The sequence below is a fragment of the Callorhinus ursinus genome, unplaced genomic scaffold (assembly GCF_003265705.2).
Source record: "Callorhinus ursinus isolate GAN/ISIS: 27379988/994484 unplaced genomic scaffold, GSC_fseal_2.0 scaffold4, whole genome shotgun sequence".
Lineage (NCBI taxonomy): Eukaryota > Metazoa > Chordata > Mammalia > Carnivora > Otariidae > Callorhinus > Callorhinus ursinus.
In genome coordinates, this window is record NW_027397066.1 from 110,673,211 (window position 1) to 110,817,389 (window position 144,179).

At 35.6% G+C, this 144,179-nt stretch overlaps 1 protein-coding gene, 1 long non-coding RNA gene and 1 pseudogene across 4 annotated transcripts; 2 read left to right on the top strand and 1 right to left on the bottom strand.

Moving 5' to 3' along the window:
• Positions 1-39,276: 39,276 nt before the first annotated feature.
• On the bottom strand, positions 39,277-46,495 carry LOC141372502 (uncharacterized). The gene is made up of 5 exons (XR_012377766.1): positions 46,312-46,495; positions 45,123-45,218; positions 44,639-44,715; positions 39,944-40,029; positions 39,277-39,368 (listed from the first exon to the last, which is right to left on the bottom strand). It is a non-coding gene; the product is annotated as an uncharacterized lncRNA (long non-coding RNA).
• Positions 46,496-46,726: 231 nt separating this feature from the next.
• PCDH10 (protocadherin 10) lies at positions 46,727-108,554 on the top strand. 3 transcript variants are annotated; one of them, XM_073892270.1, is made up of 5 exons: positions 46,727-50,196; positions 51,783-51,841; positions 52,364-52,470; positions 60,573-60,878; positions 108,154-108,554. In XM_073892270.1, exons 1-5 carry the CDS (start codon positions 47,566-47,568, stop codon positions 108,219-108,221), a joined length of 3,171 nt encoding a protein of 1,056 aa, XP_073748371.1. In that variant the 5' UTR covers positions 46,727-47,565; the 3' UTR covers positions 108,222-108,554. The 3 variants fall into 3 exon arrangements, with proteins under 3 accessions (XP_073748371.1, XP_025729972.1, XP_025729971.1); XM_025874187.2 differs by lacking the exon at positions 108,154-108,554 and adding an exon at positions 88,081-94,529; XM_025874186.2 differs by lacking the exon at positions 108,154-108,554 and adding an exon at positions 67,046-67,376.
• Positions 108,555-111,206: 2,652 nt separating this feature from the next.
• Positions 111,207-111,330, top strand: LOC112826272 (U4 spliceosomal RNA; annotated as a pseudogene).
• Positions 111,331-144,179: the final 32,849 nt, after the last annotated feature.

Below are 144,179 nucleotides of genomic sequence, written 5' to 3' on the forward strand. Positions count from 1 at the left end.
TATTTCCTATAACCATCTAAGAATGAAAAGTATATTTATACCAAGTTCAGAGAAAGGAGACTTTTAGCACATATTTAATGCCATCATTCAAACAATACAACAGGGATTTATTTCACCATCAACGAAAGAAACTTAATACGGATGTCAAATAAACACTGTTTATGATAAAATCAAGCTATAAAGATGGCATTTACAATTAGGAATATTACTTCTTTTCTAAATTCAAACTTTAATTCCTGAAACCTAGGACTAGAAAATAAATAAGGAATAGTTCCATGAGATAATCCATTGCCCAAATGCATTATAATTTTTCAGCTTATTTTAAATGCAAGGAGAAAGTAATTCTTAAAACTTAAATAATATTTCATGAACTATATTAAGGATAAATTCGGGGGTAGAGATTAGAAGTTTATTATCATACTTAATATTTAATGAAGACTTAACAATGTGCTGGACACTCTTGTCGTCTTATATGAATTATTCACTTATCAATCACAATCAACCTATGACCAGTTCCTATTTCTCATTCCACTTTTTTAGATATGAAAACTGGGTATCAGAAAATGTAAGAATTTGCTCACGGTGGCAAATGTAGAGCCAAGATTAAAACACAGATGTTACACTCTGCATTTTTAAGCATCAACACAAGGAAGACTTTGATGTTAAAGATTTTACATTATTGTTTTTTTTGTTTTGACAAAATTATCCAAACATATTCCCATTCTGCAAATCCATCAAGTGTCTATAGAGGTTTTATAATAGGGTGCCTGGGTGGCTTAGTCAGTTAAGCATCTGCCTTTGGTTCAGGTCATGATCCCTGGATCCTGGGATCAAGCACCACATTGGGCTCTCTGCTCTGCAATGAGCTTGCTTCTCCCTCTCCCTCTGCCTGACACTCCACCTGCTTGTGCACACGTGCACACTCTCTCTCTCTCTGTCAAATAAATAAAAATCTTTTTAAAAATGTTTTATAATAAATTTTGAATTTGTCTTGAATCATTCTTCCTAAAATATTTATTAAAAGTTAGGGCAATTCTTTCATTATATGATGAAGACTAATTTTTATGCCAGAAGAGATCTTATATGTGTTAAGCATCATGTGTCATGGGAACACATACTTTGAGTTTATCCAGACACAGCAGAAATTGAGCATGCAATAAACCACAGAAAAAGAAGTCAGGAAAAAACTTAAAAATACCAGCCAATTCGGATTCCTTCCCATTGTCTCCTGTGAAGTACATTTCTAAGGCACTGCAGGATCATTTTGGCCCTCCATTTTCTGTTTTTATAATAGTTATTTTATTATGCACATTAATTAAGCAAGAAGTCTACATTTCCTCTTGGTGCAAAAAGAATTTGCTGGCAGCAAAGAAAACTGACATTTCTCATAGATGCAAGATAGCTGTGCTGGAGACCCACAAGGTCTATAGTCAGAGGAACATAAAGCAAAGTAAATTGCTGCCATTTCCTGAGCATCACCTAACACCTATGACATAATGTACTAGGTATTTTAAAACATTATTTCATTTAGTGCTACAAGAAATTCCTGTGCATACCTAAGTGTACTAGATGGCTATAATTTTCTAGCACTAAAGGAAATTTTAATTTATAAACAATTCTGAGTCAGAAAACATAAAATACTGATTGCATATTTTCATTCCAATGCCTCAATCTAAAGCTTTCCTGGCAAATGCCAGGAATGGTACTTTTACATTACTAACATTACTGATAGTAAATGTTCTTAGTATACTAAGAACTTGTTTTAGTACATTAAATCCTTAAAGGTATCAGCATTTTATGTGTGGTCTTTAGCCTTTAATTCCTCAATTATAATAATAATGATACAAGAGGGCATAGCTCAGATTCTTTCTCAAAGAAAACTAAGATAAGACATATTGGTAAAGACCTTAGTTATATATTTTTTAAATTGCTTTAACAAATATTTAGAGATTCTCTGGTATGCTGGCCATTATGTGTGGTACTAGAAGCTACCTATGTCAAGGCATTCACATCAATGTCATGGATTCTGTGTGCATACATGTGTGTATGTATGTTGGAGAGTGGGGTGCAAAGATAAAACCCGATAAAATAATCATGTCTAATACATATATGGATAGATAATATATTGTTGGATTAAGTAGTGTTGTCTTTTTCCCCTCCCAGATTTTTTCTTTTTTCCACTTTCCTTTCAAGAAAGTAGAAAATTCTATGCTTCAATGTACTCAGGATATATAACTGGGAGGAAAAGAAAGTCTGCCAGAATTCTTAACCCTTGTTTTGTAAATCCTAGACCCACTGAGCATAACAGTGTCAATTATAAATCAAAAAGAGTCTTGCAAATGCAGAAGGCTTGTTGGGGTTTCCCCTACGGTTTTTGTTAGGTTGGTGGGGCCCATAACTAGAGACACAAATGTGAAGGGACAGTGCCCCAGGGCCTCCAAAAGGAATAGCTGTGTGGGAGTAGAGGAACGAGTGACCATTGTCACTGGTCACTGGTCACCAGACTCAGCAGAGATTTGGTCACAAGAAGTATGGCATGGGAGCAGCTAAAACGCAGCAGACAAGCAGAGTACCACCATAAGCGAAGGCAGTGGGACGGTGAGCATGTCCATCCCAGTCACCAGAAGCACATTTCCATTCTCTGGGCACCAAGTAGGCTCTCAGAGTACAGAGGAACATCAGGTCAGGTTAGGAGAACTTACCATGCTGAATATGGATCTCCTGTGAGGTTAGTTAAGAAGTCACAGTAAGATAAATTACACAGGAAATAAAGTAGTATTTTATACACATCTTGGCTTTTTGACTGTAATTAACACCTGCTGACTGTAAAATAACAAAAGTACGTATGAAGTACGTAAGAAAGACACAGAAAGTATTAAATGTGTCACAGATAAGGTGACTGATTATCTGAAAAAGACTTGCAAGATGAGAGAAAGCTTCCTCAGCAGTGAGAATTAACACATGCAAAGTTAGAGATATCTCTAATTCCATACCTTGATCTCAGTACCATCAGCAATCCATTACTGTAGGACTGGAATATAAAAATCCACAAGCAACTGGTTTTAAGAGATACGGAGTTGTGATAAACCTAAAATGTACTGAATGAACAGGGTAATAGTCTTCAATAGCAGTAGTTCTTAAAAAAAAATTATAGCAGTAGTTCTCGAAGTATGGTCAAAGGACTCCTAGTGATTCCAACAATTTTCAAGGGGTCCACAGGGTCAAAAGTATTTTTCTCATAATAATAAGCCCTTTGTCTCTCTTCTTCTCTCACAAGAATGTTTTTGATATTTACTGTAAATGGGATTGATTTCTTTATTCTTTTTCAGAAATTTTGTTGTTGGTATATAGAAATGTTACTCATTTTTGTACGTTAATTTTGTATGCTACAAATTACTGAATTCACTGATTAGAGCTCACAATTTTTGGCTGAATCTGTTAAGATTTTCTATATATAAAATTGTGTCATCTGCAAACAGAGACAATTTTACTTCTCCCTTTCCAATTCTAATACACTCTTTTCTTTTTCCTATTTAACTGCTCTGGATAAGACTTCCAGTATTAGGTTGAATAGGATAAGTGACAATGGGCACACTTGTCTCATGCATCACCGTTGGCTATGATGTTAGCTGTGAGCTTGCTGTATATGGCCTTTATGTTGAGATATGTTCCTTCTATGGCTAATTTGCTTAAAGTTTTTATCCTAAGTGGACATTGAATTGTGTCAAATGCTTTCTCTACATTTATTGAGATGATCATACTATTTTCTTCTTTCTTTCTATTAGTGCAATATATCACAATCATTTGCATATGTTGTTCTGTCCTTGCATCCTAGGGGTAAATCACACTTGATCATGGTGAATGATCCTTTTAACATGCTGCTGAATTCAGTTTGCCTGTATTTTATTGAGAAATGTTGCATATCTATTCATCAGAGATACTGGTCTGTGGTTTTCTTTTCTAGTACCTTTCATTTTCTGTATTTACTATGAGGATAATGCTGGTCTTCTAAGTTCAGTTTGGGACTGAGTGTTCCTTCCTCTTTGAGTTTTTTAGAAGACCTTAAGGATTGGTGGTAATTCTTTCAAAATTCAATCAAATTCACCAAGAAAACCATCTGGTCCTACGCTTTTCTTTGTTGGGAGATATGTATTTACTGATCCCATATCCTTACTAGTAATTGGTTTATTCAGATTATCTACTTCTTCCTGATTGAGCCTCGGTAATTTGTACATTTCTAAGATTTTTTCCATTTCTTCTAGGTTGTTCAATATGTCAACACATAGTTGTTTATAGTAGCCTTCCAATATCCTCTGAATTTTTTCTTAAGTATTTTATTCATTTATTTGACAGAAAGAGAGATAGCAAGAGAGAGGGAACACAAGCAGGGGGAGTGGGAGAGGGAGAAGCAGGCTTCCCACAAAGCAGGGAGCCCAATGTGGAGACTGATCCCAGGACCCTGGGATCATGACCTGAGCCAAAGGCAGACGCTTAACGACTGAGCCACCCAGGTACCCGATCCTCTGAATTTCTATGATAATTGTAATGTCTCCTTTTTTCTATAATTTTGCAGATTTGAGTCCTTTCTCTTTTTTCCTTGGTTAATCTAAGGGTTTGTCAATTTTATCTTTTCTAAGTATCAACTCTTAGTTTGCTTAACCTTGTCTTTGTTTTTCTGTTCTCTATTTCATTTATTTCTGTTCTAATCTTTATTTTTTTTTTTATTCTGCTAACTTTCGAATCACTTTTTTTCTTTTCCTAGTTCCTTAAGGTGTACAGTTAGTCTATTTATTTGGAATTGCTCTTGCCTCCTTATTAATTTTTTTGTTTATATTTTTTAACTTAATTTTTTTTATTTTTAGTTTCAAGTTTTTATTTAACTTCCTGTTAGTTAAGATACAGTATAATATTACTTTTGGCTGTACAATTTGCTGACAGATCATTCACATACAACACCCAATGCTCATCACAAGTGCCCTCCTTAATACCCATCACCCATTTACCCCCATCCCCTGTTCACTTCCACTCCAGCAATCCTCAAGAGTCTGTTTTATGGTTTCTCTCTTTTTTCCCCATGTTCATCTGTTTTGTTTCTCAAATTCCGCGAGTGAAATCATATGGTATTTGTCTTTCTCTGACTTATTTCACTTAGCATAATGCTCTCTAGCTCCATCCACATTGTTACAAATGACAGGACTGCATTCTTTTTGATGCCTGAATAATATTCTATTGTGTGTAAGTATATATATACACAATTGATAATGTATAGATATATATGTGTGTGTGTGCGTATATATTTGTCTGTGTATATATATACATACCACCTCTTCTTTATCCACTCATTAATGGACACGGGCTACTATAACTATTGGGGGGTGCATGTGCTCCTTCGAATCAGGATTTTTTGTATCTTTTGGGTAAATACCTAGTAATGCAATTGCTGGGTCATAAGGTAGTTCTATTTCTACCTTTTTAAGGAACCTCCATACTGTCTTCCACAGTGGCTGCACCAGTGTGTATTCCCACCAACAGTTGTAAGAGAGTTCCCCTTTCTCCACGTCTTCACCAACATCTGTTTCCTGAATTGTTAATTTTACCATTCTGACAGGTGTGAGGTGGTGTCTCATAATGGTTTTGATTTGTATTTCCCAGAGGAAGAGTGACGTTGAGTATCTTTTCATGTGTCTGTTAGCCATCTATACATCTTCTTTGAAAAAATTGTCTATTCATGTCTTCTGCCAATTTCTTAACTAGAGGATTTGTTTTTTGGGTGTTGAGTATGGTAAGTTCTATATAAATTTTAGATACCCTTTATCAGATGTCATTTGCAAATATCTTCTCCCACTCCATAGTCTGTGTTTCAGTTTTGTTGATTTTTTTCCTTCACTGTGCAGAGGTTTTTATCTTGATAAAGTCGTAATAGTTCATTTTTACTTTTGTTTCTCTTGCCTCAGGAGATGTATCTAGTAGGAAATTACTGCAGCCAATCAGTGTCATAGAGATTACTGCCTGTGTTCTCTTCTAAGATTTTCATGGATTCCTGTCCCACATTTAGGTCTTTCATCCATTTTGAATTTATTTCTGTGTATGATGTAAGAAAGTGCTCCAGTTTCATTCTTCTGCATGTTGCTCTCCAGTTTTCCCAACACCATTTGTTGAGGAGTCTTTTTCCCATTGGATATTTTTTCCTGTTTTGTTGAAGATTAGTTGACCATATAGTTGTGGCTCCATTTCTGGATTCTCTATTCTGTTCCACTAATTTATGGTCTGTTTTTGTGCCAGTGCCATACTTCTTGATGACTACAGCTTTGTAATATAGCTTGCAGTCCAGAATTGTGATGCTTCTAGATTTGCTTTTCTTTTTCAAAATTGTTTTGGCTATTCAGAGTCTTTTGTGGTTCCACACAAATTTTAGGATGGTTTGTTCTAGCTCTGGGAAAAATGCTGGTGGTATTTTGATAGGGATTGCATTGAATGTGTACATTGCTTTGGGTAGTATAGACAATTTAACAATAGTTCTTCTTCATTTCCAAGAGCATGGAATGTCCATTTCTTTGTGTCATTTTCACGTTCTTTGGTAAGTGTTTTATAGTTTTCAGGGGACAGATCTTTTATCTCTTTGGTTAGGTTTATTCCTAGGTATCTTAGGATTTTGGGTTCAGTTGTAAATGGGATTGATTCCTTGATTTCTCTTTCTGCTGCTTCATTATTGGTATATAGAAATGCAACAGATTTCTGAACATTGATTGCATCCTGCAACTTTACTGAATCTGTGTATCAGTTCTAGCAAATTTTTGGTGGAGTTTTTCAGGTTTTCTACATAAGAGTATCATGTCATCCATAAAGAGTGAAAGTTTGACTTCTTCCTTGCCCATTTGGATGCCTTTTATTTCTTTTTGTTGTCTGATTGCTGTGGCTAGGATTTCTAGTACTATGTTGAATAACAGTGGTGAGAGTGGACACCCCTATCTTATTCCTGACCATAGAGGAAAAGCTCTCAGTTTTTCCCCATTGCTGAATATTAGTTGTGGGTCTTTCATATATGGCCTTTGTGATCTTGAGGTATATTCTCTCCATCCTACTCTGTTGAAGGTTGTTTTTATCAAGAATGGATACTGTGTATTTTAAAATGCTTTTTCTGTATCTATTGAGAAGATCATATGGTTCATATCTCCTCTTTTATTAATGTAGTATATCACATTGATTTGTGAATATTGAACCACACTTGCAGCCCAAGAGTAAATCCCACTGATCACGGTGAGTGATGCTTTTAATGCATGGTTGGATTCAATTTGCTAATAATTTTGTTAAGAATTTTTGTATCCATGTTCATTAGAGATATTGGCCTGTAGTTCTCCTTTTGAATGGGGACTTAGGTTTTGGAATCAAGGTAAAGCTGGTCTCATAAAATGAGTTTGAAAGTTTTCCTTCCATTTCTATTTTTTGGAATAGTTTTAGAAGAACAGGCATTAATTCTTCTTTAAATGTCTGGTAGGATTCTCCTGGCAAGCCATCTGACCCTGGACTTTTATTTGTTGGAAGATTTTTAATTACTGATTCAATTTCTTTGCTGGTTATCAGTCTGTTCGAGTTTTCTATTTCTTCTTGTTTCAGTTTTGGTAGTTTATATGTTTCTAGGAATTCATCCATTCCTTCCAGATTGCCTAATTTGTTGGCATATAATTTTTCATAATATTCTCTTACAATTATTTGTATTTCTGTGCTGTTGGTTGTGATTTCTCCTCTCTGTAGTTTTGTTTACTTGGTTCCTTTCTCTTTTCTTTTTGATAAGTCTGGCTAGGGGTTTATCAATTGTAGTAATTTTTTCAGATGAACACCTCCTGTTCTCACTGATCTGCTCTACTGGTTTTTTTGTTTGTTTTTTCTATAGGATTTATTTCTGCTCTAATCTTTATTCTTTGCCTTCTTTTGCTGGCTTTAGGCTTCATTGTTTTTCTTTTTCTAGCTCCTTTAGGTATAAGGTTAGGGTGCATATTTGAGATTTTTCTTGCTTCTTGAGGAAGGCCTGTATTGCTATACACTTCCCTTTCAGGAATGCGTTTCGCTGCATCCCAAAGGTTTTGGACTATTGTGTTTTCATTTTCATTTGTTTCCATGTATTTTTCTTTTAATTTATTCTTTAATCTCCTGTTTGACCCATTCATTCTTTAGTAGTATTTCCTTTAACCTCCATGTATTTGTAGTCTTTCCAAATTTTGTCCTGTGGTTGACTTCAAGTTTCATAGCTTTGTAGTCTGAAAATACACATGGTATGATCTCAATCTTCTTGTACTTGTTGAGGTCTTATAAGTGACCTAGTATGTGATCCATTATGGAGAATATCCCATGTGCACTTGAAAAGAATGTGTATTCTGATACTTCAGGATGAAATGTTCTGAATATATCTTTTAAGTCCATCTGGTCCAGTGTCTCAAATTTTCTTGTTGATTTTCTGCTTAGATGATCTGTTCATTGATATAAGTGGGGTGTTAAAGTCCCCTACTATTATTGTATTACTGTCAATGAGTTTCTTTGTCTGTTATTGTTTTATATATTTGGGTGCTTCCAAGTTGGGTGCATAAATATTTACAATTGTTAGATCTTCTTGTTGGATAGACCCCTTTATTATGACATAATGCCTTTCTTCATCTTGTTGCAGTCTTTGGTTTGTCTGATATTAGTATTGCTATTCCAGCTTTCTTTTGACATCCATTTGCATGGTAAATATTTCTACATTTCCTTGCTTTCCATCTGCAGGTGTCTTTAGGTCTAAAATGAGTCTCCTGTAAGCCGCAAAGGGACTCTTATGTTTTGATTGGAGCATGTATTCCATTTACATTCAGAGTGATTGATGATAGATATGAATTTAGTGCCATTTTATTACTTCTTTTGTTGTTTCTGGAGATTTTCTCTATTCCTTTCTAGTATTTGTAGTTTTTGATCTTTCTTTCCCAAAGAGTCCTCTTTAATGTTTCTTGCAGGGCCAGTTTAGTGGACATGAACTCCTTTAGTTTTTGTTTCTCTGGGAAATTCTTTGTCTCTCCTTCTATTCTGAATGACAGCTTGCTGTATAGAGTATTCTCGGCTGCATATTTTTCCCATTCAGCACACTGAATATATCACTCCACTCTCTTCTGGCCTGCCAAGTTTCTGTGGAGAGATCTGCTGCTAACCTTATTAGTCTTCCCTTGTAAGTTAGGGACTTCTTTTATCATGCTGCTTTTAGGATTTTTTCTTTATATCTATATTTTGCAAATTTAACTACTCTATGTCTTGGTGTTGGCCTGCTTTTGTTCATTTCTATGGGAGTTTTCTGTGCCTCCTGGATTTGGAAATCTGTTTCCTTCCCCAGATTAGGTAAATTTTCAGTTATAATTTCCTCAAATAAACCTTCTGCCCTCTTTTCTATCTCTTCTTCTTATGGGACTCCCCTGATATGAATGTTAATCCATTTGATGGAGTCATTGAGTTCCCTAAGTCTACTTTCATGATCCAAGACTACTTCCCTCTTCTAATCAGCTTCATTATTTTCCATAATTCTATCTTCTATATCACTTAATCCGTACCTTTACTTCTTCCATCCTTGTGGTCACTACATCCAGTAAGTTTCAGATTTCAGTTATTGCATATTTCATTTCAGCCTCATTGATTTTAAGCTCTTTTATCTCTGTGGTAAGGGTATCCATGATGTCTTCTATGCTTTTCTCAAGCTCAGCTAGTATCCTTATGATTGTTGCTTTAAATTCTGGATCAGGCATATTACTTATATCTGTTTTGATTAGATCCCTGGCTGTGACCTTTTCTTGTTCTTTCTTTTAGGATGATTTCCTCCATCTTGGCATTTTTGTCTAGGTCTCTGTCTTTGTCTTTTTTATTGTATGGATGGAGATTTCTGTGATTTGTCATGCATGACCGACAATCCCGAACTGTACATACACAGGCAGGCTAAAGAATGCTATTTGTGAGACTTGTGCTGCATGAGTGACCTCGGGGGCCTGGTTAGTTGACATTAGCTTGTCTCCAGGTAACTGACCCTTCTGGTCTGGACGCCAAGAGCTATAAATTTTGCCTTGTATCTCCTCTGGCTCCAGGCTGGACTGGCCCCCCAGAATGGAATATGGAAGGGGAGACATCACATACCCAGGCTCCTTGAAGATATAAAGACATGATAGAAATGCAGCCTGCTTCAAACTGCACATAGGCAAACAAACGTTTAACTTCAGTCCCCATCATTTAACCCATAAATATGGTCATTATGGGGATGGTCAGTTGGAAGTCTCACCTGAGGGGAAGACACTCCACCCACACTTCTCAATCGGGACTCCAGCCTGGCTGTCTGTACAGGGCTTTCCCAGCTAATGAGGTTGAATGTTCTAAGTACCTAATTTGATAATTTGATGTAACTCTTGTCTTATTCTCCTTTACTGCTTACTATTGTCCTCATCTATGCTCAGATTTTCCTTTTCTTGTTTCTGTTAGATTTTTGTAATATCAATAATGTGTTTTTTCCCCTTCAAAACTGAGAGTACAGCTGCCATGAATCTTTTCCTCAGAACATCTGTGTGTTAGTAAACTCTGGTAGGTTTCCTTCTCCTGAGAGTAATGGCTTTATGAAGAAGTCATATACTCTCCAGGGCCTGGTGCTTCAGGAGGTGTCTCCTGTGTATTCTGCGTGCACTCTGATGCTGTGTTATGGCTGCTTTATCCCTCAAGTCAGTCCTCAGCAGTTTCTCCTTGCCTGCAGTGGGGTGTGTTTGGATGGCCAGAATGTGGTGAGTTATAACTAGGAATGCTCTGATTTACTTGTTAAAAGAGACCTGATGCTATTTCCACTAGAGCTAAAGCTCTGCCGAAGTGTATGGTCAGTAGTCGTGGTGCAGGCAGGGGTTTATGCCAGTCTTCTGGGGGAGGGGCCCCCTGCACTGGTTTTCAGGCACACTTCCCTGAGAAAAGCAGGACCAGCAGAGCACAGGGTGGGCAGGACTTGGTGTAAGCAGATTAGGCAGCCAGTGTTGGCACTGTGCTGTTTACTGAAGTTACTTTATGCTGAGCGGTGGAGTAGGGAAATGGCACCAGCCAGCTCCTTTGTCCCTGGAGAGAGGGGTTTGTGCTTGCTGGTGTCAGGGAAGCCCTCCCAGAAGAGTGAATAAATGTCCCTCATGACTCCTAGGTGTTTTTCAGATCACTTTTTTCACACTGCATCCCTGTTGCTTGCCTGCCTGGAGTAGCGCAGTGCACTTTGGGCTCTATCCCAGCCAGGCTGGCTGAGTTTTTAAAATTCCAAACTTTAGGGACCTGGTGTGATGGGGACCTGTGCTTGTCCTCTGTGGGAGCTTCTCACCATGCTGGGATTGATACAGGTTTGACCCAGAAGGTCAGTCACACCACAGCACAGGAGTGTGGGGTTTGGAGCAAAGCACACCACGGAGTCAGTGTCCAGGTTAGCCACCCTCAGCAGGTGTCTCTGTGCTTAGGCTGAGGGACGGGGGAGGGGAACAGGTTCCACAGGCTCCTCTGTCCCTGGAGAGGCAATGCCACCTCTCTCAGATGAGCTCCAAGAAGGGGGAAACTTCTCTGCCAGTGCTTTTCTGGGTGATCTTCAGATCATGTGGTGTGCCCCCTCCCCCCATTACCTGCCTGCCTTCTCTACAGGAGTATGGCTGTGCCCTCACGGCTCTATACCAGCCACACAGCAGACCTCTAAAACTCTAGTCTTTGAGCTCCACTGGTTGTAAAAACTCAGGAAAATCAGCCCCTCTCGTTTTCCCAGTCAGTGGCTTCAGAGAAGTGTTTTCCTTGTGTGATCCCATCCTCTGCACTCCTCTCTCTCAATCTCATCTCTCTCTGAGACCAGGGCTCCCTCCCCTCTGCAGCACCCATGATCCTTTTCTCCCCTAAACCACATCTCCATTCCTCCTACTTTCCACAATGTGGCCTCCTTTCTCCCTCTAGTTGTGCAGTTTGTTCTGTCAGTCCTCAGATCAATTTCTTGGGTATTCATAATGATGTGATACTTATCTAGCTGTGTTTGAGGGAAGAGGCAAGCCTAGGGTCCTCCTACTACTCTGCCATCTTAGCTGCTCTTGCTTCTTAAAGTAGCCATTTCTTGCTATAAGCTTCCTGATGAGAACTGTTTTTGCTGCATCCCATAAGTTCTGGTATGTGGTGCTTCCACTTTCATTTGTCTCAAGAAACTATTTCTCCTTTAATTTATTCTTTGATCCATCAGTTGTTCAGGAGAGTGTCGATTCCCATGTGTTCCTGAATTTGCCAGTTTTTCTCTTGTTATTGATTTCTAGTTTTATGCCACTGTGGTCAGAGAAGATATTTGGTATAATTTAAATCTTAATGAAGAATTGCTTTGTGGCCTAATATATGGTCTATTCTAGAAAATGTTTCATGTGCCCTTGAGAAGAATATTGCCTTTTTGGGTTATTTGCTTGAAATGTCTTTTTCCATCCCTTTACTCTCAGTCTTTGTGTGTCTTTAAAGCTAAATTGAGTCTCTTGTAGGCAGCATATTGTTGGACCTTGATTTTTTAATCCATTTAGTCATTCTATGTATTTTGATTAGAGAATTTAATCCATTTTATGTTTAAAGTGATTATTCATAAGTAAGGACTTATTATTGCCTTTGTTAATTGTTTTCTGGTTGTAGATCCATTGCTCCATTTCTTATCCTGCTTTCTTTTTTGTTTTGATGTTTTTTGTATCAGTATACTTTGACTGTTTCATTGTGTTCTTGTGTGTAACTACTACCAAATTTTCCCTTGTAGTTACCATGAGGCTTAAATAAAGCACCTTAAAGTTATAACACTATTTTAAACTGATAACTTAAATAAAATTTGTAGACTTTACACATTTTTCCTTCTCCCCCTCACATTCTAGGTTATTTCTGTTACAATTTACATGTTTTTTTTATATCCTGTAACAATAACAGATTATTGTATTTATGATTATTTTTGCTACATTCAGTTCTTTTTTTAACTTTTTTTTTCTTTTTTTAACTTTTAAACTACTGCTTTGAGTTAAGGCACCACCATTACCATATTGCAGAATCTAATTATGACTATATATTTACCATTACAGTGAGATATATGCTACCTTTTTGTGTTTTTATGATGTTAACTAGCATTATTTTATTTCCACTCATTAATTCCCTTTGACATTTCTTGTAAAAGAGGTCTGGTGGTAATAAACTTAATTAATTAATTAATTAATTAATGCATTGTTTTCTTAATATCATTTAGTAATCTATGTTTTCTTATAGTTCACTAAACTTCCTTAGAGGATTATTCCCTATTCTTTAACGGTTTGCAGAGCTCCATTTCTTTAGGTTCAATTATTGAAGTTTTATTCATTTCATTTGGAGGTATCATATTTACCTGATTTTTTGTGATCCCTGATCCCCTACAATGGTTATCTGTGCATTTGAGTAATGGGGCTCCTCTTCCAGATTTTACAGGTTTGTTTTGGCAGAGACTGTTCTTCACCAGTGAGCTCAATTTGGGTTTCTGGGTATGTCTGCTGATAATGTCCTTGAGCAGCTGGGGCCTGCTATCACGGTCTATTTTGAGGCTAGACAACTGTTTGAACTCTGAGGACAGGGATAGCAGGTGTCTCACTGACAGAATAGTTGGATAAGACTGCTGGCTTGGTTCCCTACCCAGGTGAGGCTTAGGATACTCTGCATTTGTGAATATTATGGTCAGACTTACTAGATGGTTGGGACTGGGTACTATAGTAGTAGACAGGGTTATGAATTAGCTTCCCTGCCCTAGAAAGATAGCAAGCCAGGGCTACAGCCTGTACGGCTTGTTGGGGGGCGGGGGGTGGTGATGAATCAGGGCTGAATGTGCACTGAGTTCTTTGGTGAGATAAGGCCACCAGTTTTGTTCTGCAGACAGGAGAAGTCACTGGCTATACTCTGCTCAAGGACCACTGTACATAGTCCCACTGTTGAATTAGCTATGCAGCTTCCTGTTTGCTCTTATTAAGTTCTCTGGTTGGACAGGCTGGAGGCTGTATTTAACAATGAACAGGGCTATGAACTAGATTCCTTGCCTGGGTGCAGCTGAAAGTAGCTCTAAAACTGGTGAAGCTCTCTGTTGTCTTAATTTAAGCTGACCTGCACCCCAAGGTCCCTGGCTGTACAAGTGGCTTTGCTCTACAAACTACTGTCTCTGTCTGAATTTCTCTTGACATGAACACTGAACCGCACACCTTTCATGTGTTTTTGCCAGATCTTCTGGCCAGAAGGGGCTGAAGACCTTCTCCACAGCAGGTGGGGCTATATCTCAGCCTCTCTGCCAGGACAGGATGGGGAGGAGCCACTCCACAGTACTCTCAATTTCCCAAACAGGCTCTCTGTTTTGGTGGGTCTGGAGCCTTAGCCTTCTATGAATTAATCCTCCTGCCTCTGCATAGCACAGGAAGCCTCAACATGGGGTACTAGTTTTGCTCTGGGGGCAATCAACTCTGCTTGTCTGCCTGTCAGCCCCATGAGTCACATGAGCCTGGAATGCAGTCTCCATAGTGGGTAGAGCTATGGCTCATCACCCAGCCTCTATGCAAGTATACTGGGTTCTAGGCTAGAAGACTCCTCCTTTGAGGATCTGAGTCAGGCAGATCTGTACCTTTCCAAGTTCCTTGGTCAGAGTGTACCTCTGACTAGGTTCTGCAGATGAGCAGAGGTGCTACTTGGGATCACTACTTGAGCACTACAGGTATCAAATGAGTCTGCCAAGATCTATGTGCTGGTTGTTACAAGTCCCTCCCCCGCTTCTCTATGGCAGTCAGATTCTCAGTGATTGAGCCCCACAGATTCCCTTGCAATTTTCATGAAGCAAGATCAGAGTGAGGGCGCCCTACTGGAAAAAACAGAGACTCAAGGAGACCTCCTTGTATGTTGCTATGCTATGCTGGGGAGGGGCAATGCAGTCAACATCTTTCTGTTACCCTTCTAAAGCAGTTTGTCTTGGTCTCTGAAGTGCAGGGGTGTGATTCAGCCTCACCCTGTGTTCTAGAATTCTCTCAGTGATATCTTGTTCTTGAATAGATATCAGCTGTTCTTCTTGTGAGGGGAGCAAAATCAGGAATGACCTATGTTGGCATATTGGTGATCTAATTCTCCAAAACACATAATTTGATATACATTCTCAGTACCTGTAGTTTCAGTGTTGAAATTCACTGTCTCCAAAATCATTAAATAAAGATGTACTTTATGAGCTTACTATTCATTGACAATATAGTAAGTATAATAAAATACTACTGGGCGCCTGGGTGGCTCAGTTGGTTAAGCAACTGCCTTCGGCTCAGGTCATGATCCTGGAGTCCCCGGATCGAGTCCCGCATCGCATCGGGCTCCCTGCTCAGCAGGTAGTCTGCTTCTCCCTCTGACCCTCCCCCCCTCATGTGCTCTCTCTCTCTCATTCTCTCTGTCTCAAATAAATAAATAAAATCTTTAAAAAAAAAATAAAATAAAATAAAATACTACTAAGCTATTAATCCTGAATAATATGCCATGAACTTGCATTCCACAAGGAGAGAAGCCTCAGCCCTTACCTACCAAAGATGAGTTTAAGGCTTCTAATCCCTTAAAAAATGTTCTAGAAAATTAATTAAATTACTAGCCCACCATCTATGAGAATTCTTGAAGCAATTCCTCAGGATTTCATTTGGAAAATAAGGCTGTAAGTCAATTAAAATGCATGACTTTATGCTAGTTGGGAATACACAAAAGGAAGTTTTTGGTTGTTGAAAATGCACTGTACGAACAAAAAAGCAACATATATAAATGATATCAAAGAGATGTACATATATACTACCTTGTACAGAAACATATACATATGTGTATGTACTTTGTTTATAATGCTAAAACGTATTCTACTGTATTGGAACTAAAATTTAAAAGACAACTAAATGCAGAAATAATTTCAAATGTGTTTCTGAACAATCAAATAGACTCTGCAATGTAAAGAAAAACATTTGAACCATAAATATCAATAAAATTCTGAAGAAAGCCAAAATAAATATTTAAAGAAAAAAAATTTTAAAGGTTCAAGAGGTCTTCCTCATTTTGATCTCATTACTTAGAAAACTCAACCGTAAGCAAGACAACAGTAGAAGCCAGGAGACCAGGTTCTGACTGACATTTTACCACTATTTCACTTTGCCACTTAAAACAAATCAATTAAACCTATCTACATCTTAAGCTATCTACTCCTTAAAATTAGGAAATAGATTAGATGATTTCTATAGTTGCCTCTAGTTTTAACAGTTTAGGATTCTGATTACATTCTGGCTTGAGACCAAAAATCTTTAGAGCAAGATAAAGGCTACCACTTAATGATGATGTGCCCTTTATAGATGATATTCCCACAAACATTGTAAGAGGGGCAAAAGCTTGAAGGTAGTAGAATGAAAGACTTATACTCTCCCAGAGAGGTACATGATTCATTGCCTCACTTCACTCAGGGCTTGGCCAAAATACCCCTCAACACAAAGGTCTTTCCTGAACACCCTATGTAAGCACTCACCCATTGTTCAGCGAACACTACCATTTTTATTTTTCTTCCTAGTACCCCTTACCATTGCATATTTTACATGTTTAATATTTTGGATGTTTATAATTCCTCCACTAACATAAATTCCATGAGAGCAGTTTTGTTTTGTCTTGTTTTAACTCACAGTAGTGCTGCCAATAGAATGATACCTAGTATACCAATGGAGCTCAATGAACATTTGTTGATTGAATGGTTGATGCTTTCAACAATAAGTAGACCCACATGACTGGATCCATAAGGCTGGAAAAGTAAGCTAGAACATGTTATGGAAGGGTTGATACAACATTCTAAGGCAGAGTTGTCCAATAAAACTTTCTGTGATGATAGAAATATTTTAAATTGGTGCTATACAATTCAGTAGTTACTAGTCACGATCGCTTCTGAGTATGTGAAATGAAACTGTGATGGAGGAACTTTTTATTTTATTTACTTCTAATTAAGCTTATATTTAAATATAAAGACCTGAATATCATTGTGGCTACTCTCTTAAGCTGTGCATTTTCTAAGGAATTAGCAACTTCAAAACCAAAGAGCCATGGTTCTTCGGAGGAAAAATAATGGGATAAGAACTATATTTCTGAAAAATAATACTGAAAGTAAGGTTTAGAATGAATTGGAGTAGAGAGAAACTGGAAAACAAAACAGCCAGACAGAAACTCCAAAAATCTGGATGTTAGGGACTGAGGACCTGAATTAGGGCAGTGACAGGATGAATAGAAGGGGAATAAATAACTGGGAAACACTGAAGAGGCAAAATAAACAGGATTTTGATTTTTTTTTTAAATGTCTGCATGATCAGACAAAGGCTAGGAGAGAATATCCACCATGATTCACGTTCAGATTTCCAGGAAGCCCTCTACAGTCCACTCCTACAGTTCATGGGCAATAGGGATGTTAGGAATTCCTAAGGGTTCTCCTGTTTTCCCAAAGTAAGTGTGTAAAACAATACACATCTTTCAACCTCTCTTCACCCAAGTTTTGATGTCCCTTCTTTATCAGTGGAAAGATACCCACCCCTTTCCTTTTGGGGTGGGTTTTGCGACTTTAGAGGGCTCTCCAGTACAAGTACCATAACTCCTAGAGCATAGGACAAGGATGAAATAATAGCAATACATGACCTCAGAAAGAAAAAAGGGGGAGGGCCTTATGGAGAAGCAGGGAGACTAGTTTTTTACCAAACTATGCTGAAGCATGTGCATTTCAGCTCATCCAGAGCCTATTTCTGTAACTGTTCAAGGATCAGGGTCCTCATGATTCTCCCCAGGATTTGGCTTACATACTTTGGAGCAAATGATAGATGTCTTCTCTGTCATTCTTCTAGACCTCACTCATGAGCCATCTTCTGCCACTGAAGCACAATTCCAGCACCATTGGGACTTCTCTTTTCAGTCATGCCTGCTGAGTCTTGGCTCCTCCAACTCCCAGGGCCTTGGCCAGAGGAGCTCTGAGCCAGGATTTTGATGTTTTTAACTGTGAACCCATCTTTGTTGCTACAGGTGATTAGAATGAAAACACCACCACTAACAAAAGAACCCAGGTAGTAGAGAAAAACCATACTAGTGTCAAGAAACACTCACTGATAAAAATTCAGATCATTTTGAATACTTTTTAAATCCAGATGCCAAAGTATCAGTCATGGTTCAAAAAACAAATACACAAATTTAAAAAAGGAAAAAAAATCCTTGCTTGCCTGCTTAATTGGTCAAAAAATAAGTCCAACTAAATTCTGTATCCAATTTAAAGTTGACATGAAATTAAGACTGTTTCTAACATTAGATATGTGTGTATATACACACATATACACACACATATATAAAATATATGTAAGCACATACATATAATTTGAAAAATAATTTAAGATTTAAGATGTTATCAAATAAATCCACTTTGTTCCTCATTGCTGTAGGAAAGCCATCTGGAACAAGCAGGCACAGGCTTTTTTTTTAAATGGAGGAGTACATTTTTATTTTAAGTTCACATCTTAACAGTGAAACCCTTTCTAGCACAAAACAAGGAAGACTTCTCCCATACTGGCAACTGTTTTTATATGGTTGGCAGGTCTTAATGGGTCTGAACTCATATGAATACATTCCAACTACTGCACTGGATATAAAGCTCACACACTTCCACTTTTAAAGATGAAGTAGAAAATAACTGTCAGGTGTAAGAAGACTAAAAAGAGTGATTTAATATTTCATCAACAAAGAAGCCTTGACCCTTATTTGCACTATTAAAATCTTAATATAACCAAGTCATATAATGGGACAGTCAGAATTTAGAAGCAAAATAAAATTCCTTGGCAAACCAAGAATTCTTGCCACCTGTCTCAAAGCAGAAGGAAGCATACTCTGCGTTCAGGTTCTGTAATAAGCACATTAAAGTCAAAGGTGCATCTATATATCCCAAGCTAAATAAAAATGAAAAGAAATGCCTGAGGGCTCATGTTCTGAATCAAACTGTCTACATTTTGAGAAATTCCACTCTCTAAGGACTTCTAATGATTACAACCGCAGGAGATTGAGCCAAAGAGACTCAAAGGAAATTGAAAAGCATGATTTTCAGGGAAAACCCCAACACCCAGATGAATGATAATATAGATTACTCAGATTTCAATCTGTGTCAACTAGTAAGACAATGTATTTGTGTTTGGACAACAGCAGCATTATATAGAATATAATCCATCTGAGAGACAAGCATATAATAGCCACCTTTTCTATTGTTCTTCTGAAAGACAAGTGATTATAATTATAAAGTACAAAAAACCTTTTGAAAGAATTAGGTTTCAAACCTAGGAACTACTAAAACTTTTCAAAATGAGAAATCATACTAAAAAGCAACCATAGGTAGGAGCATATGCAGAATACGGCTTACCATTTAGTAGCTAATGCTAGTCTAGGTTCAGTCTTATTTTGAATAACTAAATGTTCATTAGAAGTCAGTATTATATGGATAATATAGTAATTTGTAAGAATTAATTAAACAATAAATTATTCAGAGCCTTATGCTAGAAGACAAATGAGGATTAGAAAATCTCACAACTGTGAGCATATTTATCTGAAGGTATTATATTGAACTAGATACTACATTTTACATTTTTTCTCAAAATTCATCAATTCATTACTATATTTTCATCACTTTGTATAAATAGGGTCAAAAGATATCTAACTTTTGATAGATACTCCTTTTTTTTTTTTTTTTTTTTTACCACTTCCCTTGCCTATCCCATAACCTCAGAGGTATAGCCTTCATCACTGATTTGGATCTAGTAGAAGCATTTGGAATTACTGAGTCTGTTTCTAAAGAATAATACCTGAGATATAAGGTTGGAACTTATTCCATTATAAACATCTAAGTGTGATTTTTAAGGTTTTAAAGCAAATAAAACTTATGTATTCTAAAACCGTATTAGCTTAACTGGAAATAAGTACCTTCTTAGGAATAAACTTTCAAAATGTCAACCATAGTCAAATCTATTGCAGACAAATGGTAAGTGAACTTCTCTAATTGGATCTTTTTTCTTGTCTTGCTCATCTTGCCCTTATTTCACTTGTCCAAAATGCTTGCTAAAAAGCAAACAAGGAAGAAAGTCTATTTGCTAAGCAAGTTGTCCTCGAAAGACTCCCTATGACTCACCCCAAAATTCCTCAAAGAAAAAGAAAATACATTAGCTAACATGTAAAACAACAGGAATAACTTTTGAAAATATTATAAATGTAAATAATTTTATTTGAATATGGATAAGGCAAGAATGCTCATAGGGAGAAATTTGGAAGTAGTTTAAATTAGAGCAGGGCTCTTTCACTTATTTTTAAATTGGCGATGTCATGTAAAATATGTGAATTTGTAACTTTAAAGCTTGAAACTGTATTTAAGGAGAGACATCAAAGGAGTCTAAAAAAAATGAGAGTTAAATACATATTTTAACTCATAATTTCCTAGTTTCTCCTTGAGTATATTATTTAATGTCAATCTCATAAGTTTCATCAATAATATGATAATTATATATATATATAAGTATTATATATAAATATACATATATTTATAGCTTTCATGAGATAATTGAAATGTCATATGTAAAATATCTGGTAAAGAAGAAATTTTCCATGTAGTCAGATACCTAACTAACATGAAGTAGGACCAATGCTGAAATCAGCTGGGAAGATTCTTTATCCAAAAAGCACCATCAGAGTAAAACCAACTTCAAAGCCAACCCACTTTTATCCATACTTACTAGATAGTGAAGGCCCACTGTAAACAAATCTCCCAAGAAGATGAAAATGAGCAAATTGAGACTGGCCTCCAAGTTAACCTAGAAAAATCAATGTACAAGAAATGTACAACACACATGAAAGTGACAGAATTGCTCCCAATAAGCAAGACTTGATTGTAACCTAAAAATACCACCATCTCTAAAAAAGAATGTGTCAGTCAGGAAAGGTTTGGTTGGTGAAAGAAACACAGACAAAAGGAATTACAAACAGTAGCACTGGTAGGAAAGAATAAGAAATTTTTTTAAAAGCACTAATCATAAAGAAAAAGATGGATTGAACTGATGTTATAAAAGAATTCCTGCTCATCAAAACATACACTAGAAGAGAAGAAAGGTAACCATTATATAATAGGAAATATTTACATTACATATAATAAAAATGGGCTCCTACCCAGAATTATAAGAAAAAAGAGAAGTAACGAGAAAAGACAAATTGAAAAACAGGAAGAAGAACTGAACTGGCAGTTCATAAAAGTACAAATCCAATAAATCTAAGATACTCATTGATAATTAGAGATACTTAAGTGAAAACTGTCATGGAATTTGGCTACACACCTATGAAATTATCAGATAACTAAATTTTCAGCCGATGCCATGGGTTATTAAATGTGAGAGCAACAGGAACTCACATAAACTGTTGATGAGAGGTATATTGCTACAGTTGCTTTGAAAATACATTTTTCATCTAGTAAGCATATATGTCACATAAAATTGTACAGTTATACGAGGATAGATATACAGAAATGTTCATAACAATAGTGTTTGTGATAGGCAAAAAAAGAATATAACAAACATGCAATAAAAATAAAATTTACAAGTTGTAAACAAATTAACCACAGCCACCCTCAATGGTAACTGTGATTCCTATAAATATAGTTTCAATTGAAAGCATAACACAAAATAAAATATGTAATAATGTTTCATTTATATAAAATTAAAAAATATATAAAACTATTATTTCACTATGTGCATAGCAAAATTTTAAAGAAAAGTAAGGAAGTGAATGACTTAAAGTCAGAACAACTCTAATGAACACAGATGGGGAGATAATCATTAAAGGAAACAGTATATTTTCAGATTGCTGGGAATGTTCTATGTCTTGATATGGGTGGTGGCTACCTAGGTGATCACTTTATAATTATTATGTTGTACATTATGTATTATATATTTTTCTGTACTTTTGTTATATTTTAAAATTTTTAAATATTTTAAAAATTTGGCCATGCCCATTGTAATGGGTTGAAAAGTGATCTTCCGAAAGGTCTTTCCACCCAGAACCTCAGAATGTGATCTTATTTGGAATAAGAGTTTTATAAATGTAGTTAAGATAAGAATCTCTAGACACCATCCTGGATAAAGGCAGGTCTTAAATCCAATAACAAGTTTCCTTATTATCCACAGGAAAAAAAGAGACACTGAGATACAAGAAAGAAGGCCATGCAAAGATGGAGGAGGCAACGGGAGTTACATTGGCATCTACCAAGGAAAACCGAGCCACCAGAAACTCGAAAAGGCAAAGGAGAATCCTTCCTTAGAGGCCCTGGAGGAAGTCAACACTTGATTTTTGATTTCTGGCCTCCACATCTTTGAGAGGACAAATTTATGTCATTTTAAGCCACTAAGTGTGTGGTAACTTGTTACAGCAGCCTGAAGAACTAATACACACAATCTATAGACAATATTGTACACTGAATCTTTTACATTTTGGGCTGTGGAAATGGCCTTGGTTACAATTCTGACTCAATCATTTACAACCCTTGGACAATTCATAATATTTTGTAACCTCAGTTTTCTCATGTGTAGAATGAGAACAAAATGTAGAATAATACCATCAACCTGGAAATGTTATGGTAAAGGGTAAACAAAAGCATTAAAAGAACTCAGTACATTGTACGTGTTGAGAGCCTGGATAATTATATACATTTACATACTCTCCTCACCGTATGCCACTAATAATGGACTATTCTTCAGAGAAGACCATCATGAGATGAGAGATGAATAAATTAAGTAATTTTAGTAATACGATAAAATTAAATTAAATAAACTTGCCTTGGTCTCATTTCAGGAACACCTAGCAACTGGTCCCAGAGGAGGCTTAACTACATGAAGTAAAGAAGCTTTTCTAGTCACACAGGTCTTTACAGCTCTGGTCTCTGTGAAGTTACTCATTGTTGCGGTTAAATACATTCTGCTAGTATACGTCAGTCTTATACTGTTGGTCAATAAGAAATGATACCAGAGAAACAGAAACAATTTCAATATATTCAAAGAATCAGGTTATTCAGCAGCCTTGAAAAATCCACTTAAATGAAGACTTCTTAGGAAATAAACTATTGGTCCTTTCCTAAGAAGAAATCATAACCTTTTTCTATTCTGTACGCTTATTTTTGAACCTCTAGTGCAAAGCATGGTTCTAAAGAACAAAATCATCTAAAAATGTAGTCACCAACTAGATAGACATTCATGGCATCATTTTCACATAAACAAAATTAATTCTAATTATAACATTATCACAGTTATCATAATCGTGCTTTATTTAAATTTTTAAATGATGAGAGACCAACTAAAACTAAACATAATGAAATGCAAAACACAAGCACTAATTCTCTTTATTAAGGCAATATTTATAGTTCAAAGAGGATAGTAGTATTAATTTTATTTAAAATATGATGATCAGCTTCTGCTTTGGAAACATAATTAGAACATGTACCTTTGGCACCTCATCTAGTTTCCTGGTAAACAGTTTTGAAATTTGTCATCATTAGGAAGTTTTTTTCCACTAAAAGCTTACTCATTCATAGTCCATTCTGACTAAATCTATCCATTCACCTTCACTGAGCTCCTTACCTTCCTAACTAAAAACAAAAGTATTAAGTTGGATGGTGGTTCAGAGTAGAGATCCTGTCTAATTTTTTTAAAGACTTATTTATTTATTTATTTATTTATTTATTTATTTTTAGAGAGGCAGAGCATGCAGAGGAAGAGGCAGCAGGGGAGGGAGAGGGAAAGAACCTCACGCAGACACTTTGCTGAGCACAGAGCCCAAAGCGGGGCTCAATCTCCTGACTCTGAGATCATGACCTTGAGATCATGACCTGAGCTGAAACCCAGACCCAACCACTTAACCAACTGAGCCACCCAGGCGCCCGTAGGGAGATCCTGCCTAAATAGGAAGAAATAGGTAAATTGTGATTATGGGTTGACAAAGGGTCACTTACATACAAAATTCTTAGATCTAGTATTTCGCAACTCTGGGTCTCAATTTAAGTCATTTAATCTTTCAGACCTAAGTTTATTCACTTATAAAATGGAGATGATAATACCTACAGCAAAGGGTTAGTGCATATAAATACATCAATAGAGAGCATCACCTAATAAATACTAATTGGTCATCAGCCTTAACACATCCTCCATTCCTGAGTCACCCCTTTCTGAGTTAGCTTTATTCTTCACAAACCCTATGTTTTTGCACTACTATCCTATTTCTCTCATCTCTCATCCAAGCCTTTTGAAGGATTTGTCTATTTCTCTTTAGTTCCTCGTCTGCCATTCATTGCTCAATCCACAAAAATCTGACTTCAAAATAAGGTTTTTTAATATACATGCTGTGATTTATACATATCCACATTTCAAAATGCAATCTATATGCCAGTGACTTAATATAGGACTGTGAGATGCATACTCCATCTTCCATTCCCTTATTTCTATTTAAATATAAAAAGCCATTTTTTTTGTTTTCTTTTTAGCCTTCCATGTTACCAGAGTAAAAGACAGTATTTCCAGGGCTTCCTGGTAACCTGGTGAGATACAACTAAATTCTTGTGAAAGAGGTATAAACAGAATGGGGTGAAAGTTTGGCTAAGACTCTTTAAAAGGGAGGAGCTATGCCTTCCTCCATTTTGCCACTGGAGACACTGTTGTGATGGAGCATTTACACTAGAAGTTTTGGACCCTGTGGAAGGAGTGCCACACCTTGGAATGGCAGAATGAATATCTGAACTAAGTCTGGATGAATGACTTTTTAGTGCTCAATTCAGCCTAAATTGCCTTCTACTATGCTTCTTCCACAAAAGTGAAAAAAGTCTCTATCTTGTTTAAGCACCTGTGATATGGGAGTCTTCCTGTTCTGTGCAGCTCAGCTAATTCAATCAATTCTATATATTTGAATCAAATCTTTCTGATGAGGTACAATCCTATATTACAGATTGCTATTTAATATTTCAAAAGATCCTCAAGGTCAATGCATCTGAAACCAAAACAGTTTTCTCCTCCAAACTTCTTTCCCATATATCATGTCTCAATTAACCATATCAGTATAGGACCACTTATTCAAAACCTACATTCCCTTGGATACTTCCTCTCTCATTTGTAATATGAAATAGTCAACAATATTACTTGAATTTAGCCCCATTTCAATAGTACATTCTTCTAACTCAATTACAGACATTTAATGCTACATATCAATATGCTTACTGAATTCTATACATTTGAATAGGACATTTTATGATATTGGCCAATGATATCAATATTTTTATAAGCATCAGGAATGTCTAAAATGCACAGACAACAACAGTGGCAATTTTTCTAGCAATAGGCTAAACACAGATTCCAATATTACTCACAGGATGTCTCATCCATACATTTTTTTAACATTTGGAACTGAGTACTATAGAAAATCAATTGCACACTCTGGTATGATTGGTGATACATTTTTACTGATGAAGGAATTCAATCACTATATAAATAAACGGATTTTTAAGTCATCTTTATTCCAGTGGAAGAAAGATCAGATTTGAATTCTGTAGTTAGCAAGTAATAATTTCTCACAAGAACATTTTGCCATCTCAGCTAATGTAAAGTTATTAATGTGAATTCACTAAAATAAAATAATAAAAATTTTGAATTATCGTTTTACAAATTAAAATTATACTACATGACTTCTAGTTGAACATGGCTTCCCTCTCATGCCTCTCAAAACTGTATTAAAATGACATGTAAGTTAATTTTTAATAAGTTACATACACAGAAGAGAAAGAGAAGAAACCACAGCAGATGACAGATGTCAGGAAATTTTTTGGCAAAAGAAAAGTAGATGGATACATGATAACTGACATAGCATTGCGAACAAAGCCAATGCTAAAGTGCCCTCACAGGAAGCAAGCCATGTCCCTCCTTAGACACCACTGAATTATGCAGGAATTGGAGTTAACAGTGAAACACATGGGATATGACTGAAAATAAGGAGATTTGTTAAACGATGGTATAGATCACTTCTCGGATCTTTTTAATCTTTCTCCCAGTCCTAAAACTACCCCTCCCTCCCTTCAACACACATTAACTTTATGGAAATGGTAAGTACAAGAGGCTTTTATCTCTGGGTTACCAGACAAAGGTAACAGATGGGGGTGAGGTACTCAAATAAAAACAGAAGGTTTAACACGGAAATCTGCAGAGTCAAAAGTGGCATTCCCAGCCCATGTTATGTTTATCTGCAAGAGATTAGAAGATCCTGCTCTATGAAAATTAGTTCAGGATAAATGATCCCAAACATTCATATTTAAGGATCCTTGATTAAATGATTCTTCCTACTGTGAGGAACAGGTATCATTCTCAAACTGACCCTTATACACTGAGCATCCAATGAACTCTTTTATACATAATAATACCCAGTAGAAAACTTGGAAGATCAAACTGAGAAAAAAATTTAGACAGCAGGGAAAAAATCACAAAGACATGGAAGATAGACAGGAAAATATAATAAAATTAAGGCACTGAGTTAATTAAGTTTCAAGAAAAATTAGAACAACAAAATAAAGTTTAAGAAATAGTATCAAAATATTTCCAAAAACTGGGGCGCCTGGGTGGCTCAGATGGTTAAGTATCTGCCTTTGGCTCAGGTCATGATCCCAGGGTCCTGGGATTGGCTCCCTGATCAGTGGGGGGGCCTGCTTCTCCCTCTACTTCTCCCCCTGCTCATGTTCTCTCTCTCTCTGTATCTCTGTGTCTCAAATAAATAAATAAAATCTTAAAAAAAATCTCCAAAAACTGAAAGATACATATATATATATTTAAATATATGTATTTTTAAAAACACACATATTTTAGAATGCAAAATGGTCCAGTGAGTACTCAGCTCAATGAAATGTGTTTCTTTGTTTTATGTGGAGTAGCACACAGGTTGTATCATCTTGAAACTTCAGAATGCCAAAGATAAAGAGATAACCCTAAAATCATCTGGAAAGATAAATTAGCACAGTAGGTCACATTACACAGAGCTAAGTTTAGAATCAGAATGTCAGATTTTTCAAGAGCAACCCTGGAAGCTAGAAAAAATGGAAGCTTCAACTTTGGAAAAATAAACATTTCTGAACTAGAATGAGATCTTCAGTCAAAAACAATGTTCAACAATGTTTTTCAGAATTGTACGATCTCAAAAATATGACTCCCAAGACACACCCCTTTCTCATATGTTTCTGGAGGACACATTCACCTAAAATTAAGGAATAACCTAGAAGGAGGATAAATGTAAAGTGAACACAAGAGAACACATAGGATGATGGTTAAAGGAAGTCCGGGGATTGATAACTGTATCTCTGACGTGCATGCAGCTCAGTTGCTGCAGAATAGAATAAGACGCTGGTAGTGAAAAGGGAAAACAACAAAAGAATCTAATAGATTTCTGATACATATGTATTGGAATTTTATATTGTTTCTGGAGAATTTGGAGTGATAGGTATATATAAATTAAAGACATAATTTATCATCCACTCCAGATAAAATCCATTGCACAAGAAAGCAATTAACATTCATAGTATATAGCATTTAACTCAGATATAAACAGATTACATACTTATAATAATGTAAATACCAACTAATGTTTTAACCAAAATTATAAGACCCCAGTGGGATAAGTGTAGAAGCATGTTTTTATATGTATGAGTGGATTTTTTTTTTTAAGATTTTATTTATTTATTTGACAGAGAGAGACACGGCGGGATAGAGGGAACACAAGCAGGGGAAGTGGGGAGGGAGAAGCAGGCTTCCTGCCAAGAAGGGAGCCTGACATGGGGCTCAATCCCAGGACCCCGGGACCCAGGACCCCGGGACCCAGGACCCTGGGACCATGACCCTAGCCAAAGGCAGAAGCTCAACGACTGCGCCACCCAGGCTCGCCATATGAGTGGATTGTTAAAAGAGCTTCTGCTCTGGGACATCAACAGCTATATGCAGCCTAAAACTTAGAGGTCAAGAAATAAAAATATCAATGAGGCATTTAGATACATAGCTAGAAATGTCAAAAGAAAAAGCTTATAAAGTTCAAAATACTTATCCTTGGTGACTGGGTATCTTGGATGGGGAGGGTGGGAGCAGAAAATCCCAGTTTATTGCACATTGAACTATTCAGTTAAAACATATGCAAATGTATTACATTAAAAAATTAAATTAAAAATTAGTTACTTTTAAGCAACTGTAACTTGAAATATGCTAAAATCTAAAACAAAGAAATATTTCTTAGGAACATGAATGCTATAATTAATAAGTTGAAACTGTCATGTCAAAGTGATTGAAAAATAATGCTTTGAACATTTTCAACTATTTTTAAAACTTTGAAAACTGCTTGATCTCTAAGTATGTATACTTCTCCTATATAATTTTTTACGCTATTCATTTGTTTAGTATACTCCTTTCCACTGTGTCAAAAAAGTTAATACTACACCAAAATTTTCAGAATTCTAAATTAATCAATGGTGAATTAATATATATTAGACGCCAGGCAGCAAAATCCCAAATGCTGGCATAAATTCTGCCTTTGAATCAACCTCAACTAAAAAGTAAAAAAAACTGAAAATAATCCCATAAAAACAAAATATTTTACAACATAAAAACAATCACTGGTAAGAAGGAAAAAGACAGTCATCATCTATCTGAGTTGAGGTAGGAAACACATAAACAAAATGTTAGTCATTCTATTACTTGTACATTCAATTCTGCAATTTATGTTCCCCATCTTTTGCTCATCTTAAGAAAAGTTACTCTTTGCTTTTTTATTAAAGTGAGAGGGAAAGGAAAACATTAATTGGACTGGCCTGGTATAATGCATTTGCAAAGGTGAAACCTTAAAGTGAAATCGAATGGGGCACAGGAAATCAAATGAGCTTAAGGATTTAACTATAACCAGGGAATAAAAGGTTATTCACTTTTGCAAAATCAAAGCAGTCTCTGACGAGTCTAATTAATGAATAAAATTATTGTTTTTTACAATAGACTTTTAAATTATTTCTACTCAGCAGTCTCAAAATGATTTCACTAGGAGCTACTGGAGTTATTGAGCTGAAATGGCAGTAGCTGTTTTTCTTAGTTTCCTTTATTCCATAAAAGGATTGGTAACTTATATTGGGCTTCACAACCTTCTCCATTAGCAACTCCCCTCTGCTTTGTTTCTCCCCGAAAAGTTTAATCTAATTTAGAGTATTCAAAGGGGGAAAGATCAGGTTATTTTTATAAAGTAATTAAAAGCATGATGTCTTTTATTCAATTGCATCTAAATTAGGACTGCCCTTTCAAAGAAATATTAAGCTGAAACAGATAAAGTTCATCTTCGTAAACACTAAAATTAACTGGGGATGGAAGAATCTGTATGTAAGCCAAGTTCTCCACACCTGTGGTTTACCAATATCCACATGAAAGATTAAGCAGCTCTCAAACTGCATTTTGAACTATTCAGTAGATATCAAAATATTAAATCCCTTACTCTTAAAGATCAATGAAATCTATTTTCATATTTGAATACTTCTTTACCATAAAAACATATTCATGCCTTTCTGGTAACAAAATACGATTGATATTGACCCTAGATTTGACCATAGCAAGGCTTCAACAAAATATTACTTAGACAAAGTATGCAGTCTGGAATTTTTTAGTGAGTCATTTAAAGTGAATAAAACTAAACCAAATAAGTACAGAGAAATGTAAAAAGGTGAAAAATCCTCTGATTCAACTAACTAAAGGCAAGCTCCCTCTGACTTTTTATAACTAAAGATTCTTCTGTGGATACAAGTAGGCTAATTAAATAGGTAGCTTTTTGCTTCTTAATTACTCACATTTCTCCCAGAAAGATATTATATGAAATTTAACAATCATTCTATAGAAACTTAAACACACATTTCCAATTGCATGTGATGAAATTATTAGAAACAAGATATCCTCAAGCATGTATAAGATAATTATATATATCTTGTACTGTACTGAGCTCAGTGTATGTAAATGCAAGAATGATTTAAACATGATTGTTTTAACATTTAGGATTAAAAATATATTCCTTAACTGCATTGTAAATCTGTAAAATAGGAAATTCTTTTTGTAAAAAATAGGGTTGCAGCAAATCAGGTATGGCAAATCAGAAAGCTAAACATATATGGAGCATTGTTTAAAAAATAGATTAAATATAATCTATAATGGTATAATTTATTCATCAAAGTCTAAAAATAAAATCCACACAAAATCATTTTCTTTACAAAAGAACTTATTAAAAATAACTAATCAAGGACTTCACAAACATCTTAAATACATAAATGTAAAGGATTACCATTAATGTAATTTATTATTAACTTTGTATAAATACGGACCACTGTGTTGAAATCATTCTGAAACGTATTAAAAAATGTCTTTCTTATTAAAAGGACTATAGGCAAAAACATTTAACCTTTTCTCTTTGTCTTCATTATGTAGATACAGCACTTAACTGAATTCATACAGATTTCTGTCTCTCTGCTTTCAAATCTGGTGTTCCTTCTACCCACATCCTGCTGTCATCCGTCTCTTTTCTAATCTACATAGCTATAAGCTAGAAAGAACTCAACAATGGCTCTCAAATCAGGTACTCAGACTAGTCATATCACCTTACCACTTTTCATATGAAATTTTTTAACTAGAAAAAGTTTTTATTTTTTTTTTTTAAGATTTTATTTATTTATTTGACAGAGACAGAGACAGCAAGAGAGGGAACACAAGCAGCAGGAGTGGGAGAGGGAGAAGCAGACCTCCCCCGTGAGGAGGGAGCCCAATGCGGAACTAGAAGATCCCAGGACCCTGGGATCATGACCTGAGCCGAAGGCAGACGCTTGAGGACTGAGCCACCCAGGTGCCCTAGAAAAAGTTTTTGTAGGCACGGAGCACAATGTCCCAAATATACAGGACTTCATTTCACATTTTTAAATAAGTGAGTAAATAAGTATATGAAGTTAGTAGCAAATAAATAAGTAAGCTTGGGAGATAGGCATTTTGCTAAAATAAATCCAGGAAATTGAGGCAGGCAGGAGAAAATCTTAGGAGCATTAAGACAAGAGTGAGCATTTTGTATTCACAGAGTACGCATTCACAGAGGACATGACTTGTTCTAAGGCCACTGCTTGCATAAGAATGGTATTTTTGCAAAGGGCAGTGGAGGCAGGCTCTTGGACCAGTCAAGTTTGATAAAGTTCTTTGTCCTCAGTTTCCATGTGAAACTTACTTGTTCAAATGACAGTAACTACATTTTCTTTTTTGCTTTTAATTGATCTTTATTATTCTTTAGCCATTCCTCATGGAAGATAAGGGTTTTGATAATGTAACCAAGAAATTCTTCCAAGATCTCCTTCTGGAAACTCAACAACTTAAACCACAGTTTTACCTCCACTGACACATTCTTTTTTTTTTTTTAAGATTTCATTTATTTATTTGACAGAGAGAGACACAGCGAGAGAGGGAACACAAGCAGGGGGAGTGGGAGAGAGAGAAGCAGGCTTCTCACAGAGCAGGGAGGCCAATGTGGGGCTTGATCCCAGGACCCTGAGATCATGACCTGAGCCGAAGGCAGACGCTTGAGGACTGAGCCACCCAGGAGCCCCTCCACTGACACATTCTTAAATACTTCCTTACGTTTCTGCCAAAAAAACAGGAAACCTTCTCTCTATCCAAATATCCCTTTACACCTTTTCTTTAAAAGCCTTCTTGCCATTAGAATGACAGTTATTTTAGTGGTTCTCCCACTAATTTAGTGTTTGGGGCAAATTGCCTAGTGGGAAAACATTCAATTTAATGGCTAATGAGAAATCTACTTTAAAGCAACTCCTGAAGGAAATCTTAAAAAAGAACAGCTAAAGTTGTGTTTGTTTTCTCTTCCCATGGCAAAACAACCATAGTCACTTACTAATAACACACTCTACTTCATCTCTGAATTCTATAACCCTCACAAATTTCGGAGATACTTACTTTTAAATTAAAAGATCCTTTTAACCTGTTCATCTTTTCCTATTCTCCAAAGCACTTTTCACCTTCTGACATACTAGATGATTTATTTATTTAATACATTCATTTGTTGTTGTCTGTACATATACACTAAAATGAAGGCAAGAACATTTGTCTGTTTTATTCACTAATATATCCTGAACACCTTGACACATGGTAGGTGCTGAATATGTATTTCTTGGAATGAATAAATGAATGAACCAAAATTTCTTGCCATTTTTTATTTCAAATTGAAGTTACATGGAGCATAGCAATGTATTAACTTCTGGGGAAGGCCCTATATTTAATAAGCTTGAGTTCATAAACTTGAAATCTAGATTATCATACAGGTCCATGCAAGCACAACCTAAATAAATGATTTTTTCCTAGGCTCTAGCCAAACACGCAAAATAAGTCAGCCGTACTCACACAGCAATATCCATCGACATCTTGAAGATTTTTATTTATTTATTTTTTTATTAAACCTAGGCATCCGTAGTGGGAAAGATTGAAATCTCAACTAATATAATAATAAAACATTCTTAGAAAGACATATTCTGCGGGAATATGATAGCTCCAAGCATAATATTTCTTTCAGGTGAAAACATATCATTCTTAACATAACTATTCGACTCAAAAGCTATCTGAGAGAGTAAATTATTCAAAAACAGGGAGGCTAAATCCTGGGGTCCATTGCATTTCTCCAACCCAAATGGGAGGAGGTTTGGGGTTGGTCTCCTAACATTTTCATGGTTTCAATTTGTTTTTCAAATGAACTTAGCTCAATATATTTAGCTAATGTCTTCTTACATTTCTACAGGTCTATGCCTACTTTAGACTCCAAACACTTAAGGGTATTCAGACTTCTAAATGCTAGAGAACCACATCTTATCAAAAAACAATAAAACCTGTTGCAAAGTACTTAAGAAACATTCAAGTTTTGAGAACTTATCTTTTGGACCTTGAAAAAAATCTGAAAAACAGTTTCTGAATTTCTCTAAGTCTACTTATTTCTTATTAGAATTAATAATGCTTCAATATCAGCTTGAGAGAATCAAATGATCCTAAAACAATTGCCCAGCATTAATGTGAGCATTTGCAAGCAAGCAAATCTATTTGAAAATTATAAGCTACATAGAGGCCAAAAATTGCAAAGTAACTGACTGCATTAAAATGAATAAACAAATTATGGTGGGGAAGGGATAAACAAAGCAAAGCAAGCAAACAAACATAAAAAACTCCCCGCAGTGGGGAAACACATACACAAAGTAAACACCGCTTACTTGGTTAGCAGTACAGTAGCAGTATTGGGTAATGTCAGCCCTACACTACTAATTATTGACTTGACCCTCAGCAAGTAGCTGAATCTACTCCATTCTCAATTTTCTCCTCTATACATAGGATTTTGGATTAGATAAAATGGTTTTAGTTTAAAGGGAAAGAGATTATTTTACAGAGTTCAATAGGTAAAATAAAGCAAGAGGAAAACTGCAGGGCACCAGAGTTTGACCTGCTTGCCTCCTTGGCTCTCACTTCCACTCTGCCCCATCTTTCAACCCCCTTATATCTCTGAGTAACCTTCATAAAACCTTTGGATGCACTTTGTGAAAATTTCTGGAAGGAATGGTGTCAATGGACCACTCTAATGCCTAATGTTCTTATTCTCTGTAAGATGGGTATGAGTATTGATAATCAATTTAAAGTTTTTCTGTTTCTCTACATTATGTATCATTTTATAATCATACCCATGAATATAATGCTTTCAGAGTGGATATGAGGCATAAAGAATAGCAATTTTGTACTTATTCTCAAAGATAGATATCACACCTCAAGATAGTAAATCAAGAAAGTATTGAATTTTTACAATTAGCAGTCAAAACACATTTGCTTGTAACTTTTTAAAACAGAAGATGTAGAGACAGAATAAAAAGTCTCTTGTCACTGGTTTGATATATAATTCTAAGAAGACTTTCAGCTTTAAAATTCTGATGTTAATATTAAATCAACTGGTCAGTGAATATTATACTGTTTCTAATATATCTTTAACAACATTACCAAATAAAACAAAACAAAACAAAACAAAACCTTTGTACCTTTCAGAATAAACCGGAGCTTTAAAATACTTCCCAGGAGGGGCACCTGGGTGGCTCAGTCATTAAGCGTCTGCCTTCCGCTCAGGTCATGGTCCCAGGGTCCTGGGATGGAGCCCCACATCAGGCTCCCTGCTGGGCGGGAAGCCTGCTTCTCCCTCTCCCACTCCCCCTGCTTGTGTTCCCTCTCTCGCTGTCTCTCTCTGTCAAAAAATAAATAAAATCTTAAATAAATAAATAAAATAAAAATAAAATACTTCCCAAGAGCATGCTCTTATTTGAGGGAGTTGATCTGATGTTCTTACATTAAAAACAAAAAGGAGAGGGGAGTGTAGAATGGGAGTTAGAATTACAATAAGCTTAAATATGAAATTGTTAACCAACTGAGGTATCTTCTATCTACCTGCAATAAAACATAGAATTTAGCTGTGTATACTGCCACCTATAATTCACTGAAATATAACACATTCTTCTCAGATAAAAAAAGAAAATTCGCAAATGTTGCTGAACACAATACAAATCAGCAGGGATTCTGTGACCATCAGCAATTTAAGAGAACAGCGCCATATTAAAATGATGTTCTTAAATGCCATAACCTTTAAATTTTAATCCATTTTATTCATAATGATTAAAGTTAGAATAAACTATAAAATCAATAACATTTGTCTTTATATTTATTTTTTTCTGTCTTTATATCTAAAATTCTTCTTCATATGTAAAATTTCAGAGCACAGAAACAGAGTTCTTGTTATAGTCTCCAATCTATAAATCAGATCTCATGCTCCTAAGCACGTCCTTATTTTAAACATAAAAATGTTACATAAGTTATGAGAAAGCCACCTAAATCCACGCTCCTAACTTTAAGGGTGAGAAAAAAGAGCACCTTTTTAAAGCGGCATTCATTTTAAAATTGTAAATGAATTTTCCCATCCTAGATTAATTCAGGTGTGCTATTAAAAAGAATCATGGCAAAGATCAATAAATTTTTAAAATAAATCATGTGCTCTAGGTTATTTACCCCTTTTTTTTTTGCCTTTCAGAGGTAAATCTTATATATTTAATTCTACAAAAACAGTTAAATAAAAAATAATATACTAAAATATGAATGAAAAAACAAAAACCTTTTAGACAAATTTTAATGTGAATTTCAGTAAGAAATAGCCATAAAAACAACAGTAACTTAGTTTTCCAATAAGAAGACATTGTCAAAGCTATCTAAGCATGTTAGAGATACTCTCCACTTGGCGGGACACCTGGGTGGCCGGTTAAGCGTCTTTGGCTGAGGTCGTGATCCTGGGGTTCTGGATGGAGTGCCCCATTGGGCTCCCTGCTCAGCGGGGAGTCCGCTTCTGCCCCCTCCCTCTGCCTGCTGCTCCCCTGGCTTGTGCTCCCTCTCTCCCTCTCTCACTCAAATGAATAAATAAGAAAAAAAAAAAAACCTCTCCACTTGGAATCTAAAAAATAGGTTATTATTTCAAGACTCTCTAACTGAAAAGAAACCTCTTAAGAGTTTCTGGGATCTCAACACCAAAAATTGGGAATTTTTCTAACCCTGGTAACGAGGAATATATTGAAAGGCTAACAATATTAATTCCCCTCCTCCCACATCAATGTCAAAAGGAACTCACGTTGCAATAAAGGTCCAAAAATTTCAAGCCTCGATTTCCCCTTGCAGTATCTCCATCTGTTGCCACCATCCGCAGTTTCAGTAACAGGGGATGCCAGGATTGCCTCCCAGGAGAAGGCTACTGTTCTCCACTTGAGGGCCTCACGTTGTGGGAAGAGCACAATTTCTGCCTTCTCTCACATATTTGTTCGGGAAGTTCTTTTACTTGCCCTCGGGAGTAAACCCGAAGAGCACAACGTTAAGCCCCGTTGCAAGAAACGCATCTGGAGTGAGGCAAACGCGCCACGTGTGAAAGGATTTCAGTCTAAAACCGAAACCAAGCTTCTGAGTTTCCGAAAAATGGAGTATCTCACGCATGCGCTCTTAGGAAAACCTAGGCCTGATTTCCCGTGAATGCCCGTTAAAAAAGTTGTGCTCGCTCTCTCTGTCTCCTCTCTCTCTCAAATGAATAAATAAGAAAAAGAATACTCTCCCCTCGGAATTTCACCATTTAAAAAAGAGGGAAACTTCTCTCTGGGCAAAGGAACATCCACGAAGAATCTCTCCCTCTCCTCAAGCCCAGTAAAGTTAATGCTTGGATTCTGGCTGGACTTCCCACTCTTTGCACTCCTTCCCCATTGCAGCCTCCTGAGGCCCTCAGACTCACAAAAGCTTGGTATATTTTGCTTTCAGATTTGCAATTCCTTTGCTACTCCTGAATAAACTCAATTTCTGGTAATTCAAGTTTACCTTTTTTTTCAGATGACAGATGCTATCATAAATCTAATTATCCCATGATTTTATATCTTTTAATTAATACTCGAATCCAGCGGGGAATTCATTTTCATATATCATGCAAGATGAAAAACTAAACCTTTTCACAACAGACCTGAAACTTCTCCATTTTAAACCAAGCAAATGTCAACATATAGCATCACCTGATGTTGTGTGGTCTATCCTGTTTCATTGATACTTTTTTTTTTTAATTTTCCTATACCAAAAACATAGTTTTAACTACTATGCCTTTTTTCTTCCTAAAGTGTGTACTTTACCTTTACACTGAAACCCTTTCATTCTGGTCAACTAATCCTGACTTTATTAGTCTGTGAATAACCTCACAGGATTACTCTTAATCTTGCATATGTAAAATGGTTGTCAGACTAATTACAGAGTTATTTCCAAACTCCATAACATCTAAACCACAATATAGGTCTGGCAGTTATGGAATAAGGAAGCTGGGGAATATGAAAAAAAAATATATATGTATCTATATACACTAAGGCAACCAATAGCCTTTTCTTGAAGAGACATAATTCCTTTTCAGGTGATTGAGGAATAGAGAAGCTAGAAGCAAGACACTGTCCCCTCTGGCTTGAAATTCAGTATATCACTTTGAGTCTACGAAGTTAATCAACATTTCTTTTTAACTGAACCCTGAAATACTCTTCTAAATTATAGTATCTCCTGATTCTATCTGAGGCAGCAAATGTCCTCCCATCTCATCTATGTTTACCCTTAACCTGTAACATTCTAATCACAGAGGACTCCTTAGCTTGTCATGACCTTATAAAAGGAATAAAACACTTCAGAATATTGGCCATTTTACTTACTCTATTCATATTTGTATGCAAGGTCAACATAGTATATATGAAATAGGGTGAAAATTAGAAAACAAAATCATAATGATATATCACTTTTGAGTAGTAGTTGGAGAAGAAACGCATTTCATTAGTTGTAAGCACTTACACAGTGAACTTTTCGTCTTAGTTTCCTTTGCAATAACCGATTTCAAAAGACCTTTCTCAAATACGGATCATTAAAAACATAGATTGTGGAATTGAGCAAAATATCTTAGAAATATCTTTTAAGATGAATAATGATAGAAGGTTAAAAGATCAATCATTCATTTATTTAGTAAGCACATTTTTATGAAGTACTGGTTATGAAGCCAAAAACTCCATCAAAAATGTGACTATTTAGCTGACTGTTAGGTTCCTTAGACTTAAGTAATAGTGCTCTCTCTTATCTGTCCAGCAGAATGAAAATATGTTCTTGTTAAATTAGATACTTAGTATCTAATAACTTAGTCTGAGTAGAAAAGGTTAAAAAATGGTTTGAGAAAATCAGCAATCAGCACTTCATCATTAGATTAGCAACGGCCAAGGTCCTCAAATATGTATGCTAATGAACAAGCAATAATACTATGTTTTATCATAATTCTAAGGCTGAACATTGGCCATTAGCCCAACCATACCAAAAGCATTACTCAGGTATATACACTAAATGAGGATCTCACCCTTGTCTGCTGACCTTAAATTTGGCCAAGTTCTTGCAGGTGGTGATGGGGAGGAAAAAAAATCCAATGAAACAAAATTAAGGTCTTTGGACATTGTAGATTTAAGGAACTGAGTCCAGAGTCAGGATATTGCCCCATAATTGAAAAGATTAATTTGCTGTTTTTATGATCTCCATAGAAAAGCTTTCTGCTCTCACTGCCTTCACTTCTTCACTGTGCAAATCCCTCTAACCTGCTTCAGATAGTTTTAAATCATAACAAGGGTGCTTGGGTGGGTCAGAGTAACCCACTCTTGATTTCGGCTCAGGTCATGATCTCAGGGTCCTGAAATCAAGCCCTGGGTGAGACTCTGCTTGAAATTCTCTCTCTCCCTCTGCCCCTCCCCTGCCTATTCATGCATGCTCTCTATCTCTCTCTCACTCAAAAATCAATCAATCAATCATAACAAAAACTGCCCCTTTCTGGAAATCTTTGCTTAACTAATTGGTTTTGTTCTAGTCTTTTCTTTATTCCTTATGCACTTGGTGGTCATAGTCATTATATATTTTAACAGGTTTTTTTTCATACTGTTCAATGAAGTTATTCAAACTTTTTAATGTATATTCTTTATATATCAAATTGAGTATGAATCCTTAAAAAAAAACATGATTTACATTTTTTTCTATTCTTTCAGTATTCCATGACTGTGCTCTTATCACACCAGCACGCATGAACGTTTTTGCTTCTAAAATTAGAAGAAACTGCTGAAGAGAATACTAATAACAGCAATATTAGGCAGAAAAATTGCAAGGAGAAGGATGTTGGGGAGAAAGTCAAATACAATTGAGGCTTGAGACTCAGAATTGGTCATTCTAATAAACTCATTCTATTTTAAGTAACTGATTTTCACTAATTTGTTTTTAATTTTGAGAATTTTAATACTCATCAGCATGAATAGAGTAGTAGGTATTAAGGCTTTATATTAAGGAACTGGAAGAAAAATAAGTGAATCTATCAAATTAGTGTTCTTACCAAAATGATTTTTAAAATCTATCTACATATCAGTATTAGTATTATCATACAAATTAAATAGAAATTAGATAGTTTCTAATAATTTTTAAATTAAATAGAAAATTTAAACTTATCTGGAAGAAAACAAATAAAAGTTTTAAAATAAAACACAAACATAAGAAAAGGTCATTACTGATTTTTATGTCTTGGTGCCTAGTTCAATGTTGTTAGTTTAGTTTTCTTCATTTATTATTTGCATCCAATCTTCAAAATTATATTATAATTTCCTGTAAAATAGAAACAATGTGAAACTGTTTTTGCACCTCAAAGTAAATACTTTAGTTTGCATTTCATAAAGGAAATAAAATCATTAAAAATCAATGCCAATTATTCTCAATAAGTATCTTATTTATGGACACTTCATTCAAAACATCTTGCTATAATAATATTTAACATTTACTGAGAGTCTACTATGGGCCAAGGATTTTACATAGAACATTTTAGTTAAGCCTCACAATGACTCAACAAGGTCAATATATATCATCATATTTTAACAGATGTTCAGCATGTTCGATACACTTTGACAGAGTTTCAAAGGAGTTAAGAAATGTGTCCAAGTTCAAATATTTTGAGAACCAGGATTTGAGCCCAATTTGGCTTGACTGTCAAGTTTATGTTCTTCATAATTTACTGTACCATTGCCTTCCACAGTTGGGTACCTTGAGAAATGAGTAAGATATAGAACTGCCCTGTAGAGCCTACATTGCACATACTCTGAGTGACTGGGTATACTTCTAAAAGAAATATGATATTTTCCTCTGTCTATACTTATTATCAAAATAATAATATGTGTTTTACTTACAGTAGGTAAATAAGATTCCATAATCATCTTCCTTTGATTATTTCTTTCCATATTAAAATTGTTTTAAAGTTCTTTTCTTCCATTTTCTGCTGGCATAAAATTGTCAAAGAAATTTGTTTAACTTTGAAATTTCAAGTTAAAAAAATCTTTTCTGAGCATCACTGAAGAAATTAGTATAAAGTGATAGTAGAAATTTTGCTTAAAGAAACAGGTATCCTTTTAAATTAAGGACCAGTTCAGAAATAAATACAAAATAAACACTAATATTTGCATTGTAAAAAAAACTGGTATACTTCTTTTTTTTTCCTAGCTTTTAACAAACTCTAATAAACTAAGGCAATACTTCTTGGGCCATTGATCAACATTGTATTTTTCAGGACTGGATGAAGCCGAGATGCCTTCCTTTTGGACGCGTTTGTTTTATCAATTTCCACTTTCAATCTTTAAAACCTACAATCCCCATGTCAGGCAATTCTGCATGAGGAAAAGATGGTTGCTATAAACCATTCACTCTCGCAAGAAAACATATTTGAGCTTGGGTTTCCTGACAATACTCCCTCATACACACACACACACACATACACACAAAACACCTCCTTAAATTCATTTATGAATTTCTCCATGGCTCAACTCAATGTACTAGCCATTTTGACTAGGATAAAACCAGTACTGTTGTCTGTACAAAATCTGGACGAACCCCACCTCTAAATTAGCTCATTTATTTGGTTTGTTTTACCTCTTAAATAAATCTAACTCACACTAGAAAAACATCATGGTTTAGGAAAGTGAGCCTCAACATGAACATCAAAAGGCCTGGATGTGAATTTTGTATTAATTTGAAGAGTTACTGAAATGTGAACATCCTTAGTATCTTTACCTATAATGTTGAAATGATAATACTTACAGACATGGGGAGGGATATGATAACTTATGTAAGGATGCTTGGAATACATTGGCTATTTAAAAGTCATTACTCAGTTTCACCTAAAAAGCCCCCCAAAACTGTAATAAAATAAAGCATTTTACAGTGTAGCATTGCCAGGCCCATTGAAATAAGACATCATGAAAATCAAGTTTCTAATATAAAGAGTTACACTAAGTAGGCAGGCAGTCAAACTGAAATAGATAATTTTTTATTGAAGTATCTATTTACTGTTTACTATTGTAATTCCAATTACTAATTACTAATGTAATTCCCAAGTTATGTTTGACATTCTTTGCATGGTGTCTGTCTCCAATAACATTTTCAAACTCTTCAGAAAATAATGCTATGGTTTGTAACCCTAATCACAATTTGGATAATCTCATTTTGTATGTATAAACTCAAGGGGCTTCCCCTTAAGAAAATAATTTATACTTACCAGACAAACACTAGCATTATGCTGACTGTATCATTGTCAAATAAGAAGCAAACACACTAGGGAAGAAAAAACATAGAATTCTAGACACCTTTTCTCTCACTTATATAAACTTAATCAGGGCTTGCAATTAATTTTTGAAATTGTTCTGAATCGATCTTAATGTTTAAACCTTCATTTCTACCATTGGGCCCCATCAGTATAACCCACACATCACTTACGTTAGCAAAGCAGCTTGCTTTTCAAATGTGATGTCTTGTAGTTCTTATTTACAATCCTAATCACATCATTGATTTCAGTAAATTTTCAGTAAGAGTGATTATTATTGCTGTCAAAAGCAGAAACTGTGATTCATTTTTTTTCTTTTCTTTTTTTATAAACCTGGATAATTAAAATTAAGCCTAATAATGTGGCTCTGGAGGCCTCTGGGTAATTAGAAGTTTCCTGTGGTTGAGTATGTGAGACAGTAAAGACACTGTCTTCACTTAAAATTCTACCACGCCCTAAAATACTTATATAAGCCACAAATGGTTAAATAAAAGTGCTAAGAGTAGTCACTCATCATAACAGAGGTGAAGTAAACTAGATTTATTTTCCCCAGACTCAAAAAGCAAGCATCACACAAAATTTTATCTGATTTTTTTTTCTGTAATTTAAGACAACCATAAGATCTATTCTGTCTACAAAGACCAAAATAAAACTAAGGTATATGACCTTTTTACTAACTCAGGTGTGTCTTTAACACACTAAGGAATTAAACAATGTTCTGGAAAAATAGGATAAAGCAAATATGAAGAAGGTAAGAGATATTTTGGAGAAATCAGATTTTTCAATATCAAAAGCAATGAAAGGAAAATGTAAGATGAGATTAAGCACTTTGATTTTCAGAGTAAGAGGTCATGATGTAACAAAGATTGTCATTCTAAATTAGATCTATTTATTTGCATTCTGAAAGAAAGCGTGGAACAAAACATAAGTTTCAAAAGGACTATTTATCACCCAAAGACACAATATGTGAAGGAGCTGACTAGAATGTTAGTATGTTCAATTTTCACCCTCCCCCCCCATACTCAGGAAAAATATATATATTTGGAACCCATATCAGACACCATTGCCTAATTTAAAAATATTCCTGGACCTCTTATTGATCAATATCTCTTATAGAAAGGATGAGAGTGTAGCATCTGAACTGAAACCGTATTATTAGAAAATGATATCGTGAGCATTAGGATGTATAATTCATGTTGCTTTCATTTGCTCAGACCATTGTAAAAATCCATAAATCATTTTCTTCTTCATGTATTGCTTAAGTGCAATTTGTCATTTTGCATTAGAGGGCTGCTTCAGCTCATCAGTGCTTTTAATTCACTGTTTAGAGTTTAACAAAATGCTGGCCCTGTCTGATAACTGAAAAGACACTGAAATGTGAAGCCGCACCAATATTAACGAGGTTAAACAAAATGGAGAAGAACATTCCTACTTTGAATATAAGTAATGCTTTAATGGAAAATCTAGTATTCCCAGTCCCCAAAACACGGATTGGTTTGTTCTCTGTTGAGTTCAGAACATTACAACACAGTATCTAAAGAGTAACCTAAATGCTTATAATAGTTTATGCTATAAACCTTTTCTAGAAACTCTAGTCAACATTCTCTCTGTAAAGTAGATGGACAAAAATTTACACAGTGTCTGGTCTCCAAAGCCTTGCCTTCCCACCTCTTAAGTTAGGTTACACTACTACAAATAAACCTATTTCATGGATACCCGTAAGAGATTCAGTATGGTCCAGGTCCTCTGAGTTTGCTCTCTGCACTGTCCTTGCTGGGAATGACAAATGCCAGGAACCACCCAGCTCAATCTTAGCCGGGTCTGGTGTTCAAAAGACTTCTTATTGACAATTTAAATTTTTTTCTTCCATTTCTTAAAAAAAAAAAAAAAAGCCTTCTCTCAAAGCTCTGGGCACACTGCAATAATAAGAGGATTTAGAAACAAATTGCTTTCAAGTCAAGTTAAATCACTGCAAACACTCATTTATCAAAACGCTGGTTAACAAAGTTGTTTCCCTCCCACCTTTTCCAGAAAAGGGTAGGGAAGAAAACAACCCTGTTACCTAGTTTCAAAGTTTGTAACTATGTATATAAAATGCATTTGTGGGATCCTTAGAGACCCCCCAATTTCTGCTGTACTTAGAGACCAATGAAATACATGAGTGTGCATTATCATTCTCATACACCAACCAGGACTTTTATGAAAATTGATTTTGATACATCCCTCAAAATGTAACTACTTTCCCCTTCTGATTAAGATGCAATTTGTTTTGGCCCCACATAGTTTGCTCCCCTGGAGGGGGTGTTAGGTGTAGAGGGTAAGGGTAAGGGGTAAGGTTGTGTTCCCTGGGTTTTGCTGTTCCCTTCTGTGTCCAGTAATGGGGGTAGAGGGGAGAGAGGGATGCAGTATCACAGGATATTCTCCACTTCAAAGAGGTCGTGAACCCCCACTACTGAGTCTCTTATTTATGTAATCATGGCCTCACTAAATTCCGGGTTCACCGAAGGGAATGTAAAAGGAATTAAGGGGCATTTTTAAAAGGCTTTTGTTTTGTGGGTGAGGGGTGGGGGTGTATAATGTTTCCAGGGTAAGGAGGCAGGAAAGGCTATTAATGCCAGTTTATGATTCTTGCCCTGAACAAAATGCTCTCTCAGTTGCCCTTGGCTGGAACTACCTAGGAGGAGGAGGATGGCCAGGCTCGAGTCTGTTCCCCCTAGCAGAAGACCTTGTCGTCTCCCCAAAGGTCCTGGGCAGCTTCAGAGACCAGAAGTCAGAGGCGAGACCTCTAAAGGGCCCGGGCCCTGTGTCGCCAGAGCGGACACAGGCCTTCTTGACCCAAGAAATCCTGCAGAGCCCCCAACAGGCGAACCCTGCAGAAGGAGAGTTTCCAAAGCAAAATTCTCTGGCTTGCCCTATGCCGCTTTCGCCGCTAGGAGACGCCTGTAACCCACGTTTGCAGAGAGAGTTCCCGGCTCAAACACAACTGCTACCAAAAAAAAAAAAAAAAAAGCAGCTCAAGTGTTCCAGTGGATGTAGTGATTATTTACAGGCAAATCTGGCCATCTCTCCACGTTCTCATCTCCACTTCTTGGAAGCTCTGTGGCTCTCAGCGAACGCCCCAAGTGTGCTCAAACTTCATCTACATTTTCAAAACACAAACCCTCTCCCCCAAACAATTTCTGGATCTGCATTGTCATTCAGCCACATGTCTCTCACACGCAAACAGGCGTGCACACGCACGCACACAACAGTGTTTCCAAACGTATAAATGAAAACATTAGAAAATTACCGTCATTTAAAAAATGCTCCAGGGTTCTGATGAGTCAGCTGGAAGAACTCAAAATATTTCATTTCAATCCTGCAGATCTAAAGAAAAAGGGGGGGAGGGGTAGAAAGTACAGATGCAGTGCCGTTATTAATATTCAGATACACTATAATCTCCTTTTCATTGATCCACAGGTCCTTTTTATAAACTGCCACTCCATTCTCAGCAGTAGACGCGATGCTAAAATCATTTTAACTGCAGCGGTTTTCTCTTGGCTATGGCCAGTAGTCAATTTACTGCAGCTGAAAAAGGATTAGCCATTTTTGCTGGCATCCTTTCCTTCTAACCGCTCAAAGGCAGGACCCATCTCCATGAAAGAGCCAACGGTGGGGGCACCAGGGCACTAGGCATGCACTCGCGGGACTCACAGAGCCGTGCCTCAGTCTCTAATCACGCCCGTGGACACTCGCTCTCCTTAATTCCCTGCCACGAAGAAATCTCAACGTACCTCGGGTTGGGGAAAGGGCTCTCCTTTTCTCGCAGGTTGTGGCGGTGTTACTCTCAGGTCATTCATTACCAGGAAGCCGCAGGGGACCATTCAATACTGTGGCATAAGAAGAAGACTGAACAGGGGCAGCTTTAGTGAATAAACAACCCCCTACAGCCCATTAATTAATATAAAAAATACGCTTTTAAAAAATCTTTCTTGGAGAATTGGCATTCATTCCACTCTCTAACACTGAAGAGTTCGCGCTGTATTTTAACTTCACAAGAACTGGATGCATGGATGCGCTGCTTTGCCCCCACGTCACGGCAGTGGGCATTCAACACTCCTCAAGCGCATCCTTCGAGATCGGGGTGTGTGGTTCAGGGCTCCGATGGGGCTTGCACAGACCTGTGCGCCGGGCCAAGGAGGATGGATGTGAGCACCGTAAGTGTGCAAGCGCGTTCGCTGATACCCGCAGCGGCACACACTCGGGCGCCGCATGTGCTCGGCCCCTGCCCACTGACTCATCCTCACCCCTGCCCGTGTTCTCAGTCGCCCTGCTGTTCTCATCCAGAGATCTTGCCTCAAACTGGGCAACAATCGGTGCCCCGGTTTAGCATGGGGGCGGGGAGGGGGATCGCCAAATGTCAGGAAAAGCAGAAAATAGCCTGAGCGCGCGGCCGCAGCGTAGCACTTGGCCCGGTAAGGCGCAGGGATATCCGAGGCGCCTTGCAGCGCCCAGAGATGCGCCGATGCTAGCGAGTCGGGCGTTAGGCTGGCGTGCTTGAAGGCAGTGCTCAAATGAAACTCTTCAGTCATTGATCAAAGCGCTCGCAGTTCGAACTAGGTCCCCAAGGGAGTTAATCTATTTGGTAAGAATGCCGTGTATATACACTGAGGAAGGGAAGAGACAAGTCTAACGCGTCTGCACATCTATAGTAGCTGCCAGCCCACATCTCTTGGCGTGAATCCCTCGGCTTTTCAGGACCTACCTCCGCCCCACACTCTAACTGCTTCACTCCTTTCCACACAGCCCCTTCAGACCCTCACGCTTAGTTTTTACCCAATCCATATTATATCTCTTTAAAAAAATGTCCAGACAATCTCTGCCAGAGCCCCTTAATTAGGTAACCCCTGCAGTTAGTGGCCCCTCTGCAACTTTTCCCCTTCCCGGTGATTTATTTCCACGATCATTAGTAAAGGAAAATACCTTAAAGGAAAAAGAATGTTAGCGTCATTGGAAACCCCGCTCCGGAGAGAGGATACCGCTGCTGTTGCTATTATGTTTTCGCATTTGCTGATGCAAACAGGGGAACCTCTCTATTCCCTCTCCATTACCTGCGGCTGGGGATTGGGAACTTTCCTCAGCAGAGTCCCCAGCTAACGCCTCGGGACCTGCCGGGCTGTTCTCACTCTCACACTCACACTCACCCCGGCCGCCCGCCCGGTCGCGAGTTCCATCCCGCCCCTCCCGGCTGCAGAGTGACGCACATGCTTGACAGCCAGATTGGCCAATTAGCGGTGGCTCGGTGGGTGGTGCTCTTCAGTTATTGGTTGGCAGATTGAGGGCGCTGCGCAAAAACAGAAAAGCGGAGCGCTCGGAGCTCAGAAACTGCCAGCCGAGATCACAGGCTCTAGGGCTGAAGCAGGAGGAGGGAAAGACTGGAAGGAAGAGACAGGTTAGAGGGAAAGAGGCTTGGGAAGAAAACAGCAGGAAAGAAACTGCTCATCACACTTAGAGAGAGGCAAATGATGGTGGAGATGAGGACAGAGACAGACAAAACTATGAAAGCCAAAAAATACAAATAGAGCGAAAGAGGAGAAAATGCCAAGAACATCCATCCGGAGAAATGAAGAGAATGAAAGTTTTATGCTGCAGAGCCGTTCTATGTTTTTCCGGCACAAAATTCTCTTGCTGTTTTTAAGCCCTTTTGCATTTGCCAGCCGTTGACATTGAGGCATGTTCAACGGTGCCAGCAGCGTCTCTTCTTCCTTCTCCTCTTCCTCTTCATCTTCCTCCTCCTCTTCCACCCCCTCCTTCTCCTCCTCCTCCTCCTTTTCCTCCTCCTCCTTCTCCTCCCATCAGCAAGAAGACAAACCGAGGACAGTCTTGAAATATCGAAATTTCCTCCTTGGGATTTGCCAGCGCCGCGTTGCGCCAAGACTGTCGGAATAAAGGACGCTGACTATTGTATTATTATTTTATTAATTGGTCAGTGCGAAGATTACAGATGAGGAAAGGGGACGCCTGTCACCCTTCCTGCGCTAAGATTGAAAAATGAGGCTGAATTGGGGGAAGCCCGAAAATGAAGCAAAAGGAATAGATTTTTAAGGACAGAAAGCCACAGTAGCCCCCCACATAGCGCACTTTTATTTGTATTTTTTTAAGATTTTTTTCGTGGTGGTGGGGGAGGTGATTGGGTGGCTGGCTGGCTGCGGGAAGCTGCTTCCTTTCCCTTTGGAGATGATTGTGCTATTATTCTTTGCCTTGCTCTGGATGGTGGAAGGAGTCTTTTCCCAGCTTCACTACACAGTGCAGGAGGAGCAGGAACATGGCACTTTCGTGGGGAATATCGCTGAAGATCTGGGCTTGGACATTACAAAACTTTCAGCTCGCAGGTTTCAAACGGTGCCCAACTCTCGGACCCCTTACTTGGACCTCAACCTGGAGACCGGGGTGCTGTACGTGAACGAGAAGATCGACCGCGAGCAAATCTGCAAGCAGAGCCCCTCCTGCGTCCTGCACCTGGAGGTCTTCCTGGAGAACCCCCTCGAGCTGTTCCGGGTGGAGATCGAAGTGCTGGACATCAATGACAACCCCCCCTCCTTCCCGGAGCCGGACCTGACGGTGGAGATCTCTGAGAGCGCTACGCCGGGCACCCGGTTCCCCCTGGAGAGCGCTTTCGACCCAGACGTGGGCACCAACTCCTTGCGCGACTACGAGATAACCCCCAACAGCTACTTCTCCCTGGACGTGCAGACCCAGGGGGATGGCAACCGATTCGCCGAGCTGGTGCTGGAGAAGCCGCTGGACCGAGAGCAGCAAGCGGTGCACCGCTACGTGCTGACCGCGGTGGACGGGGGAGGAGGGGGAGGAGGAGGAGAAGGAGGGGGAGGCGGCGGGGGAGGGGGCCTACCACCCCAACAGCAGCGCACCGGCACTGCCCTACTCACCATCCGAGTGCTGGACTCCAACGACAATGTCCCCGCCTTCGACCAACCCGTCTACACTGTGTCCCTACCAGAGAACTCGCCACCGGGCACGCTTGTAATCCAGCTCAACGCCACAGACCCAGATGAGGGACAGAATGGCGAAGTCGTGTATTCCTTCAGCAGCCACATTTCGCCCAGGGCGCGGGAGCTCTTTGGACTCTCCCCGCGCACCGGCCGACTGGAGGTGAGCGGCGAGCTAGACTATGAAGAGAGCCCGGTGTACCAAGTATACGTACAAGCCAAGGACTTGGGCCCCAACGCCGTGCCCGCGCACTGCAAGGTGCTAGTGCGAGTACTGGATGCTAACGACAACGCGCCAGAGATCAGCTTCAGCACGGTGAAGGAGGCGGTGAGCGAGGGCGCGGCGCCCGGTACAGTAGTGGCCCTGTTTAGCGTGACCGATCGCGACTCAGAGGAAAATGGGCAGGTGCAATGCGAGCTACTGGGGGATGTGCCGTTCCGCCTCAAGTCTTCCTTTAAGAACTACTATACCATCGTGACCGAGGCCCCCCTGGACCGAGAGGCTGGAGACTCCTACACCCTAACAGTAGTGGCTCGGGACCGGGGTGAGCCGGCGCTCTCCACCAGTAAGTCGATCCAGGTACAAGTGTCAGATGTGAACGACAACGCACCGCGGTTTAGCCAGCCCGTCTACGACGTGTATGTGACCGAGAACAACGTGCCGGGCGCGTACATCTACGCGGTGAGCGCCACAGACCGCGATGAGGGCGCCAACGCCCAGCTAGCCTACTCTATCCTCGAGTGCCAGATCCAGGGCATGAGCGTCTTCACTTACGTGTCCATCAACTCTGAGAACGGCTACTTGTACGCCCTGCGCTCCTTCGACTACGAGCAGCTCAAGGACTTCAGCTTCCAAGTGGAAGCTCGGGACGCCGGCAGCCCCCAGGCTCTGGCTGGTAACGCCACGGTCAACATCCTCATCGTGGATCAGAACGACAATGCCCCTGCCATCGTGGCGCCCCTGCCTGGGCGCAACGGGACTCCAGCGCGCGAGGTGCTGCCCCGGTCGGCGGAGCCGGGTTACCTGCTGACCCGCGTGGCGGCAGTGGACGCAGACGACGGCGAGAACGCCCGGCTCACTTACAGCATTGTGCGCGGCAACGAAATGAACCTCTTCCGCATGGACTGGCGCACCGGGGAACTCCGCACCGCGCGTCGGGTGCCGGCCAAGCGCGACCCCCAGCGGCCTTACGAGCTGGTGATCGAGGTGCGCGACCACGGGCAGCCGCCCCTGTCCTCCACTGCCACGCTGGTGGTGCAGCTGGTGGATGGAGCTGTGGAGCCCCAGGGTGGGGGCGGGGGCGGTAGCGGGGGGCCAGGGGAGCATCAGCGCCCCAGCCGCTCCGGCGGCGGGGAGACCTCGCTGGACCTCACCCTCATTCTCATCATTGCGCTGGGCTCGGTGTCCTTCATATTCCTGCTAGCCATGATCGTGCTTGCCGTGCGTTGCCAAAAAGAGAAGAAGCTCAACATCTACACGTGTCTAGCCAGCGACTGCTGCCTCTGCTGCTGCTGCTGTGGCAGCGGGGGCTCGACCTGCTGTGGCCGCCAAGCCCGGGCGCGCAAGAAGAAACTCAGCAAGTCGGACATTATGCTGGTGCAAAGCTCCAATGTACCCAGTAACCCGGCGCAAGTGCCGGTGGAGGAGTCCGGGGGCTTCGGCTCCCACCACCACAACCAGAATTACTGCTACCAGGTCTGCCTGACCCCTGAGTCCGCCAAGACCGACCTGATGTTCCTTAAGCCCTGCAGCCCTTCACGGAGTACGGACACTGAGCACAACCCCTGTGGGGCTATCGTCACCGGCTACACAGACCAGCAGCCCGACATCATCTCCAACGGAAGCATTTTGTCCAACGAGGTAAGGCTGAAGCGAAAGGACCACCATCTCTCATCTCCTCCATCTGAAAGCCTCCTCTAGCCCGGCCCTTGTATCTCTGGTGCACTGTGTATTTATATTTAGGATACTAACTTATTTGTATCTCTGTGGGGGCAGGAACTGGGGGGAGGCTATCCCACCCCTTCGTATGTAACCTAAATTTCGTGTTGTCCCTAATTTTCTGCGCTCCACCCCTCCACATTTACTTTCATTTCCTCCCCTTGGTGCTTTGCCACCTTGGGCCCTCCTTCTTCCCTCTGGCATCCTTCCTTTAAAATCCTAACCCCTTCTCAGTCCTTTCCCTTCTCAGAAATCTCTGGTAAAGGGAAAAGTGCGCGGGGGAAGCGAGGGAATTGCGATGGAGGGACTTTCTGGTACTGGCAAGGTCTTTTTCTCTTTGCGTTTGTCCCAGGCATTAATAAAGTTAATTGTTTGCTTTGTTTATCGATGCTTTCAGTCGCGTGTAAAAGTAAGCTATAGATTGTTTAACTTCGCACAGTTGTCTAAACTCGAATGCATGTTTTAGTGAATAAGTTATCAGATCCTTTTCCTCTGAACTCGGGTTGCAGAAAAGCCTTCAGTTCTGCTCTGGACAGCATTTACAGACGCTCTTGAAGCCCAACGCCCACACAGTGTGAATTTGAATGAAGTTGCTTTGGCACAAACCCCTGTAAGCGTAAACTAACGAAAGGCTTAAACAATTGTTACCTTAAATATATCTTTTAGCTAATAATCACCTTTTGCCACTGTTCTTGATAAATCACTACTGCTGGCTTTCTTCCTCAAAGAATTTGGCTTGTCAATTCCGATTTCTGTTTAAAAGATGGCGAAGTGGCAAAGTTGGAAGGAGGGAGGGAGGGGGAGAACAGAGTTGATTTATGTACAAGAAAGTTGGACCAGAAAAGGTGTGTGGTTGGTGGAGTTGGGGAGGAGAATGCAGAGGGTATTTGGAGAGGGAAAAGTTTGGGGGGGGGGATTATGAATTATTTTCTTGGCAGGTTATTTTATTTATTTGAGTCTTAGATATTATTAATTGACTTTAATGAATATTTGTACAGCTCATTTGTATCTTAAGCACATTTTGAAAATAAACAACAAAATAATTCCATAAAATATCCAAACTTTTTGCTTATTGAGCGTGCTGTTTTTCTTGTGTCAACCAGTATGCACCTAAACACTTTTTTAGGCCACTGAAAGAAAGATTGCAGAGTATACCTAGGTTGACTCTATTAGGGACAATAGTTTATGAGCCCTAGCTATGAGGTCATTTGCAATCTCTCCTTAAGCGCGCGCGCGCGCGCGCTCACACACACACACACACACACACACACACACACACACGTTTAAAATTGGCTTTATATTTTTGCAATGTTTTTTAACCTTTACTGAAAATCTGCATATTGCCCTTCCCTTACCCAGCAATCACTAGGGTGAGGCCTTAGAATAGCTTGAAAATTCATAAAACTGTACACAGTACTTAAATGGGACTCAATCCCTAACCTCAAAAGAAGACTACTAGTTAAGCCCTCAGCATTCAAATGCTCTTGATTTATTTATCTTTTTTCTAGACTAAACACCAGCGAGCAGAGCTCAGCTATCTAGTTGACAGACCTCGCCGAGTTAACAGGTATGGACTCTCTTTTTTTCCCCCCTAGCTTGATGTGTGGACAATTTTCTACCTACTAAAATTAGGATTTAGGTGTATTATCCAATATTAAAATATAAGATCTCCAGCTAGGTCAGAACATAAATACTGATTATGCTGGGGTTCCTAGACAATACATGGGTATATTTCATCTATATACAACTTACTGAATATATTTGAATATTTTGTCAGTTTATACTCCTGCACTGCTTCTGATAGTCTCCCTATTCCCAGTGAATACTCTCTTTTATGAAAATGATGTACACATAAACATAACCCTAATCATAGAATAATGACTAAAGTGACATGCCATAAAGGCTCAAAATGACTGCTCTACTCAGTTTTAAAGAATTAGGCTTAAGGTGATGAAACTAGCTTTCTGCGGAAATAAAGCCGAGAGGTCTATGAATCTGCAGCACCATTGGTGACCATGTGGTGGCAGAAGAATATTTTCTGTGTTTCTTTGCCTTTTTTATTCTAATATTTGCATTTTTGTACTTCTAGTTCTGCATTCCAAGAAGCCGACATAGTAAGCTCTAAGGACAGTGGTCATGGAGACAGTGAACAGGGAGATAGTGATCATGATGCCACCAATCGCGGCCAGTCAGCCGGTAAGTGTGTTCAAAGGGCAATGCTGACTTTTATAGTTTCTTGTTGTTGTTGTTGTTGTTAAAAGTAAATCTAGAAAGAATGGTATCCTGGGGAATTTTCTGTAGGTTTAATGGTGGTAAGTCCACAGGAAAATTGTGTGTCATCCTATGTTGATAATTGTATATTCAAAGAGGATTATAAAAATCTAATGTTCCTTTGGGTAAGGTTAGAAGTTTATTGGGAAATATGATAGAATATAAGCTATATCTTCCTTACATAATGTTCTTTAGTGCAATTATATTACATACAAAAACCTATAGATTTCTCACCTGATCCAGGCCTCAGTCTTAGTCGTTAGTCAATTAAGGTATTATTAGACTTGTTTATGGATGAGGTAACTGAAGATGAATGAAAATGATTGACCTGCCCAAAGTCACAGAGAATAAGTGGATGATTGGAAACTAGAATCCAAATTTCTTCCTTTCAAGAGCAATGCATTTTGCAAGCCACTGAGTACTGAATGGGAGAAAGAAAGGTGATTAAAAGTCATGAATAGGCTGAAAGCAGGATTTCCAATGCTGGGTTCTTAGGCTTCAGGTCATTAATAAACGTTTGATAATGTGTATTTTCTCAAGCACCCTAGGTTTCCTCATATTTTCAATAGGGTCCATGACCTGTCAAAAGTTGAACCCCATGTGTATTTGTATATGAGGTTAACAATAGACACAGATGGGGTTGCAATGTGATACATATATTTTACATTGTTTATTTTACTTTTTTCTATATAAATTTAACTGTTAAGTTTTATAGGATGCTGATAACTCTGTTTACTAATCCTTAAAGAAAACACTATTAAAAATGAAATATATACCTTATAATAATGAAAATGATTTCACAATGGTTGGATTTTCTTTCCACTTCATTTGCAATTCAACTAAGAAGAGTGCTTATTTTTTGTTTTGTTTTGTTTTTACTTTTTCTTTTTTGATTGAATTTTGTGTTTTTCTGACATGTAAAGAAATAGAAAGGCAAATTAACCTTCGTAACTTATAAAAATGTCCATGATTGGGCCATCTCTAGATTCAACTCTGTTCACTTGATTTTAAGCTTTATTTTGGTTAATGATGTAACCACAGAGTGATAGAGTCCTCATTTTCAAGGTAACCTTGGTCCTAGAGAGCACACATTCCTTAACACACTTGGTGGACCTCTGAATGGTGCCGAGGCAGTGTGTCAAAGGGCAGTACCCGCCCCATGGTCGCCTGGCAGCAGTGGTTACCTCAAGCCTCTCACTTGGCTAATGTGTGCTGTGTCTGAGGCAGCCTTAGCCTTGGGAAACACAGGCAGGAGGAGGGGGGAAAAAGGCTGCTCAAGGGTCTCTTTATATTGCTGCAAGTCATTAATATGCAGACCTAATGAGACTTGAGAACTGCCAAGAATCCCCGGAGGTCCCTGCCCCTTGCGGGCCTTCACGCTAAGTGAACAGAGCATCTATTTAGTGTCTGGGAACCTGACAACAAACCAGATCTTGCCAGAAGTTTATATTTGAGTACAAAGTCCCTTTCATTTTTGGCCTATATATGGCATATGATTTATCGTTATCTTTAAAAAGCTGTACGTTTAGAATTGCTCATTCCTATTCATTTTTCATGGTGTCTAATTTAAGTTAGCCTTTTAAAACTTTTAAAACAAAATGTTTAATATTAAAATAGTATCTGCTGCATGTATCCTTGGGTGCATTTTATTCTTTTCCCTCTCCCCCACCCTCTGCTTTGTTTTTTTCTGTAGCACTCCAGTCTCAATGAACATTTCAATTAGTTTAGTCCCTCAGACATAATGAGCTATAATAACCTAACCAAAGAAAGAGAAACGAATAAACATCTGCAAAAAGTGCTAAATTTGGAAGATGGATGGGAACAGAGTCTTATCAATGTGCCTTCCCAGTAGCTATTTTATTTCTCAGGGACTCAATGTTGCCATTTTTGGTAATGTTTCTTTCGAATTATTTGAGATGTCAAAGCATTAAAAGGAAAATTAAAATGCCAAACTGTGTTCTGGAAAACATTTTTAAAAAGCAAGGCAGTTTGTATTTTTCTTTATCAATGGCAAAAATTTTTCCCTATCTTTACATTCTTAGATGTGAAAAGTATTACAGAATGCATTTATTTTTGTATTTCATTGGCAGTTCTAGGGCAGCTGAAACGTACTGAGCACAGTAATTGCTGTTTGAGAATTGTAATGACACACTTGTATTAAGATGTAATCTCACCTTTGTGTGCTGAATTGCAATCAGATTTAATATGTCTAATTTTATTGTAAGAATGATTTTGAAGTGTTTTCTTAAGTATAAAGCCCTAAATACAGAGAATTGAAATGCATTTACTTAATGACTTTCTCCAGTTCATACTGATGTTGTGTACTGTAAACTTCATAGAAAGTAGCTATATTTCCTAAAAGTTAAACCCATTTCAGGTGAATAAGTACATCTGTTTTATATTCTTGTAAAGCCAGGTATCGATGACTTTCCAATTTTGTAATATTTAGGAAATATTATTCACAGCACATCTATTTCCAGGTTTAGGATATGGGAAAAAAAATCATACCAATAAGCAAATCTTACTCAGCCAGTTTTTAGGGGGAGAACACCAGGTTATCAAGGAAAAATAATACTAGAAAGACATAGACCCTGAATTCTGTCCTTCAGTCTGTACCTCATTCCATATTACATTATATACAATATTGAGCTTAGTGCTTCACCTGTTTAAACTTCCTAATTTTTTATTTATTCTCAATTCCTTTTTCTATGTTAGCATTACTTTGTATTCATTTATTTAGATATGCTTTCTATTTATTCTTCTGTGAATAGTTTTCTTTTTTGTTCTTTCTCCCCTACCCCCCTTGCTTTTCTCCTTTCTAAGCCATTTGCCGTCACCAGTCTTGCTCATAGAAGGGCTTTAAACACGGAGGCAGCTGCACAGAGAATCACATAAGCTTTTTCAGTTTTCTACTGCACCTGGCTCCATGTGTGAAATTCTTCGGCTTGACCACTGCTCTGTGGCATTTTCTTTCCATAGCCTTGTCAAGGTGCTTTCCGTTTTTTTCAGTGCACTATTGATGTATTGGTCAGATATGGCAGAAGTCCAGGGAGATGTGGTAAATATATGCATAAACCATCACAGGAGGAAGATTCGATTAATCACAGCTTAAATAGCCAAAAAAAGAGTCAAAGGAAACTTAAAAAAAATAGTTTCAATTTTGTTTAGTATATCGTTAGATTAAAAGATCTTTTATTTCTGATTTGCCATACTGATACAAAAATTTTAGTTGTGTATTCTTAAACATTTTAACATTATTGTAGGTAGTCTAAGGAGATATATTTAGTTGTAAGAATTTTTTTGCCTCGTTTATTAAATATTTGCAATGTGCATACTCCTGGAATTATCAGTTCATTTTTAATAATTGTGCCTTCATAAACAACATACTGAAGAAGATAACCCTAATAAGTGATTCTGTTAATGTTACTTGTTATAGTTTACCTGAAAATTGTTAAGTCGCTCCTTCTTGTAAATTTTTCTTTCAGTTACAAGGAAACTTAGCTTCTAAGTGTGTTTATTTTTTAACTAATTATTGAGATTGATACATGATACATGGTCAAAATTTGCCTATACGTAAAAAAAAGTGTGATTTGAATTGTCAGTATCTTCAAACTAGTAGATAAAGTATATCATGAAATGTGTTCAGCCATTGCACAACTACTACAATATCAACAAGACAATTTTTGATTTATTGTAAGTTCAAATTTCCCTTTCCTAACTCCAGTAAGAATTTAGATACTGGCAGATTAGCATCTGGACTTATAAATTGAATTTTCATTATGGTTTGCAAAAGCTTATTCAGGTTTCTGGTGAAAATCTAAACTACAAATTGATATTACAGAAAGATTTATAATTGGAAAAATATATGACAAAATATTAGAGAAATTGGAGAAAAACAAACATTTTGAATAAGTAGGGAGAAATTTTGATGTACATGTTTTGATTTTTTCATGAGTGAATCATGTTGATAAATATCTGGCTATGAGCTTTATTTTCCTAAAAATTATAGCAACTTTTGTGGTTGTAATGAACCTTTCTCCATTTTTTGGTGCTAAGTGGTTAAAGGAGGATTGGAAATTTCTTCAAAAAATTAAATATTGATTTTCTTTAAAATTAATTTATCAAGTTATGAAAAATTAAACATTTTTTATGAAGCCTGAATAAAAAGTGAAGCATTTTTTATGAAGGTACATGAGGAAGAAATGTACCTATAATATTATATTATTACATTCATCAGAAAACAACACAATTTGAATACAATTATAATATTTTTGAAATCACAATTTGTTCTCAGTGGTAATATCACTGGCTCTGACTGTAAGGAACAAGTTACTTGCTGGTTAAAAAATATGTATTTTAAAACTTCTCTAAATATATCTTTGCATAACAGGCAGTCTATCACATCAGCTGTCATGCCTTGTAGAACAGATTATTTCTGAGAAGTTGGAAAAATAAATAACTAGGAGAAGAAATCTCAAATTATATATATATATATATATTCAGATATTTCTTAGAAAATACCAAAACTTCAAAACTGAGGTTTGGCCTGTATTTTTCTGCTGTACAAATATCACAGGTTCTATGGTAAGGACATTTGAATAAGAAAAACTAAAAATTAAGTTAAATTTATTTTCTCTTGGACCTTCAATTTGAGTTATTAAAAATTTCCAAGAAAAATGCATTTTAATATGTCGCCTGCCCTATAATACCTAGCATTCCTGTACATCGTATAGTCATTTATCATAACAAAACTTAAATATACTTCTGCTTATTTGGTCATTAAATAGTATATTTAATGGGCCTGGAGATAATTGAAAAAAGGTAAAATACTGTTAGTCTTTAGTGACTCCCTGACATGAGGACTGGTAATAGGATCATTTATCTGGTTCTCAAACTATATATCTAAAAGGCAAATGATTTGAAATATATTGATGTACTATTTGTTATTTTTCTTCTAATTTTGTTTCTATGTCTGATATTTTTTTCCTCATGAGAAATCGGTATGCTTGCATTATCAGTAAAACTGGTGAATTATATTCATGCACAATTTGTGACACCATAACTCTCATTCTGGTTATATAAAGCTGTTTGTTACTACTATGGGAATCACACTTTAAAAGGACTAGGGGCGCCTGGGTGGCTCAGTTGGTTAGGCGACTGCCTTCGGCTCAGGTCATGATCCTGGAGTCCCGGGATCGAGTCCTGCATCGGGCTCCCTGCTCAGCAGGGAGTCTGCTTCTCCCTCTGACCCTCCCCCTCTCATGTGCTCTCTCTCTCTCTCTCATTCTCTCTCTCTCAAATAAATAAATAAAATCTTTAAAAAAAAGGACTAGTTCATAAATTTATTAAGAATATTATTTCCAAGTGTTTTCTTCCTTCTGTCAAGTAAAATTGTTCTTCCAACAAAAACTTTATCATATTTCTCATTTTTTTGTTATGCGTATGACATATTTTCTGCACAGGTTCTCAACTCATGAGAACTTGATTGCATCATCTAAGGGGATTTTAACTCACTTCTAATAACTAAAGAAGCCGAAAACTGGAAAACCATTAACTTCAAGAGAAGAAAATGGGCGCAACTGAATATGTACTATCTATAAAAACAAGTTCTATTGAAAGCACCTTCTAACATAATCAAACAGCATCTTAATAATGTTGAAAGACTAGTTTATTAAAATTTTTCTATGAGAGATTATCATATTTAAAAATATGAGAGTCCTTGGGTACCGGTGCTCGAAAAGATGTGAAAGATTATTAATGGTCCCATGTAGTATGTTTAAAATGATATTTATCAGTCATGTGAGGAAAATTGCATTTATTCCAAATTTTGCATTATATACCCATCTTTGTTAGGGTCTAATAATGCAGTTCAATCTTAGTATTTGAATTAATTCCACCAACTTTAAATTTTATGCCTTGAATTTAATTTTCAAACAAATAATTGCTCATAATATTTTGACGTTTAACAGTAGTTTCATTTATCAAAAAAGTCTTTTTTTCTCTATCACACTGCAAATAGAGAGCATTTCTAGTAAAGTATTCAAAATACAGGGGCACCTGGGTGGCTCAGTCATTAAGCATCTGCCTTAGGCGCAGGTCATGATCTCAGGGTCCTGGAATGGAGCCCCGCATCAGGCTCCCTGCTCAACGGGAAGCCTGCTTCTCCCTCTCCCACTCCCCCTGCTTGTGTTTCCCCTCTCACTGTGTCTCTCTCTGTCAAATAAATTAATAAAATCTAAAACAAAACAAAACAAAACTATAAATCTCTCTGGTTCTATAGCTTCTACCTACCTGGTATGTCAGTGTGTATCAGGGACATTTTCCTTCCCTTACTCTTTTTCTTTCTACTCATCTCCTTGAAGAAATAGGATAAAAAACTGAGCTATTCTGGTGTCTAGAAAAACGTTGACATGTTTTACATGCTTTCTTAGTCTGGTTCCTTATCCTGGTTTCAGCTCACGTTTAAGATCCTCAACAGTTCACTGATCAGTAATTTATTTCCAGGCTTATGCATGACAATTATCAATGGAACATTATAATCGAAGTCAGACTCGGCATTATACATAGTTTAATTTAAAATAAAAATGTCATAAAGTGAGATTAATATATGATAAGAAGCTTCATTTTATTTCTTTAAACATAATTTACATAATTAACTGTTCTGAACTCCAAAATGCTTGTGGATAATCTAGAAGATTAATACTCTGAAAAAAATATTTTCTGTATTTTATATATGCGGATATTAACATATACACACAAACAGGTAAAGCAGTTTGTGACACAATGCCATCAGGACTTTATAAACTAAAACTGACTCAAGAGTTCAAATCATGCATGGTATTTATAAGAAGAAACAATCAGGTGGGTTCATTAAATAAATATTAGTCTGTCAATTAAAAAAAAGAAATTCATGCTCATGCATCTGAGAGTTCCTGTTATACAGAGGAATCATACTCAAATTACTTTAAACTAATCCTGTTTAAAAACATGCACAATAAATGTGTTAGTGTGTTTAGAAAAATATTAAAATGTGATTTGGGTTTATGTGCTTGTTTTTCTGAGTAGGGGTAGCTATCAAAATGAATATCAAGAAGTCTTCTGTAATGCTCAAAAATTGTTATGCTTTGCTTAAGAAACTGAACTTTCTTGAGTCATAATCAGATAATGTTGAATGGTCTTGTCAATCTGTGGGAGACAATAAAACTTGAAGATGTCATTTGAAATCTTCATATTCTCAGATTAATAGGGAAACAGTTCTGTGTTGACTAGGACAAGTGTTTTCCAATATGGAACAAGTAATAAGGTATTTGTCAATAGTATCTGCAGCTGACTCACATTACACTTGATTACCTTGGTTTCACTAATTACAGTCATTTGTTCTGGGTTTGTCTGCAGTGATAAATGATAAGTGGTTTGTAGTAATCCAGAATGTCATTGACATATACCTTTTAGGGTCATTTTCTGAGAACCCGAGAAAGCATTCTCTTGACCACTCAAGAAATGTTTCATTCTCGATATTTGTTGGTTTATCATTATGTGTGCCGTATTTGTGTTGAACTTCACTTTTTGTTTCATGTCCAGATTTCATAATCTAAATACCATCATTTGTGCTTCGCATAGTTCTAATGTTTTTGTCTCTAAGGAAAAAAAATGTTGGATGCCTTATCATCATTAGAAATTACAGATTATAAAGGCTTTACACTTTGCATTTGTCTCTATTATGAATTTCACCAGAGATTTTTTTAAAATATTCATTCTTTTTCTACTCACCATTCCCTAGTTATTTAAATAATTTAGAGCCAGAATTTTTTCCCAATACTCTGAGAATTTTAGAAACATCTTCCTCAGGGTCCTCTTTGCTAGAAGTCTAACCCTTTGGAAAATAGTACAAAGACATTTTTGGTTCCTGTGAGGTTAAGGCAAGAAAACTTTTGCAAAGCACATTCACCCAGCACTCTTTATGCCACCTGTAATCTCTCACATTAGCAAAACCTGAATCTGTAGTTTCTCTTTTTTTCTGCTTACAGGCATGGATCTCTTCTCCAACTGCACTGAGGAATGCAAAGCCCTGGGCCACTCAGATCGGTGCTGGATGCCTTCTTTTGTCCCCGCTGATGGACGCCAGGCTGCTGATTATCGCAGCAATCTTCATGTTCCTGGCATGGACTCTGTTCCAGACACCGAGGTGTTTGAAACTCCAGAAGCCCAGCCTGGGGCGGAGAGGTCTTTCTCCACCTTTGGCAAAGAGAAGGCCCTTCACAGCACTCTGGAGAGGAAGGAGCTGGATGGACTGCTGTCTAATACACGAGCGCCTTACAAACCACCATATTTGAGTAAGTATTACATAAAAGGCTTTATCAAAGTATTCCCTTTGAGGGAATAAGTTCAACATGCCATTCTTCTTAGTAAAAATAGAGTTCAGGTTGTTTTCAGAAACAAAGATAAAAGTGACTCTCGGATGCAGGCAGCATTTTACTATGGAAAAATGAATATACTCAACAGGAAGACAGGTTCCTGTGTTAGGACATGGTTGTTGACAACAATCAAACGTAACTTTTGATGCTGAAAACATTTTTTAAATGTACTTCATATTTCCTTTGAATATTGCTCTCTTGCTGACTTGATTTCCATGTGTTTTGAAGGGCTTAATTAAGATGGAAAAACATCTCTTGACACTTGAGTCACTGGGAGATTTCATTTTTTTATTGATGCCAGCATTATCGCATAATCATCCTTTTTCCATAGTGACATTAAGCATTTTAGGCTAAATTAGGAAATCAGTGCAGCCATCACTTTGACCATTCAACGCAGTTTAGTAATATGTTCATATGGAGTAAGTCTCTGACCAGAATCAGAGGAACTATGTGATGGAAACATATAAATAAAGCAATATTCTTCATTTACTTCATTTACTTAAAATAACATGTTATTCTAACATGGAGACATTGAAAATTGTACTCAGCTCTCTCAATATTGGGACCACATTCTGTAAGTGCATTATTTTATGCAACCACTGTGAAAATAAAAATGCTTAGAGATTCTGTAGTGTATTTCCTTTGAGGATCTTGGTGATGAAATTATATTCTCTGCTACATAGTTATGTTTTCCTTTTAGTTAATGGATAAATACCACTGAAAATTCAATAGTTTGGTCAAACCATATAAACTAATATTTGATGAGAAGGAAACTCATTAAAAACTCAGTCAAAAGATGACTTTTATCTTGTATAGGAAATCCAGCATATCTGACATTTTCTTTCTTTCATTTTCTAGTATAAAAAAATCATGGAATCATAAGCTAGAAACAAAAATGAGACAGAATGCAGATGTATCATTTCTTTTATGATTTATGGAATAGGAGGGAAATAGGAAAAATGCTGAAAGGAAAGAAAAAAACTAGAAGAACATATATTTTAGCTCTTATGAATGTAAATATGAAAGGCATGGTTTGAATGCATTGAGGACAAGACTACTATTCTAGACATTGATAATACAAGTCAACAAGTGTCCTGTGAATAAAGGAATGGATCTGCCATTGGATATATACATTGTCATCACTGTTGCCATCCAACAGTGATTAAACTGTTTTATGAAGGATTGCCTTCAACTTTTCATATTACTTAGAAATACCATTACCCCTGCGTGTTGTAGTATTTTAGCTTTTCAGAACCAAATAATTGCTCCTGTCTATTAGCTATTGATATTTGTTTTGCTTTGTCTTTTGAAGATTAAAATACATTTTTATCTTCAAATATAAATACAAGGAGAGCACATATACTTAAGGGAAGTATTGAAATGTCTAACATAATAACTATGATGAAATTTGAACGCTAAAGTCCTAAAGTTTAGCTCACACATCTACACATATTAGTGATTGAAAATAGCCTAAAATAGTTATATGTGTTGCTAGAAATCAAAGAATGCATATGTTATTTAATTAAGAAGTTAAGATTTATTTCCATAATCAGATATGGTAGAATAAATTAGTTTTTAAAAACTTTTTTTTTTCCCCTGTGTTAGCCAGCTCACACCACTCAAACTTTAGGGTTTGGGATAAAGTGTGACCTGGGTGCAAAATAAGCCCAAATATAAGTATTTTGTTGTTTTTACTTATACCATCCTTAGCTCTTCATAAAACTTCAACTTTTAGTGTTTAATGTTATCTTAGACTCAAACAATTATCTTTAAAACTACATCATGGTTCTGATTTAATAGACACAGGCAATTTTACAGTTAACTTGATAGTATAAACTACAAATAAAAAACATCCCTGACCATTTTGCCCTCCAAATTCACCTGATGATGGTTGTTAACACTTGTACTATTTATCATCAGGAATGGAAATATTCTCATCTTCTAAATTGAAAAGCATGTCACTTACATAATTAAACTAAAAACTTGGCACCTATAACCTGTTTTTAATCAGAATGTTTAAATAATTATTGGGGTAGTAATTTTCTTTTGCTGAACATGCATTTAGTTCTTTAGTGGACATAATGTTTATTTAATGTTAAGAAAGTAGTTGTATATTTTTTTTTGTAGAGCTCTAAAAATAAAGCCTAATGAAGCTACCACTGTCATTTATAAAATGATTAGGAAATGGTAATATGCTTAATAATACAGATGAGATCATTGTCTCTACCCAAGAACTTCCCATTTCTATACTTCTGATTGCTAAATTTAAAATTAAAAATCGCAAGAAACCAACTTCTACACAAAAGTACTTGTATGCACGTGTTAAAAAAGAAGTAGTTTGTGTTTCTTTTTGTATGCCCAAATACAACTATGTTTCCTTTTTTTTAATGTGTAAGAAAAGATCCATGAAGAGTATGGATGATGCATTTAGTGAAATGAAAGTTATTTTTTAAATCGGTAATAATTTTGAAAACGTCTATCAAACTCATCAGTCATGAGTACTTTATGAGCATGCTTGTTCTTATTTTTGTTATAATACTGTAGTTTGTTAATGCTGTGATAAATACCAAAGGAATACACTGAAAGATTGAAGAAATAAATTTAAACATGCAGAATATGATTATATTCAAAACTCAATCTTTAGATTTATCTTAAAATACTAATGAATTTTAGCATAAATAAATTTACCTTTTTCAGAGAAATAAAAAATACTAAAATATCACCTTAACTTTTAATAAAAAATAATCACTGTTTTTGACACTTATTAAAATTAAACATGAAAAAAATTATTACCTAGAGTTTAAAAATAATACCACATTTTATCATGAAGAGTACAAGAATTTCTTTAGTATTATAGACCTCTTATTTGAAATAAGTCTTTCAAATGACAAAACGTTATACAGAAAACAATCTGGATAGTCTCAGCAAATAAGTAGCATAAAAATAATTTATGTTTCAGAATATAATTGATAACAGCTATATTACTAAGATAATTTAGAAAAACCCAATAGTTAAAACAATATCTTAAATATTACTTTGCAGTCATACTTACTTACGATTTTGGCTTCATATTTTAAATATCATCGCTTGTGACTTTTGTCAGTAAATAAGCATGTCTTTTGGCTCGAATCAGCATAAGCATACAGTGGTAAAGATGTAAGCTTTCATTCTTTGGAAACTCATTGATTTCTTTTTTTTTTAATTTTATTTTATTAGGTTATGTTAATCACCATATATTACATCATTAGTTTTTGATGTAGTGTTCCATGATTCATTGTGTATAACACCCAGTGCTCCATGCAGAACGTGCCCTCTTTAATACCCATCACCAGGCTAACCCATTCCCCACCCCCTCCCCTCTAGAACCCTCAGTTTGTTTCTCAGAGTCCGTAGTCTCTCATGGTTAGTCTCCCCCTCCGATATCCCCCCCTTCATTTTTCCTTTCCTACTATCTTCTTTTTTTTAATATATAATGTGTTATTTGTTTCAGGGGTATAGGTCTGTGATTCATCAGTCTTACACTATTCACAGTGCTAACCATAGCACATACCTTCCCCAATGTCTATCACCCAGCCACCCCATCCCTCCCACCCCCATCACTGCTTTCTTGTCAATAAACCTAATCAGTTCCTAAAAATTGACAACAGTCAAAAAACAAATAACCAATGAAATTTCAAATAAAATATATTTGTGAAAATCTTTCTTTCATTTATTTAAAGTGTCATACAATAATAAATTATATTGAATGACATGAATAAATACATTGACATAATAATTTTTTAAACCCTAAATCCATGAAATTTTCTAGACTCATAGGACTGTAGGGAACCCTTTACTGAAGTGTCATGGTCCATCCTTTGTTCACATTACACAACATTTAGACTAGTCCATATATGCAAAAAATTGCTAGTTGTCTCCTTACCTAATTTTATTTTGCCTACTTTTTGAGTCATTTTGAAACTTCAGTTTAACTCAATCTTAACACAAGAAAAGATGTCAGAACTTTGAAACATTCCATTTGAAAATTGCTGAAACTTTACCTAGACATTTTTCAGTAAACCTCATTTTGAGAAAATTCTTTTGGGCATCTATATTATTTCTATGGTGCACTTCAAGTTTTCAGTTGATTGAAATTGTAGAGCATGTTTTGTTTAGACACATCTCTTTCCATCCCTTCATTATCTCAATCTGCCTTCTATGAGTTTTCGTAATTTGTTGAACTCAGTAGTGTGGTAAGAACGTACGTAAGATTCAAAATAAAACCACTTTTCTTATTGGTACACATTACTCTTGTATTTATGAATCCTTGTATATGTTTTTTCTGGGATTTCTATATTCCTGTTATGTCATAAACATAACATCCATTTATCAAATAATAAAGTCCATAAATAAGCATTATTATACATGGCCATTTAAACATTTCTCTCATAGGTCCATACATCACTAAATGAATGGACATTTTTTTTCAGGATATTTTTTTCCTAGTACATATGTTAATTTCTGTTCCCTTTTTCTCCAAGTTGTGTTACTTTTTTATAATATCCTATTTCTGAGACTTTCGCTTCTCTCACTTTTCTTTATAAGAATAGCTCTAGATTTGTGAACCTAACTTTCTCACTTTTTTAGTTTAAACCTTTGTGACAAATCTCTGGTCTTTGAATCACACCAGTCCTTCTGTTTTCCATTAAATTCCTTTGTTTAGTAATTAAGAATTGATCTCTCATAATCAATATAGTTGACTCACCTAAGCTCTTGAGCAGGAAATAAATGATAACTCAGGGCCAGAAAAAACCCCAACCAACTCCAGGTCATATTCTCTGTATATCTACTGTTAGATTTAATGTTCACTGAATTTTATGATATTTTACTTCTTTGAAAAATGATAATCTATTCACAATTTGTATCATTACTCGAGTTAGCTGATGCAGCAGCTGCCTGGAAACTTCCAGTAACTCCAGATAACTGAGATATAATCATATTATCTTATTTCTTCTGTAGTTGTTCAGTAATGGTCTACCTCAATTAATATGACTTCAAGTGAAAGCTATAAAAATCTTTCTTAGGTGAATGTTCATTTTACATCTATACATCTGACTTTTTCTGTAGGCAATTTGTTTTTCACTTATTCAGACATCAGCGCTTCTCAGTGACTTAGGACATGTCATTTAAAATTTGTGCCCTTGGGTGCATTGGAACTGGTTGGTATCCAGTAATCTCTTGGCGTATTTAGACTTATTACCCAGCTATGCATTTTATAAATGCTAAATAATTATGTGATAAAAAATGAATGAATGGCTGAATGAGTGTTTTTAAAGTACCCAAATAATCTTTAATGCGGTCGTTATTCTTTCATTTACACACGCGTCTGCACAGTTTTTTTTTTTTTTAATCCTTAGGCAAACTTTCTTTTCTTCAAATTTTTAAAATATATTTTAAATTAGTTATATTTCTCTCGTGCTATTACCTACAAAGTTTTTATAAGGGGAAGGAGATCGTGAACTCTTTCAAAATATTGATATGCCCATAACCAGGGTGCTTTGTAAAATATGATGGAGTTTTTCAATACCTTGAGACTTTAAACACCTTTTGATTCATTCTAAGAACTTATATTCTAAAAAGGTGTTAAATTTGTTTCATACTTGTTAACTCTCCTAGAATTTTAAATACTCCTCTTTCTTACCAGATCTTTGAGATAATCTTTCCTTGACATATTTTATTTACTAGCAGCTTTCATAGTTTAGGTCTTATCTTTCACTTGTTTGTAAAGCTAATAGGTATAAATTTTCACGTAGTATAGTCCCTTATTTTTCTTATATAATTCCCATGTAGGAATTATTTATTTGCATGTTACTAATTATATTTTTGAACTGACAGATACATAGCTAAATAAAAATATATATTTAAGGCTATATAGAGAAGACTTAATTGATAAAAGTAATTTATATCTTTATTCAATATTTTGCACTCCTTAGTATATGAGTCTCCATCTACCTTATTAAAGCAGTTTATTTCATGCATACTTTGCATTTTATTGAGCTACCATTTAGCATATTAATATTATTTATATACCTCATTTTATATTACAGATCATTTCCATCCTCTTTCTTATTTTGTACATTGGAAGTAAATCCATATAAGCACTTGTCCGTCATGTGAGCCTAACAAAGGAAGATTATCAATTAAAATATAAATAGAATTATTCAATGAAAAGGATTATCTACTTGGGATTTTTTTCCTGCCTCATCATGCTGAAGATGTATGGGTCAAAATTTAAATGCATTAAGTTATAAAGATATTGTAAAGAAGTCTGGAATATACAAATTCAATTGCTTATAAATATCATTAAACATTATTCAATACTCAATGTGCCAGACATTTTTTGGGTGAGTCTGTGTCTTCTAAAGTCCTTTTAATAGGAATTAGATAGCATCATTTAGACACTATAGCTTGGAAACTGTTTTGGACTGTAAGGTTCATTGTTCAAGATTAAGTAATACTATCAAATTAGGACTAAGCTCAGCATAATGGGAGTAAATTTAGTGTTTCCCAAAGTATAATAAAAATCTTGGAAGTTCTATATCGAGGTCCAATAAGATTTCCTAATTACTGCATTAGTGGCCCCTAATCACCTACATCAATTTAAGTGAGGAGAGTACGGAGGATTTGAAAACATTGAATCCCAAATGTAATTACATACAAAAGGATATGGATAAGGACAAATTATAAGCTAGAAATTTTCACAGGTGAAAATCAGGGTTTTATTTCTGAAACTTTCATCGATACATTATATGACATTATGTTTGTACTACCTAGGCATATACCATTTTCTTTCTCATAGAGATACCTTTCTTTTAACTGTGAAGATTGAAAAGACTATATGTGAATTTAATTTCAATGAAATTTCCATAATCTGTACAGTCGAATGTTATTATATTATCCGTGACAAAAAAAATTATCAATGACAGTTTTTAAGTCATTGAATTCAACAAGTGATTGCAAACATATTTTCTGTGTTCTTTTTCATGATTCTGTCGTATGGATACATTTGTGTATATACATATCCCATATAGAAGCATTATATTTTAATTTAATTTAATTTAATTTTTAATTATATCTGTCAATTACCAGAGGAGAAACAGAGCGTGATTATTTAACTAATGGCTATTTCATCATCAGAAGCTATTAAACCTGAGAATATAGTTTTTTGAGAAACAGATAAGTGACGTAATCAATTTTGGTCTGTTTCTTTATTTTTTAAGGCACTGATTGTACTTTTAGAGGACCAGTTCACACTGCGTATTATAGCAAAATTAATGCTACAGTGACACTGTAGAGGAAATAGATGTCTGTATTCTGAGGAAAACATTATTGTTACTGTTTGTAAAAATGTTGTAATAAGACTTTTTTCCTCTTTTCATGTTGCTATTAGACAGAATCCTACACTAGATTCCAATATTACCTGTGTTGGATATTTAATGGTATTTTTTACACGTACTAGAAAAGTGAGTTAGTTTGTCGTCAAGTGGTCTAAGGTTCATATTTATACCAATAATGATATTTCAGCTGAAAGTTGGATAAAGACTGCATTATTCATAAAAAGCATAGTTGTAAATATTTTTTGTTAAAATTTTCAAAACAATGTCTCCAAGCCCAGGAGAAATACGTAGATAAAATCAGTATCAAATGTATATTTCTTTTTTTTTTTTAAGATTTTTTTTTTATTTATTTATTTGACAGAGAAAGACACAGCGAGAGAGGGAACACAGGCAGGGGGAGTCGGGGAGGGAGAAGCAGGCTTCCCGCCGAGCAGGGAGCCCGATGCGGGGCTCGATCCCAGGACCCTGAGATCATGACCTGAGCCAAAGGCAGACGCTTAACGACTGAGCCACCCAGGCGCCCCTCAAATGTATATTTCTTGAGTTAAATTTTGAATCACCCTGGATAAAGAAATAGCCATAGTGAAGGGATTCCTTTCTATCTCACTAAAACATATCCTTGGGTTTTGTCTCAAAGTGCAACACATGGTAGAAAGTTCTGAGTCAGCAATGGCAACAGTATATAAAGTGTACATAATAAGTTGTCTTGATGGGATATACTTGATGGTGTATATAAGATAAAATATTTCCCATGTAGTTTTAATCAAAATAGTGTTAGGAATAGGTCCATAGGTATGAACCTAAATGTTATAGTTTAACTGTTGTTATTGTTTCATTCTTAGAAAATGTATAGAAAATCTGGAGGCTGACCTGTAAAAAAATTAATATAAATTTATTGTACTCTTTCTGCCCCACTCTTAATAAATCTGATGCCAGATCAGTCCCCTTGCTAGTCACGGATGGTGTGGGTTTAAGGTTTATTTGCCACAGAAATACTCATCAGATGATTACACTGAAGGTCATGAAATCAAGATATGTTTTGGTAGATGTATCTTGATTCTTGAGTTACCTCAATCTTTTTGATAAGAAAAATGGTACTAGAAAACAATTTTATGTAGAACTCACAGAGTTCTACTAAATTATACTTTTAAACATAAAAACAGTGGATAATTTCAAGCATATACAAAAATACAGTGAATAGTTCTAAACTCTCCATGTTCTCCAGCCTAAACAATGATCAATTCATAGCCGTATTTGTTTCATGCAACGTTAAAACACTGTCTTTTCACTCAGATTTTTAAAGCAAATCCAGAGATCCTACTGCTTAATCCATTAAAATTTCAGCATGTGTTTATTAAAGATAAAGTTTATTTTTAACATTACCACAAGAAGAGTATTCCTCTTTAAAGAAAGTTCTTACTATCATCGGTTGTCTACTTATTGTTCAAATTTCCATAATTTTCTCATAAATATTATTTACTTTTACATTTATTATTTATAATTTTCTCATAAATATTATTAATATTATTTATATTTAATTAATTTGATTCATGATTAAAATAAGCTCCATACCTAGCAACCCATTTTTAGTTTTTTTATTTTTAAACTTTTTATTAAAGTATAAAATACATGTAGAAAGGTACAAAAATCACAAAAGTATAACCTAAGTTTTCACAAAGTGAGCTCACTTGTGCAATCAGTGACCACAACGTTAACATGGGTACCAGGTCCAGTAGTCAAAAAGTCCTAGTACTTCAAAAAGTACCTCCAAAAGTCCTGTATTCTGTCCTTTTCCGACTACCAACACCCCACGGGGTGCCACTGTCCCAGCCTCTAACCAAAAATTAATTATTCTGGGTTTTCAATTTTATGTAATTTGAATAAATGAAATAGGATAATATATTTGTTTCACTAAAATGTAATAGCCAGATATTCTCTCTGAGACTATAGGGAAAACAATCAGCAGAGCCTAAAATACACCAGTGTGTGAACTAAAAAAACAAGTTAGTTAGCATGTATTCTCCTTGAACATGATTGTTCTTACTATTTTTGGAATTCTGATCATGTCTAGTCTTTCAGAAATGCCTGTCTTTCTATCTTTCTTATTGTTGGAAACATTATCTGTTAACTTAGTGGTGTTTTATAGAAGCAAATATTTAAATATGTTCATTTGAATACCAGATTATAATGAAAGAGTAGAAAAATTGAAATATCTATATTTCACATTTCTTTGAGTCTAGGTTAGAGGGTTGTGGCAAATTGGCACGCACGATGCTAAGGGGAGACTTACTAAAAGAGAATAACATTTTGGAAAATGGTGTATCTGAAGAGAGTTTAAAAGGATTGAGGGACTGTGAATTGAGAAGAAAAGGGGAGCGTATATATATGTACATATATATATTAACAAATGTTAAGTGTTTAAACAAATACTGCACAGATAAGATAGGGATCCGTTAATCTGTCTTTATTGAGAGCAGAAAAGAGAAAATAGATCTATATTGCATCCTGAGAGATGTAAATTACACATTATGGGAAATATCCTGACCCTGGCATTGGTATTTGCTCCTGAGAGATAAGGAAACACTTTACCTAGAGAGCTTTACAAACTACAGACGTAGGCAGATGTCAGCTGCGATTTGGTGGAGTGGCACTTTCTAGCCCTGAGATGTATTTCCTGCAGAACGTGTTTCCCAGCACTGGGGCTGGTGAAGGAGTGAAGGGGATGAGGCTCAGTTTTCCTGGAGGACAAGGGAAAGGCAAGTGAGAAAGCCTAGGTTTTTATCAATTTCCTTCCCTTCCTGTTTCTGTGGTAGATGACTTCTTTTATTTCTTAGGGATTTTTAAAGGGAAAAAATTGGTCGCATAAGGCCTTTTTTGTCCCCCTCACACATTGAATTGCAACGGATGATTAAATATCCAGTACCAGAAATTAAGAAATCATAGTTGTAGAAGGAAATTTGGGGACATGTGTAGAGGGCAAAAGCTGAGTATAAAATTTGTCTATTAAATTTATAAATATATAGAGAGCTAGAGATAGATATGCAATATAGAACATAGATCATGTCTATTAAAAGTATGCATTACAACTTGAAAGTGTAAGGCTCCATATTATGTATAATAATAATTTACAAAAGGAAGACAGATGACTATAGATTTTAAATATCTGACTTTTTCAAAGATTGACTCTTCATTGAGCTGGCTTATTTCTCTTTTAATAAGAATTTTCCACTTGTGGTATCATTTTATCTTCCGCTGAATTTTAAGGAAAATCCACAGTCAGTTACTATGAAATGGCTCACACTTAAATAAAAAATGAAACCAAGATTAATAATGATTCAAGGTCAAGTTCCCTACTCCTTTTATTTTTAAAATATTTTATTTATTTATTTGAGAAAGAGAGAGAGAGATAGCGAGAGAGAGAGAGAGAGAGAGAGAGAGCACAAGGAGGGAGGAGAGGGAAAAACAGGCTCTCTGCAAGCAGGAAGCTCAGTTCCAGGACCTGAGATCATGACCTGAGCTGAAGGCAGATCCTTAACTGACTGAGCCACCCAGGCGCCCCATGTTGGCTACTCCTTGAACCTCATAGTAATAGGTGCTTTCTTAATTATTTTGGAAGATACACACTGTATATGATCATTACATTTTGGTTTGTTACTTTGGAGAGTAAGTTAAAATGTAGCATTAGCTTGATAACATGAAAGCATGACTTAATTACACACTTAAGAAAATAAAATGAAAAGAAAAATAATCAAATGGGAAATTGTATTAGCTAAGCATTAAGTCTAATTTAATAACAGTAGTAGCTACTACTGAGTGCCCATTTTATAGTCATGAAAAGATGAAATAAGACACAGTCAAGGCACTGATTTCATAAATGCACAACCAATGTTATAAGGTGATAGTTATTTTTATCAATCAAGGGTGATGAAATAATCTTTGAATTAGATACAGGAGTATTTTGTGATTATATAAATATACTAAATGATATAGAGGCAAAGGGGTTGTTTGGTATTAGACCATGTAGAAATGCCTTTTATTGATAGATTGGAATGAATTCTAACTCCTTTGAACTTGAATTAAGCTAAGGATTTGGGAAATCAATATTTTTTAATTATATATGGGATCGTGTGAAGATAATTATTTCTCAAATTATAAGAACAAAATATTAACTCATTGAATTTACTGAGAAAGGTATTTTTTTAATGCAGGCTTACTTAGAATTATTTTTGGGAAATACTTGACATTAAATAATTTAATTTTCATCTCTTGTATTTAATATTGAGCTTGGGATATAGGGGCATAATCCTTGAGAACTTAAATTGCTTGCTTTGTAGGAATTCTTCATAGAAATCATGTTTTCGTAATGGTTATAGAGGGGGTGTGCTAATATATATAATATGGGGAAATATCTTCCCCTTAAAACATTGAATGTAGTTTATAAAAGATACAAAATATTGCTTTGAGCTTAATTTTAATTCTATGCCCTTTATTAATATTTTAAAAGTTTTCATATTTCAATTAATTTCTAATTTCAGAAGGCTGTCGATAGGTCCTATTATTTGTAATACTATTATTTATTATAAAATAGTGCCCTGGCAGTTTGGAACGGTAAGAAAAATTTTTCCCAAGCTACTGACAAAAACAGGGTGACCCACTTACTGTTGAGCACCTACTATAGTCCAGGCATAGTGATATTTGGCTTTGTTCACCCTAAAACTAGATTATATAAATGTTCTCTAAGCCAACTATATAGGAAAATGATTATGGCTCATCACAGATAGATGTGAAAATAAGATCAATATCTTAATTTAAATACATATGTGAGGGCGCCTGGGTGGCTCAGTTGTTAAGCGGCTGCCTTCGGCTCAGGTCATGATCCCAGGGTCCTGGAATCGAGTCCCGCATCGGGCTCCCTGCTCCACGGGGAGCCTGCTTCTCCCTCTGCTTCTCTCTCTGTCTCTCATGAATAAATAAACAAAATCTTTAATAAATAAATAAATAAATACATATGTGATAATGGAATCAATTGAAATAATCTTGAGAGATATCCAGGGGGAAAGTAGAAATATTATGAGAACTTTGGTTGAAAATGTAAAGGGCATCAGATCAGGTTCATTATTAGTGAGCATACATAGCTTCATGCATCCTCATTCAGTAGAAGGATACAGTATCTTCTGCATAGATCAACATACTCAGATCAGGTCATCTCAGTGTCACCTGCTCTGTGCCATTCTAGAAATATGCAAAAGGATTTTTAATTATTGATATTCTCCCACCCTATACTTCATGCTAACTACCAGCCCTCCTTTGAGATAATTTTGGAAAAAAAAAAAAAAAAGAATAAACTGACCGTAGGCATATTACAACACTAGTGAAAAGTTCTCAACTCCCTTTTTAAGATGTACATGAAGCATAACCTACTTACCTAGTTGGACTGTGGTCTTGGCAAATACTTGAAAAATACTCTGGTCTTATTTTCAGGGTAAGTTTTTCTAAGCACCACTAATTTTATCCATTTTGACTTTATGATAACTCGAAAGTTTTATTTTCAGCAAATATCACTTTCTGATTTTGTTCTTATGGTATGTGTGTACTTCCTTTGGACTTGTAGCCCACTACGTAATTACAAGAGTGGGACTTTATATCTGTCCTTTTATCAGAGATGTGATGTGGTATAGTTAAGTGCTCCTGTCACAGGGCCGATCTGCCAGGGTTCCAATACCGATCCAGCCAGTTACTAGCTGTGTGACCTCTGTAATTTCTTTAACCTTCCTGTAACTCATTTACCTCATCTGTGACATAGATCCTCAAAAGCTCATTGTAGAGATTAAATTATTTAACATATCTGAAGCAATGAGTGCCTGGGCCCAAAGGAAGCACTCATTAAGTGTTCAAGGCAACCATACATTCAGTTAAAATTGGAACAATGACATCAGCCTGAGTATGGAGAAAATTAAAATCCTGGCTTAAATAGAACTAATTATGATTTCTTTTACTCCCAGAGAAAAATCAGACTCCAAATGTTCTTTTCACGATATATCACTATTTTACATCTGCAGTATATATTCTTTCACATAATACATGTTTTAAAAGTACAGTATCCCTATTTTTCTTTTTCATCTGTGAAACCAATGAAACCGATTGAATAGAACCAAAGGTATAATGCCCAGCAAAGACTGGGTTGTATTCATTTTATGGTGATGTTAGTCACAAAGCACAATTATAATTTTTAAAATGTCATGTTCTCATTATTTTACTTAACTTGTGTATTTACAATGAGTAAAGATACTTAATCATGTACAACAAACAGTAAAAATAATCTGACAAAGAATACACTTTTGAGATGACAGATTCTTATTTCAATATAAGAAGCAACATATTATATTTGAAAATAAAGAATTTTCTTTATTTTATTTAAATTTCTTCAGGCCAAAAAATTTTGAGTGATACAAATAGATGCCCATATCTAATTTGACATAGGCTGCATTTCGTCAATTGTACAAGCACATTAGAGTAAATTCTGGCCTTAGACAGGACACTGTTACTCCAAAGAGTTCTGATATCCTTGTGTGGCAGACACAGATACCCAAAGATCATCACATAAAGTAAATGAAAACAGTCTGTTACTATGTGAAAATTGAGTCTCTCTATAAGATATGTGAAAGATATCTGTCTGCCATAAATCAGTATTTGAACACGCAGAAGCTCAAAAATTGTCTTGCCTCTTTTTCTTCACTAAAATCCTACTATCTGATAAACCTAATTCTCTCAGTCAGCATTGCATATTTATGTTTTTGTAACTTTGTCTTTAAAAGTCACATAGAACTAGCAAATGGTGTCACAAGCTCATTTGAGAAATGCCTAAAAAACTATCCAAACTTCACTTTCTGTTTATGGTTTATCCATTGGGCTCTCTGTGTACTGCTCATGATTTCATGATTCTGTGTGTTTTTTGTCTGCCGCCTGCCAGGTCCATTTTGCAGGTATATCACTATTTTGCCCGAATAATAATAGCCCTAACAACTAAGTTTTAGTGTCCAATTATAAGTCAGCATTGTATATTCTTCTTTTTATGTGCATGTCTCATATGAAAACAAAAAATTCTCATTTTTTTATAAAATGGTGAAAATTCCTGCACTAAAGGGTACTGTTGCCCAACTAGGGAAAAAAATGAAATTTTAAAACAGATTTAATTGTTTTATCATTTACATATCTGTGAATGAAATCACAATATCAACTTCAATTAAGCATTTTCTCTCTTCTCAAAATGCACTGTTTTTCAGTGATTCTACTTTAAGCTTCTCATCTCATTAACAGATACACAAGATATTTCCTTTTTATAATAAATGCCTTTGGCTATCTTTGGAAAAGTTCTCTTAGAGTGTGACGAAGGAAGGATTTATAGAACTCTACTTTGGGGCCATCATTGGAGCACTATCTGAATGATTTTAACTGATAGAGAAAAAAGGCATTCTAGGAGTACAGAATTGAATGAACAAGAGTGTGGAACTAGAGAGCAAGTACATACGAAGTGAATAATAAAAGTTGCCAAATCTATAACATAAATCCAGGGGGAATAGTGGAAGTTAAAGTTTGAAAGTTATGTTTTGGATAGATCAAGACTCATTTTAAATAATAATACTAATAGTAATAGTAGCTAACAATTGTTAAGAACTTATTATCAGCCTAGCACTAGTGATTCTAAGAACTTTTCAGATATTAATACATAGAAGCCCTACAATAACCAAATGAAATAATTATGCTGGCCCAATTACAGATTATAAAATTAAGAAAAAAAAAAGATGTCTAGTAACTTGTCCGTGGTCTGATGGCTAGTGAGGGAGAGCTAGACTTTTTATTTGAGACTACCTGATTCTAGAGGGAGCCTTTATTTGTAACCCATTCCCTAACTGAATCCCAGGCTTAAGAACCTGGACACTATTCAGAGGGGAGTCAGAAAGGATGTGTTGTGTGGTGTTTTGGTTTGGTTTTTTTATCAGCAGAGTGTTATTGCAGTTGTCAGGCTTTGTGGCAATAAGAGCCTGGTGGAGAATGACAATGAAAAGATTACTATCTGAGAAATTTTGAAAAAACAAATGGAAAGTATTAGAATTCTCGATGTAGCAATAAAAAATAAACAAAGTAGGGGCGCCTGGGTGGCTCAGTTGGTTAAGCGACTGCCTTCAGCTCAGGTCATGATCCTAGAGTCCTGGGATCGAGTCCCACATCGGGCTTCCTGCTCAGCAGGGAGTCTGCTTCTCCCTCTGACCCTCTTCCCTCTCGTGCTCTCTCTCATTCTCTCTCTCTCAAATAAATAAATAAAATCTTTAAAAAAAAAAAAAAGATAAACAAAGTAGTTATCCAGGACGGTTCTGAAATCTTCAGACTAAATGATTTGGAAATGGTTGTTCCCCCACTATAGTACTACTGAAGTTCGCGTGCTGGAAGGGAATATGTGTTTTTGTTTTTATTTTTAAGATTTTATTTATTTGAGAGAGAGAGAGAGAGAGCATGAGCAGGGGTAGGAGCAGAGAGGGAGGGACAATCAAACTCCATGCTGAGCACTGAGCCCTACACAGGGCTCCATCTCACAACCCTGAGATCATGACCTGAGACAAAACCAAGAGTGGGTAGCTCGACTGACTGAGCCACCCAGGCGCCCCAGAGGGTAATGCATTTTGATTGGAAAACTAATAACTAACTAGGAACACCCTTGAAAGTACATTTCAGTAAAATGGAGAAAGATGAAATATATGTACTTTATTAAATTAACATTTAATATTTTTGGAAATGAAAAGTAGATACAAGGAAAGTGATAACTGAAAATACTCATAGGCTGGGGTTATTTTTAGATAGGAAAGATCTGATCAAATGCATGTGATCTTTAATCACTTAAAATATGTTATTTTAAATGCCATAATTAAAATTGTCCCTGTGTCTTCACTATTTCTGTGAGTTGCCGACCAGATGTTCCCAGGACAAGATTTACTTGTGTCTCTCTGTGAAAGAATAAACCAGAAGCTATATTTTATTAAAAAAATTCAGTTTCCCAGTTATAAAGTCAATGTAATGTTAGTCTATGATCATTATCTGCCTTATTTTTTTCCTTGTTAAAATGTGTGGGAAAAGATGTTCCATGCTTTTCTATAGGTACCTAGTTCGTAATGCTGCTGCTACTACTCGAGGCTTGAGATTTGGGACAGAATCTCGTCTTTGAACAGCCTCTCTTACCACTTTTTCTTTCACAGTTATCCTTAGTATTGAGCTATCAGCTCCAAAACACCCAGGTAATCATTTGATTGCAAAATATTTTGTTACATTTGGGAGATTTAGGGTGATGGAATGCAAACTATTTCTAGATACGTGAAGTATAAACCCTGGAGTCTTTGCTGGGCTCTGTGAGGAGACACAGGTGTGCTTCCCTTTGCATTCCCCAATCTCAGTCCTTTCTGCCCAGCTCACCAAAACTAATGAAGACCCTTCTGTTTTACCGTGTGGCTTCTGTCAAGTAGAGTATTAATTATATTTATAGGCATTTGACTCCAATAGTCTCCTCTAAAAATTTTGAGAAGCTCCCTATTGTGGCCACAATAATGTTCACCAGCTTTAAAAGTTTATTTTGTTTAAAACCTGTCTACACTTTTTGCTTGATGTCATTTAGTGATTGTCAGCTTCTCAATACACCATTTTCCCTAGGTCCTCGTGCTCTGACACATTCTATTCTCCCTCTGCCATCTCTCTCATCTCCAAAACCACTCCTCACATCAGTGTGGCCATCTCTTACTCATCAGTCAAGATTCAACTCATTTTACCTTTAATAAGAAGCCTTTCCAGGCAAAGGCAGATGCACATTCTTCTTGGAACTTCTAGATATTTATACATGATTGCTGTTTTTTTAAAATATCTTGTAAAACAATTGTTTTTACCATTGGATTGTTTAACCTTTTAAAGCAGAATCCATGTGTATTCATTTTAGAGTCTCAAGTCCCAGAATTTTGTCTGGAGCAAAGTAAACACCCATAAATGCTTGTAGACTACATCAATGAATCAACAAATGAAACATCTGAAAGCTAAGAAAGGAAGTGCTATTTCTTTTCTCTTTAGTTATCTAGGTAGGCATCTTCCCGACTCACACAAATTAATATAATTATAATAATCTCTTAATGCCAAAACAAATAAAAAACCCTCCAAACCTAACCATTTCCACTACTAACATACTCTTCCCTGATTTCATCATCTTTCAACATTCCATAATTTCCATGTCCTTTTTATTCTGGCCTTAACTATATTAGTCCTTTTATTCTTTTTTTTTCTGATTGATCACTTTTTCTTTAAAAACTACTGAAGCCTCAGGGTGCCTGGGTGGCTCAGTAAGCAGCCAACTCTTGATTTTGGCTCAGGTCATGATATCAGGGTCTATATTTTTTTAATGGTCTGTTGCATGTCATTTACAAACATATATGTAAAAAATTAAGTAAATATAAGGTAATTAAATATAAGCATAAATGGAGATCCATTGTAACACATGCTTAGTGGTGGGGACAGGAGATTATTCATAGTGCAGGATAACTATGGCTATAGGCAATTTATCTGACTTTCCTTTAGGTTTTGGGGGTTTCAGTGTAACAATTTTTAAGTGTTTGGTATTTTTACTCATCATCATTATTGCATAAGTTATTTTCAGATGTTTTTCTTAGTTATTTTTCTATGGCCTTGTGGCAACTGAATATCTCATATACTTTTTTTTGAATAAGACAAAATTTTGATTTTTTTGCGTGTGAGAACTTTATTAAATATGCAGGTAGGTTTGTACATTTATCACGTTTTAATAATATTATAGGTATCTTATATATATACATACATTGTCAATACTATTTAACCAGAATCTGTTACTGGCCTCAGCAAAGGTTGATTATTTAAAATTTGAATTTTGTCCTAGATTTATTGTGATATTTTTCATAAATAGTAAGTGTATAGTATGACTTTTATTTATTACATGGTTAAATATTTACAGTAATTAAGATGAACTCTATTTAAACACAAAGTGTAAAGTCATGGGATGTAATATAACTAAGGATCCAAATCTTGTCATTTAATTAGTACGTAACTAAACTTTAGCAAGCCTGATATAATCTTATTTCAACAATTTAGCATTTTTGTTATTTTTTTAAGATGAGTTCGGTTCACTGCCTATCAGTTTTCAAAGATTGTATTTATTTATTTATTTGAGAGAAAGAGCAAGAGAGCAGGAGCGCGGGGCAGGGAGGCGAGGAATAGAGGGAGAGGGAGAAGCAGGCTGTCGGCTGAGCAGGGAGCCCAATGCATAGGATGAGATCCTGACCTGAGCCCAAGGCAGATGCTTCACTGACTGAGCCACCGAGGCGCCCTGCAACCCGTTTTCAAATCTTTAATTATCTGATGATAGGGTAAATTGAAAGGGCAAGGGGGAGGTGGTTTAATGAGTTTCTAGGGGATAACTAAAATGAAAATGTATACATAGGCTTAGATTTTAGCGTGAATGATTTAAAATTATGTTTATTATGCAAAAGAAGAAAGAACATTTTATCTATATGCCATATCTATTTCACAAAAACAAAGATTTCATTCAAAACAAGGTTAAAATTTAATCCTGATACAAAGAATAAGATTGCATCCATGTATGATATTTAATTCATTAAATATGAAATTATATTGTAGATAATTGAGCTTCGTTTCTCTATCTTCTTTTGAATTTTATTTGTTTATATATGTTCTTCTTTTGAATTTTAAATTTTAATTTAAATTAAAAAAATTGATATCTTAATTTTAAATCATTTTAGATGGAAATACACAGAAAATATATGAATTACAGTGTTATAAAATAATTAGAAAATATAATGCAACATTTTTCTAGGGAACGCTGTTAATATTTGTCTCAGTGGCAAACAGTGTCATCTATGGTGTCATGAAGCAGATGCCTTAAGATAAGGTTGCCAGGTTTAGCAAATAAAAGTCATGAACCTAAATACTGCATGGGGCATATGTATACTAGCAAATTATTCATTATTGATTTGAAATTCAAATGCACCTGGGCACTGTGTATTTCCTCTGCCAATCTTGCTCAAGGGGTTTTGGAAGCCTATACATAGTCTTGGGGTTCCTAACCTGTTTTAGTGTGAGTGGTCAGCTTTCCCTTTTCAATGTGTCAGCCTTCCAACCCCTCTCTGAGCCTGCAAATCCTGTTCTTAATATGCTATTTGTTTTGACATAGAAGCAACTGAATTATGTTAGGGGAAATCAGATCGTTAAGAATATTAAATAAACAGCCATATTTTTACACACAGTTTCTAAGTCCTGTGTATTGTCTGTGTCTTTCTTGAAAATAAACTTGTATAAATTGTGTTATAAGTATTTTATTTACCAATCCAGAAGATTTTCCACTATTTTCATGGCTTAATTATCTAAGCCTTTGTTTAAGTTATTTTGAAATTGTATCCCTGTTTAAGTAGGTTATTCGTGGTTAATAAATAGATACATGGCTATACATTTTTAAATGAAGTTCTTATGTATTTATTTTTTAAGTTTTTCCTATCTTTGCTGGAAATTATGCTTGGTTTTCATATAAAAGACAAAGTTGATCACATCACTAATAGTTGATCTAATATCACAGTACAATGATGTGTGTTGCAGATAGATCTATACGCATAATTCCCTATACCTGTAGGAATGACCAATCCCATTCAGGCATTTTTCATGTCTTCTGCTTTGAAAATTAATGCTAATTTCAACCTTACAGGGAAATAACTAATTTGATCTCTTTATAATGTTTTGAAGAAAATTAATTGAAATACAAGTGTCTAAATGTCAGTGAATGTTATCACTCATAATTCTCAAAGAAAAAAAGAATCATTTATTCTTTAAAGGAACATATGGATATCATGTTAGAATTTTAGATACACAAAATAATAGTATTTGTCTAACTTGAATTTACTAACTTCTCATTAGTAAAGTCAGACAATTGAGTGGATTGTCTTCAAAAGAAATTTCAAGGGTATTTCTTTATTGCCAGTGTAAAAAAATGTGATTTTCAAATAGTTCTGGAAAAAATCAGTGTTCATATGTTAGTGGATTATGATAAAGGATTCCAGGAAAATTTTCAATGGTATCATAAACATAGAGGGCCATGTATGTTAGAGTTCCATTGCCTAACTATATACCAATGTCGGGTGGAAGTATTTAAAAACTAATTCAGTCTCCAAACTTGATTTTAAGACACCAATTAGGCAAGGTGGTTTTGTTCATCAAAGAGAGCCTGATAGAGTGGCTAGAGTGTGCTGGGTAGGGTCATGTTCTATTATTTTCCCCCTTCAGGGAAAATTTGTTCAGCTTCTGAGGCATAATTTTCCACATTTCTAGATGAGTTTGGAATAGATCCCTTCAATCTATAAAATTTTATGCAATATCTTGTTATAGTAGGTTTTTACTTTTTCCCAAATATTTAACTTAAAAGTGTAATGTTTTAGCATTTAAAAACAGATATTTAGAATATTGATAACTCTTGTGTTCAGATGGAAAAATTATGCACGATTCCTGTGTTTTTAGCTATCTTGCCTAAATCAATTTAGATAATGATAATAAGCAAAGTGTATTGTCTAATTAAAGGAGCTGATAAACTATCAATGGTTTTTGCTGTAGAGTTCAAAGCACTCTGAATCAATCTACTTAATTAGAGTTAAAGATTTTTAAACCAAACAAAATTGAGTTACTGTTATTGTACATCTCCCCTGTCAAAAATATTGGTGGTAGTTGACATGGTTGCAGTAGCCCCACAGACTAGAAACTTTCTAGTGAACCAGTTGTAAATGTACCATCACCTTTATGCAAAGGTGATTTTAAATTGTATATTCCACATACACACAAACACATGCAATTATATAGAAATCTCTAAAAACCTCTATCTAGAAGGAACCCAGGATGTTTCAGGGGATTCATTTCCTCATACAAAGCTATGTGAGAGCCATGGTATAGTGTCACAGTTGTGGAATGTGCTTCTGGACAAATAGAAGCTCCTATTTTCAAGGTTGTTAAGTCTTTTAATTAACAATAAAGTTTAACTTGAAAACAAATTTTGAGCAATAAGTTCTGAAATTTTCACTGATAGTAAATTCAGGGCTTTGGACAGTGCGTTAACTCTACTTGATCTTGGGGGGGGCACATTCCAGCTTACAAAATAAATTCCTTCTTTGCACATACCATTCTTAGTGAGAAAATGAGTCCTAATTCATTTTTAATCCATAGCCTCAAATTAGTATACGGTCTTTATCACAACTAAAATAGGGCAGTATTGATTACACTGGATTCTTAGGGGAGACGGTGACTATTGTTAAGTAACAAAAATTCAACTGAATACATTTTTTTAAATTTTATTTTATTATGTTATATTAATCACCATACATTATATTATGCAGCCATCAAAAAAACGAAATCTTGCCATTTGCAACCGAGTACATTTTAAAGATCTAATTGGCTTTATTACATGATTCACCATTCGGGCAGCATCCCTTCTAGCAAATACAGGGGCCCTCTGAGGAATTTTACAAAATGGAACGTTTTTATAGACGGAAGGTGGGGCAAGAGTTATTAGCAAAAGGAAAGGATTGTTCCAGGCAAGGCTGCTTTCCCTTAGGGGGAGGAGAAAGGGATCTTAACATGCAGATTACCTCATCTTCCTTTGGGGAAGGGAGAGGGCACTTGTGTCTGACTCACTGGTGCTAATCGCTATCGAAAGTTTCTCCTGACTGACTGACAGGTTAACACTTCATCTCTGGGGGAGGTTGAAACTGCATTTAGATTAGGTATGAGGCTCCAGTTTAGGAATTTGGTCTAAGTGATGTCAATTTAAAAGATGGAAACGACAGGCAGTGGTTTTCTTCTTAATAGTAGTTAAGGGTGCTGAAATTGCGAGAGCTAGAATGTCTATGAAAAGAATATGTTCAACATATTCCTCTCTTAGAAAAGATCCATTTTACTCATTCATTGATGTCAATTTCTCTACCACAAAACTATGCTCGCCAATTTCTTACCTCTTCAAATACCCATGAATTTATCTTTTTTAACAAACATTTATTAATTGCAAATTACATTGTAATCATTACATACACATATAAACTGAACACTTGGCTTTATTATATATTTCTGACATGAATGTTCTAGAGGATTGTTTGGGTCATTTATTTCACAAAGTTTTCTTTCTAAAAGACTAATCAGGTTTATATATGGGAGCCACTTTCCCCAGATGAACTCTTGTTTTCTGGATATATTCTATAATCCCTTAACTCTGTCAAGTTAGAATAAAAAGCACTTTGATGAGAGGAAAAAACAAAATTTAGCATGAGGATGTTGTGCATATTATGAAATAAATGTAAGAGTTCAAGTTCATGCTGCACTAAGCTAGTATTATTGGACAAAAGACAATATATATTATATTAACAGAAGGCTTTCAGTCTTTTTATAATTCATAATAAAGTATAGTGCTTAATTGTTTTTTTCATTATATATAACTTAAAATTTAAAACCTGCCATTTTTTGTGAAAAGGAAAATATTTACAATATGAACCATGTACAATTATATTTTAAAATATAAAACAAATCTAATACTATTCAAGGGGGGAAGATAAAAGACAAATCAAGCAGCAACTCATATTTAATAGTTACCGCTACTATGCTCATTGCTGGACTTTACAGTTAAACAGAAAAAAAAAATTAGCAAGATTTTGAAAGGGAATCCTCAAAAATGGCTGAAGAATAAGTTAGAGCAAAGTTAAAAGAATTGATTATTCAACTGGACAGATCTCTAATGGAGGTTTGCTTTTAAACGATCTTTCAGTTTCTGATATGCTTTTACTCCGGGAACAGAGGGCAGGTGTTTCTGACTTCTGTAAGGGGTAATGGGCTTTAGCTCTTGTCTGCTAAATTCACTTTACATATAAAGAAGTGTCCTGACCGGGAGGCTCCTTAAACATTTGAATGTGCTCTGGAGTAGATTACTGATCTCAGCCTCTGAAGTGTTTCACTGCCATGGAGTCTCAGTCATCTGGGATATTTGAAGGCTGTTCTTTCTTTCAGTCACAGAAATAAGGTTAGGTCACTTCACATGTTTATATATTTCTTAAGCTCCTGTGTTTCATACTGTCATAAAGTATGAATGGTATTTTGCTTCCTGTTATGGAAGTATAGAAATGTGAATATTCAAGTTATTATATTGTCATTTTAATATATTATACCAAATTATTTTTCACCAAGCTAATTATACTATTATACATGGTATAACTAAGATATCAGTATTGATATTTTTACAATTATTTTTGCAACATACATGCTTATAGTCATCAAACAGAATTTGTAAATGTCCCAAAGTTTAATATCCTACTTTACAAATTATCAAAGACAATAACAGGATTCCACAATATGAGGAAAAATACGCAACCTGGAACTTTCATAAAAAATATGTTAAATGTATGCATACATACGTGTTAAATATATACACACATATATATGCTAAACTATAAAAAGTAAATATTTGAATATCTCTTTTCCCTTAAGAGTGATTTTTTCATCCAGAGTTCAGACAATGAGATAAAAGTCTTAAATGTGAGACTTCTGTGATTCATTATGAAGAATAAAGGCAGTGAATGAATAAGTAGAAGTAAAAAGAAATACTAACAGTCCTTTTCCTATTATTTAGATTTGACTGAAAAGAAAATCTTTCATCTCTATCAAGTGACCAATTCCCTACCTATGCTGATGAGTAGCTAGGGGGAAAAAATGCATTTGTGAATTGAAAAGAAAAAGCAGAAAATTTTCAAGTATGCTTTCATAATTCCAAAACATATATAGAATACCTCATAAAACATAGAGATTCAACATTCTCTTGAGCCTGAAATGCTTCAGCAAATACATAGACTTAACAGTTAACACTGTGCAGTAACTGTCCTTGACACTTACTCTAAAATGTAATAACATTGCTTTTTCATATATATATGTGTATGTATATATATATACATATATATATATACACATATATATATAGTGTGTGCTACTTGTCCAACATTAACCCAGACAGCCCCCAAAGATAATGAGTATTCAATGTTCAAACTAGCCCTTAAAAGCCTTGAAACAAAATGTATGTGACTCTAACTTTAGTAGTAATATTTCATTTCCTCTAGTTTGTCTGGTTGTACTTCACATTTGGGAAATTTGCTTTGGAAATGGAAGAAATCTTTCCTCCTCATCCTACTTTGTTCTGACCTTCAACCTCAGGCTTTAACACCTGTCCCATTCAGATTTGCATTTCTGAATTAACAGATAGGTGGGAGAAGGTAATTTAATAAAAGGCGATTATTTTATTCATACAACTGCTGGAAGAAGTGCACTTTAAACAAAAGCAGCACACCCATAACTCTAGGCAGTAATTAAAATATGCATTTAAGCTTGTGTTTAGATTTAAGATATCAAGTATAATGTGTGCTAAACTTCTGTGTTCTTAAAACTCTGAACTATTTTAATAATACAATTTCTTTTTGTATTTTGACTGAATCAAAGGAACATATCATATCCATGCTAATAGCTTTTCCCATAAGTAATCTTTTAACCTAATTAGAAATATTTTACTGATTTAAATATGTATCGGGTTGACTAATTTCTGCATTATATTAAGATGTAGCTTTTCAGCATATTAATTTTTGCACATAATAAATTATAGGTTGAGGATAGGTCACTCTTTAGTTTTCTTTTGTCCTCGAACTGTAAGTGTTCGAGATGTTTCCTATAAATTAGTGTCCTATAAATGAGTATTTTAAGATGTTTCCTCTAAATAAGTATTTTAAGAAAAAAACCTCTTCCTGTAAGTCATATCTCTAACTTAATTTGAGAAAAGTGGTATTGTTTATGGGGTATACATATTTCCTGGGTTGTCCATGAAAGCACAAGATTATGTCTTATGTAATTATTGATAGTGTTCCCTTTTACTCACACAATTTTTCAGCTTGAACAATAAATTATTTGGTCACTGTAATTATTTGTCCAATTCATTTTACGAATGTGAATTGCTACGGTGCTTAATTATTTGAATTTACTGAAGAATTTTAAATTCTGATTGGTATAAACCAAATATATTTAAATCAGAAATACTCAAGTTTATCATGAAACAGGGAATTTGAATTTAACAACATAGGAAAATAGGATTTGATTATTTAAAAAGACCAAATTTCTATTTGCTTTTATAGAATATTCTCTGTAGCATTATGACCAGGTAAGTTATAATAACTACCATGTAGTCTTGTGTTAGAGTTAACTCATTTTATATTTCATGATGTTATATATTATTACAAAACAAAATATGTTTTGATTGTTTTCAATACTAGTTACTACACAGTACATGTATGTATTCCTTTTCAACTTTATTTCTCAATGGTGGTGCCTGACTTTTACAATTTTAATTGATGTGTCTGCTAAACCGTGGCCTAGGGAAGAAATCTTTGGTTGGCTGGTCACAAACTGAGCTTGTGAGGAGAAATAAATGAGAGAATCAGGGAAATAAATTAAGAAAAATATGTAACCAGATAATCTATTTGAAATTAATAGAAAAATACCATAGACGAGGAATTGAACTGACCAGTATGTTCTTATATTTGTGTAAAGAAACCCTGAAAAGAAACAAAAAAAATCCAACTATTCCCAGATTGAAACAATTCAGTTACGCTATCTAGAGTAGTTCTTAATTTTTAATTCTCCCTCTCTCTATATATATAATTTTATTATAGTTGATTTTACACAACCAAATTGCCTTTTATCACAATTGTGCACAATTTTCAATACCTTTTTATCATATATCTATTATGTGTCAGATACTGACCTAGGGGTACAGTTCTGTTTTCATTGTGCTCATTGCCAAATATAAAGATTATCGATAGGTGGGAAGAAATAACTATCATTATAAATCAATAAAATACTTAAAATCATAAAACCTAAATGATTGAATTTAGAAATTCTACTTCATAATTCAATACATTGTATAAGACTGGGCCAAATTCAATATCTTTTTCTCTTTTCACCTTTACCTTCCTTATAAGAAAACTGATTCTTTTTAGGGGATACATTTAGATTTTCTTTTATTTTGTAAACATAAAAAGATTTGTTTTTTGCATAATTTCAAAGATGAGATAAGTAAACCGAGAAAATGTAAAGCACCCTTTAACTTTTTAACTACATAAACATTTTCTGGCACACTTTTCTGTATTATATATTGATTATATATATATATATAATTTAGAATTTATTAAACTAGACATGTAACCAGTTGCTCATAGATATTATAAAGGATTGTTCTAGAATGTTTAAGGACCACACATTTTTTTCCCATACTCTGATCCTGCATAAGTAGTGAAGTAGGGATTGTTTTCTATGTCCCATTAAAAGTTTAGTCTCCACATTACTCGTGGTTGGTACATAAAGTATACATCTCCCACGTGAAACTGATTTTTCAAAATATCAAAATTGTAATTTTTAGAAAGCCAAGCACCAGAACAACTTTTCTCTATAACTATTAGAAACCAAGGTCATCTCTGAAATATTTTGACACTACATGGGTCTAGTATAGGGACACAACTTATTTCCAACTGTATTTGTTTCTTTTTAAAATGACATGCAATTCTAAACTCCAAAACCCAGGCTCCTTTTCTTAGAGTATTTTTCTTTCTTTTTCACAGCACGGAAAAGGATATGCTAGTCAATTCTACAGGATTTACCTGAAGCAGCATGATTTGCACAAAGTCGACCAACAAAAGCATCAACTTTTCAACTTCATTATCTTGGCCATCCAGTTAGTTGTGTGTAACTCAGTTTTAGATTGCCGGCGGAGTCGTCGTGGCCAATTATAGGACCTAATTGCTCTCAGCAGGCCTGAGAAATGAGTTGAAATGTGCAGAACTGTAGAAACTTCAGAGGCAACTGATTTTGCCTCTCCGATCAGTGTGTGCCTGTTTACAGCACTATTATATCTTTCTCTCTCCAAATGTCACTGAGCCCTTTAGATGTTTATATTCACCACGAGAAGCCAGTCATAAAGATAAAGGAAATTTGTGCATTATAAATGCAATATCACTGTTTTAAACTTGACTGTTTTATATTATTTTTGTGTGATCAAGTGTTCCCCAAACTATTCCAACTTTACAAGAGAGATTGTGATTATGTTCTTTTCACCTGTGGGTTCTAAAAAATGTTGTATTCTGAAGACCCACAAAATATCAAAGACATTCTGTAGTTTATACACCGTGTTGCAAAGTGTTTACTGTACTATTTCAAAGCTTCTAAATAAATATAAAATATATATATTATATTATATAATTTTCCTAAAATGTGGTACAACTCAGTTGGTTTTTAAATGGATTCATACAGTCCACATCATACAGTAAAGTAAAAGGTAATTCAGGGTCCCAAAGATAAACTTACTAAGAAAAAAAATCATTAATAACTTCCTCCCAATTTTCATATCTTATTCAACCCTGTTTTTCCTTGTTGAAAAGAAAACAAAGCACTAAACTACAAAATTTTGTCAAGAACTCGTACTGAATTTTCAATGCCAAAGATATAGCTGTCGATGTTATCAGAAGAGCACTGAACATGTAATATCAAAATCTCTAACAATTTACATTCTTTCGATTCTATTTCTATGGCTTTGAATTTAGAATCATTTAAAGCTTTTATAAGGAATCTATAAATTCACCTGTATTTGTTGTTAGAAAAAAACAAAAACAAACACTGTGTGTCTGTACATTTTGTGATGTAAAATATGTCATTGAAATTACTATTTTAAGAAGTCCTCAACCATAGAACTCACACAGAATTTTATTTTACATAGTTTTACATAGTTTTGTGACTCCTAATAACACATGAATATAAAATCTATTTATAACTCTATATGAATATATAGAGATATATCAATATCTGAACTGGTAAAGAGTAACTGTAAGATATAAGGGATCTCTAAATTTAAAATAAATTAAATAAATTTGGAGATAGAAAAATGGTATGTTATTGTTTTAGTAGTATCTTACATGCAGGAGTTTTATAGCTTAAATATAGTCAGTGTTTTATCAGTGAGAAAAATTCTTCCTCAGTCAGCCTTGAAAGATTAAGCTTGCCTCTTATTTTTAGGCCAGTGAAGTTAATTATTAAATTCATTAAGGTGTATTTTCCTTTCTTTTACATATTTTTCTTTTTTTTCCTGCTGTTGTTTATTGCTTAACTAAGAGAGAAATTAAGAGAGAAAAATCGGAGAATGTGAGATAATCTTCTTAGCAAAAGACAGAATTCTCATAGCTCCCCTCTAAAAAAGCCTTCAACATATCTGAATGTTTGCCCAATCCAAATTACAGATCAATTTGTAATATTTACCACAATTGTCAACTGATCTTATGAATTCAGTGATAGTTTGAGCTGTGCTGTATTATTAAAGAACAGACTAAAACTTAACACATAGCAAATGTTTCCCATCCAATTTTATGGTCATTTAAATAGGAATTGTTTTCCTTCGATTTAACATTAAAATGCATACACATATTTATATGTCCTTGATATGTATATATTTGAGTGGCTTCCGGCATCACTCATTTGAATGTTATCAAATTATAGATATTAATACGTCATAATCCCAATCATTTTATATATTGAAATAATATGTATAATGTTCCAGCCTTTTGGGGACCCTTTAAAAATATATAAAACTAATCCATCACATATGACACAAAAAGCACATGCATTCACATAAGTGCAGCAGTAACATTTCCTCAAACTTTTGGCACTACTTCATTAATATTTTGAATGATAGACTCTTAGTAAGGATATGTTTCTATATAATTTAGCTGGAAAAGCGTCTGTTTGTTATAATTGCTTTTTAAACAAGAAAATGATTTTCTTGTTGAATCACTCTGCTTTAATTAAAACCTTTCATTCATCATTTACAATTATGGGGGAAAACACACATCCATCTGCCTTATCACATGCATTAAAAATGAGGATATACTCACTTCATATATTACGGTTATATTCATTCATTCAACCTTAAGAAAGTTTCTTTAATTATTTCGCCCTTTATGTCATTGTATATAATCTCCCTTGAACAAACTTCTTATGCCATATATTTATGCATTAGTATTTTTATGTCATAGTAAGAGTTCTTCTAATTTGCATTTAAATTTTTAAATTATATCATTAATCTATAAAAACAAACAACAAGAAAAAACAAGGAAATTTTACCTAATTTGTGGGAAAAATATTTAAAACAAAATACTAAACATTTAGTTATCAATCAATTATCTGTTGCAACCAGAATAAATCTGAAGTTTCAATAGAGTAAGGATATAATTTTAGCAAATTGGCTAAAATGTTATCTACCAATTGATGGGGAGACTATGAAACGGAAAAATGCAATCCACCAATAATAAAGGTTTCCAGGTAAGCATTTATTAGATTAGCATGGAAAGGAATTTTAGATTAATTTTTTGTTTAATCTAGTCGTCCTAAATATCCAATCTTACATCATTTTATACTTATCAAAGGAAAATAATATCTAAATTATTAGACAATATTTCATCAATAAATTATTTCCAAAACGAATAATCATGATATTTACTCCTTCATAACATGGTTAGTTTTAGAGTAGTAAAAATGTCAAAATAATTTCCTGTGGAAACAGTGTCTTAATGTTTCAAAGGTATGTCAAAAGACAATTTTTAGAGATATTTTATCCACATGTAAAATTCTAATTTTTACCTTGTGAACATAATTCTGTGAAATCATTTTAAATCTAATATTTAAATATCACATCAGAATTACTTAACAGATATAATGGTGTCACTATAAGTGTATCATCTTTCTTGGAAAATATAAAGGAAACATGTATATTCTGTTTTTTGAAGATATTAAATGCAATGCCTTTATCAAACATTGCAAATTAAGTACTACAGTAGAAAATTTAAATATTTTAATTACTCATCCTCTCGCTTCATTTCTTAATAGTGTTATAATTTGCCATCAGATTTGTAATGTAGAAACTCTCCTACTTCTCCAATAAGAGGAGGAACAAAAATCCTCACGATTCGCAACAAAACTTTAATAACTGTATATACATTGTACCATTTCACCTTACAAAAATTATTTGCTGGAGTAAATGTAATATTAAATATAATTACTCAGTCAGAATGTTGCAAATGTTAGGCAGGATAAAGAAAATTACGGTACTGACTGATAAGAGCACTGTTAATTGTCATTTCATGTGGTTTTCTTTCTCCCCCCTCATATTTCTATGTGTGCTTTTAATACCCAAGGAAGTCAAAAATATTTAAAACATTGGTATACTTGATAATTTTTCTGAAAATCCTATATTTTTCATATTGCAGTTTCTTGGGTTCTCTATCTTTTTCAACTCCAATTTTGTAGTGGTAAAGGCTTTGCACTTAACATCCTTTTTATGTTCCTTTTTAACAGGGAAAAACAAAATGACAAAATTCCATATTTTTTATGCCATGGAGTAGTAAAATTATTTTATATATTGTTAGCTCTTCAAGGAATTTCCCTCTGCTAGGTCGAACAAAATCCTTATACAATAATTTGTGAAACTACTGTTCAATAGAGTATTTTTTTTCCTCTAAAACTTGGCATAGGTTTTAGATTATAGCATTCTATGAGGATGCTGGTAGATGGGTGCCGCCAGAGTATTGCAGGCAATAATATGACTAAAATTCTAATACCTTTAGTGTGCATGCATGTATTTCTAAACACTGTTATTTTTTAAGTATTTGTAAAATTAGAAAAATGACTTATTTCTTGAAAACTTGTCACATGCTTAGTTTGAAGTTTTACACTCCAGATGTTTTTGAGTTGTATGAAAATTTTGCATTAACGATGCAAATATTAAAATTTCACATGAGACTCAAAAATATCTGGATGACAGAACTCAGACTTCCAATATATCCGTACATCATAGAGCTGAAAGTAAGCAGGGAATTTCAGCTCTAAACACATTTTTGAGACAGTTATCTGTGAGTGAAAACAGGGTATTATAACAAAAGATGAGTTTAAATCTTAACTATAGTGTTTGTTACTGTGAATGCTATAATAATACATAAGTAAAATGAGTGTAAATGTAATATATTATTTTATACTGCTGTATACATATGAAATAAATAAAACTAGGATACATATTATGCCATTTCTCCATGCATGGATCTTCCACTGACGCCCGTGGGAGCTTTGAATAAAAATCAGTGGCAAAATATGGCCCTAAATTTAAAAACAACTAATGCTGATTTAGTAATTTTAGTCTTAATATAACAGGTCTAAGGGGACATCTGTTCAAAACTGAGTCTCATTCGAGGAAACATATGCTAGGTTTAAAGGATTTCATGATATTTATACTTTTGAAAGTAGGCATTTAGTTCCATATGATTCTCATGATACCCACAATGAATATTTTAAATATATATATTTTTTCCACCTAATGTTATATTTTCTTTTTAATTTTTTTGATTTGTAGTAATACCAAGGGTCTACAAGGAATGAAATTGAGAAGTTGTACACAGGATATGAGTGCCTTCAAGCAATAAGAGGAAAACATTTTATCTAAAATTTTAGAAAGAAATTATTTCAAATTTAAAGTCAATGGAATCGTAAGAAAAAATAAAATACAGATGGGTATCATTATTCAAGAACAAAATATAAATTAAGGTATAGAATTTTTATAATGTAAAAATAATCTGAATGAATCTTTCAGAAATTACAATCTGAAACAGCTAAAAGGTAATATAGAAGAAATGTGTTTTGTAATCTCATGTGTGGTTTATGTAACTGATTTTCTTGAGTTCAGACTACACATATCTGGACAGAAATTCATTTTATGAAGCAATGAGGGATAGGACTAGTATTTCTTCTATTTGGACGTCGAATGCACAGGAATGATGATTCTCAATGAAATGTTGACAGCCATAACTACAAGTTACTTTGTTCCCCTAGACCTGTGCCTCCTATCCCTTACTTTTACCCTTTCTGGAAATCATATCGCAGACTCTTCCATTTAACCAAGATTATCAATTTTCAGTCAAAAAATTAAATTTTATTGAATTACACTTCTATAGTAAGGTCCAACAATGAGGGGAGGTAAGGATGCATGGTAGTAATATCTGCCTTCATGAAAATTCTAGTTTGCCTTGAGAACCAAAGAAAGTATAGGAAAATACTAAATAAGTAAATGGTCAAATAATGAAATAATCGAATTTGTGGTCAAAACCCAACTGTGGGTCATGAGAATAAGTCAATGTATTAGGATGAGAACATAAAAACAACACTATAAGTAAATAGAATAGAAAAAATGTAGAGTAGAAGAGTATGAAAACACATCACTCATGGTAAAAACAAACAGTTCTTTGTGAAACATTTCCTCCGATACATGTGCGAAATAGGTCTCAATGTGAAATATATTTATTGCTGTGAATCATTGCCCAAGTGTTTGAAAAGCACTGCACTATATGATCACTATTTCAAATTTACATTTATTTAATGCTGTAGAAAGTCAGGGAAGATCTTTTCAAAAAGTTCTTTCGCATCTGAGTCTTGATCTTTACCTTTGTAAAATATGAAGTACACTTAGCTGTAAAATGTTTTATGAGAATCCAGTAAACTGAAAAATGTGAAATGCGTAGCAACAATGCTAATGCACATTAGGTGGTATATTTTATTAAAATATCACTTTCATCTCTTTACCCCTATTCTTGATTACCAAAAGTATGGAATACAGTCTCCAAATGGAAATCATTCCTTTCTCAAAACTCCAGACTGCTTTCGAGTTGTATTTAAGCAGTGCTTATTGCACAATCTCAAGAAGCATGTTGACTTGCCTTTGGTTTCCACTCATCAGCTCAGTTCACCTTTGCCTTTCTATTTATTGGTGGTTTGGAGTCCAGGAAATAAAACTCACAGCTGCTGAGTTCCAGTCATTTCCCTTTGCAACTCGCAAATAGCCCTCTATTCCTACTATTGAAAAATATATATGTATGATTGCACTAGGACATATTTACCTGATTTTTTCCCCCAATCCCCAATGTGCTTTTTGAATAACTTTCTATTTCCATGCAAATAAATGTTTGTTGGAGTTACTGAATAATTGACAGAATGATATTTTTTGCATGTGACTTATAAAATGCATTTGGACAGTGTGAAATAACAAAAATTCAACAGAGTAAATTTTAAAGATCTAACTGGCCTCATTGAACAATTCATAAATCAGGCAACATCCCATCTAGCAAGTAGAAGAGAGCTCCGAATGGCTACAGAAAGGGAAAGGTTTTTAAAGCCAGACAAGGGAGTCATAAACAAAATAAAGGATTATTTCAGGCAAGGTCACTTCCCTTTGGGGACTAAAAGGGTCTTATTATATGGGTTTCTTCACTGGCACTGAGCAGAAAATTCCAGACTGACTGATTAAGATTACATTCCTGGGGAAGCTCGAAACTGCAATTAGGTTAGGAATAAAGCCCCCATTTGGTGATGTGGGCCTAGCAGAAGTGACTCTATTTTGGACCTGTGGTTTCCTTTTTAACAATTCCTTCCTTTTGATCAGACTGTCAGCTTGACTGAGAGATGTGATCAAAATTTAAGGCATTAGCACCACTCTCAGCTACCACTTGGCAGCTTCTGTTGTTTCTTTTTGTGGTATCCATAGGTCACGGTTCCAGGTTCATAGTCCATATATTTGTCATTCTCTTTGCTTCTTTTCTGGAATTCTAGTCTTAGGGAGATCATTTTTCTTGGTGGTTAGCCACTGTGAACATACATTTAAGGCTTTTGAGAGAATACAATGCACTAGGGAGATTATTACGATTATAATAGGCAGGGTATTTTTAATGTTTGGAGTGTACTTTGGAGCCACTGTCCCCAAAAACGCAAACCAATCAAAATCAAATAAGTCAAAGAAAGACCTCACTAGAGGACTAACCTTTTTAAGCCAAGTGGTTTGCTCAGTGATCTTATATGCCCGAGTTTCAACTTCCACAGAAGTGTTAATCCAAGTGCAGCAGGTGGTGTTGGCCCCAGCACAGACACCTCCTCACTCAGCTAAAAGAAAATCGAGGGCTATCTTGTTGTCAAGAACGACCTTGGTCAGAAAGTCTAAGGATCATTGTTGGGTAGCTATTGTCTTAGCAATAGATTCTATGCTACCTTCAAAAATTAAGGAGAGGTTACTGATCATATTCTCACTTACATTTTATCCCTAACCAGGGAAGCATGGCCCTGCCAAAGGAAGCAAATCCTGAGTCATGAATGCCTCCTGGGAGTTATTTTCTAACTAGATGGTGTAAATTCAGGGGAGCCAACTAATGAGATGTCTTAGTTAGTTTGTGAAAAATTCAGGGCACCGTTGGATAACCTAAGAGGTATTGTTCAGTTATGCACCAGTCATCTAGGTATTCAGGTCCAAAGAGAATGATAAACACTATAGATAAAGACAAACCCAGTTAGGGTACAAACCATTCTCATTAAGGAGGTGCTATTAATGGATTCATTCACAGAGATTAATACATTTGCCCCTTCAACCCAGGGATCAATTAGGTTTTCAGTACATTCAGAGAGTAGATCTCATAGCCTAAAATAAAAAGTTGTTCTGAATACCTTGCAAAGATGGGTGCTGCTGGAGAGATCTTTTAGTGATCGGGCGGCAGATCTGATCTAGATACTCATGGGAATGTGAGAGCGTGATTGTACAAAGATTTACATAAGCATACAAGTTTAATTGCATAAGTACAGTTATAACTAGAGAAGGGAAAAAACAAGGCTCTTGATGTTCTGTCACAAAAGTTGAATGTAGTAAAAGACTTCTAAGAGGGACTGACTGAAGCTCACCCCCTATTAGCAATGGTCTAGGAAATATGGATGACGGTATTAGCTTTCCAGGCCAATGCTGGAATAAAGAAAAGAAAGAGAAGATGAAAAACTTTCATGATCTGTTAAAGGATGAAGTTTTGATCTGGTGTCTTGGGTGGAAGTAGTCTACAGATGTTAGGTACAGCCTTCTTGTGAGATGTGTACTATAGACTCAATGTCTTCCAGTTTTGCAGCAGTGTCAGTGATTGAGAATGCTGGTAATGTCCCTTCCACTGGGGCTCAAGAGGAGTCCTCTGATGATGATGTTTCCAGAATATCCAATCACCAGACTTCAGACAATGGCCAACAAACAGGGATCCTTTGAACTGGGATCTGGAAAGGCTCCTTTAACCTACTGATACTCTTTAGCATAAGACATTAAATACTTATAGTAGCTAGCCATACTAGCATGACAACGGGGGAGCGGCAGGAAGTTGTATACCAACAGAAATTTGTGTACAGTGACTATCTCATGTAAACCTAGTTTATGTTTCCCAAAGGGGGTCTGAGAACAGTCAGCGAGGCCAGAGGCAATACTATAGGTCAAGGGAGTCCAGTAGTTTCAACAAGTGTAGAGATTTTGAGTTTGAAAATCCCATTAGTTTTCTCAACCTTTCCTGATTATTGAGGATGATGGGGCCAAGTAATTATTCCAAGGAGTTTGCAAGGTTTTCATTAAGGCTCATATGATTTGTCCAGTGAAGTGGGTGCCTTGATCACTGGAGATTGCAGAAGGTCATCCTCAAGTGGGAAACACATTCTCTAATAATATCTTTGCCACTGTGAAGGTGTCAGCTTTGTGGCAGGGGAATGCTTCAAACCATCCAGAAAACATACAGAAAATAGCAAGTACATATCAATAACCCACACTAAGTGGCAACTGAATGAAGTCCAGCTACAGGTGCTCAAAAGAATGAGAAAGAGTAAGTCTGGGGTCCCTTGGGATAAAAAGTAGTTTCTCTAGGAGTATAGACCTGACAGGTTCCTTGTTGGTAGTAAACTGCACAATTTATGCCTACACCAATGTCTGTTCATAATTTGAGTCACCTTAAAGGCACCATGGTGGATAAAAGAATGCAAAAACTGAGCATTGGGGTTTACTAGAGAGCCAAAAAAAACCATCATCTTGGGTTTTCCATAACACCAACTGTTTATTTAATTTACAGCCATTGTTTGCCCATCTTTTTTTTTTCTGATTCAGGAGCAGGCAATTGCTACGTTACAAGAACATCAAGATGACAAAAGTCTGGCAATGAGGGGTTATTTTTTGCTGAAGCAGAATGGAGTTTGCCACCTGAGTTGCAACTTTTATATATTCTATTGTTGCTGTCTATGTATGAAACTTAGCTAGGGCATTTCCCTGATATTCAAATTCAGTCCTTGTAATGCGGGCCTCAATTTTTAAGGCAGCATTTTCAGAAGGTAAAAGAGTAGCAGTAAGAAGTTCATTTACTTGTGGTCCTTTTTTTGATTGGGGTCTCGGAGAACATAAGAAAACCCCTTTGTTTCCATAACATCCCCAAATCATAGATTACCCCAAAGGCATACTGACTGTCAGTATAAATATTAACAGTTTGTCCTTCTGATAACTGGCATGCTCTGGTAAGGGCCTGGGGCTCTGTTTGTTGAGTTGACTTAGCCAGTGGGAGATTCCCCCTTTCAAGTAGTCCTTGTTGGATAGTAACCGCATAACCAGCTTTGAAATTTCGTTCTTTATTTCTACAATATGACCTTTGAACATGCAAGATTAAATCGAGATTAAAGGGGTGCCGTGTAAAGCTTTAGTATTCAGTGGTCTATTGAATGGACTTTTTTCCCCCCAGTGGTTCTAATTGTAGACTTCTTGAAGTTGTCATTTCTTAGCTTGGCAGACCCTGCTCTCTAGAGCTGTCCCTGGGTTGTTCAAAATTGTTTTATTTTCTTCTTTTCTCTTTAATTAATCAAAACTTCTATTTCCTTATGATGAGAACGACGTTTTTAAATTTATCACCAAACTAAAGCAGTTCATATTAACCTGTGACTAAATTCGTGTTTCTAAAGGGGCACTTATATTTTAAAGGAACTATATTAATCCATGTAAAAACTTCTATTGAGAATATTGTATCGATGAAGACACTTTTTATTTTGCTTCATCTTACATATTCACTTTTCTTTGAGAGCAGTTGCTTATCATTGGGTCATTGCTCACCCAGTTTGCCTGGGAGTAAAAAGCATTTAAAGAATGTTGCAATTATCTAATTTGGAACACCATCTCCATCCTCCTGATCCCTTTCTCATGATGAGTGACTCTTTTCTTAATCATGAAAAAAGGGAAGAAAACAAGTGTTGATGTGGTGAATTGCATAAGACTAAAACTGAATTTTATTCTACAAGTATGAGAGTTTTTAATATTCTTCGTTGTATTTCCTAATTAATAATGGAATGAATGGCCAACTTCAAGGTTTTCTGGCAATATATTTCTTTCAAAATTGATGTCCGTGCTTGTGTGTGTGTGGGTGTGTGTGGGTGTGTGTCTGTGTGTGTCTGTGCGTGTATGTGTCTGTGATAGGGAGAGGTATGAACCAACACAAAAGAGACTCATGGAGGAAGGCATAGAGAAAATCATCTTATAGGCAACCACATGTATTCTGTATTCTGTGCACTCTATTAATCTTTAGATTATCAGAATGTCTAGTTGGAAGGTAATGATATATTTGATCTTCAACAAGCTGGCGTGGGCTTTTCCACATGCAGGCAATCAATGATCAATTTCTTTTGGCATTGTGTGATAACCACCCTTATTTTATACAGGGCTACACAGACCACAAAGAGACGACACAATGGTTATAATAAAATATACCAAGGAATGTTGAATTAGAGAGAGAAAATGAGAAATGAGAGCGAAAAAGAAGTAGAGAGAATCCAACTATTGTCTTCCTTCATTCTCCAGTAAGTTTTAAGAGACTGAGAAGCAGTTATGATTTTTTAAAGTTCATGTAGTCATATACATTTGTAAGTTAAAACAAGGAGAAAACTAATGAAAATAAACGATGGTTGGGTAATTCCAGTTAAAATACAATAAGGAATGAGGCAAAGTAAAACATTCCTTAGAAAGGAGTAAAACAGGAGCACCTGGGTGGCTCAGTCAGTTAAGCATCTGCCTTTGGCTCAGGTCATGATCCCAGGGTCCTGAGATGGAGCCCAGGATCCAGCGCCCTGCTCAGTGGGGAGCCGGCTTCTCCCTCTGCCTCTGCCCCTCCCTCCCAGCTCATGCTCTCTCTCTCTCGCTCTGCTGTCTCTCTCTCTCAAATAGATAAATAAAATCTTTAAAAAAAGGAGTAAAACAGAGAAAGGATATATAAATTTTATATTAAAATATAGGAATACCAAACTATCTCATTGGGATGCCTCTGTAGAGGTGTGTTTTGTGTCCATTGTTTCTCTGGCAAGGATGTATGGATTTACATGACAGTGTTTGCAAATATTTTAAATTCAAAGGTGTCTCGATAATCTTAAGAAAATGAACTTGCAATTATAGGGACTGGAACAGGGGAGAAACTGGAAATGCCATTAAGAGATCATGCAGAATCATGTGCTCTGGCATAACATTTCACAAAGCTAGATGACAAGTTTACAACACTGTGATTATTAGTCAAGAGTATTGCCGCTGAGATGGTAAGAATGTTTACAATTGCAAATCAGGGAGGTGGAGTGAACAAGGATATTAGGTATTTTTAAAGTTTAGGTATGTAGCACAGTTTTAGTTTAGATATAATACTTCCTTTAACACTCTAGAAGAGTCTATTCCAGTATTAGATATAATAATTAAAAGATGAAAATAAATTCTGCAAATAATAAGGCATTATGATTTAGATGATGTTATGAGATAACTCATAACAATAAAAACGGGAAAAAAAAGAGAAATTGGGATAACAAGGGACCTGTTGTTGTAAATCACTAGCTAGGAAGCAAGTGAGCACAAGTAACTTACAGACTGGACTAGTAGAAATGGAGGTGGAAGGACAGAATCTAGAGACAATTCAGAAAGCAAATAGATGGTACTTCCTCCCTAGTTAGGTGGTCAGCTAACTGATGAGGGAGAGGGAGAAGTAACTATGACTGGGAGTTTTGGTCTGCCTGAGTGGCAAGACAGCGTCTGCCTTCAAACAAGATAACACAAAAGAAAGAAAAGGGTAATCTTATTTGTAGGAGGGCTTGCCAATTTTCTCTTTATCATTCAATGTTTGCAATGCTTGTTATCCAACTGAAACCTTAACTGCATTTTTTAAACATATTCAGAAAATTTTAGATTTTTACCCTTATATCAAATGATCGTCTCTCTACTCTATTTTACTTCATTCTCTCTGTAGTAATTCATTATTATTATGACCATTTAAATTAAATTAAATTAAAATTAATTTGAATTGTTTCATTATGTTTATTTGGAAATAATTATATAAATATGTAATATGTAAATTAGAAATATTTTTAAAGGTTTTCTTTTTTTCCCTTGTGCAACTTTGGCTAGTGTTTATGCCAAAAGGGGTCTTGACTAATTTAAAAAGGATGCAGATTAAGTCAAAATCTCTGGCTCTTTTTGTGATGTGCATGACACTACATAATGAAGAGAAAGACATATAAATAAAAATAAACAGAAATTATTTACAAAGTAACTGTGAAATAGCTATTTATCTTTCCTTTCCATCTGTTTAAATAACATTTTCAGCAAATATTTTTGAACAAAACCAGAATACCTTCGTGTTGTTTGACCTATATTCATCAACTCCCATTTAAACTCTATTAGCAGTTAATTTTACTTTCTATGGTTTTATTTTTTAAGTGGACCCCACAGAATAATAGACTTTTAGTGCAGAGCAGTTTCTTGAAAATATTCTGGTCCTTAACCTACCTACGAAGCAAATGAGACAAATATAGACTGACTAATGGAAGAACATAACCATAAACATAAGGTCCAAACCCTTTCTCTTGGCTGAATTCTTAACCTGTGCCAGGCTACATCTCTAGGCTCTGTGTCTTATTTTAACTTGAAATTCTAGGAGTAACTATATTTAAAAATATAAAAATAAGCTATAGCATCTAGAACTTCACTTTATATTTTTAAATTTCAATGCTCTCCCTATGCCACATGCTCATTTCTAAGGATGATTCTCATGTAGAAGGCACCATGAAATGTGGCCTAAGAAACTAAAGACAGTTCTGACTGTCCTTTTATGATTTATATTTAGAATAAAATGTTGTTTTAATATATGCATTTTTATTCCTCTTAACCAACATGTTATGTTGGCAGTGAATAAGCAAAGCTAGAGTCAGACAAATAGGAGTACATCTCCCGGAGAAATCCTATTAGTAACTACTACTTCACCAAGAATAGGTCTGAATAACCTGACTTCATAAAATCATCATCATCCCACCTAATAAATTCACCCAACTTAGCTCAACTTACTTTAACTAATTTAATCCGAGTAAGAAGGTAGGTAAAGTGTAGTTTTAATTGTCAACTACCCACCCTGTTGGTGAGGGAGAGATTTTCACTCTAGGGTTTTGGGGATGGGGAACACAGAACATCTGACACTGGAGAGACAGACAAAATTGACAACAATTTACGAGTCACATCTTCTCACAGGCTGGGGGAGAAGAACACCACACAAAATATTGGGCCACACTGGTACCAGAGGCCAAAAGAAGCGGGCTTTTTTGGTATCAAGAGGGAGGGGTTTTCCCTGGTGCCTGCTGGAGGATTTGACTAGGGAGAATTCAATGGAGCTAGCAGGGAAATGAAATCGCACTTCTTAAAGACCAGCTGTGACCGGTCCCCCGGATAAGCAGAGCTGTTTGGCGAGGGGATCTTATCTTCCAGAGGAGAATGAGGAAGGTGAGGTTAGAGCATTCAAGGCACTCCTAGATATGCCAGATGTCAAGGTAGCACATAATATTGGGCTTTAATTTTAGTCCTTATACTGTAATTGACTCCTTGATGTCTTGACACCAATTTTTACCTTGGTGATGAACTGAGATTTCCAAGTAGTAGAAGCACCTCTACAGGACATGAATTAGGCACTTGACCAGGAGGAAGACAGTGTGAGGAGAAAAACAACTATTTTGAGTTGCTGCCTAGGCATTTCACAGTACGATAAACCCTGCTCTTGCATAGAGTCTGGCCTTATAGATAAGGACCTGAGCTTAGGATTCCCACCAGAAGTTCCCACTTTGCTTTTCCTGGGGCACCTTTTAAAATAACCACTTAGAATTAAGCCAGTGAAAAGTCAGTGACATCCTCCGCAACCACCTTCTAGGTGCTTGCTACCCTGTTCTCTATCGCCTGCTTACTCATGGCCTGGGACAGGGGTCTGCCCTTTCCCTGGCTCTTTGACCCCCTCCCTGGGATTTGTAAGTAATAAATCTTGTGACTTTACTTCTTTTGTGTGAGTGTATTAAAACTGTGTTTTTGATCAAAATGACCATGGGTTCATTTCCCCAAAGTGGGAGCTCAGATACTGAAGGAGATCTCTGTCAACCTGTGTGGGTGGCTTATGCCTCTTCACTCAGCAGATCATAATCTGTATATTTTTAATTTAATACATCAGCCATGGGCCCCCCAACACAGAGGGCAGCATAGTGAGGTGAACTTCAAAAACGTAAACTTTAGAGGAGTTCCCTTTATGGCCAATAAAGGAAATTGAGGAACCTGTGTGGCATTAGTACAGAGATGCGTGTCCTCAGGGAATGTGGATTTAGACTAATCCATGCCTGTGGCAATAGCAGAGCGTTATTTGCTATCTTTGGAATTCTTTGAAGGGGCCATTAAGTCTCTCACTTAAGCTGGCTGCCTGAGGTCTACAGGGGACATGGAAGTTGTATTGAATGTCTTCTTTGAGAGCCCAACACTGTCTGTTTTGAAAAGTCAAATGAACGTTTTGGTCACTATCAATAATCTCTGAAATTCCGAAGGGGAGAATAGGAGTGTCCTGGTGAGACCTAATTGTACCTTAGTACACATAGTGACATCCGTTCCCATGATTTATATTTCAGGTCTCGGTAAGACAAGAGGTTCCCAGAGTCCTTTACCTCCAAGGGAGCAATTCTTATAAAATACACCAAGAGTTTAGAAAAATGTACATATGGAGCCATTTTCTGGCCAGGGTATCTGGTGCTAAGATGACGACCTGATATATGGCCCACTGTGCTGATGCTTACTTAGATCCTGCATTTATCAGGGACATCCTGGATAAGGAATGAAAAGCAGCAACATTCCACCAGGTTCCATCATATGTAATGGTGGCAATATGATCCATAAAGTGGGTAAACTCCATCAGTTATGCACCAAGTTGCTCCTACGGGGCTCTCCATGTTGCTAAGGGGTCCTGGGAGAGGGTTGACCTCCTCTAACACCATGGCATCTGGCGAGGATCTGAGGAGAGGTGAGGCTATACCTTCCAGCAGATGGGATGCGTCAGAGGGTTAGATTTGACTCCAGCCTGTAGCACGGAGGGCTTGATAACTGTGCAGAACTTGTGAGTGCTGTTTCCATGACCCAAGGCATAATGGCCAACGTGGTCTGGAAGAATAGATGCTCAGAGTCTGTGAGAGACTGTTCACAGAGGAGCTCAGTATGTGGCCAACAACTACCACTGCTAGCTGGTTTGCTAGTTGGGCAATCAAGCCCCATGATGTTGAGATTAGCCCCTTGGCCTGCTGGTAGCCAGCAACACTAAGACAAGCCCAGGCACGATGGCTGGGACAGTTTCATTAGACAACAGTTGTGTCACCTTCTCTGTTATTTGGGGAGGGGCTGGTACCCCATGTTCTTTCCCCTTCTTCTTTTATTTTTTTTCATCAGTGCCTGGTCCATGGGTTGCCAGAAGTATATACCCTTGGAACACAGTAAAATACATGGCATAGCAGCAAGGGAAACAGCAGCACAGGGAATGGGGAAGGTAGCTACAGTTGCCCAAACGACTCTTACTAAATGACTTAGGTGCCATGATTAATTCTCGCTAAGGTGGTCATCTCCTTCCTTTCCACGAACCTCATAATGAGCCATCCCTGGATTGTCCCTGAGGGTGGACAATTACAACAATGTCCAGATGGCTACCCCAAGTAGCTGGTGATGGTTCTTAAGTTAGATGCAGTGACCAGAGAGCTCTAGCTTATCCTTGGTAAGTGGAACCGAAGCACCAACTGGCCAGGTAAGGTGCTGTGTTGTCACTGCTTTTATAGGCAGGAGTCCCAGAGACACCTGCTAGATGTAGAGCGACTCGAACAGAGCATCATGCTGAGGTATAGTCAATTAACAACAGTTCTCTTCTTTAGGACAAGAGCATTTTGCAGTGGGAGGGGAGGGCAAAACCTGTTAAAGACAACACACTACCCAGTAGGCCAAACTGCAAGTCCACCAGCAATGACAGTTTGGTCCCAGGCAGCATTCCCTTTATCATGAAACCATTTAGTTATCCAAGAGCAGTTAATTCAAACTGACCGGGTGTCCTTGGTCATGGTTGGATCATCGTGTAAAGGGTTGTTTTACTTGCCTCTTAATCACCTCTTTGCTGAGGGAGAAATTTCTGTCCTAGAGTTATGGGGTTGGAGAATATGTAGCACTTAACTCTGGACAGAAGAGGCCAACAACAATTTATTAGTCACAGAGGGTCACAGCCCTGGGGTGGAAGGTAGCAGGAAGGATGTTGCACCTGGCCACATGGGACTGCACTCAGGAACAGAGTGAACAACCAGGGGCTGTGTAGGAGGCAGCCTTTGTAGTATCAATGGGGTGAGGTGTTCCCTGATTCTGGTGAGATAGGATTAGCTTGTTTGAATTGGCTTGTTCTGTAAGAGTGTAGGGAACTGACACCCACCTTCACCTGGCCCCCCTGATAAGTAGGGCTGTCTGGCTAGGGGATCTTATCTTTGGGTGGAGAGTGGAGAGAGAAACTTGGGAGTTAGGTTATTTGAAGTTTTCCTAGTTGTGCCAGATGTCAAGACAACACATATATTGGGCTTAATTTTGCTTATACCATAAGAGTGTGCAGTATGCTGTTGGAAAGGACCCCAATCCCTGAGAGCTCTTGAAGAATTTAGGTCTTAGGCTTGCTTCAAGCCAAATTTGTCAGATATTAAGCTTAGGTTCTTTGAGAGGTTTTCTATATTGTCTTTCAAAGTAGAACACTTTCCAAAGTAGAAACTAATCTTTTTATGTACATAGGTTCCCCAGCAACTATGTAAACTTATGGGAGGGTCTCTTTGTCATCAAGTTCTGAAATTTCATAGTATCACATGATTTGATGTAGATCTGTTTCCATCCAAATTTCAGATACTTAGTAAGCTCTTTCAGTCTTTAAACACAAGTTTTCAGTTTTTGGAAATTTTCTTGAATTATTGCTTTCATCATTTCTTCCCGTATTTCTTTTCATCTTTTTTTAACCCTTTTATTTGGATATTGAACCTCCTCTAATGACCTACCAATTTTCTTCACTTTTTCTTCCCTACCTTCTACAGTTTTTTAATCTACTTTCTCAGAGATGTACTTATGTTTATCTTCCAAACTTTTATTTAGCCTTTTATTTCATTGTTTTATTATTATTTTAAGTCTAAGAGTTCTTTATGTTTTCTCAATATTCCTCTCTAAAGGTATTTTGAACCCTTTTCACTTAGGCAATATTTTCTCTTATTCACCTGAAGATATCATTGATAGCTTATATTGCATTTTATTTTCCCAGAATAGTATCTCTTTCCAGGAATTTACAATAGAGACTTTTTTTTTTTTTTTTTGCAAATGTCTGGTGATACTTAACTGTGTGCCCATAATTAAGAACAATACTCTAAAATGCTGAAGGTAAACTCTGTCCTTGTGTGGAAAGCTTGTTGCGTATATTTGTCTATGGGTGATCTTTCTGGATCATTTAATTAAGGAAACCCCAATGTCAATATGTTTGGTATATTTTTCTTCTTAGGCTAGTTAGAGATATCCAGAGAAATGTTTTCAGGTCTTCCGCCTGGAGGTATAAGCCTGAGCACTTGCATTCTGAAAGTTAATTGGGTTTGGAAAGATGACTGGGAGACTCAAGAGCCTAAGTTTTCTGGGTATGATGATCTCACATTAAACTGTACCTGCTGTTTTCCAATGTAGGCACCTCTGTTTTAACTTCCTTAGAGAATAAATTTCCTGTCTTCTAACCAGAGGGGATAATTGATCACCTACATATGCACAGACGATGAGAGAAACCTGGGAGTCTAATTGCTTCTCAATGACATTTTTTGATCCTTCTTTTTATTTTTATATTCACTCCCACTTCAGAACTAATTTGTTCTATTAATTCCTTAGCCTTTGGAATATTCTGTGGGATAAATCAGAATTTTTTCTTCATAGTCTTAACTTCCAGCTCAAGATTACATATTTTTAAAACTAGTAAGTTGATAGCAATTTACTGATCCACTTCCAAACTTCCAAAATGTTGTTATAGTTGTTTGCTCACTTGGTTTCTTTGTCTTTTACTTGTTCTTGTAGGCTTTTCCATAGAAAATGTTCTTTTCATTTCTGTGAAGTTTTATGAAAAGCTAAGTCTTGTGCATGAATTCGTCTCCTCTCCCTTTTTAACAGGAAGCTTAAAAATAAGTTTTCACATGAGCTATGTCTTATAACACAGAGTCATGAAAAAAATCTGCTCTTAGATTATTGAGAGTTTGTGGGATTCTTGCTAGAAGTACATATTTCTTTGTTGTTAGAACCATATAGAAAGCCCAGAATTTGGTTACATTTGGGAATTAATACTTTAAATGTAAGATATACATAATTCTCTCGTTATATATCAATAAATGATATTATAAAAATGTGATATGCAATTTCTATTTTCCCAAATGTGAGTAGTACAATGATTTATTTTTCAGTTTTGGTTTGTAACAAGCTTTTCATTATCTTGAGTTTTAAAAATTTTAGGTTGATAATGGTAAAACCAAATAGGTGATATGCATTGTTATATTTGATATAGATTAGAATGGTCATTATTTATTCAATTGTTTTTAAGGTTATAATTATGTATGAAAATACAATTTGAAACCTGATAGTGCTTTTCTCTTACATTGGTTTATTCACCATATTATTCTACTTTGAATAGTGCCTGAAATTAGTGTCCAAAGAGTATCAGGCAACTTGCAAGCTTTAGTACTTGAGGTCAATTTAATTACACTGTGCATGACAGAAACTAGGCCATTTGGGTATTGCCTTTGCCACCAGCAATTGACACCTGTGTGTTAATGAGCCAGTAATTAAGAGCTGGCACATACAGACACATTTTACTGTTTGGGACTAGGCTAACTGTATGCTATATAACTTCGGTGTTAAGTATTTTGTTAGCTTCAGAATTTACACAATTATGTTTGTGAGGTGTTTTTTTTTTTTAATCTTCCTTTGGCCATGGTGAAAAAAAAAAAGATTAACAAAGAGTTACTTTAAAGATTTAAAATAACCGTACTTGTCATTTTCGAGTTAAGAAACATTCAAAAACTACTAAGGTCATATTTGGAGAGCAGATATTTGGAGAAAATAAATTTGTGGAGGGGAAATTACTTTCAGTTTAAAACCACATCTACAGGACTTATATTTTGAAAAGTCTTTTGTAATATAACAAAGTACCAAAAGCAACTTAACATGGATGTAATATGTAGGGTAGGCAGCCTCCAGGATGGCCCATAATGATTATCATCTCCTGGTACTGAACTCTTGAGTACTCCCATTCTCCTGAAGGTAGTTGAGCTATGGAAGCCACTTCTATGGAACAGAATTTGGTTCTGGTGTTAGATTATAAAAAAGGTTACGTTTTCCATCTTGGGAATCTTCTTATACACTCTCTCATTCTCTTTTGGATTGCTTGCAGAGATGTGGAGGCAGTTCTGTGGTGAGACCCATGTGGCTCGAGACCGAGGTCCATCAACAAACACATGAGTGAGCTCTGAAGCAGACACCCTTCCCCAAGCTGCATCTTCAGAGGAAACCACAGCTTCTGCCAGCAGCTTGAGTGCAATCTCAAAGGAACCCTTAGTCTGAGGTTCGCAGTTAATGTGCACTAGGAGCTTTGAATCATACAAATTTGGCATCTATTGTTTTCTAGCAACAGACAACTAATACAATATGGAAGTGTCAATCCTATCGTCTGCCACAGCAATATGAATATTGATTTTTCTGATGTGATGTGTATAATCAAACAATATGTATAATGTACATGCATCATGTCTTTGCTTTCCTCTCCAAATTTCCTTTCTTCCTCTTCTACCTACCTCACAAAAAAAGTCCCCATCACTTTCTTGATTAATCTTCTATTGGTTTAAAAAAATAAAACTGTTCTCATCAGATGAAAAATGTATTAACTTTTGTGAATTTTAGTTGTGGGAATTACTTCTAATTTTCTTCTTTGAAAGAGTTTGCTTTCCCATCGAACCCTCTGTAGGACATAGAGCCTTTTATATGCAGATTGATATAATTATGCTTTGAAATAGCTTTGAATTCCCTGTAGCTTAAACTGAGAACATGAAAGGCCAAATGTTATATCGAACTGAAGGATATAAAAGTGCACGTACATCAACCCAAAATGAGATATAGAAATGAACAGCTCTTTACACAGTGATGTCAGTTTTTGACAGATTATTGAAGGATCTTTATAACTGCCGACACTGCTTTGGGTAACATGAAAACTCTGCCTGGGGATAGTCTTGGGTTTGTATTTTTTATTCTTTCAATACCAAAAGGTGAGTAGATGTTAAGTGAAACAAGAGAAATACTCTCTGACAAAAGATTTAACTCTCTTCCCCAAAGATGACATCTGGCCCCAAATGGTAAAACATCCTGTGATGCGATGATAGAATCATCCACCCAATCTGTCACGCTAGAGGTGGCAGCCTGGATGAGGAGGTTACATTTTAGGAAGTCGACAGAAAACCCACTTGGCAATCGTCACCTCCAGAGAGATCCCAGTGACAGACAAGGGTCTCTTCTGCACAGGAAGGGAGTTTATTGTGCCGGTGACAGACATGTCAAGAGGATTTAAAGCGCCCACATTCTTCCTTATAACTAGCAGGAAGATAAAAGGATAAAAGCAACCCAGTGAATTTTTGTACGTTCCAAACCCTTGAAATCAATACCATGTTTATTTATAAGCAGATTCTAAAAAACCTAACTTTATGTTGAAAGAGTATGTACTGCTCACTTTTAATATCCCAACTGCTTTGCGTTAAGTAAAAGTACATCTTAGAATTGTTCTTTATATCAGTCATGGATACAGACTTTTTTTTTCTGCTTAAAGGGCACATCGTCTCCTGAAATTATAATCCAAAGAAAAGAATGAAATATTCATCTCAGCTGGGTTTGTTAGTAAAGGGAAGTATTCTTAAAATTGAAGATAAAAATCCCCTAAATTCTGGTGTTTCTAGAATGTGCAGATATTAAGTAAGTAAAATTGAAATCAGAACAAGGGCGGGGCTTAAAACTGTGAACAAAATACACACTTTGATACTAATACTGATTCAAGCAGAACTGAGTAGATGATGAATATAATACTTTTGTATTCATTCTAGGCGAAGAAATTGTACCATGTTTGGCACTTTGCAAAGTTTACCACTTACTAATCTGCAAACTATATATGAAAGGAGATGATGATAACTTAAGTAGTAGTTTAGAAAAACACAATCATTAATTAGATCTGACACTATAATTAAAAACATATATACCGATCTACTAAAATGTCTCTTTTCTGAAATTATTGACAAATTAAAAAAAAATTCAAAGGCTTTAAACATGTAACTTAATGTATATATTATATTAGTACCACTCTTAACTTTGATACCATAGAAAATATACAGACAATGTTAATGGGCAGCATGATGCCTCTGAAATTATTTCAAACTGGATTATCTCCTAGCTCCACTACTGAAAATCTTATGACCGTGGTAGAGTTCTGCAGTTGATTTGGAGACTAAAATCAGTTCTTATATCTAAATAAGGGTGATGAATCAAATTTTAGTTGGGAATAATTTAAGACAAAACAATCTCCATTTTATAGAGAGAATCTTTTATGACCTGCTTGGGGGGACGGCATACTTATTCCATAAATTCATGTGAAACCCCCTGTTCAGTAGAAGTTCTGGGTAGGAATAAAAAACAAACTAAAAAAGTCTCACCAGGGCGCCTGGGTGGCTCAGTTGGTTAAGCGACTGCCTTCGGCTCAGGTCATGATCCTGGAGTCCCGGGATCGAGTCCCATATCGGGCTCCCTGCTCAGCAGGGAGTCTGCTTCTCCCTCTAACCCTCTTCCCACTCGTGCTTTCTATCTCTCACTCTCTCAAATAAATAAATAAAATCTTAAAAAAAAACTCTCGCCATACTGTGAAAGCCCCCTAAAATGGTTCTACTTATTAGTGATAAGGAATAGTTATATTGTAAGTTATATTGGCAAGAGTGACAATCTTTTCTTGATAAAGATGATAAAAGACCATCTCTACCATGAATTTTTATACAATTTCAAATTGTGGCACAAATCAAGATTAATATATAAGACTCTCATTAAAGTCAAAACTATGATAGTTTTAAAATTATAATAAAAGCTAATATTTATTAAGTATTCCATCTGTGACAAGTACTGTGCTATTCACATTTATACGAAAAGTGATACTTTTAATCAATTTACAGATGAAACTCTGAGAAGCATGTAAACTTGATTATTTCTTAATGATAAGGTTAGTGAATATTGAGTTTAAAAGTGACTTCTGACATATGGAGCCCTACTATTAGCTGCCTTAAATAATATGGGAGAAGAAAAGATAAAATGAAGCAATTAAGCAAATAATGTTTCATTAGAAATGCCCACAATAAATACATGCTGAATTTTCAAGATAAACTAAGATATATACCTTCCTCTCACATTTAAACCACATGGCCAAGCTTTGCGCAGTGGCAGTATCGTAGCCAATGAGGTTTATCCGAGGCGCGATTATTGCTAATTAAACCACATGGCCATGTGGTCTAAACAAAGTTTATGGTACAAGTATTAGAAATGATAAAAAGACTAACAGATTAAAATTGTAGGTTGTATGCTTTTTCCTACAACTTCAAACTACAATAGTACGTCTCACACTATACTGAGTCTGTGTGCATCTGTGTCTGTGTGTGTGTGAATGAAATGAGGTAGGAACTTGATGGTCACAATATTGGACATGAATAAAATAGTATAGAATAGAGTACAGTAGAATACGTTGCAGTAAAATGTGATTTAGAGATATCCTTGTCTAAAATTTCCCAAAGCAGGTTACATGAAACTTCAGTGTCACTTGATCAAAGGTGGGGAAAAAGAAGTTAACGATTTTTCATTTTTAAATGGGCATTGCATGCTACATCCATTTCTGAAAGATTTATAATTTACCTCACTGTGTTAAAAGTCTCATAGGAGTCTTTCAACTTAAAAAGGTCCTGTTTAATGCTTTTTAGCCTAGTATGTGTGTATGTGTACACACATGTTTATATAAACAGGAATGTTGTATGTATGTTTATATACATAGTGCATGTACATATATAAAATTTAATAGACATTTCACCTCATCTAAAAGGATGCCTATCATCCTTCAGAAATGCTGTGAAAAATAATGCTTTTTGTTTAAAAACAGATTATTTGTAATTGATTTACATGAAATCAAGTCTAATAAGGAACTCCTTAAGACACTGATAAATTGCATTCATTACTTATTCTTAATTAAAAGGAGTGGAAAGTACACCTTAATGGAGAGAGGGGAATTAATAAAAGCATTGGAGAAAATGATATTTTTTTTTAACCTTTCTAGCAGGAAGCCTTTCTAACATGATTTACCTAATTAATATTTGATGTGTGCAATTACCAGTAGTGCCAGATTTTGTAACTCCTTTTTCAAGTTTGAATAGTTCATCTAGGGTAAGTATACATATATTCCCAATTCAAGAACAAAAGGATATGAAAATTAACATAAAACTTAATAAATTTTTTCCTGACAAATGGGTTTTAGTAAATTTGAAAATCTGACAATACTTGTATAGTTAGTTAAATTTCATCAAATCAGGTATCACACAGTCTAAGGATTGCAATGTCATCTCATTTCATACTATTTTTTATTCCTTTCCTTTTCAATATTAAATCTTCACTACTTTCTTCAAGCCTGAAATCCAAGCGTGACTCACCCATAGTTTTCAGTGGATGACCTTGCTTCCTAATTCAGAGAAATAGTTTAGGCATCAGAAAGGATCCTATAACATCTAAAAGTCTCATAATTTTTACATCACCTGCATCCATCCTTACATCTTAAAAGGACCATTGTTTTGTCACTGATTGTATTTGTCAAGACTCCTCGTTAGCAATGGGATTTCAACCTACATGGGCTTAAGAGGAAAGGATGACTTTCGCTCAGGTAACTGAAAGGTCTACGCGTGGGTGTATTCAAGGATCCAAATGAGAAGACTAATTCTTAAATTCCAAGGTTGATCTATTCACTGATGATTTTAATGCCATTGCTTCCTGCTTGTTTCTTGGCATCTTGCTCTGCCAGTTGTCTCCTCCTTTCCTTCTTCCTCTCCACTGTTTGTCCCTCAGTATATAAACATGTTCGAGCTACCCTAACTTAAAAATTACATCCTTACACAACATCTCGATTCATATATGTGTAGTCTCTCACTTTGTCTCAACATACCCTACCTCAACCACTCCGATGTCCTTGCATCTCAAACCCTCATGTTTATCAGGCTAACTCCACAAACTCAATACACCTGAGGATTAAAGCCTCCCTCTGGACCGTGTAGAACTTGTCCCAGTCCTGCTGATTTACCCCTGCCACAAAAGTGGTCAAGGTACCCTCCAAAGCTAGAGCCTATACATAGTTCAAGCTCTGAGAATCCTTGCTTTCCAGCTCTTTTGTTCACTCTTTAGGAGCCTTTCAGGTCTCACTTCCAACTCAAATGAGCCAAGGCCTCATCTTACTAAGGGAATGACAGGCATATGTTGCTTTATTGCCCTTCACAGGTAAGTGCATCTTTTACAAATTGAAGATTGGTGGCAAGGGACTCCATCGTGCGAGTCTTCTGGTGCCATTTTTCCTACAGCATTTGCTCGCTTCATGTCTCTCTGTCACATTTTAGTAATTCTCACAATATTTCAAATTTTAATTATTATTACATTTGTTATGGTGATCTGTGATCAGTGATTTTTTGATGTTACTATTGTAATTGTTTTGAGGCACCATTAACTGCACCCACATAAGACAGCAGACTTAATTGATAAATGTGTCTTCTGCTTCCCCCACTGACTGGTAATTCCCCTGCCTCTCTCTCTCCTCAGGCCTCTCTATTCCCTGAGATACAACTATATTGAAATTAGGGCAATTATTAACCCTACAATAGTCTCTAAGTGTTCATTTTACTTATTTATTTTTTTATGGCTCTCACTTTCAGTCATAGCTAAAAATTATGAAGCTTAGTGAGAAAGCATCTTGAAAGTTGAGACAGGCTGAAAGCTTAAGCCTCCTGCGCCAAACAATTACCCAGGCTGTGACTGCAAAGGAAAGTTTCCTGAAGGAAATTAAAAGGCCTGTTCAGTGAAGGCATGAATGATAAAAAAGCAAAACAGCCTTATTGCTGATTGTGCAGAAAGCTTCAGTGGTCTTGATAGAAGATCTAACCAGCCCCAGACATTCCCTGAAGCCAAAGCCTAATCCAGAGCAAGGCCCTAAATCTCTTCAATTCTATGAAGGCTGAGAGAGGTGAGGAAGCTGCAGAACAGTTTGAAGTCGGCAGAGATTGGTTCATGACGTTAAGGCAAGAAGCTGTTTCCATAGCATAAAAGTACGAGGTAAAGCAGTCAGTGTTGATAGAGCAAGTTGTCCAGAAGATCTAGCTAAGATAATTAATAAAGATGGCTACATTAAACAACAGATTTTCAAAGAAACATCCTTCTAATGGAAGAAGGTGCCACCTTGGGCTTTCACAGCTAGACAGGAGAAATCAATACCTGGTTTCAAACTTTAAAAGACAGTTAGGGGCTAATGCAGTTGGTGACTTCACATTGAAGCCAATGCTCATTTATCATTCTGAAAATCCTAGGTCCCTTAAGAATTATCTGAATCTACTCTGCCCGGGCTCTGTCAATGGAACAACAAAGCCTGGATGACAACATATCTGTTTAAAGATGGTCTACTGAATATTTTCAGTCCACTGTTGAGATCTCCTGCTCAGAAAAAAAAGATACCTTTCAAATATGACTTCTCATGGACAATGCATCTGGTCATCCAAGAGCTCTGTTGGAGATGGACAGTAAGATTCGTGCAACACAGCATCCATTCTACAGCTCATGGACCAAAAAGTAATTTCTACTTTCAAGTCTTATGATTTAAGAAATACATTTCATAAGGGTATGACTGCCATAGAGAGCAATTCCTTTCATGGATCTGGGCAAAGTATATTGAAAAAAAAAAAAACTTCTGAAAAGGATTCTAGATGCCATAAAGAACATCTGTAACTTTTGGGAAGAGGCCAAAATATCAACATTAAAAAGACTTTGGAAGAAGTTGATTCCAACCCTCATGGATGATGTGAGGGGTTCAAGACTTCAGTGGGAGAAGTCACTACAGATGTGGTGGAAATAGCAGGAGAACTAGAATTAAAGTGGAGCCTGAAGATGTGATTGAATTGCTGCAATAACAAGATAACATTTTAAGGGATGAGGAGTTGCTTCTTATGGATGAGCAAGGAGAGTGGTCTCTTGAGATGGAAACTATGCCTGGTGAAGATGCTGTGAAGGTTGTTGAAATGACAACAAAGGATTTAGAATAGTACATCAACTTAGCTGATAAAGCAACAACAGGCTTTTGAGAGGACTGACTTCAATTTTGAAAGAAGTTCTTCTGTGGGTAAAATGCTATCAAATACAAGTCATTCATGAAAGGAAGAATCAATAGATGCAGCAAACCTCACTGTCATCTTCCTTTTTTTATCATTAAAGGTTTTATTTTGACAATCACTGTGAACTCATTAATTTTTTACATTTTATTTTTTCCGGAGATGAATGTTCTTCTTTAATTTTACACTTTTTTATTATTATGTTATGTTAGTCACCATACATTACATCATTAGTTTTTGATGTAGTGTTCCATGATTCATTGTTTGTGTATAACACCCAGTGCTCCATGCAGAACATGCCTTCTTTAATACCCATCACCAGGCTAACCATTCCACCCACACTCTTCCCCTCTAGAACCCTCAGTTTGTTTTTCAGAGTCCATCATCTCTCATGATTCATCTCCCCCTCCAATTCCCCCCCTTCATTCTTCCCCTCCTGCTATTTCCTGCTTTTTTTAAATTTTTTAACATATAATGTATTATTTGTTTCAGTGGTACAGATCTGTGATTCAAGTCTTGCACAATTCACAGCGCTCACCGTAGCACATACCCTCCCCAATGGCTATCTCCCAGCCACCCCATCCCTCCCAACCCCCACCACTCCATCAACCTTCAGTTTGGTTCCTGAGATTAAGAATTCCTCATATCAGTGAAGTCATATGATACATGTTTTTCTCTGATTGACTTATTTCGCTCAGCATAACATGCTCCAGTTCCAGTCACGTCATTGCAAATGGTAAGATTTCATTTCTTTGGATAGCTGAATAATATTCCATTGTATATATATACCACTTCTTCTTTATCCTTTCATTTGTCGATGGACATATTGGCATTTTCCACAGTTTGGCTATTGTGGACATTGCTGCTATAAACATCGGGGTGCACGTACCCTTTTGGATCGCTACATTTGTATCTTTGGGATAAATACCCAGTAGTGCAATTGCTGGGTCGTATGGTAGCTCTATTTTTAACTTTTTAAGGAACCTTAATACTGTTTTCCAGAGTGACTGCACCAGCTTGCATTCCCACCAACAATGTAGGAGGGTTCCCCTTTCTCTGCATCCTTGCCAACATCTGTCGTTTCCTGACTTGAAATTTTAGCCACTATGACTGGTGTGAGGTGGTATCTCATTGAGGTTTTGATTTGGATTTCTCTGATGCCGAGTGATGTTGAGTATTTTTTCACGTGTCTGTTGGCCATTTGGATGTCTTCTTTGGAAAAATGTCTGTTCATGTCTTCTGCCCATTTCTTGATTGGATCATTTATTCTTTCGGTGTTGAGTTTAAGAAGTTCTTTATAGATTTTGGATACTAGCCCTTTATCTGATATGTCATTTGCAAATACCTTCTCCCATTCTGTCGGTTGTCTTTTGGTTTTGTTGAATGTTTCTTTTGCTGTGCAAATCTTTTTATCTTGATGAAATCCCAATAGTTCATTTTTGTCCTTGCTTCCCTTGCCTTTGGCGATGTTTCTAGGAAGAAGTTGCTGCGGCAGAGGTCAAAAAGGTTGCTGCTTGTGTTCTCCTTTAGGATTTTGATGGACTCCTGTCTCACAGTTAGGTCTTTCAACCATTTGGAGTCTATTTTTGTGTGTGGTGTAAGGAAATGGTCCAGTTTCATTCTTCTGCATGTGGCTGTCCAATTTTCCCAACACCATTTGTTGAAGAGACTGTCATTTTTCCATTGGTCATTCTTTCCTGCTTTGTCAAAGATGAGTTGACCATGGAGTTGAGGGTCCATTTCTGGGCTCTCTATTCTGTTCCATTGATCTATGTGTCTGTTTTCGTGCCAGTACCATACTGTCTTGATGTTGACAGCTTTGTAATAGAGCTGGAAGTCCGGAATTGTGATGCCGCCGGCTTTGCTTTTCTTTTTCAACATTCCTCTGGCTTATTTGGGGTCTTTTCTGGTTCCATACAAATTTTAGGATTATTTGTTCCATTTCTTTGAAAAAAGTGGATGGTATTTTGATGGGGATTGCATTGAATGTGTAGATTGCTCTAGGAAGCATTGATATCTTCACAATATTTCTTCTTCCAATCCATGGGCATGGAATGTTTTTCCATTTCTTTGTGTCTCCCTCAATTTCTTTCATGAGTATTTTATAGTTTTCTCAGTACAGATTCTTTGCCTCTGTGGTTAGATTTATTCCTAGGGATCTCATGGTTTTGGGTGCAATTGTAAATGTGATCGACTCCTTAATTTCCTTTCTTCTGTCTTATTGTTGGTGTATAGGAATGCTACTGATTTCTGTGCAGTGATTTTATGGCCTGCCACTTAACTGAATTCCTGTATGAGTTCTAGCAGTTTTGGGGTGGAGTCTTTTGGGTTTTGCATATAAAGCATCATATCATCTGCAAAGAGTGAGAGTTTGACTTCTTTGCTAATTTGGGTGGCTTTTATTTCTTTTTGTTGTCTGATTGCTGTGGCTAGGACTTCTAATACTATGTGGAATAGCAGTGGTGATAGTGGATATCCCTGCCGGGTTCCTGACCTTAGGGGAAAGCTCTCAGTTTTTCCCCATTGATGGCTTTTATGATATTGAGGTATGTACCCTTTATCCCTACACTCTGAAGAGTTTTGATCAAGAAAGGATACTGTACTCTGTCAAATGCTTTTTCTGCATCTATTGAGAGGATCATATGATTCTTGTTCTTTCTTTTGTTAATGTATTGTATCACGTTGATTGATTTGTGGATGTTGAATCACCCCTGCAGCCCAGGGATAAATCCCACTTGGTCGTGGTGAATAATCCTTTCTATGTACTGTCAGATCCTATTGGCTCGTATTTTGGTGAGAATTTCTGCATCCATGTTCATCAAGGATATTGGTCTGTAATTCTCCTTTTTGATGGAGTCTTTGTCTGGTTTGGGGATCAAGGTAATGGTGGCCTCATAAAACGAGTTTGGAAGTTTTCTTTCATTTCTATTTTTTTGGAACAGTTTCAGAAGAATAGGTATTAATTCTTCTTTAAATGTTTGGTAGAATTCCCCTGGGAAGCCATCTGGCCCTGGGCTTTTGTTTCTTGGGATATTTTTTTTACTGCTTCAATTTCCTTAGTGATTATTGGTCTGTTCATGTTTTCTATTTCTTCCTGGTTCAGTTTTGGTAGTTGATTCATTTCTAGGAATGCATCCATTTCTTCCAGATTATCTAATTTGTTGGCGTATATGTTGCTCATAATATGTTCTTGTAATTGTTTGTATTTCTTTGTTGTTGGTCATGATCTCTCCTCTTTCATTCATGATTTCATTTATTTGGGTCATTTCTCTTTTCTTTTTGGTAAGTCTGGCCAGGGGTTTATCAATCTTGTTAATTCTTCCAAAGAACCAGCTCCTAGTTTCATTGATCTGTTGTACAGTTCTTTTGGTTTCTCTTTCATTGATTTCTGCTCTGATCTTTATTATTTCTCTTCTGCTGGGTTTAGGCTATATTTGCTGTTCTTTCTCCAGCTCCTTTAGTTGTAGGGTTAGGTTGTGCATTTGAGACATTTCTTGTTTCTTGAGAAAGACTTGTATTGCTATATACTTTCCTCTTATGACTGCCTTCACTGCATCCCAAAGATTTTGAACAGTTGTGCTTTCATTTTCATTGGTTTCCATGAATTTTTTTAAATCTTCTTTAATTTCCTGGTTGACCCATTCATTCTTTAGTAGGATACTCTTTAGTCTCCATGTATTTGAGTTCTTTCTGACTTTCCTCTTGTGATTGAGTTCTAGTTTCAAAGCGTTGTAATCTGAAAAAACTGTAGGGAATGATCCCAATCTTTTTTTTTTTTTAAATATTTATTTATTTATTTTGAGAGAGTGAGAATGAGAGAGAGAGAGAGAATATGAGAGGGGGGAAGGTCAGAGGGAGAAGCAGGCTCCTTGCCGAGCAGGGCCCCCGATGCGGGACTAGATCCCGGGACTCCAGGATCATGACCTAAGCTGAAGGCAGTCGCTTAACCAACTGAGCCACCCAGGTGCCCCGGGAATGATCCCAATCATGTGGTACCAGTGGAGACCTGATTTGTGACCTAGGATCTGATCTATTCTGGAGAATGTTCCATGGGCACTAGAGAAGAATGTATATTCTGTTGCTTTGGGATGGAATGTTCTGAATATATATGTGAAGTCCATTTGGCGCAGTGTGTCATTTATAGTCGTTATTTCCTTGTTGATCTTTTGCTTAGATGATTTCTCCATCTCAGTGAGGGGCGTGTTAAAGTCCCCCACTATTACTGTATTATTGCCGATGTGTTTCTTTGCTTTTGTTATTAATTGCCTTATACAATTGGCTGCTCCCAAGTTAGGGGCATAGATACCTACAATTGTTAGATCTTCTTGTTGGAAAGACCCTTTAAGTAGGATTTAGTGTCCTTCCTCATCTCTTATTACAGTCTTTGGTTTAAAATCTAATTTGTCTGATATAAGGATTGCCACCCCAGCTTTCTTTTGGTGTCCATTAGCATGGTAAATGGTTTTCTACCCCCTCACTTTTAATGTGGGGGTGTCTTTGGATCTAAAATGGGTCTCTTGCAGACAGCATATCGATGGGTCTTGTTTTTTTATCCAGTGATACCCTGTGTCTTTTGATTGGGGCACTTAAACCATTTACATTCAGGGTAACTATTGAAAGATGAATTTAGTGCCATTTTGTTGCCTGTAAGGTGACTGTTACTGTATATTGTCTGTCTTCCTTTCTGATCTATGTTGATTTTAGGCTCTCTCTTTGTTTAGAGGACCCCTTTCAATATTTCTTGTAGGACTGGTTTCGTGTTTGCAAATTCCTTTAGTTTTTGTCTGTTCTGGAATCTTTTTATCTCTCCTTCTATTTTCATTGACAGCCTAGCTGGATAGAGTATTCTTGGCTGCATATTTTTCTCATTTAGTGCTCTGAATATATCATGCCAGTCCTTTCTGGTCTGCCAGGTCTCTGTGGATACGTCTGTTGTCAATCTAAATTTCCTACCATTGTAGCTTACAGATCTCTTCTTTTGAGCTGCGTTCAGGATTTACTCTTTGTCTCTGAGACTCATAAGTTTTACTGTTAGATGTCAGGGTGGTGACCTGTTTTTATTGTTTTTGAGGGGGGGTTCTCAGTGCCTCCTGGATTTTTTTGTTTCTTCCTTCCCCAAATTAGGGAAGTTCTCTGCTATAATTTGCTCCAATATACCTTCTGCCCCTCTCTCTCTTTCTTCTTCTTCTGGGATCCCAATTATTCTAATATTGTTTTGTCTTATGGTATCACTTATCTCTCGAATTCTGCCCTCGTGATCCAGTAGTTGTTTGTCTCGCTTTTTCTCAGCTTCTTTATTTTCCATCATTTGGTCTTCTATATCACTAATTCTCTCTTCTGCCTCATTTATCCTAGCAGTTAGAGCCTCCATTTTTGAGTGCACCTCATTAATAGCCTTTTTGATTTCGACTTGGTTACATTTTAGTTCTTTTATATCTCCAGAAAGGGTTTCTCTAATAACTTCCATGCTTTTTTCACGCCCAGCTAGTATCTTTGAAATTGTCATTCTGAACTCCAATTCCGACATCTTACTAATGTCCATATTGATTAGGTCCCTGGCAGTCGGTACTGCCTCTTTTTCTTTTTTTTGAGGTGATTTTTTTCCATCTTGTCATTTTGTCCAGAGGAGAATAGATGAATGAGAGGACAAAATGCTAACAGGGTAACAACGACACCAGAAAAATATACACTGACCAAATCAGAAGAGACCTGAATCCGGGGAAAAAGAAAGGGAAATAAAGAAAAAAGAAAAGAAAAAGAAAAAAAGATAAAGATAAAAAGAAACAAACAAACAACAGAATATGATCAAATAAGATCAGGCTGGTGCATAGATAAGTGCCACACACTAGATTTTGGGTGTATTTTGGACTGTTAAAAGAAAGTGCCTCCCAAAATTTTAAAGAAAGAAAACTTATATATGTACTAAATTATGGTAAATACGATGAAGGGATGGAATATGACTCTAAAGATGAAAATTATAAAAGATTTTATAAAAGGAACTGAAAAGATAAGATGATGGTTGAAAAAGGAAAGAAGAGGATTAAAAAAAAGGGAGAGAGACTGTGATCAGGCAGGAGACTAGAACGAAGCCATACACTAGAGATTTAGGGTATATTTTGGTCTGATAGAAGAAACTTTATTCCACATTTTAAAGTGAGAACAACATATATATATATATATATATAAAATAAGGTTAACTACTATGAAGGTTAACTACTATATGTATATATACCAAAAATAAGGTTAACTACTATGAAGGGAGAGAATATGACTCTAAAAATGAAAAATAAAAAAGATATTTGAAAAAAGGGATTGATAAGATGTTGGTTGAAAAGGGGAAAAAAAAGAAAAAGAATGTTAAAATAAATTAACTTTGAAAGACTGAAGAATCATGGTAAAAAAAACCATGAATTCTATGTGCAGTATTCCCTTAGTGTTGGCATTCTGCCGTTCTCATTGATCGGTAAACTTGGTCTTGGCTGGCTGTTCTTGCTGAACTTCTGGGGTTGGGGCCTTTTGCCATGGTTCCCAAAAGTCTTTTCTGGAGGCCAAATTGCCCCGCCCTTGCCGGGACTGGGCTAAGTAATCTGTTCGGGTTTACTCTCTGGAGCTTTTGTTCCCTGCAAGCTTTCCATACAGCTTTGGAGGATGAGAGTGAAAATGGCGGCCTCCCAATCTCCACCCTGTGGGAGCCAAGAACTCAGGGCCACACTCCTCAGTGTGCCCCTAGAGAAAAGCAGTCAATCACTTCCCTCTCTCCGGTCTCTGGCCACACTCCGTGCTCACCCGACCTGTTACCAAGCATTTCCATTTATGGCTCACGACCCCATGTGGAATCTCCAAACCCAGCAGATCCCTGTGGTATGCTCCCACGCTGCTCCTCCCAGGGGAGGAAGGGGAGTATCCCCAAATCTGCCGCTTTTTGGGTCCCTGCTGGAGGAGCAGTGGCCCGACTATGCCACGGACCATGGTTTATGGCAACCCTGAGCTGAGAGACCACTCCTGGCTCCGTCTTTGCAGCCAGCTTCAATGCTCCAATACCCAGGAGCTCTGCCGCACTCAGGCACCCCTTGTCTTTCTGTGACCCCGAGGATCCCGAGACCTCACTGTCCCAGCGAGGGTTCCACCCCCTGCTTAGCCACTGGAGTGACGTCCCTCAGCAGAGTCAACTTCTTTTAAAAGTTCTGATTTTGTGCTCTGCTGCTCTATCACTTGCCAGTAGTGGCTGATGGAGGTCCCCTCCCCTGCTGTCTATCTTCCTGAATATCGCCTCAGATTCACTTATCTGCACGTCCTACCTTCCAGAGAGTGGTCAGTTTATGTTCAGAGAGTTACTACTCTTCTTTTCTTTGATCTCCTGTTGAGTTCGTAGGTGTTTAGAATGGTTTGATCCCTATCTAGCTGAATTCCTGGGACCAGACGAAATTTAGGTCTCCTATTCCTCCACCATCTTGTTCCTCCCCTAAATATAACTTTTTATATGCACTAGGCAACCAAAAAATTCACTCGACTTGATTTATTTCAATTCTGGCATTATTGCTGTGGTCTGGAACTGAACCCATGATATCTCTGAAGTACGCCTGTATTTGCACAAAAATAAAGCCACTATCTGAACACAATAAAATAAACAGACGATCAATCACTTGTGCTGGGAAGTGGTGCTGTGTGAGAAGGATAGACAAAAAAAATTTGGATATTTGGCCTGCCCTTTCAAATACTGATGTTCTACTTTTGTCTATTTTGTGTCTAAGATACCAATAGTATTTTAAAAGATTTTACCACTAAAATATTTTAATATCATTGATTTATTAGATAAAATATAAACAACTTCAGTTCATACCCAGAGCAATGAATTCAACCTTTCTTCTTCCTAAGTTTGCCTCACATTTTTCAGTCTAGGAACCCTGAGTTGTGTTTCTCCTTAGTTGAACAAACCTTTCTCAATCTCTTTGTCCCTGGCACTGGTATTCATTTTGTGTGGAACAGTCTCAGTCACATTTTTTGTCTAATGAACCCCTATTCATTCTTGACTCCTCAATGGTTGAAATGTTAATTTTTCCGTAACATCTTTGACTTATCTAACTAAATGTCTACACTTCTTTTATTTGATCCTCTTCCTCTTCTTCTAGAAGTGACTTGAAAACAAATAAAAGCATGACTTTTGCCTTCATGGTGTTTATAATCTGGACATATCTGAGAATCACATGCAAAATGCTTAAGAATGAGGAAGACAATTAACAAGTCATTGTCTAAGTAAGATATGTTGTAAGGTGAGAAATTATTGAATAAGTCTATGTAGAGTTTATTGGAGAAGACTTATTTATAGAGATTAGTTTTAGAGAATACAAAAAACAAAGGAAACTTTATTATGTGATCTCTATTATAACATCAGTAATAACCTGTATGTTCTTTATAATTGTGGTAAAGGCCACTTGACTTTATTTTGTTAATGTAATAATGTTTATATATTAAAGCAATATGTTGAAAAATCCAACAATTTAATATAACAGCTGTGGAGCAATTTTATATTGCTGTATGAATAGTTTTTTGTTTTTTGTGGTTTTTTTTGCTGAATATATCAGTTACCATCTTATCTGTATAATGTCATCAAAATAAAGACTAGACTTTTTAGAACATTGGAATAAAAGGCACTTTGAAGTTTCTTTCCCATGTTCATTTAAACTATTTGGGAAGGATTTTCTATTTCCAAGGTTTAGTTTGACAGTAGTGTTATCAATATCAGGAACTATAAAGAATTCATTTTTATCATCCCAGGAGTTTAGCATTATGCCCATTATTTAGTATACATTAAATATTTATTTTAAGTTAAAAGCCTTTATGAAGGAAGCAACTCAATTCAGGTTGATGTTCAGCATTAATCTGAGAAGTAATGTAGTTCTTTCCCTAGAATGCTATATAAAAGCAGAGAAAATTTATTTTGGCAACAGAAAGAATATCTGGACATCTTTCCAACTCTTTGAAATTGTGTCTTCATGGTATGACTTAATTGCCTTTAATGAAATGATATGAGTTCTTTGAATAACTATATCCTCTAATTTTATAGAGAAAATTATATGTACAGTTGACCTTGAACAACATGGATTTGAACTACAGGCTTGCTTATATGAGGATTTAAAAAAATAATAAATCCAGTACAGTACTATAAATGTATTTTTTTTCTTTTTAACATTTTTTTCTCTAGCTTACTTCATTGTAAGAATGCAATATATGTACATAAAACATGCAAAATATGTGTTCATCAACTGTTTGTGTTACCAGTAAGGCTTCTAGTCAACAACAGGCTAATAGTAAGCAGGAATTCTTGTAGGTCTCTTTTTTGTTTTGTTTTGTTTTGTTTTGTTTTTCCTTTAAGACAGAGTAGAAACTTGAAGAGACACAATAGCTTTAGTTGTAGAAGCAGAAGTTTCAGTAAATCCCCATTGTATTCAGTTGATAAAAAAAAATGATAAGTGGGGAAGGCAAATAGTAGCAACATCTCTGAAATGCCATAGGGGAAAAAAAATGATATTTCACACTGAAGTAGCTCTCTATTATTCACTCATTGAGATTTTTTTAGATAAACCTGTGTCCAATGTTTGGTTTTAACATTTTCTTTCTTGGTAATAGTGGGTAATCTCAGTGAGCCTCAGAGACTTCATGAGTAAATTTGGGTTTTAATACTTTTCCCCAAGCATTTGATATGGACAAGCTATCTAGAAAGTGAGAGTAATCGGTAGATTTTTGTTGTTGTTGTTGCTATGACTCTGATGGTGACAAGTATGGTGATTTTTAAGTGAGCCACCAGACCAGCCCTGGGCTAAGACCATGTGATACGATGATGACAGTTCAGAACTTCATATTCAAATGTTCCTAGGTTGCACAACTATTCCATAATTATGAAAAAAAACTATGAGGCAAAATGGCCAAGACTGACTGAATTATCTTCATCTGATCTAAAGATTTCACCTTTTCTTCATATCAGATGGCTCAGAATAACATCCTTTTTACTTAGAAATCAATACTTAAATGAATAAACTTAGAGGACATCCAAAGAGAAGTTGTATTCCTTCATTCGATCAACAAGTATATCTTAGGTTCTGGACTCTGTTTAAAAGCTATCATAAACGAGTTTTATAGAGTCTCTGAAATATGACTGAGGCATCATGGCATCAGAATTTTCACCTCTGAAGGTAAGAATAAAGTCAACACCCCCAGGTTAAAGTAAATTACAACTGACAATAAGGAGAAATTGTAAAAGATAGCCAGAGGTATCTTAAAATTCCCAGGAATTGGCTTTGCTTTTAACTTTGCTCAAAAGTGTATTTTATCTACAATTACTTAGCTATAGCTTATACCTCAAACATATCTGAGGTCTCTTCAATAATTGTGATACTCACTGTCATTTGTTGTATATTAACTATATCCCAGTCACTGTGTTAACCAATTTACATTACATTTGATTTTTACACCACACACTAATGGGCAAAGTATGTTAGAGAGAAAGAAATCCCCTCTAGCTATATTAAGCAGGGAGGAATTTATTATAGATTATGAAATGCCTCACATAATCTTAGGGAGGGTTAAGGAAAAGAGATCATTAGCTGAGAATTTAGGAACCCTTTTTAATGCTATGCTGCAAGACCAAGTACCTAAGAGAACCACTGCCTTGTCCATGATCAGCAGGTGTCTCAATACTGTCATTGCCAAAGTCAGGAAACTGCCATTCTCAAGAAGCCACCACTACTTTGGAGTAGGAAACTTTAGTAAGCAAAAAATTCTCTAAACTATATAAACAAACTAACATACATTTTGGTTAATATTACACATGTAAGCATACAGCGACTAAGAAGAATCTGTCTTCTGTATAGTCAAGGATAATGTGCTCCTTATCTCTTTTCCTAATCACTATAGAATATGTTTCTTGAGCATATTCTCTGGTTTGAGTTTTGCTGTGAGCTCCATACTAGACAACCATCCTTCAAGTTTGAAAGCAAGACTGAAATGGAGCAAAATATGAGGACTCTAATGAAGTTTTATTAAATTATATGGGCAATAAATGCTGGCTTCATTTTCCCATAAAAGCAAATTAAACATCAGTGGTAATTGATCTACATACTTAAAATGCCAAAAGAAACCTCTGATAATGATAAATTCATTGATTCCTTTAATAGTTAACTGTGATTGTTCAGAGACAGATTTTATTATTTATTTATTTATTCATTCATTCATTCATTCATTCATTCATTTTTGGAAAATCTATTTCTCTTTTATATATTTGTATATTACAGATAACTTAAACCATCAATGTCATTTGATGCACACACTTTAAACAGTACAACTTTGATATTTCATTACTTGGTAAAAAATATCCCGGGCCACCTAATGAATTATAGACCAAATTATGTGTTAAACAAGGGAGACTACTGAAGTCTTTTATGCAAATCTGCTAAAATATTATATTTGTCATTGCATAGCTACAATTTTTTTTAATTTTCATACATTGTATCAGACTACATGTTCTTGGCAAACAAATATGAAACATGATGGGATATATAATACAAGGTCAAGTTGAATATGTGTAAAAATTTAAGAAAGAAAGAGACCTGCCATATGCAGAATAATAATTTGGTATCCTTTCAAATTAATATTTTTTATTTAGTTGGTATTATTGGAAAATTCCCAAAGATTTTTGTAGGAGAAACATATTAAAATGTTTACATTATATAGTCTGCCTGATTAAACGTGAAAACCCCCACTAAACATATCTCTATTATATAGCTCTCTACTCTGCCTTCCAGTCTCCTGTCTCTGTTTCCTTTCATCCAGGGCTCTGTGTTCTCTCTGTGGGTATTCCTTTCTTTATAATGAAGATGAAGATTTAGTTTGTGATCCTCTGTGTAATTAACTCCCTGTTCTAGGTTTCAGGATGGTAAGGTCTGCTCTTACAGCAACCTTTTTTTTTTCCTTGTTAAAATGGTAAGAAAGTTTCAAAGGTTTAAGGTCAATACTTAAGAAAATGAGTTGTATATGGATGCCTGGATGGCTCAGTCGGTTAAGCGTCTGCCTTCGGCTCAGGTCATGATCCCAGGGTCCTGGCATTGAGTCCCACACTGGGCTCCTTGCTCAGACAGGAGCCTGCTTCTCCCTCTGCCTGCCACTGACCCTGCTTGTGCTCTCTCCCCCTCTCTCTGTCTCCCTGACAAATAAATAAATAAGATCTTTAAAAAAAGAAAATGAGTTGTATAATGCACAGCTTTAGAATTCTATCCATTAATGCTGTACAAGTAATATATATAAACACATGCACATATGTATATTCACTTATACACACACATACATACTGTTGCCTAACATCATACACAAAAATCGACTGTAGATTGCTTGCATATTTTAGAAGAAAATATCATGCAGTATCTTTGTGACTTTGAAGTAGATAAGATTTCTTAAACAGACCTAATGATAAGTGAAAATAATTGGGACTGCATTAAAAATAAGAACTTCTACCTTCACAGGACACTAGACACAGTGAAAAAGCAACCCATAAAAGGGAGAAGATTTTACAATATATATATTCGAATAAAGACTTTTATCTAAAAAAAGAACTCTTACAAATAGTGAAAACACATACACCCAGTGGAAATATGGGCAAAAGATTTCAACAGATATTTAACAAAATAAAAAATTCAAATAACCAAAATCAGTAAGCATATATAAGATGCTGACTGCATTGGTCATCAGATAAATGCAAATCAAGACCACAGTCAGATATATTACATATTCACTGTACTGGCTAAAACGAAAAACAGACAAGACAAATTTGGGGGCAGGATGTTGAGCAATGGGGACTCTCATACAGTATGGAAATATGGGTAATATTTACTAAATTGCATAAACATTTTTAAGCCCAACCACTCTAACGAAGGATTTACATGAGTACACCAAAAGACATGTTTGAGAATATTTTTAGAAATTCTATCTGTAGTAAACATACACTCAGACATACAAATACAAAAACAAAAAATAAAACCTGGAAAAACAAACAGGTTGCTCTGAGAAATCAGACAGAATAAAACTATTCAAATGGCCAGCAAAAATAGATGGCTAAATACATTTTAATTATAAGTATGTAATAAAATATAGCAATGACAATGATTCATATATAATTGCACATGATGATATGAGTAAATCTCATGAACAGAATGTTGAGCTAATAAAGTATGACACAAAAGAGTACACATTGTAAAATTCTGTTTATCTAGGGTACAAGAAGAGGCAAAATAATATATGTTGTTAGAATTCAGGGCAATGGTTATAGTTTGTTCAGTAATATCTGAACAAGCATAAGGAAGGATTCCAGGATGCTAGTGTAATTCTATGGTTTGATTCAGGTGCTGATTATTCAGGTGTGCTTAATTTGTGAGCAACTCCATGATTATATGTGCAGTTTTTTATATGCAGTTTAATTTCAGCAAAAATTTAAAGATACTAAAGAACACAATTATTCCATAGACATACAAAAACAAGAAAGCCTTTCTCAGAAATGGAGAATTCTGTTGTGGAAATAAACTGCATCTGACACAAAAACAGGTAATAACCAAGAGAATTTAAGGAATAAAAAATGACAGAGATAAATCATCATTTGTGTATGAATTGCCATGTAACACGGGGATACAAATTCAGCTGTTTCCATGTAACTGTAAATTAGAAATAACCCTCATTAATAGAGGAGCATTTTCTCTCATATGGAGAGAATTATGCATTCCATTGTTCCCAACTCAGTAACATTTACTACCAGTTGTCATTTCAGATTTTACAAATAACTGAAAGTGGTAAATTAAGAATGGAGGGATTGTTCCTGATGGAATTACATCTATTGACAAGTTGTGTTCTATTTATTGTGCACTAGGTGGTCACAGCTGTGTTGTTGATTTGTGTGCCATAGGTACAACATGCTGCAGAACATGTGTGGGCCAGAAACAGTACATTTTATGATTTCCCAAATTAAATTGTATTTGGCTCTCCTATCACATTTGCCAGAGTGGAGAGGTGTCCAACTAATGTAGATCCTTCCTCTTTTTCTGTTGTCCTTCTTTTGACAAGAGCAAAATGTTGTGCATGTATACTCCTGTCGCTAGAAAAAGACTTACGCGTAACAGAAACTTTTCTATTGCTCCAAGAATAGAGATTATCTTAATTACTGAATTCAACAAGCATTTTGAATTTGTTTTCTAATTTGATATAATTGGTGGCATTTAAAATATTTTCTCACCAGATGTTTACCTGTCCTTTTGTATCCTGAAGAATTATTTTTTTCTGATTTTCTTAGTTTTTTTTTTTTTTTTTTTTAACTATAACTTCTCCGTCTCATTTCTTCCCCTCCTTTCCCATTCACTACTGGGTTCCCCCGGGGTTCTCTCCTGGACTTCCCAGCTTCCTCTACATTCTCTGTCTGAAAGCTATCTATCTGCCTCCATGTTTTTAACTAGTACCTGTACGTGTCTTCAGACCTGACAACTTAGCTTAGTTCCAATCCAGGCTTAGCTACTGCCTATTGATTACCATTACATAATGGCAGCTTACCGGTCTATAGGCACTTTATAATTAAGATGAATAAAACCAATTTAATTGTTATACCAAGAATGTTCTTTCTTCTGAAATACTGGCATGAAATTAACTTTTTCTTATAATTTATCACTACAGCACAGGTTCTAGCTCCAAAGCTCCTTGATATGCCTGTCCTCTTCAATCCCAATATATTTAACCTGACTGAAGCTTTTTTGCATAACTCGCTGCAGTAATTTTATTTTTTATGGGTACCAACCTCATGTTTTCCCCTTCTAATACACAAGGCATCGAACTCATCTTTCAAAAGTACATGACTTTCACATTACTTGCTTTACTAAATTCAGTCAGAGATCCGCCATGTTATAGGAGGTGAAGTATAAACTCCCACCAATGTGACACCTTTCTCAACCTCATATCGTACTGCTTCTGGCCACACACTTCCCCTTGGGAAGAACTGCTTGCCCTCTCTTCATGTTTCCTTGTCTTTCCCCGTACTAATGTTTCTTGCCTAGATGATCTTTCCTCTCCATGCACATGGAAAATTTCTCCTCTATCTCTTAGATTCAGGCAGTTTTCGCTTGCTCTGTGTTGTCTCTCTGATAAGTTTAAGTGCTGAGAATAAAAAGGTACACAGAAAGGCAAAATCCTTGCCCATCAGGAAGATAGCATTCCATCCAGAGTTGGAGAAAGACAATAAACAGGTGAACAAATAAATACATGAGAAAATCACATGTTATTATACGTGCTTGGAAATAAATAAAAAGGTTCAGGCAGTTGAACATAACTAGTTGGGAAAGGAATTTTATGAAAACATGCTCTATGTTTGAACAGAGAACTTTTTTTTTAAAGATTTTATTTATTTATTTGACAGAGAGAGACACAGCGAGAGAGGGAACACAAGCAGGGGGAGAGGGAGAGGGAGAAGCAGGCTTCCCGCAGAGCCGGGAGCCGGATGTGGGGCTCGATCCCAGGACCCTGTGATCATGACCTGAGCCGAAGGCAGACGCTTAATGACTGAGCCACCCAGGTGCCCCTGAACAGAGAACTTGAACTGGGGCTTTGTCCCAGTCAGTAATGGCATTTAGCTATAGTAGCATAAAAAATAGGTAGTGTTTTTCCTCATTTGAGAATTCCAGAGGTAGGCTGTTGCTACGGTGGTTTAGCTATGCAATGATGAAAACAGTGACTGACTTATTCTTAGCCTGCTAGCTTTCTCCCTCATGCTTGTTGCCTCAGGGTTACCCAATAGCTGTTGCATTTCCATCCACCCCGCCTCTGTTCAAAGCAGAAAGAACTAAAGAATAATTACATTCATTGGATGTTTTTAGGGAATGGACAGATTTCCCAGAGAAGTGTCCAACAGATTTTTGCTTACATTGTACTGCCACAACTGGGAATTCTGTATATGCACTAATAGCAAAAGAGTTTAAGAAACTAGACTATTTTTGTTATATTTGGCTTGGGATGAACATCATCTTTGCCTCCATGCAAAATTTTAAGCAAAAAGGAGATAAGCACACTGAGTCAACAACTATTTAGTGAATGTCAAAGAACTTACTTTGAGAAATAGCTGCTTATGTCAAGCAACTCAGGCGGAGAGAACCTCCAGCACAGGCACCTGAGGTGGGAAAGTCTTTTGTGCATGTGAAAGATAAAGGTAGGCTATCATGACTTGCTAGGAGTGAGAACTTGGGCTGTGGTGGATGACGGATTCAGAGGTACGAAGGGTAGATTGCAACGTCTATCTCCTGCCCAGGATCCTCAGTTACTTAACTCAAGGAGCCACTTTTTATGCATTTCTTTACTCTAAGTACCTTGCACAGTCCTAGGCTGATAGTTTCATTTTTTAATGAAAATTAAGGACATAAGGAATTAAGGACAACACTTTATATAAATATGCGAAAAAGCTCTGTGATTTCCTTATTTATAAACAACTTAAACTGTTTTCACAGGAACATATGTTAATAGGTCAAAATCATCTCATGACTGGTAGTCTTCATCTTCAGCATAGATTTGTCTAGAGTTAATCAAGTCATTTGAAACCATAAAGGCCTAATTTTAATTGTCAATTGCATCAATTCCATAATTCCTCTTTACATATGTTGTTTTGGTTTGTTTTGTTTTGGCAAAAGAAGTCATATGAAAAAAATATACATATTGGCATGTTGGTCTCAAGTATCAAAATAATTTCATAAATTTTCTATTTATTTTTAACTGCGGAGTTCTGATCATATTTGATATTTCACAGCTGTGAAAAATTCACAAATAACTTTGTTCAATAGTATTTGATTAAGAAATTACAGACTCTGATTTTTTAAATGTGGGCACTGAAATTTGGGTAAATGGTCTATTTAACCAAATGTTACATTGAATATGTGATGCATTAGCCCTAACTTAAGTGGTGTGCAATTTTTATCATATGAACTGAAAAGAAGTGATTGACCCTGTTATTTTCAAAAGCAATACTCTAAATTGCAACTAGTGTTACACCTTACATCAAGTAGTACATATTTTTTCTTTGTTATTGTTCTTTTGAATTCTTTTAAAATATAAAGCACAAGTTCCAATGAGGAAAATATTAGCCATAATTTTCCTTATAGTCATAATAGAGAGCTATTTGTTGAAAAGTTTATAATATGCTACAGTTGATTAAATTCAGCACCACACTATGTGTTACAACATTCAGAAAGGTTTTTGTGATTTTTAATAAATTCTATAAAACCAGTGAATCATTTTCATTTTGTTTCACTTAATTAAGAACAAAATATGCTTAAAGTGTGTGTGTATATATATATAATATACATATGTATATTATCCACACATATAACCACACACATATATATCCACACACATATATATCCACACACATATATATCCACATACACACATACACACACACACACATACTTTATTTAATTTTTTTCCATATGAGTCCTAATATAGTGTCTTTGGTAAATCTTTGTGTAATTAATGATGAATTTTTTCTAAAGCATGGAGTTATTTTCCAGGTTCTCAAGTACCTTATACTGAATTATTTTGAAAGTCTAATTTTTGTTTCTTGTGTTTCCCATCTGGTCATCGTACATTATCATCCTATGATCTGTTTCCAAAATAATGCTGGGAAAAGGAGTGTTGATTTCTTCTTTGCTAAAATATATTTTCATTATTTTTGAAGTAATGAAAACATTCCTATTTTTGTTCAGTTAACTGACAACACCTTTTTCCATTATTTTATTTTTAGCTGGCTAAGTTTAAACTTGACTGTGTGCCTTTTAAAATTCAAAGTGAAATAATCAGACCATTTTACTTCCATTTGCCATCAGTTAAAGGATTAGTTACTTCAACTAGAGGACAATATAATCAATAATGGCTAAATTTATGCCTAAGATGACCATCCTTGAATATATCCTTTTCTTTCTTGGAAGCATAGTAAAGTCCATCATAAATTTGGCCAGGAAAAAGACCCTTGATTCTTTTTAAGTGTCTGTCACTCTCTTATAGTCCATTTTTATCGAAGGGAGGTTAATGATTAATCATAAACCATTAGTCATGAAAGGTGAATCATATATTCCTAAAATATACTATTCTACCACTTAAGTCCTAAATAGTTTTTATATACAGCTAAGCAGACTATTTCTTGTCACTTTCATATTAAGGCAATCACAAAAAAAATTATACACTCAAACTTGGAATTATCAGGATAATTTAGATCTACATTATTTTCCTGGATTAAAAAAGTAATTTAGCAGGTTTATACTTCCTTTTGTTACTGAACCATAATTTCAATCTTTGTATGCTTTCAGAGCATGCAAGTTACAGTACCTAATAAAGATTAAATAATGATTCTAATACTTACAATGGTTCCCAGGTTCACAAACAACTGAAGATGAAAGCAAAATTTTATGTGTTTACCATACTCGTTCTAGAAATATGAAACTGCATCAACAATTGAAATTTTGAGAAAATATAAAAATGACATAGTGTAATCTATAACTGGAAGCAAAGCCTGTTTCAGCTCCATAAATTGTTACATTTGGTGAGTCTGTAAAAAAATCATGTATATTTATTTTTCTGAAAATAAAACCACTTCAGTAAGATATTATTTTCCTCAATTAAGCTTTGGCAATCCCTTAGGTACCATACTATGTATCTTTATAACTTCTCCCTACCTCTTCTTATTCCAAACAAATTCAAACACATAATTTACTTCATTAGTCACAAACCTGTTCTATTTTTCCAAATTAGAATACAACATTTCCCAGTGAAATATCATTCTGGTTTTAACTTCTTAATTCCCACAGGTATGTTCCAGAGAAGATTCCACTTAAAAGAATTTAATGTATGGACTGCTTGAAGAACTACATTAAATCATATTTTCTATAGACTGAAGACCTCTACTTTCTTTAATCTCCCGTTGCTGTGCCAAATCTTCTAGTATTTTTAACTGTCTTTCGAACTTTCAAACTTTCCTCCAAGAACTTTCTCTTGAAATACATTGTTCAAAAGTCTACACATTCTCCTAGGAAAATTATGACCATTGCTCATGAGAGCAAAAGAATTGCTATATTCTGTTCCTTCATTTTGCATCACTGTATCAAAGTGTATTTAAATATTATGCTTTTCAATCATGTGTGCTCTGGCACCATTAATTCTCCACTCCTCACAACACACCACTCTCTTGGTTTTCACGGTATTGTATTCCATTACTTCTGTATGTGTATCTCTGTCTATATCGACTCAGTTTCATATATACACCCTTTTCCTTTTATTTATATATTTCTTTTCTTGAACTCTGCCTCTGGTATCCATCTCTCTTTACTTTTGCTGGGTTTATATATTCACACTATTGTCTTAAATGATCATCGATATAACTATTCACTATGGGTTGAATTTCAGTGTTTCTCCAAATCTGCCTATCCTTCTAGACATCTCCACGTGGATGTCCTAAGATCTCCCTCCCAGTTTTTCCTTAGCACCTCTAGGCGATGGTATTAGTTGTCCCAAAATGTCCTTGCCTTAGTTCTGGAATATGAGTAGACTCCAGTGGTGGACTACAAAGCAGAGAAATTGCCCTTCCATGTGAATACCTGTAATGTTTAGTGGCATGCATGGGGCAAAGTAGGGACTCAGTAAATACTTGTCAAAATCAGTGAAATGAATAAACATATAAATGAATACCTACATTCTTCATAGGCAGAGCTTGTCACGGTAAATAGCTATGAGAAGGCAGGTAATGCTAGAAACTTACATTTTCTTAGTTATTCAGGTTTTATATGCTAGGTAAGTATTAATGCTGTCTCAATTTATATGAAATATTTCATTTTAAGAATTTATTTAAGGAGCCTTGTTTCACAACTTTGTAAATCTTTTTAGTGTCCGGCTATTAGAAGAAAGCTGGATTCTTAGCCACTTCTTCCACATTCAATCTCTTACTGTCTATTTTTATGCCTAAAGAATATGAAGTAAATATCCGTATAAGGCACACAAATATGAAGTTGGAAAAAGAAGGGGCATTTCAGTAGTCTTTTCAGATAATTGTGGGTATATTTCTTTGATACCACACTAAAACTTGACAAACTGTTGTTTCTAAAGGTTAGTGGCAATGCAGAATCTGAAGCAGTATCAATAAACTTCTTCAAATTCTATTTTTATGTAAAGAGCTTTTGACGTTGTGGACCCCATTAAAAGTGTCTCAGAGACCCTGAGAATTCCTGGACCATTCTTTGAGGTAGAATATAGATAGAATATAGCATATAGAATAATGTAATTGTAAAGCAGATTTTACTATGTATAAAGCATGGTATTAGGTTCTCTGGAAGATTACCATGAAGAAATTTGGCTAGTTGAGAGACCACAACCCTAATGTAGGAAAATGTTGGTTAGGTCAAGGGCTAAAATAGTGAAGGTTATGGAAAGCTGCTGCAATAGGTTTTGACTGTGTTGGATTTAAGGAAGAAAAGAATTACGCTGAGCTCTCAAATTCCAACATTTCATTACTTGATATATAGTTGCTGATTTCAGTAAAAGGATCCCTAGTTTCCAAAATTGCCTCTCACATGTTCCACCAAACCTCCTGCATTTTGATCACACTTTTCTGGAGGAACACTAATTTGATAATGTTGGAAACGTGTGGTCCTAAAAAAATATAAAATCTCCAAGCGAGTGGATCAGTACAGAGTATCAGTATGTGAGATCATTAATAATGTGAAGAAATTTGAATATATCATTGATTTGGAATAAATTATTAATTGTGTCCTGGAATAAATAACTTATTCCTGACTCAGTTTTCTCATCAGTAAGATAAGTTGCATCTAGAAATTACCTTTAGGTCCTTTTGGTCTCCTTATATAATAATATGATAAAATACTACCACAGTATTAGTATTACATGCTCTTTAATATTAATATATTTTAATAATTTGTTATATATTACTGGAAAAATATCACTAATTAAACATTTTCTTTAAGTTACAATTAACATCACTTCCTGTCAGCAATAATATATTAATTAGGTTGATTATATTTCAGGCATTATTCCCTTAAACAAAATTGACTCTAAAAATATCCATGAATGAAGTCAAAAGGTTAATACATTCAATATTTAATTGACATTCTTTCTAAAATATTCATCAATTATTCCATTACTGACCAAGATAAACTTTTATTTTATTTTAGTTTAATAACCTACCTAAAACAAAAATAGAAATAATACATCTTTTCTTTTTTTTTTTAAATATTAAGCCTACAGGCATTCGTTTTCCTAACTTGTAACAACTCAGTCTTCTTTATCGCTATTAGAATGCTTATTCTGCTGTGTTTAAGTATTTTAAGTGAGGGGTAGTTTAGGAGAAACTCATTCAATTTTTCTTTATTAGTTATGCTATTAAAATTTATATTTGGAGTCAAATTCCACCTATTTATGACTTCCACTCATTACTCTTAACGGCTTTTGGAACTACAATGGATATCTTCTTCTAACAAAAGATTCTTCAGCTATTTGTAGATACTTTTTAATCCTTTATACCTAAAGTTTCTGACATTTAGGAACTGTTTTCTTTGTTCTTCAAATTAATCATAGAATATGATTTTTAAACATTTTTTAAAATCAGGCCAGCCTCCTATGAATAAAATTAATTTATCCACATCTCTTCTAAATCTTGGCCCTCCAAATTGCACATAATATTCCAGACATTGTCTTGTATATGCTAGATATCATGATTTATACAGTAATAATTTTGAATTGTAATGTGAAGGAAAATATTTTATTTTTTCATATATCTCTTAATATTAATAGTAAATCAAGAAAAATAATAATTTGGGGACACTTGGATGACTCAATCGGTTAAGCATCTACCTTTGGCTCAGGTCATGATCCCAGGGTCCTGGGATCTGTTGGCATTGCACTCCCTGATCAGCGAGGAGTCTGCTTTTCCCTCTAGCTCTGCCCCACCCCCTGCGAGCTTGTGCTCTCTCTCTCAAATAAATAACTAAAATATTAAAAAGAGAGAAATAATAATTTGGAAATCATAAGTGGAAATGATTATTTTTAAAATATTGTCATTTCCTGAATTTGTGTTTTATCAAAATGCTTGACTTGATGATTATGATTGCATATTATTATTTTATACCAACAAAATAAAATTATAAGTATCTATATTGTATGAAAAATATATTAACTTTATATATCTCATAGAAGGCTGTATGAATTGTATGTATAGAAGTTTTAAATACCTTGATTGTAGAAGATGTAGTAGACTGTATTTTTTATTTGTTTGTTTGTTTTGTCTGCTTATCGTGCTTTCCCATATATTTTCTTCTAAAATAACCCACAATGCTTCCTTTGGAGAACTTTCCCACCACCTGTGATATTGGTGGGATTATCATTCGCTGAACCTAGACTTGGGGTGTAGCTTTTGGTCCAAAAGTAGGACAAGTATCCCGCTGTCTAGATTTTTCTGAACTGTTAGTGGGTAGTAGTTAGAAGAGGTAGTTTCCTTTTCTTTTTGGGTTTTATCTCATAAGGGTGTTAAGATGGGCTGCTGGAAGTCTACCCTTCTCGGAAAATAGATGAAGCCTATTTGAAGACGAAAGGAATGCAACCAAGAGATAAAGAATAACAAAGACAGGCCAAACTAAGCAAATGAGAGAGAAAGATTTCTGATAACATTGTTTATTTGCATTTTAGAATCCAGATGAGATAAATGATCTTTTTTATCATGAATTACTTTGCGATGGTATTCTATTCTTTGCAACCAAATGCATCCTGATTAAAACAGAAGGTACTTAATAACTTTTCTTCAAATGGATATTGAATAAATTAAAATGATCTCTGGTAAATTATTACTTCTTCCACTATATAGAAGGTGAGTATCCAAGAAATATTACCTGGTGGAGATAATGGAAGATAATTCCATGTTCCGATTCTATCTTTGTAATACTATGGAAGTCTGTCTAATGTCTTTTATAATAGGTTATCATCTGTGCCGTTTCTTTTGAAAAATGAACATAAACTGTGTCATTTCATTCAATATTTGATTTATAGAGTTTCCCAAATGTATTTCATAATACTTTTTTTATTAGGGAATAATTAACAGTAAGATTAAGGAACAGATTTCTATTGAGAGCTTATAGATCACTTCTAAGTTTCTAAAAATATTCAATAATTTGTTCAGATTTGGCCACAAAGCTGACAATTAGTTCCTTTCTTTAAAAATTTGATTGTACTGATAATGAGCACTTATCTTAGGTTTGGCAACTTTACTTAGTGGTTATTATTGAAAATGAAGTTTTCTGTGTCCTTTCCATGGGTTCTGAAAGAGAGTAGAAGCTCTTCTAAAATAAGCTTCTACATAATGAGACATTAATGGGTGCCTTTAAGCACACTGCTGCTACAGTGGGCTAGCTTACATGTGGCAGTAATATTTAAGAGTAAATGTGCATTCTGAAATATCTATATTTTTACTAGGCAATGATTTAAGTTTCAGAATGAACAGAATCCTCTATGAGCTAATTTCCATTTATATTTTAGGTTTTCTAATATAACATGGTGTTAAGATAACTTCATTTTGAAAAATCTATTTATTTTGAAAATACTTCAGTAGGGAAATAAGCTTGCAGAGACTGCTTCACTGCTTCACTGAAAGGAAAAATGCACTTTTTAAAATGATATAACCTATTTTGTAATCAACATTTTTATGTATCATACAATAGGAGGAAAAAGTTATCTGTTAAAACTTTGGGTATTACTGCTCTCTATCTAATTTACAGTCACTGGCAGAAAAGACTTCATGCTTTGTTTTCCATTACATTGAGTTAGAGATGTAAAGTTCTTCGTTTGCACACTGTCTTCTTAATTTTATTCTTTTATAAATTCTTAAATATATAATATCACATATCTTTCGCTTTATCATATTACTGCTACTTAAATTATTATTTTTATAATTAAATCCAGAAGTATGTACAAAGACAAACGATCTGTTATTCAACATTGGGCCATACACCTTGGTTATGGGCTACATCTTTCTTAGTTGTTGTTATTGTCTACAAAAAAAGTTTGCAAAGTTCTATTTGACAGAGGTTACTCCCAATTGTTTTCCAACTGTTACTTTTAGGTGTAAAAAAATAAATTATTCATATATGATTCTTTAGATCCAAGATCTAATTTTGCATGTCAGTGATTAGATATCTGCCTCTGCATTGAAGTACCATTTATATGGTCAGATAGTACACTACACAGCTCCAGAGTACCCCATTAACATAGCCATCATGGAAATGATGCTCCCTAAAGATGTAGAAAGCACAATTTACACAAAATGTCTAGCAGAGCTGAGTGGAGTATGCTACGTTCTGCTCTTACCCTTATCCCTTTCCTTAGACTTCTTGCTCAGGCCAAATTTCTTCAGATTGGAATTTATGTCCAAGTATTACAATCTCGATTGCTCAAACTTTTGTAGATTTTTGGTCCTGATGGCAGCGATGCTGACAACTGACAATTGCTCAGTGTGGAATAGTGGTCTTGTCTTTTCTCCTCTCCTTATGGCAATATTTTATTGTATGACAGAGACCCAGCTTGAGTAAATACAGACGGAAATTTTCCACCAGCAATGTATGAGAATTTCAGTTGCTCCACATCTCTGCTAACGCTTGGCAGTATCAGATTGTTTAGCTAATTTGCTGTGTGTCATTATATCTAAAGTGGTTTTAATTTGCAGTTTTCTGATGACTGTTAGACACATCCTTTTAGACACATCATTTGTCTACTAGACATATCATTTGCATATAGCCCTCCTGGGGTCTATTCCAGAGAACTGGCATCTGGTAGTTCTTGGGCAACAAATCTCCAATCTTCAAATGATGTTCTTCAAGAATGTGTGTCTTTGTGTCCAATGAAGACATCAGTCACTAAATTAGGGGCCCACCTTATTGAGTTTCACTTTATCTTAATGTAACTAATTACATCGGCAATGACCCTATTTCCAAATAAATTTACATTCTGAGATTGTGGAGTTTTGGACTTCATCAATCTGAATTTTAGGAGGATGCAATTCAACCCATTACAGCGACTTTCTTTTTTTAATTGGAATATGTAGCCCACTTTTTGCCTCTTTTTAGAGTAATCGAGTTTTTTTTATTATTATTTCATTTTGTTTCTATTAGCTTGTGAATTATACTTTCTTTTAGTAGTTCTTTACCATTATTGCTTTAGAGTACAAAAGCTGGCTCCTTAACTTATTAAAGTCTAATATAACAGTATTTTTTCTGCTTCCCAGACAATGCAAGCAACTTAGAACAATTTTTCTACGTTTAAATGTATAACTATACCTTTCCTGCCATCTTTTGAGAGCTTAGAAGTATGTATTGTGTGAGCATGTACAGTTAACTGTGAATTTCAGCTGGGAAAACTGTTACATTCATTAAATCTGATAATCACTGAAACAAAATTTGCTCACCAATGTGGTATTTTGTTGTAAGTCCATTACATTTATTTCTACTGTTAATTCTATGTATTATTTATTTCATACCCAAAATAGTCTATTGGAGAAAAAAAAAAAACAACCGCTGAAGTTGGAATACTACAATATTAAGATACAAAGATCTTAGAATTTAAAAATTAGTTTCAAGATAAACTTCAACAGGCCTCAAATTTTTATTCATATGATCAAACAAAAACATTTCTTTTATGTCAAAATCCAGTATTATAAAGTGAAAGTAAAATGAATAGTCTTGGAAAGTAGATTTTATTCACTGTGCATAAAATTTTTTAACATTTTTCAATTTTTTTGAGAAAAGGAGTTAACAAATTGAATCCTGAAGCTATTTCTAATTTTTTCACTGAAAAATTATCTATATAATTATAAAAATAAATTAAGTTTTTATTTTTTGGGAAACAGAAGTAATTCAAAGCATGATAGTGGCTTTTGTCTATTTTGGTACCATTGATGTAAAATTAAATTTACATGCAAACCTTTTTTTCATGAAAAGCCAAAATACAATACAATATACCATTTAAAAATTTAACAATATATCTATACTTTAAAATGAATTAATTTAAATTCAGTAAATAAGAATGTATCACTATTAAATATAAAATAGTCAATATTGACTGTATTATATTATGAATATTACATACTATATTATGAATATCATTAAAATGAACTTTATAAGGTATTCTTTAACAAAAAGTTGTTATGAAATACATTTCATACTAAACACCTCTTCAAGTCATTTTTACACTTTTAATGGGATTATGTCTTACTTTGAAGGGGGCTTCTATGTCAAGAAGGGGTTGAGAAATGTTCCTCTATGGGATAGGTGAGCAAGTGGTAGAAGCTAACTTTTAAGATATATGACCACTTCATGTTAACAATTGAATATTTGGAAATCAGGGAAAAACAGAAACACAGTAGATGTATCACTTTATTTGCAAAGAGAGGGATAAATGTATCTTTGATCATGAGGAAAAAAAGGAAAAACAACACTATGCCTGTTAAAAAGTAATCAGATGTAACTGAAAGGAAGAGTAACTCAGAAAATGAGTTGTTACCAGTATTGGAAAAAAAAAGAGAATGATTAGAAATCCTCAATAGGATGCTCTATAAAGAAAGGTAAAATATCCTCCAAAGAATAATTTAAAATTAAGGTAAAAACAAAAGAAGATGAAAATATATCTAACTTAGATTAAGAAAAAAAAGTTGGAAATTGCAAAAAAGATTCAAGGGTGAAACAAGTGGCAAAAGTATCAAATGATGTGAGGTAAGTATGAATGGTAGACATCCAGGAGATTTCAAACCTAAACCTTAATAGATATTGTTAATAAGAAACCAAAACAATTATTACAAAAGTTACAATAAAACCTTAATAGAAGAAAAAGTACTGGAGCTGAGAAAATTTCTGAGTCTGCATGTTAAATTTTTGTCTGTGTTTCAATACCAAACAATGATTTCAGGGTTGTAGTCAAAGCTGCACCTAGACCAATTCATCAACATAAAGCAAATCCTAAATAAGAGAGAAATCATTCTTTTACAGGGAAATGTTTCTTGATTTGGATTGTTTTTTAAATTTTATGTGTAAGATGTCAAGCATATGCCAGATATTATCAAAGTTGTTGGAGTTACTAGGGATGCATTGCGCCAGAGCACTAGTGTCCTATATATATATATATATATAATATACATATTTTTCACTGAAGAATTATCTATATATAAATATATATTATATATAAAATACATGCTAACTATAACATATGTATAAATATAAATAAATGCATGCTGAATGTAACATACATATAGTATATATCATATATTATATATATACTACTAAAAATTAGAGCAGAAAAACAACACCATATATAGATGAGTTGTTAATGGCTGTAGGGCCATAATGATCCTCAAGTGGTTAAGTAGCAGAAGGAGTGTTACAGCAAATACACACCTACTCATGTCAGTCAGTTGTTGCCTACTTTCCCACAGGAAAAAGGAGAAACAACCTTCAACTCACAAAGAAATGTGGAATATTTCTATTTATTTAATTAAATATAATACCCTTCCCTTCCTGGGTCGTGCAGTGCATGCAGTTTATCATAGTAAAAAAGATAGGTATACAAACTACAAGAAACATTTTAGAAAGATAGATAATTATAAAGCTAGCGAAGTGGTACTGCAAAAATATTGAACCACAGGCGAGGTAGATTACAGGAAAGAACTTCAAGCAAGCCTGAAGCCTATTTCTTCTTCTCCAGTTAAATTGCCTCATTTCCTCCTGAGTGAAGGGAAACAGAATGTGCTAGAGTTTAAGGGCTTGGGAAGGTTATCTGAAATGCAATGTACTGATCTGTCCTCTGCTTTGTCTATATAGCTTCTTTTTTACAGAAAGGTTAAAAAAGAAAAGTCTTTACATTAGGAGGACTTCCAACCTTTCATTGTTTTTGTTGGTTTCCTAAATCAAGTGCTGTCATTCGTATGACAAAATTTCTATCAAGAAAACAAAACAGAACGGCATTCTAAATAGTGACTTGGCATTGCAAAAGCCGATAGTACTTTAGTTTGGAGAGTAAAAGGAAGTTTCTCATACGGAGTGTCATTGGAGGTAAGACTCACTCCTAGGCAAGAATGCGAATTCAAAAGTAAGGAATTAAGTAAATAATTCAGGATTTCATTTAGTTGGTTAAAAGGCAACAATAACAGCACTAACATCAAAAACTATTGCCTCAATTCCCCGCATGGAATTGGAAGCCTGAGTGCATATAATATTTTAAAAAGCCTAGATATGATATGTAAAATTGCATTTAAAATTAACAATTTTGTTAGATAGCTAATATAGCTAAAGTTGTAAATGCTTTTCTGAATGAACTGTATTATTTGAGTTTATCTTCTGGTCATGTAGCTTAGTTGTGTGTTGTAATGAATGAACTTTTATATTCTGAATGCCCATACAGGTAAGTTCCTTTAAATAACTTGTTTGTTTTTCTCTCTTCCTACGACTCGTATCACAACTTTGTATTCTCTTTTCAAATCAACATGAATTTTTATATGAATGCTAAAACTTCCAGCTTATCTGCAGGAAAAGAGATGTGAAATTAATGAGTATTTGTGAAAATCAGACATTTCTTATTGATGCTTTCAAGACTGACTTAATATTCGAATTTAGTGTCTTATAAATAAAAAAAACACTTGATAAGAAAAGTATTTATACGGCAACCTATTACGCATAAATACACATATAGGGACACAGAAATAAACATAATTGAAACACAAATTTCATAAATCACTTCTTGGCTTTACTATATGTGATACACTCTGATATTTATTGGTGCATTTTCTGTTTTATAATTTTTTATGCTGGCGAAAAAAACTAGATAATATATGGTAGATCCAGATATTTGAAAAAACGTATTTTTTCAGTTTGAAAAACCGTTTGAAAAGAGTTTGAAAAAAACATGA

Coding starts and splice junctions, on each gene's coding strand:
- PCDH10 (XM_073892270.1), top strand. CDS start 47,566: ATGATTGTGCTATTATTCTTTGCCTTGCTCTGGATGGTGGAAGGAGTC. Junction 51,842..52,363: donor AGACCTCGCCGAGTTAACAG/GTATGGACTCTC, acceptor TTGTACTTCTAG/TTCTGCATTCCAAGAAGCCG. Junction 60,879..108,153: donor TTACAAACCACCATATTTGA/GTAAGTATTACA, acceptor GATTGCTTGCAG/AGATGTGGAGGCAGTTCTGT.